The 128,263-nt window shown below is 40.2% G+C and overlaps 2 protein-coding genes, 1 long non-coding RNA gene and 1 other non-coding gene across 7 annotated transcripts; 1 reads left to right on the forward strand and 3 right to left on the reverse strand.

The window, feature by feature from the left end:
* Positions 1 to 11,046: 11,046 nt before the first annotated feature.
* On the reverse strand, positions 11,047 to 50,184 carry Gars1 (glycyl-tRNA synthetase 1). Of its 3 annotated transcripts, none has more exons than XM_087206568.1 (17): positions 49,879 to 50,184; positions 42,103 to 42,204; positions 41,059 to 41,161; positions 39,816 to 39,957; positions 38,332 to 38,420; positions 37,891 to 37,967; positions 32,592 to 32,737; positions 29,872 to 30,021; positions 25,045 to 25,207; positions 23,711 to 23,875; positions 22,328 to 22,436; positions 21,594 to 21,738; positions 17,661 to 17,746; positions 16,224 to 16,333; positions 13,522 to 13,615; positions 12,659 to 12,849; positions 11,047 to 11,378 (listed from the first exon to the last, which is right to left on the reverse strand). In XM_087206568.1, the coding sequence occupies exons 1-17, from the start codon at positions 50,101 to 50,103 to the stop codon at positions 11,253 to 11,255; spliced, it is 2,223 nt and encodes a 740-aa protein (XP_087062694.1). In that variant the 5' UTR covers positions 50,104 to 50,184; the 3' UTR covers positions 11,047 to 11,252. The 3 variants fall into 3 exon arrangements, with proteins under 3 accessions (XP_087062694.1, XP_087062695.1, XP_087062696.1); XM_087206569.1 differs by having other exon boundaries at positions 21,594 to 21,734; positions 22,324 to 22,436; XM_087206570.1 differs by lacking the exon at positions 42,103 to 42,204 and having other exon boundaries at positions 49,879 to 50,152.
* LOC147829200 (U4 spliceosomal RNA) lies at positions 31,118 to 31,259 on the reverse strand. Its single transcript, XR_015449423.1, has one exon. It is a non-coding gene; the product is annotated as a U4 spliceosomal RNA (small nuclear RNA).
* An 8,691-nt stretch (positions 50,185 to 58,875) lies between the features above and the next one.
* On the reverse strand, positions 58,876 to 69,520 carry LOC110348099 (uncharacterized). Its single transcript, XR_002393067.2, has 2 exons — positions 61,985 to 69,520; positions 58,876 to 61,276 (listed from the first exon to the last, which is right to left on the reverse strand). It is a non-coding gene; the product is annotated as an uncharacterized LOC110348099 (long non-coding RNA).
* A 31,969-nt stretch (positions 69,521 to 101,489) lies between these two features.
* On the forward strand, positions 101,490 to 114,121 carry Ggct (gamma-glutamylcyclotransferase). 2 transcript variants are annotated; one of them, XM_004839475.4, is made up of 4 exons: positions 101,496 to 101,751; positions 105,054 to 105,199; positions 106,440 to 106,575; positions 113,507 to 114,121. In XM_004839475.4, the coding sequence occupies exons 1-4, from the start codon at positions 101,611 to 101,613 to the stop codon at positions 113,654 to 113,656; spliced, it is 573 nt and encodes a 190-aa protein (XP_004839532.1). In that variant the 5' UTR covers positions 101,496 to 101,610; the 3' UTR covers positions 113,657 to 114,121. The 2 variants fall into 2 exon arrangements, with proteins under 2 accessions (XP_004839533.1, XP_004839532.1); XM_004839476.4 differs by lacking the exon at positions 106,440 to 106,575 and having other exon boundaries at positions 101,490 to 101,751; positions 113,507 to 113,718.
* The last annotated feature ends 14,142 nt before the right edge of the window (positions 114,122 to 128,263 follow it).

A 128,263-nucleotide genomic window follows, 5' to 3' on the forward strand; every position in this document is an offset into this window, starting at 1 on the left:
TTTTACAGTACTCCCTTTCTCTTTAACTTGTATTTTCATTCCACCCTGTCTACAGAATTTTAGAGTAATGCAATATTTTTTTTTTCATTGGGAATTGTACCTTTATATAATACATCTTGGTTCTTATTTTTTCCCCATTCCTAGCCCTCCCTTCACCCCCTCCACCCTTCCCTATTTACAAACTTTATTTCCATTTTTTCCATTTCTCATCATTTTTCCTTTCCCTTCTATCCTTTCCCCTAGCCCTCCCACTTCCTTCCCCTTTGCCCCTCTTCTTCCTATTTCACATTACCTATTATACATTTTAGTCCTTATTTACACTTTCAGTTTCTCACACCAGAGAAACTATTTGGTATTTACACATGTGTGTCCTATTTATTTCACTTAAGAGTATTGCCTCAATGTGCATCCACTTAGCTATAAATGTCTCTAATTTCTCATTTTTTATGGCTGAGTAGTACTCCATTTTATAAAAAAACCACATTTTCTTTATCCAGTCTCCAGTTGATGGGCATTTGGGCTGTTGCCAAGTTTTAGCTATTACAAACTGCGCTGCTATGAACATGGGCGCACATATATCACTGTGGTATGATTCTTTTAATTCTTTGGAGAAGATCCCCAGCAGGGGAATAGCGGGGTCAAATGGGACTTCCAGTCCTAGTTCTTTGTGGTATCTCCATACTGATTTCCACAGTGGTTGCACCAGTCTACACTCCCACCAGCAGTGCAGCAGGGTTCCTCTTTCCCCACAGCCCTGCCAGCATTTGTTATTGGTTGATTTCATGATAGCAGCCATTCTTTCTGGAGTGAAGTGGAATCTCAACGTTGTTTTCATTTGCATCTCTCAAATGACCAGTGATGTTGAATATTTTTTCATGTATTTATTTGCTATTTCTACTTCTTTGTCTGAGAAATGTCTGTTCATTTCAGATGCCCATTTTTGGATTGGGTCTTTAAATTTGGGAGGTCTGATCTTTTTAAGTTCATTATAGATTCGAGATAGTAGACCTTTGTCTGAGGAAGAGCAAGTGAAGATTTTTTCCCACATTGTTGGTTGTCTCTTCACACCATGTAATATTTTTTTGATTGAAAGTCTTCTGTGGCTCACCTTATACTTTTCTGCCACAAAATATATTTATGAACTGAAATTAAAATGTTCAATTTTCTGTGATGAAAGATTTAACTTTTTAAGTCTTCTACATTGAGATTAGAATTTTTGTTATAAAATGTAGTAAACAATTGATTAAATTGATTAGATATTAAAAATTTTTATAACTATTAAACCTAAAAAGACAAACTTAATTGAAAACACACCTTCATGAAATAGATAAGAATTTAATTGTTCATGAGCCTATGGATGGATTTTACCGCAAAAATCAATCAGGACTCAGAATCATTTTTTTTCTTTCATTTTTTAATAGTTCTGCATGCTGAAAAGGCTTTTCAAATTCATAAGTAGAAGCTGTAGCAATGTCACTCAATTCTCTATACAACTTTGGAGACGTATGCTTCAAAGTACATGGCAGTCTATCATAAAAAATGCACTATCGGCCAGACACTTATGCCCTCTTTGCATTTGGCTGGAAAAAATGAATAGAAAATGATCAGACTTGCAACAGAGTTTGCTACCCTGTCTCTGCATATTCATTGTCTCACCACCAGTCCCTCCATACCAGACTGTTGTGGGGGCCAGGAGGGGCTTCAAAGCTCCACAGTGCACCAGAGTGTGATGTGGGCTGTGGCTTCTCCTACCGGGTGGGAGAGGCAGCCGGGTGCCCTGACTTTGCTTTCTCAAGGGACAGAACTCATACAAGTCATCCTGCCTACCCAGAGCATGGATGCTTTTGTAGGGCAAAGAAGTGCAAATGGCTGAGTCCAAAAGGCCACTTGGAGAGAGGTCTGTGAGCAAGAAGAGATTGAGCAGCGCTCATCAGGGCAGACTTCAGAGTCTCAGTGTTAAGCCCTGCCACTCATCAGTGCCCCTCAGATGCAGCCCTCAGCTACTCTTCCTCCTGTCCTCTGTTGCCCGGAGGAGCCAAGGCCCTGTGGAGGCCATCACTGTGAAGAGCGCCAAGCTGCGGACCCTATTGAGCGGTTTCTAATCTGTTCTACCTCCAGTTGAGCAGATCCACTCCAGCCCTGTATCCCCTCATTACCTGGACTCCTGGTCATGGCACCATAGAGCTCTATCTTTGAAATGCCACTGGAGCCATTAGGCCATCTCTGTGGGTCCCCACTGTTAACCTCGTTAGGCACCTGCTCCTCCTCACAGCCCAGCCAGTCCTCGTTAGCATCTGCAGCACTGGCAGCCCCTTGCTAAGTGGCCTTTCTGCAAAGCAGCCTCATTAATAGACTTTCCTCTTCTGTAGCAGGAACTTCCAAAGCCCAGACCCTGCGCGCCCTCAGCTTCTTCTGTTTAACTCTTCTACCCACCCTGGTTTATAAAGTTGGGGACGACTTAAACTCACAAGGATTCCTCACCCTGGCAGCATGGTCCCCTCTCAGTGAGATACCACAGTCAGAGCCCTACCCCAGCCTGGCTCCAAGCCCCAGCCCGGCTCCAAGCCCCAGCCCGGCTCCAAGCCCCAGCCCATCATCAAGGTGGGGCCAGAAAATGACAAATACAGAAGCAGGTGCAGCAGGTAATGGAGCATCTCTGGGGCAGGAAGTGAAAGGCAGGGATGGCATTTCCCTCCCTGGAGCCCCCTCAGGAGGCACATGAAGCCTCAAGGGCCCAGGTGGGGGAATGGCTAACCTGCAGCAGAGATGGATGTAAGGTGAACCGGAGACACTGCCAGAAAGTGATCTCAACGCGCAGACTTGCACAGAGGTGGGGACACATGGCTCCCCAGCGTGAAGGCAATTGCTCCAGCCACAGATGGAAGTCCAGATAGACTCGAGCCACGTGCATGATGTGAAGATTCCCAGGAACACATGAGGAGACCAAGACGCAGACACACACACCCATCTGTCACCTGTTCCCTATCCACTTGGCGCCACTGTGGCCAGAGACGAAAATAAGAATAGCACAGCTTCCGGTTTCAAGACACTGAACAGCTCATTGAGGAAAAAAACAGCTCTAAAAACAGCACAAGGTGAAGGCAGGAAAGTGATTTGTGCCTGTTCCCGCCTTTGCAAGTCTCTTGGGGTCCACTTCAGTGTGTCATCTTTGGGAGCAGGCAAATCGGCCTCTGTAGCCTTCACCTGCCCTTATTTAGCCCTCTGCTTTGTACACATCTCAGGGCCATGACCCTAAGCCAAATAAGGTTTGAGGCACAAGACCCTCAGCTGCCCTCCACCTCCCTTTCACTTTCCACCACCCAGCTCCGGGCACTTGAGACAGCCACAGAGACAACAGAGTGGGCAAGGCCTGCAGTGTGCCATTTCTGCCACACTGAGCATCTGCAGAGCCCACAGTAGGTGAGGCACCAGGGGCTGGGCTGGGGTGGGGGCGTGAAGGAAGGCTGTCCCAGAAGGGACAGGAGGGGACACTCAGACAGGCTGTGCCCTGAGGCCCAAGGGAAGCACTTTCCTGACATGACAGTGTTGGGTAGGTCAGTAGACATTTAGTGGGCCTAAGGGCCAGGGTGGGAGGTCCAAAATAGCATACTTTGCCAGTTATAGTTAAGTAAAGGAACAGACTTCAGTGCATAATACAATTATAGTCATTTGTTAGGTCTCAGACCCAAAGCAATCTCACAGAGCATGAGGACATTTTAAGGTTACATTGGACACATTCCTTCTGGTTCCAGGCCACTTGGCCATCTGACTCCAGAACAAGGCACCAGCATTCCTAGCTGCCATAGCCTACAGCCCAATGTATCAGGAAAGAAAGTGTTCTTTAAAAGATCCTCCTGCCTAAACTGGGACCTGGTTTAAATCAAGAACTTATCTTTTTGAGTTCCTTACCAGATTAAAGCCCCTGAAGAAACACTGACCCTCTAAAAAGAACAGGAAGACATTTTGCAATTCCAAAGTAACTTGGAAGTAAAATGTCTATAAGTATCATCACCATAGTTCCCTGAACCCCAGAAGTAATTTTTGTGTGCATAAAAAGATATCCAAACTAATACTCAGAGCAGATGCCTTCATGGCACTGCTCACTTTCTTGCGAAAGTATAACTCTCTTTATATATACTTTACAATAAAGTCTGCTAAGATTTCTGCATGGCCTCTATGTTATGAATTATTTCATCAAGAGCAGAAAGAACCAAGGGCCAAGGAAATGAGGGGCCAGTTCCTCACTGCATGAGGACCTGGCTTCCCAGTGACACTTCATTCAGGGTCAAGACGTGTTTACATAAAGAGCTGTCCCTTGGTGGACCTGGTGGCTTGGTTATAAAGGGCACAAGAGAGAGGTTTGAAGGAGTAAACGCTCCAGCTGGGAGCCTCACTGAGGCCTCCACTCTGAGAATGCACCGGGCCTCCCCTCTTAGCCAACATTGTGACCGCTGGCAGCAAGCTTTGGAAGCTAGTCTTCCCAGGCTTGGTGGGACCTAGAAATTGCACGCGGTTCTGACTGTAGACTGTGTGGGAGCCAGCAGTCAAGGGAACTCCTGTGGCATTTCTTTCCACTACACTCACGCCCACGCATGCTTGTGTACTACAGAAAGAAAAGGTAGGGACCTGTCGTTCTAGAAACCTCTAGGGAAGGCAGCTGTAGCAAGAGAGGAGGAGGTGTGTGTAAAACGTGTACATTTACTCATCAATATATCCAGTATGGTTTCCAGGCTCTGCCCCTAAGGCACCAAGAATTCTCCTGAAGAGACTGTGCCACTTGGAGCTGTTAGTTAGCAGGAGGAATGGGCAGGGGGTGGCTCACATCAATGCCCTGTGTGGACTAAGTTTTGTCTGGGCTTCTGGCTGGGGTTTTTTGGGTGCAGCCCAAAGCTGTGCCACACAAGGGGCTGTCGTGTGGCTCTCCTAGCCCAGCTCTATCACTACGGCTTCAGTCTCTGAACCACAAACCCCGCTTAATGGGCCTTTCTAGGAAAACAGCCCCTTCTTGTCAGCTTGTCAGACATGTCACCTTTGGGGGCTCCTACAGATGTCCCCACAAGCTCCATTGCTGGGCTGGGAATGCCTGGAGGCCACATGCCAGAGCTTTGTGTCCATAGGAGCTCTAGAAACATTCGGTGGATCAACTGGCCTTTCCTATTTGTTCCACCCAGAGCTGGTCAACCAATAGTGGCTCAGTGCTAGCCAGATAGAACAAAGGCACAAGCAATTGATGGGGTTTGCACAGAGGGAAAATCCATTCTCTGGCTCCACACCTAACCAGCAGAGCCTAGGGCTAGTTCTTGACTGAAAGCAGCCCCTCTCCACTTCACAGGTATGACAGAAACATCTCCCCCCGGCCCTATAGACTCCTGGCATGTCCCCCAATTAACCTTACCCAGGGTCTCCGGGTCCAGTGACTCCTGACTTCCCACTGGCAAAGGATGTGGCCTATCCCTTCACTTCCCAAAGGTGGGACCAAATATCGTTGGTGCCACTTCTCACAATCATTCTGGTTTGTCTGATTATATTGTAGGGGCCACAAATTCTACTTGAATAAATGGATGATGAAAGCTAGGTTGACAGATAGTTCCGAGTGTTAACTACTGCATTTAGGAAAGAGTTCTCCAGAAAAAGGGACCTTCTGAGACTGGCTTGAGTCTGATTTCAATAACTGCTGGCTTGACAAATGAGTAAGCAAAGGCAGGCAGGAGCTACTGGTTCTCAATCCCAAAGGCAACTACTGCTCAGCCTGTGCTGTGAATACCACACAGTAATTAATAGTGCTTCTTAATTAGCTTTTCAGGGTACTGAGTAAGGTCCCCTCTGCTTCCTTGAGGCCCTCCATAAACAATTCATCATTATGGGTCTCCAAGGAGGGCTCTTTGCCCAGGAAATCGAAGAAATGTAGATTCATCAGTTCTTCCTTTCAACTCAAGTTCCAATCTCTAGGTTCTCTGAGCAAGGCCAGTGGGGGTCCATGAGCACCCCTATAGGGGGACCTCTTTCCTTCTCATTCTTTCTGTCCAGCCCAAATACCTCCAGTTTACAAGGAGAATCCCCATCCTTCCCCATTTGCCCTTTTAGTGATGGTCAGAGTGTGCTCAATGGGAGACGGTGCATCTAGTTCCTAAGCAAATGAGCACCCTCAGCCCTGGTGTTTCCAAATCCATCCCATCCCTCAGCCTGAAACACACCTGGGGTGCCCCTGGCCCTCCACTGCCTGCTTGAATCTTAAGGACTTTACAACTGAAGGCATGAGGTACCAGTACCAGTGGAATTCACATAAAGAAGTGGGGTCTGGAGAAAGAGACCCTCCCTGACCTACAGCCAGAGCTACCCCATGGCCATATTTGCTGTTGAGGTTATGACCCCACCATCGAGGTGTGAAAGGCTTGGAGACAGGGGCACATCTGGTTCACCCTGAAGTGTCAGCCCCCCAAAACAGGAATCAATTTCTTTCAGGGTGCTTCACTGACCCCCAACACTCTTGTCCTCAAAAGACCTTGAGGTCGTACATTTCTCTGCCAGGAACCTCTTCTCAGAGTCTACATGTTTTAGAAAGTTTTTAAATTAAATTAATATATTTGCTATATTACAAAAAAAAAAGCATCATCGCCGCTTCACTAAACTTAAGACTTTGCCTTGGGGCTTACTAACCACGCGGGGGCTGAATGAGGAACTGGGTATTGAGCCAAGGCTTGAGCCTGTAGTCATTTTGAAGTAAGCCAATTTTAAAATGAAAATACGGAGTATGGGAACCACTTATGGTGGAGCTCACCTGTAATCCCAGCTACTGGGATGGTGGGGCAGGAGGATAGCAAGACTGGGCAACTTAGTGAGACCATGTCTCAAAATTTTAAAAAGAAGCTGGGATGTAGTTCAGTAGTCCTGAGTTCAATTCCTAGTACAAGGAAAAAAACTGAGAATGTGGGAGATGCCCTGCTGGAGAAGATTCATTCAAATATTTACTGAGTGCCACTAAAGGCCCTGTCCTAGGCAATGAGAACACAGCTGTGAACAAAAAAGACCCCAAATCCTTGTCCTTAGGTAGTGTACACTCCAATGCAGTCAATGACAATTAAACAAGATGAGAAATACTGCAGGTTATAGTGTTAGGTGCTGAGGAAGAAAAAGCAGGCTGTAAAGGAGATAGGAAGCTATTCGTCAATGTAGGGGGTATATGGCACCATGCTGAAGCCTGAGATCAGACGGGGTAAGGGAGACAGGGAAGAGCTGGCTCAATAAAGTCCTGAGGAATCCAGGAGTAGCTGAGGGTATGGTGACTGGGAGGGTGGGAGTCCATGTCCTGGCCTGGTTGCTAGGGCAACAGGAGAGGGGCCAACAGAAATAGGGAGGTGGGTGGGGAGGGGTAGAACATGTAGTTGTTATTCTAGAGGGAAATGAAAAGCCATTTTGGGAAAGAATCAGACTGCTTTGCTCCTAGATGGAAGACAGATCACAGAGAGGCAAAGGTACTACCAGTTCGGACAGCTCTCACAGAAAACTGGGTAACAGCCCAGGGTGGTGGCTGAGAAGGTGATGAGAAGCGGCCCGATTCTGGACACAAAGTCCAGCTGGAGTTGATGGCCTGGATGTGGCACAGGAGAGTTGCTACTAAGGGAGAGAACAGGCCAATGGCGTGTATCAGTTTGCAAGTTTGCTTCAGAATTCCTTTCCAAAACATGGGGAGTCTGGGCTTTTTTTTTTTTCTTTTCATTTTAAAGCTTGTCAGTCGTGAAGTTTTTTTCTTCCTTCTTTCCCACAATTTCATTCTACTTAATCTGTCAATTAACTCACACTCAGATGCAGAGCAGTGAATTGTGATGAGCCAAAAAACGTTTTAATTAGCCTAAATTGTTTTAGTCAGCATAACTGCTTTTGGGCTAATTATTGGTGATTGAGTTTTAAGACCTAGTAACTGCAGCGCTGGCTGGCTGTCGAACCTCCACATGGGCTCCTTTCCACACTGGGTCCTGCACATTAGAAGAGGACAGTGGGCTTTGGCTCCCATGACAGAAGGGCTTCTCTTCCCTGGCCTTGGATGAAGGCATGGAATGGTTAATTCTCCCAGCCAGATAATGGAAGAGCCAGGACTAAAATCCAGCTAACTTACTTCCAGCCCAGAGGTCAGAGCCGCCCTCTGCTCTTCAGCCCCACCACCTCCATCCAGCAAGAATGAGGCTACAAAAGTTTACCCAGGGAAACTGAAGTCCCTGCGCTCATTCCCAACTCCACATCTGCTTTACTAATGGTCTCAGTGGATGGTTCTTACAAATTTGTAGTCTCAAAGACTTCTTCTAGGAAAGCAATGAGTCTATCATTTCCCATAGCAACAAAGTAACCAAGTACAAAAGCAGTAGTAGTGGCTCTCTTAAGGGTCTTTCAGAAAAAATATTGATGTTCAGGACCCCATCCTAAAGAAACTCATTACATTTGGTGAACTGGGGCCCATGCATGAGTATTTTTCAAAGTTTAAAGGATTCAAACACCCACCCAGGGTTGAAAACCACAGCCCTAACATCGTTTACTAGAGCAACAGGCCTTAAAAGGTGCATTCTTTTTAACATGCAAGTAAGAAAAACTGTCCAGCATAGGACCAGCTCAAGGAAGGGACTCTTAGGGAGCAGGGCAGAGCCGCAGGCAATCACCAGCAAAGCTCCCAAATCACATCCCAATTTCTAGAGACATTAATTCCATCCACGTGGTCTTAACATGATTACTGCTTAGAGGCAGCCCAATAACCAAGACTTATTGAATAGGCAACAAGAGGTGAATTTTGAAGCACAGCAAAAATTATTCATCCATTCACTTACTGAATCTTCAACTAAATTTCATTTTGGTGATGGCTAAATGCCAAAAACACCTGCCTTAATTACAAATTATCAGCAACAAGCTGGGGCAAGATTCTGTAGCATGAGCCCTGCTCTTACGGCCCCATTGGCACCCTACCCAAGAGAGACAAGTGACAGCTTTCCCTTGTCACAGGAGGCAGGCCCATTCCACTGCAGCTACATCCAAAGGCAATTGAGATCATCTCCAGGGCATCTGGTCCTCTCAGAAACACTCCCAACCCACCAGCACTGCCATTATTCTGAGACGCAACTGATTAAAGGAACATATGTAAAAGTCTAGAGTGAATCTATCTCAACTGACTTATTCAGCAAAATAATTTCTCAAGTTCTGTCACCAAAACTTGGGACACCTGTAGTACCACCTCATAAAACTAGTAAGATCATTTCTGTGTTTATATGACTTGGTGAGGAATTCCTTTTCTGGGACCCTCTACATTCAGTGTTTTTCTATTTGAGCTAGAGAACAATATTAAGGTGCTGGACTCCTGCAGAAGTCAGGTACAGGCTCCCTCTCTAACCTACCGGCACATTATATTTGACTGAATGTTCTGAAGTCAACTAAGAAGTTTAAAAGAATTTACTCTGTTCTTCTGTGCATGCTGTGGAAACCAATTAGGATCTGAGCCTCTTCGGTTACTACTTTTGAGGAAAGTAACAGGAAGAACTTTGAGAGATGGTGCAATTTACCTAGCTCTGTTCAACAATCCTCTAGCTTGATACAAACAAGTACAAAAGTAATTTTTCAAAGGTCTCACAACTTCAAACCTTGCTTGATAAAGACCTGGGCTTCAGACAATAGGGTTGAGCAGAATTGCATGATTGTGCATGTGTACACTTTCATGTGTAAAGGGCCTCTTTATTTAGAACACAGCTTTACACCCACCTGTGCTTAAAATCAGATAAACGGTAGAAAGAGAACCAGAGCTCTGCTCTGGCCCTTGGCCCCCACTGAAGCAGTCACTTTGGAGATGTGGGTGTTCTCCTGGGAGGAACCATGCACAGCCACCTAGGAGAGGAACAGAGAAAGGTAGGGCTTGCAGATCTCAGACCCAGCCTCCATTCCAGGACAGATGTTTGCCACTGAAGAGTGTTTTTTCCAATCCCTTCATGATCCAAGGTAGATAAATCCCTCTTTGTTTAACATATCTTCCCCTACTAATGACCTCATAAAAATCTGTGTTGGTTGTTGTGGATACTTACAGGAAAAGGAAAAAAATGAATAAGAAGGGGAAGAAGTAAAAAGCCTTTTGGATGGAGTCCACTCATCCCTCAGTACTGTCCTAGACAAAGTTCTAACTCTGCAAACAGAGCTGCTAAAATTTGCACATCCTTATATTTTCTTCTTACAAATAAGCATATTTTCCTAGTATTCTATACAAAAAGAGGACAGCAACAAAGTGCCTTAGAAACTAAGCCCAAAACGTCTAGGCTTGGATAAAGACACTGATAGCTGAGAACTGCTAAGTCAGACAAAATAGATGGGGATCCTCTAGCATCAGAAGCCCACTGATTTCCAGGACTACCAGCAAACCAAGAATTAAGCTTGCTGGGCCGGGGATTTAGCTCAGTGGTTCTGCCACCTGCCTCGAAAGCACAAGGACCCAAGTTTGATTCCCAGTACCAAAACCAAAAAACAAGAATTAAGCTTGCCTTGAAATAGAGGGTGCTTCTGTCCAGGCCCCACCCTCGGGGACTATGTAAGAAGGTTAGCAACCAGGGGCCACACACCAGCATGCTGCCCCTCCATCCTCTGCCCCAGCCACCCCATTCCACCTCAGCCTTTCCCAGAACCCATTCCACCTGCTTGGAGACAGCTGTCTCTTTAGCACAATGTATCACTTTCTCAGATAAAGAGGGTAAGAAAGATGAATCTATAGAGACAAAGTAGATTATAGTTGCTTAGAGCCAGCTGAGGTTGGAATGGGGAACGCAGGTAAATGGGCATGACAAATTTTTTTGGAGCAATGAATATGTTCTAAAATTGGATTGTGGTGGTGGTTGTACAGCTCTGTAAATATACTAAAAATCAGTGAATTGTACATTTAAAACAGGCTAATTTTATGGTGTGTAGTTTTATCCCAGTGAATTAGTGCTGTTAATTTTTTAAGTGTATCCATTGTGTTTAACATTAAGTCTAATAATCAAAGGTGAAAAAGCAGCTTTGCTGAAAAAAAAATGTGGAAACACAAGCACATGAATTATAAAATGGTTCAGAATTTCTGCAACTTTAATTGTGGGGATAAAATCAGGCAGCCACTGACGATAAAATACAGCCCCTGGGAGCAATCAAATGTTGTTCTTTTGGTTGGGGTTTTTTGGGTTTTTTTTTTTTAGTAAAATGGACATAGTAACAGTTAAATTTTTATTAGCACATGTAGTCAAAAGTTGCAAAAGTTGTCCTCATTCCTCGATTGTCTCCTTTTTGCCAGTCTCCTGACCTTCAAAGACAGGATACCTGGCCTCCACATCTGCCCATGTGATGCTGCCATTGGCCAGATCTCGGACTATGCCAGGCAGTTCAGAGACCTGAGGGGGGAGAGAAGATCAAGCATCAACCAACTTGTGCCATGTCTATATAATCACAAGGTCTCCTTACAAACTGGGTCCTACATGTCTCTTGTCACTCTCTGGGCCTCTTTACTTAATTACACTCACCCCTCACCCGACCTCTCAGGCCTCAGTTCATGGTCTTTTTCCAGCCCACAAAGCTCACCACCTCCCCTGGAAAATTCAATCTGGTCACAAAGCCTTTCCTTACTATTTTAAATCACCACTGTCACTTGAAATTACTTCGTATGCTTAACATTTCACTCTTCTAACAGGAGCTCTTAACTCCCAGCTGGACAGAGTCCATGAAGTAAAGGTATGGAGGGTGCCAGGCAAGCCAGCTGTTCCTTACCCTTCAGCAAACACTGGCTGACACACAGCAGAGGTTCTCAAACTTGAGTTTGCAACCAAGTCAATTATAAGGCTTGCACTTCTGACCCCAGCTTCTGAGCTGGTAGGTTTGGGGTGGAGACTGGCTGAGCTAACTGGTGGCCAGGTGATGTGAGCTCACAGGTCCAGGGACCACACTTTGAAAACTACAGCCAGATGGGAATGTAGGTCTGGGGTAGCCAGATCTGGCTTATAAGAAGACAAGACAGAAATTTATGCCTGTGAAACAGACTATAAATTCTTGGGAAGGGGGGGACCAGTCTTTTACTTCTGTTTTCCCTATTACCAACGCTCTCTATCAAGCTGAGCACACAATACGCACTCTAAATAAATACCTGCTCAAAGTTAATAAATTAGCGAGACAGTTGTCAACTGAAGTGGCCACTCTGCCCTTTCCCTTACCACCCTCCTTCCCTTTCTGTTATTCCCTTTCCATTAAGGAAAATTACTGCAACATTATTCACTATTTTGAATGGATTATGACCAAAAAGTTTATATATACAAACATGTACACGTTTCTATAGAAACAGATAAAAATGTCTCAGTCCCCAAAGCCTGCCAATAAAACTATGGCAACAGTTTCTTGGCATCACATTTCTCTTGCTCAATGCCCAAACAACTATAAAAGCAAATTGCTAGAGAATGAGCCCAGGGCAAATAAATGACTATAAAGTATTAGAGAAATGCTAAAGGGTATTTTTATAATTAAGGCACAGATTTGGGAATCTAGGCTTCATCTGATATAAACCTATCATTAAAATTACAAAAGAAAAAAAAAGGAAAGTGAAGTATAAATAAAATCTAACTCCAACCAGTCGGAACTGGTACACACTTATAAGATTAAAAATGCCAAAGCAAAGGGCAGATACCTCTGCTCTGATCTGCCGCATGGAGTCTCGGTCCCTCAGGGTTGCAGTATGAGGGGTCTTGTTCACTGTATCAAAGTCAATGGTGATGCCAAAAGCCACACCAATCTCATCAGTCCTGGCATAGCGTCTTCCAATGGACCCAGAGGAGTCATCTACTTTGTGAGACACGCCATTCCTGGTCAGAGCTTCCGCTATCCGAAACAGACGAAGTAATGACAAAGAAAAGAATGGAGTAAGTCTCAGTGTCACCTGAATGCTGTCTTACAAGCTCAGGAAACTTACAAAAGGGGCCAAAACAAGAGAGCAACAAATTCCACTTGTAAAAGAAAGAAAAAACCCAGAAGTTTAATAAATTCCTCACTGGATCCCAAACCTTCCATCCTAGCTATATGTGATACAGCTGCAGGGGAACAAGTGTTGGATGAGAAGCCATGACCAGGAGGAGGGTACTGGTGCCACCAGCTCGATTTGCACAGCCCTGAGCAGTCCATGGATTCCTTCTACCTCCCATCTCTGAGAGAGTGGGCAGCACCAGATGATCACCAGGATCCCTTTCAGTGCTATGGACACCACGACTAGGGCTGCCACACTTTACTCAGGTTCCCCCAGTGAAGGGCACACAAGGCAACATGAGAAGTAATCTTGAAATCAGATTCTTGGGCCCTACTTTGATTCATTCAATACTAGGATAAAGCACTCTGAAAAAGCACACACTTTCTCTCTCAGAAATAAGAGCAGAGGCAAAAATCACTTAGATTTCTTCTTATTCAATCTCTATTTTTATTGAACTAAATGATACATTTCCTAAAACTGAGTCTACTTAACGATGTTCCCATGGAGATTACCCAAGTGGATTTGCTTACATAATTCCTTGACAAATGGCATGAACTCCTGGTTCTGGCTGAGCGGAAGGACGGAACATTTGAATGGAGCAACCATAGCAGGGAAACTGAAGAACTGCATGGTTTAAAAATGAAGAAATTAAAATATGTTATTTTATAAATACCTAAATGTTAAAGTGAAAACCACACAATGTTACGACTGGTGGGTATCCAAGCATCACTTCACTATCAAACTGCCAGAAAACAAGATATAAAAGACAGTATGACAAAAAATGAACCAGATTCAGAAACCTCTAGTGTCAGTTCTGATTCTGGACCAACTTAGTGAATTTTCTCTGAACATCAGTTTCTCCATCTAAAATGTGGATTTCTATTATCTGCTTGCTCTGTTTACTTCACAAGTCTGTTTTTTAAAAAGTCAAATGATGTGAAAACATTCTGAAAGCCACTACATATACGCAAGATGGTAATTTTGTGGTCCCACATAAAATCCTTACTTCTTTCTGTGGAAATCACCTGAAGAAAGTCCCTCAAAATCAAGAAACAAGTAGCAGTGCCAAAACCCACAATCCATTCTGTCCTTTAAAAGAAGAATCCATGAGCCTTAATAACCAACTAAAACAGAAAAGTTTAATTAGTACCAAAAAAAGTACAAAACAACAAAAAAGATATTCTGTATACCTATACTGAAAATCACAGCCCTCCAACTCTGCTCTGAAAGAGGTTTCTGAGTAACTCGGGAACTCAAAGCAGATATTCTGTGGAAGGCAAACAGCCTACCATTTTGGGTTGGAAATGAGAGCTGAAGCCAGTTCTTAAATATTTGTTTAAAAAGGTTCACTTGAAGGTGAGCATATGTAACTTGGAGTGAATTTTTCCTATAGGAATAATGAATAACACAGGTTTCAGTTTAGACCCCCACCCAAACTTTAATTCACTTATCGTGCCAAGCAACGATGAATATTCTATTAGATTCTATATATGATGAATATTCTATATTATAATGATGAATGTTCTATTATAACTGATCCCTGCACTACAGCAGTACGGTTGCCCACATCCTGGAACTTTCAGAATTCTATTTCCCTTCTCCATTAATTCCATTTAATAGGAGAAAGAAGTAGGAACCTGCCTTTATAGAAAATATAGTTTTTAAAATTTCACTAGCAATGTCTTTATATCAAATTTATAGGCAAATAGATTGAGGCACTAGGTGCCGTTAATTTAGAAACATTTTTGGCTTCCCACAGACTAATCAAATTTCTCTTCATGATGGGACTCTCTATGCAATTCATAAAACATTGCTACTAGTTTATTCTTGTTTCGCTTTTATGTCTATTAAAGCTCTTGTTACATTAATATTGTTAGATTCAAAGGAACAGTTAAAATATTTTTTTAGAAAAATAAGCAGGAAAAGCATGAAGCACACTTGACATCTAAAACGAATATGTTCAGTTATATAGATCTTTCTTCCAAAATGACTGTGTCTTGCACTTTGCACATTTGGTGCCAGCCCAAGTCCCTGCTACCTGCTGCAAGAATGAAGGGCTGCTCCTTCACATCAGAAAGTGAAGGTGCAACTTTAGGGCTGAGATTAAAAGAGCAACTTTGTTATCCACATTACCACAGTGTGTCAGACCTTTCAAAACACTGGCACCAGGAATTTACTAATTTATTCTTCAAAGTTAAATGCTCTGGGAAAAAATACAGACTTGATGTCCAGCAGTATATACACTCTGCTTTAGAATGGTGAAGCAAATGAAACTTTCTTTCAACTAACTGATATGTACACCCTCTCCTTTCTAGCTATTCTTCTGACTGGTTTTCCTGTAATCTCTGCCTAGAAATTAAAGGAGTGTAATTTCTACAGGCAGGGGCAAGGTAAGAAGGGTGAAGTAAGGCAGTGTGAGGAGGTAAAGTGGAAGGCATGGAGCTGTGACTCAGAACCATGACAGCCAGAAGAAAATATGTACGAGCTGATGAAGACTCCTTATAAACTTCTGTCTTCAGTAATGCCTGAGGACCAGGAGAGCTAAACCCCAGGTATCATCCAACTTATGACCTGCTGGGCTCACATACTAGAATCATGTTGGTTTCTCCTTTAAAATAAGCAAATAGGGTTGGGGATTTAGCTCAGTGGTGCCACTGTCTGCCTCGCAAGTGCAAGGTCCCGAGTTCGATCCCCAGGACCAAAAACTAAATAAATAAACAAGCAAACAAAGAACAACAAAACAAAACTCTACAGATCTCTAAGTTTTAAAGCTAGAGAATCAGTGCCTCTGGAATATAATCTAAGAATTTTCATCTTTACCCCAATAGTATGCCAGGTAATTTGATGCAGTATAGAAGCTTCCCTTGAATGCTTGATGAGTACACAGACACAGTTTGGTTGTTTGGCCAATTCTGTAAGCCTTCTTATCCTTCCATCCCAATGTTCTGAAAATAAGAATGTATCCAGAAAGCACCATGCATCCACTGACGCAACAGACTTTTCCACATAGGCTCTGTCTCAGAACAGTGTGCCAGGCATCTAAAGCAATGACTCCTAGAATAACCTACACATGCTAAAGCTCAAGCAAGGCCACACATAAGTGCTTTGCTTTATAATTAGCTACGCAAAGATGACTCTAGTACCTTGCAGCAATGACTAATCAGTCCAGTATTTCAGTAAATGTTATTTTCTGACACTCTAAGAGAATAGCATACTGTACAGAACAGCTTACCGTTCTTTGTTCATCTCCCTCTCGTACATGGAATGTATGTTCAAGTATAGTATACATGATTCTGCCCAGGCCAAAGGAGGGTTCAATTACACTTGGAACAACTTCTTCCACTGCAAAATGAATAGAAATTCAGTAACATTCTCACAAATACCACACAATGCATTTCAGATCTAAACAATTCTTAGCACTAAAAACGTCTCTAATCTAGATGGATTTTTTAGCTCTGTGCATCAGGACAAAGAATCAGAACCTTCATAAAAGCTATTCCCTGGTAGGAAACACAAGGCCTTCAGAGAAAGCTGGAATCCAAGAAATTTTTGCCAAATTTAATTCTTTGTTCACACAGCAGAAAAATGAAACTTAAGTCACAGGAGCATTCTTTCCCCAGTTGACAACCAATAAACAGCATCAACTACACTGTACCATCTGCCTTATCTCTCCAGAAAGCATAAGAAATCAAGAGCTTCAAAGACTTTGCTGAAAGTAAAAACTCTATCACCATAGCTGACAAAATTAACATCAGGCACATTTTTCCAGGGGCCCTCCAGCTCTTCCCATAGGCAAGACTATATCTGCGGTACACACAGGAAATGCATGAATAATTATTATGTACTATGGAAAGGGAGGAATAAGTACTGCCCAGGCTTAAGGTTACCTGACTATGACCGCAGAGAACTCATGTTTTATGGGTAATAAGACAACTACCACCAAAACTTCAGTTCTAAAGAGAAGCTGCTTATTTTGTCTGTGATAAAGAATAAGAATATATTTTAGAAATATGATCAAGGCATTTTTCTGCCCTCCTTCTATGGCATCCAAATAACAGTAAAGTACAGCTCTGAAGTAGTCACCAAGATGACAGCTAAAGCCCCAAGGTCTGAAGAGGTCCCTATGACTCCAGTATCACTGACCAAGGGCAAATAGGAAGGCAGGCCTAGTGTTTCTACCAGCAGTAGCTTTTCAAACATCTACTGCTATCTCTAGGAGCTTCATGCCAGGCACAAATAATCATAGTTCCCTTCATATAAACACTAAAACACTCAGTACCCAATTTATAGCATTTGTTCTATAAAAAATACTTCCTTTAGCTTTTTAAAAAAGTATGAAAGATCACTGATCTAACTGGCTTTTTAAGAAGTTAATATTTTGTCAAAGGACGGGCTGAGAGAGGAGATGAGTTCCTTCTTTTGCTGAAGAAACCATAGGACTTTTCCTTAAAATGACAAAATATTTTTAATCACAGGTATTCTTAAAATGCACCTCAGGACACAAGAAACATAAAGGCAGTATTATAAATTATTTTGCAGTATAATTATGTTGAAAATGGAATAGCCCAAGCAAACGTTTTTTCTTTTTGAAATTTCTATAATATGGTTATCATAAAACATAAAACATTTTTAAAAATTCAGTAGTAATTTATTGTTTTGACAAATTTACCATGTAGTGTTTTCTGGAATCTCTTCACACTGACCATGTCTTTTGTTAACTGAAATGTTTTTCCTTCAGTTTCAATAGTGAATTCCCTATTTAAAAACAAACAAACAAACATATAATAGTTAAAGCATGCATCCGTATCCCTTGATTTAAGCAAGTTTTATAGATTGATAAACTGTTTTTCACTTCTAGTATAATATAAATTTGGTCATCTCTCTAGATATGATAGCTAAAGTCAGATCTAAATTATCTCATAAGAAATACCAAATTAAGTATTACCATAACTATGGTACCAAATAATATTCTGGGAAGCACTCAAAAATTGGATTAGTTTGCAAAATTCCATAAGTGACTTAATGACAAATTCTTCCAGCTTTGAAATCAAGGCTAAACCAAAAACAAGTGTTTAAAAGCTCAGTTTTAGAATAACAGATTTGTCAGAAATAGGCCTGCTGGCAAAATGGCTGCTGTTCCCTTTACTCTCCCAACAAATGTAAAATATGAACCAGCTTGCCATCTTACAGAAATAATCTTAGAACACCCACACTATTTCCAAAATAAACTGGCACTTGCGTTGATAAAGATCAGTTTAAAAGAAGTTCAATGACTGTGTGATGTGTCGACATACAGTAGTCCCTCCCCTCCCACCCATCAGTGGCCGCCATGTGTCCATATCCTGAGATGGGCCCACTCAGCTTCAGGTTTAGGAAGCATTTCACACAATACTTGTACTTCAGCTTATGAGGTATTTTCTCAAATCATGCAGAAATGTTCGCATTTCTCTGGCATCACAGCAGCTCAGTGCTGAGAAAGACAGCCCTCATGTGGCTGTCCTGAAGCTGTACAGTTGGCATATACTATAGCTTCGTTTTGCTAGTCTCTACCAGTGACAATCTCATGCCTGATCTGAATGGTTTTCATTGATTTCTTCTGTTTTTGCTACTCTGTCTGAAGTTTATGTGTGCATGCATTAAAGGTTCCACTACCTACAGTGTCACAGGTATTCTGAAAATACACTCCAAGTACACAGTAGTTAACAGCTATAAAAGCTGCAATTAGCAGAGCCAGCCATTATGTGAATAGTGTGTTTGTTAATAACAACCTCTAACCATTGATATAACCATGTACCTCAGAAATAGGCCTGCTGGTAAAATGACCACTGTTCCCATTACAGCGGATGTTCAACATCCCATTGAATGTCATTTTGGCACAAAGAGATGTTATTGCTGGAACACTGAAATGTTTTAAAAGGTGTAAGTAATAAAATGGATACTTTTATCTTCAACTTGACAAGTTCATCTTAGTTTAGTTTTTGACAAGAATACGTATGCAACCACCATGTCCCAGAACGGCCCCTTGGTTCCCTCTCCCAGCCAACCACAAATCTGCTTTCCATTATCAAAAACTAGATTTGTCTTTCCTAGAGTTTCACTTATAAACTTCAGTGTAAGGCTTCTTTCGCTGTGCCTTAATGTCTACAGTGAGTTGGCAAACTTTCTGTGAAAGGTCAGATATGAAATATACAGGGTTTGGGACCACATGTGATCTCCTGTATTGTTTTTTATTTTACTTTTAGTATTTTCTTGTTTTTTCAAACAACCTTTTGAAAATGCAAATATTCTTAGCTGGAGGTATGTAACAAAAAAAGCAACACAGATGTTTAGCCTGCACTTGAAAAAATATGTACTCCAGTTGTTAGAAGGACTGCTCTACAAGTAAGTGGCAGGTTGAATTAAGTGTTTATATCTTCTAATTTGTATTTTTGTCTACTTGCTCTACCAGTTACTGGGACAGATATACAAATCTCCAACTATAATTGTGGAATTCATCTATTTTTTTCCATCAGTTCTACCAAGTTGGTTTCGTGTACTTTGAGGTTCTATTTTAGCTGCATACTCATTTAGGAATGACATTTCTTGGTGAACTGACCTGTCTGTTATCAAATGCCCCTCTTTGACCCTGATAGCTTCCCTTGCTCTGAATATTAATTTCCTTTGTTTGAGAGTAATACAGCCATTTCAACCTTTGGTTAATATTTGCATGAAAGATTTTTTGATCTTTTACTCTTAAATATATTTGTGCACTACTGTAACAGTGAGTTTCCCATAAACAGTATTTAATTGAGTCTTGTACTTCTTAGACTGACAGTCAAAGGCTATTCATTCCAGTGTTTAAATCACTTTATTTAAAGTATTATTGATATTACTAAGTCTAAATCTGCCATCTCACTAGTTATTTTCTATTTGTTCCATCTGTTCTTTGTTCCTTTTCCTCTTCTACTGTGTCTTCTTCTAGAATATTTTTATTGTATTTTAATCCAATTTTGGTTTAATTATGTTCCTTTGGGTTTTACATTTTTTCCAGGTGATTCCTCTGGAGTTTACTGTGTGCATTTTTAAACTTATCATAGTCTCCCTTAAATAATATCATACCACTTAACATATAAAATATCTATCTTATAATAGCATATTACCAATTATTTACACCATCCTTTGCACTACTGATAGCATACATTGTACCTGAATATACAAATTCCATTACATATTGTTTCTACTTAAACAGTTATCTTTTAAAGAAATACGAGAAAGAAAATGTCATTTATATTCACCATATATTTATCATTTCTAAGCTCTTAAATTCTTTGGTTAATCTAAATTTCCATGCTTCCTGGAACTCCTGTTTCATTTGAGAGTATTTCCTCTTCATTTTTTAAAAGATATTTTTGCCAGGTTTAGAATTTTTGTCTTTAGGCATTTTTAAGAGTTCATCCCATTTACTGTGGTTTGCATAATTTCTGGCAAACTAGCATTATTTTGTTGGTTGTTATGTAATCGAGCCCCCCCCCCCCCAATCTCACCAACACCAGCAGCTGCTTTAAAGATTTTTCTCTTTATCTCTGTTTGTCAGTTTGATTCTCATATGCCTTCATGTGGTTTTGTGTTTAACCTGCTTGGAGCTAAGCTTCTTGAATCTTTAGGTTTGTAGTTTTAATCAAATTTGAAAATATTTCAGCTATGATATCACCACATTTTTTTCTACTCACCCTCTTTCTGATTCTCAAGTGTACGTATGTTAAACTGCCTACTACTATTCCATGAATTTTTTCCTCCAGTCTCTTCTATGCTTTGTTTTGGATAGTTTCCATTGCTAAGTCTTTATGTTCAATGTCTTTCTTCTGCAATGTTTAATCTACTCTTAGTCCTACTCAGTGAATGGACTCATGCTCCATTTGATTCTATTTCCACATCTCACTTAATGTGGTCATGCTTTCCTTAATATCCTTGAGATCAGGAAGCATATTTATAACTATTTTAATATCCATACATATTATTACATTGTAATTGTTATTTCTGGGTATTTCTTTCAACTGACTTTTCTCATTATGAGTCGCATTTTCCTGCTTTTTACAAGTATAATTTTTTATTGTTCACCAGATATTACAAATTTTTTTAGTGCTGAATATTTTTTAAATTCCTTTAAAGACTCTTTTCTTTCTTTTTTTTATAGTCATGCTTGAAACAATTTCGGAAAGAACTCCAAACCTACAAAGAAGGAGCAAAGACTTGAGAGAGATGTAGTTTTTAAACCTTCCTTAAACACTACCTTGGACACACAGCTCCTCCTCTAAGAAAGTTATTAGAAAAGTAAAAGATCTTCGCAGTCCATTTCAAATCTTATCTCTAGACTATGATGCCAAAGTCCTAACAAAGACAGTCATTCAAATGTAGCCATGAGACAGTTCTTCTCTGCAAAAAATTTCTAAGAAAACTAATCTCACCCTAATATTTAGAAAGGAGACAGGGCAGGTCTGAATGGAGCTCATTCCTTTTTTTTTTTTGGTACCAGCGATCGAACTTGGATCCTTGTGCTTGTGAGGCAGGCAGCGGAACCACTGAGCTAAATCCCCAGCCCTAAAAGTAACCATTTTTAACTTACCCTTTCTCATTCAGAAGCATCTCCATTTCTGCAATGTAACATTCATCACAAATGGCAAGGTACTCCATCACCAGCTTTGCATCCTTCTTATATGCCTTACCAACTGCTCCCTTATTGGGTTCAAACTGAACAACATTAACTGTTTTGTATGAAATAGTCAAGGAATCACAAAACATGGCACCACATCAGTATTTTGGAAAATGATCTTGAAATCAATCATCAACTTACAAACACCATCAGTTCTCTAAGAGTACCTCACATCCTGTTTGTTTATGCTGATTTTAAGTGCAAGATGAAACAACTATCTACATGATCATTCAGATAAACCTCACTTAAAAATAAGGAAATATCGGGGCCAGGGATTTAGCTCAGTGGTTTCACTGCCTGCTGTGCAAATGCAAGGACCTGAGTTCAATCCTCGGTACCAAAAAAAAAAAGGAAATATCAATAGATATGTTTCAGGAGAGACAGAAAAGGGATATTATCTAATGGGCAGTATAACCCAATCCACAGTACTGAAACTTCGGGTAACAATTTATTCTATAATGTCCAACACAGTAAAAGTACAGAGAGTGGGAAAGGAGCAATGAAGGAGACAAACTCACAGGCTTACCCAAGTGCTACAAGAATTGCAAATCATCTCCATTGATCCACAGAAGGTGATCCAGATGGGGACTTACACATCAGTAAGATGTTTGGCTTTGGCCCCAACTTTGGAGGGACCAGAAAGGATATGGGTTCTTTCAGGGGTTTCTCAGCTACAAGTGGGACTTTGGTGGCTCGCGCATGACAGGAAAGGTCATAACAGGAACGATCAGCACATCCAACAATCTCAATCCAACCCTAAGAAGACAGAACAATAAAAACATTTATTAGGGCCAGGGATTTAGTTCAGTGGCGCCACGCCTGCCTTGCAAGTGCAAAGTCCCGAGTTCAGTCCCCGGTACTGCCCAAAAACATTATTGCTTACATTCATGTGTTCACAAATCCATGAGGACTATAACTAACCTTTGCAGATATTCAAGGATAATTGAATTATAGGATCTCCAATCAGATTTTGTAAATTTTTGAAAAGGTAATAGTTTCATATGTCAGTTAACATTCCTATAAAATATAATTCACATTGTATACAAAGTAGTCATACTTCCTGGATGATTTACATTGCCCCATTTCAACTGTGCAATAAACATATTCTAGGAGTTAATTATACAAATTAAATATAAACCTAGATAAAAGGTATAGATATGGTTCAAATTCGTAAGATTCAACATGAATTTGGCAGAAACCATACTTTCACTGGATGAAGTGCCTACTGACCACACAACTTCCCATTGATGGTTAGCTGAACACATCTCAGCTGGCCATAAATGTGAGCATTTGTACTAACTTTATTTTCTTTACTAAACAAAGGGAAAAAAACAAACTGAGTAAAGAGTAGGCAAAGGTTAGGTCACAGAATAAAATGAAATAACAGCATTATAATCACATTGGTGCCAGATCCATTTTCTTGTGAAAACATTCATCTTTGGGGAGAAGGTGTACTGGGGATTGAACCCAGGGCCTTCACATCTGTATCCCTGTCCCTTTTTAAATCAGTACTCATTTTCATGTTTGGTGGGGTGGAGCACCAGTGAGGAAATACCCTGGAGATCTCTGAACCTTATCAAACACACAGAACTTGAGAAAAGGTAGTTCCTAAATGAGGTCAGAATCTACTAATCTATCTCCTACATCTACCAAATAGTTCTTTAAGCTAAGAGCACAGTAACTTTGTTTACTCAACCAGATCACCACTTCTCAGGTTTGCTGACTGCCACTCCAGAGCGTAACCTGCAGCACTGCCCACCCCAGGAATGTACACACTGGCACTGCCCCACCATCAATCTTCTCCCTCTCTAAACAAGCTACCTAAGTTTCCAAAGGCCCCTCCTGGGACACACAAAGCAGGTCCTTCCTTACAAGAATGCAGGAGCCATGTTCTTTTTCTGTTCTGTTCAGAAAAAGTTCTCTTCTTTGTTCCACTCTGGCATAAAGTACACAAAGGTCAATCTTGGTATCTGTTTTTCTGAGTTAACAATGTGAAAGCCTCACAGTAAAAGCCATTCCAGTCTACGTACATAGGACGTTTTGGATTCAGCATCCCAACAGTCACAGGCATAATGAGCCATCTCATTCTCCATGTGCTGTCGGAAGCGGAGCTTGTCTGGAGATATTCCAACCTTCACGAGGTAGAGGTAGATGCGGCCAATGAAATAGCCTAACACTGAGTTGTTAATCACACCCTAAATAAATAAGCAAGCAAGCACAGAGGAAGCAAAAGGGAAAATACACATTAATGACTTACTCATCATCTACTGAAACATTTGAAACACAAGATAAACTATTTTTTCCTACTTTCAGAATAATTTCAGGCAGGTGTGGTGGCACATGCCTGCAATCCCAGCACTTGGGAGGCTGAAGCAGGAGGATCACTATGAGTTTAAGGCCAGCCTGGGCCACACAGTGAGTTCAAGGTCAGCCTGAACTACAAAGCAAAACCTTGTCTCAAAAACAAAAAAACAGAAATTTCAAGTACCCAGAATGTGATGATCTTGATTATTTTTAAAGAGGTTAATGTCAAGTTAACAACAAATAATGGAAGGATCACAGAAATCATCTAGAACCATCTGTGAAATGGCCAACCTCTCCTGGAATACTTTTAAGGCCAGGACATTCACTGTTGCCCAGGCAAGTCATTCCTCTGCGAGACAGTAGTTACTGTTAGAAGTTTTCACTCACTCATTTCTCAGGCAAACATCTGCAGAAATTCTGTTACATGCAAGACCTCATCCCAACTGCTATGAGTAACACCAGAGATTAGAATCCCATGGGCTTGCGTTCCCTGAGTTAAATTGTCTCCCTCAAAGTTGTATAGACTGCTAAAAACTGGATCAATGAGGCAGTTCAAATCAAGATCTAGATCTCAAGTGCTCTGCTAAATATTTCATTCATGTTTAGCTCAATGATCGAGAAACTGAGATGTTCAAGAGAGTTTTCTCACTATCATAATATTGTATTATAAATTCTGTGTAAAAACAAATATCATATAGAGGTTGGGGCTGAAGCTCAGTGGTAAAGCACTTGCCTAGTACTTAAGCCCTAACACTGCAAACAAACAAAATACAAAATAATGTGTTATATAAAAAAAATTTGACTGCTAAAATATTTTGTCAGCCAGTACACAGAGAACTAATTGTTGCAAACCTTGAATGGGCACAATCTAATTAAGTCCTCTAGAGCCAGGTGTAGTGGTGCATGCCTTTAATCCCAGCACACCAGAGGCTGAGGCAAGAGGAGGGCAATGAGTTGAAGGCTAGCCTGGGGTACACAGTGAGTTGAAGGCCAGCCTGAACTACACAGCAAGACCTTGTCTCAAAATTTTAAAAGTAAATTAAGTCCTCTGGAATCTTACCTGTTCAACAGCATCCCCTAGGCGCATTTTCCGAGCAGACTGCCCACTGACCTGGGCTTTTGCTGAATACAAATAAAGGTAGATGTCTGCTACATTCTGGAACTTAGGATGGTCTTTCTCATTGGGATCTACAAAGTGCTCAATTTCTGCCATTGTAAATTCTCTGAAAGTAAAAACATAAGATATAAAAATCTCTATATGTAACAATAAAAATAAGTAAGGCCTCTATTTTCAACTGGATTCTATAATGATAGAGACTCCAAACTACAGAAATCATTTCTCACTAAATAGAAAATTGATTCCTAAGTGAATGACTAAAACGTTTTGGATTATGTTTGTCTGGGAGGTTGTCATTTTTTTAAAACATTAATAACTGGCTGGGGGTATAGCTCAGTGGAAGAGTGCATACTTAGCATGCAAAAGGCCCTGGGTTCAATCCCCAGAAGTGATAACATAATATATAACTTTATTGCTCACTATTTAAAATAATCACAGGGCCAGGGATTTAACTCAGTGGTTCCACCACCTGCCTCACAAGCGCAAGGTCCCGAGTTCGATCCCTGGTACCAAAACATACATACATACATACATACATATATACATAAATAAATAAATAAAATAATCACAGACTTCTCTCAAATATTAATTCCTTTGATCTAGTGACATCACTTATAACTGAAAAGAATTTTTACAAAGCAGATTAATATAGTTTTTTTTTGGTACCAGAGATCAAACTCGGGACCTTCCGCTTGCGAGGCAGGCATCGGAACCACTGAGTTAAATGCCTGGCCCTAATATAGCTTTTAAAATTAGAAAAACATAATACCATACACACATAAAGAAAAATGATACTGAATAGTGACATTCAAATAAAATAGTTTTCTCTAAAGCATCAGTATGTCTTTGCAAATACACACTAAATGAAGCAACTGTTATTTATTTTTGAAAGAATAGGAAATTAAAAATGTAGTGAAATGGTACTTTCATTTTTATAGCAATGTGATTTCTTTTTTACTGATCTAAACGAGTAAATGATTGATAATGGCACCATACAGATGTTTCTTTAGAGTAAGAGCTTCTGAAATAGTGTTATTCAAGGCAAAGGACATGAGGCGCGAACTGAACAAGCCAACATCAACCTCACTGTATAATGATGAAATAAATATGTACATAGCAATGATTTCCCAAAGAGATTTCTCTGAATAGCAGTTTAGTAGCTAGTGTAGGAGAGGGAGGATTTGAAGTTAACTTTATGAGCCAAAATCAAATCTCCTTTAAAAAAGAAATCACATTTACTGGTAAACTTTTGTGATTATCTCAGATGTTTTAGAAGCAATGTAAAATTGCTTAAATGGATTTAAAAACACATGAAATACACTGCAAAAGAGTTTTGATTTTTAAATTTTATTTTCTAATAGTATACTTTATTGGGTCCTGCAGGACTCATGTCTTAACTGTCTTTCAACGCTATTAAACATCTGCACGCACAGAAAAGTGGGAGAGACATAGTATTTGTCCTCATCCAGCTTGTATCTAGGCTAATGGGAACCAACATCTACAAGGTAGGACAGATAAATTAAGATCCCTACCCAAAACCCCAAGAAAGGTCCTGCCGAAGTTTTTCCTTCTGTTCTGTGGAGAATCTCTGTGACTATAGCTAATAATAGTATGCCTGAGGTTTGCTGACAAGATCTTAAGTATTCTGGAGGTAGGATAGAAGAAAGGTACAAAGGAGATAAGGAAAACTGTAATATTGAAATTGTACCTCTTAAAAAAACAACACTCGGGGCCAGGGATTTAGCTCAGTGGTTTTGTCGCCTGCTGTGCAAGCGCAAGGACTCGAGTTCGATGCCCGGTACTAAAAAAAAAAAAACAAAAAAAACCATTCCACCTTGAGGACACAATCAAGCTTTTTTTTCTGTCCATGAAAAATACCTAAGGGCCTTAAAGACGATACATCTGTAAACTGGGCTCTGGGCCTGTGCTTTTCACTTGTAGGCTGTACTCCCTCCTACCAACCCCCTTCCTCAGAAAGCACACTATTCAGAGAACAGCACATCTCAGCTTCAAACACATGCACCTGTAAATGGTTTTCATTTTAACAGAAGCCACCAAATGTATAAACCCAACAGACACTAGAATACATATCCTAGATGACTCATCATGGGACACTCCTGAGCCCAGTAAATACAGCAGCTCAGGGCCACAGGACACCTCTCTCCCTTTTGAGGGCCTGCACTCTATTTCTTGGAGTGTACACTTTTAAAATTCGACCTAATAAATCCTCTCATGACTCTTACTGACAGCGTCTTGAAGATTCTTTTCCTGTGACTGAAGTCAGTGAAGCTACAATTTATTCCCTGGGCGGGGGGGTGAGTCAAAAGTTCTCCAGCTATGCTTTGGAGATTTCGGTGGACGTGGACCAGTGACATTCTCACCAACCCCCAAAATTAAAATAGAAAACGCCATGATGTGAGGCAATGGGTATGTTAATTAACCTGCCAGTGGTAACCATTCACAACTGAGGCAAGAATCAACACTAACACTGGTTTGATCCACTCTGCCTCTTGTGTTTGAATTTAGAGCCTTTATCTGGAACAGTGGAGAACTAAACTACACATAGGCCAGGAAGACACAACCAGCCAATCAAAGATTTTTTTAAAAAGTTGTATTTATGGGATAAAAAGTAATGTTATGATTTTTAATATAATATGGAATGACTGAGTTAAGCTAATAAACCAATCCATTATTATAAATATTTAATACTTTATGAGAGAACATTTGAGATGTTGATACTCTCTTAGCAATACTGAAATGTGCAGTATGCAATTAGCTATATTCACATCTAAAAATAATAATCACTTATTCTTCTTAGCTTTCCAAGGCTTTGTACCTCCTGATTATCATCTCCCCACTCCCCCACCCCCAGTATCCAGTAACCATTCCACTATCTGCCTCTATGAGTTCAACTGTTTTAGATTTCATAGAATAAAAATTTTAAAAGCTTCATGAGCAATCTAATAATATTAATTTAAACTAAGGGACTTACAACTACACAAAGGCTACTCGCCTCGTGATGCTCACCAAAAAGAAGCTGTACTGCTAACAAACTAAGCCTAGTCCTACATGATGCTGACTCATGAAGCAGTGAGTGAACTCCTGGTCAGGAACTTACAAAGGTAAAAAACGAGCCAAATCCAGACAGGACACTCTGGAGTGAAAATGACCAACAGTTGGGAAGCTCTCTACTGTTCCATCAGTTAATCCTTGGGATCACTCCAGTTCTCAGCTGATTTTCCTACTTCATGGGCAACAGACTCTGCCTTACTTCTTAATCCTTTTATAATCTTCCTATAGATACTCCATTTAATGCAAATCCTCTCCAAAACACTGGCTTTAGACAAGGGCAGTCTTACCAACCTTCCTAAGTATTGGGAAAGTATGCTTGCTAGACACTGTCGGAATAGGAGAAACCAAAAGACAAAAAGAAAAACAAAACCCCAAATAATGAAAAGTAAGACTCATATCTGACCCATTCTTTTTTTGTACTGGAGATCGAACCCAGAGCCTCACCCATACAAGGTAAGCTCTCTACTACTGAGCTATATTCCTAGCTTTGTCCTGTCCTGTCCTGTCCTCTCCTATCCAATCCTGTCCTGTCCTATCCTATCCTACCCTGAAACAAGGTCTTGCTAGGTTACCCAGTTTGGGCTCAAACTTACTATCCTCCTATCTCTCAGCCTTCCGACTAGCTGGAGTTACAGGTGTCCTTGTTGTTATAATACCAAAAGTTTGTAATTGTCTCTTCTTTCTACATGAAAGTCCAAGAGGGACCCTTCACATCTTTCCTCTAGGTTGTACACGTCTACCCTCCATGGAGTCTCCTTCTTAAACTACAAGCCTTAAGAGACCACAAGCCTGAGGCCACAGTGTGGTCCTAAGGCAGGGGCCTTTCCTCAGAGGGCACCATGAGACTAACAAGATCAGGCAGGTGCTATGAGTGCTTTGATCTGGAGTCAGTGGCTGGGACATACCATGACTGAAGTCTGTAATTGCAGCAAGTAAATAAAGAAGAGAAGAAATGGGTGGGGTCTTGCAGCTGAGAGAACACTTAGGCTAAGAGCCTAAGAAAGCTAACTGTGACCAGACAACCTATTTTTATGTAGAATGTATCACTCTAGGATGAGATCAGGAAGTAAATGTATAGAAATAACAAAAAGCTTGTCATGAACAATTAAGTCACACTAAGTTTCTGAAGAAAAATAAAACTAAAGAATGCCAGTAGCCTTCTCACATATCCCTGGATTCATCAGACAGATGCATGCTATTATTAGATTGAGGGCAAGTGTCTGAACTACAGTAGATGGGGTAAGCTTGCTAGCTGGCCCCTCTGTCATAAAGGTCCCCAAATATCAGGGGATTGTTTCTTGGTTCTGAAACACTTTCCAGCAATGCTGTCTACCTGGACACATAGAATGACCTTTCATCATAACCATCACCCCCCTCCCACACTTACATATATCACCATGGCCAGAACCATCCGAGTTTAATCAGGATCTTAACATTCTCAAAACATGATAAACAAGACAAAAACATAACTGTGAAGCAAGTCTGCAACTTAAGGTATTTACCACCCCTCCTTCCTTCCCCTTCAAGTTTACTTCTGTCACTCAAAACTACCAGTCACCTCTGAGGTGACATTTGGAGATTATAAATGTAAAACAGGAAGAACACAGAGAAGATTAAAAAAAATCCATAATCAGAGTTAAAGGAATATTTTTTCAAAATAGCGAGCTTTCGATTCCAATTCAATGACAAGGGCAATACCTGACTCGGATCAGCCCAGACCGAGGAGAGATTTCATTTCTAAAAGAATTTCCAATCTGGGCGGCAGCAAAAGGCAACTTCCCTTGGTTGAATTCCAAAAGTCGTTTGAAATTCAGGAAAATCCCCTGTGCAGTTTCTGGTCTCAAATACCTATAAATTTAAGCAAATGAGTCTGCTATAAAGAAAGAAATTCTGTTTTCTAACAAATGAAATTTTAGATACAAATCTTAAAAGTTCCAAATATACCATTTTCACAACACAGCTGCATAGGCCTAAAATGAAGTCTTAGAAATAGATACTTTCTTCAGTATCCAATATTCTCATAACACCTACTGGAAAGTAGATTAGCTACTCCAGTGGTAAAACACCCTTTCTCAGGATGCCCCTAAAACCTCTGCTGTCCTTTTGAGAAATCATTTACATAAAGGCAGATGACAATTTTAGTTCCTTCTGAAAGTAAGATCCATGGCTGACTACCCACATATTAAAACATGACAATAAGGTCAAGATGAAGTCAGTATGGGCTAAGGCTTAGCATCAGAGCTCATTTTCTTTCACAATCATCCCCCCAACAGGTAATTGTCAATGTTTTGCCTATCATTTTATCCTTTGCAGTATTTTATATTTTCAACCAGAAGCTTCTGTATTTCTCTATATTTTAAAAGTATAGCCAAGCAGTAATAATTGTTATATCGATTGCCTGCTCAATTTTACAGAAAATATTCTATGCAAAATATAAACTAAGAAAGTGTTCCCAATGGCCTACTTCAAATTATTTTACTAAAATAACTTTGAAACCAAGGAAGGAAGAAAGCCCTAAAATTTTACCATCGTCTCACTGTATCAGACCAACTCTTCCATTTTTTGTGGTCCTTTCCAGATTTCATCCAAATAAAAGTATTTTATATAAGCTACACTTTGTATGCATATTTATAAGTAGAATGTATAAATTATGAATTAGTTCTTGTGCTTACTTTACACTTTGTCATGTTCTAAATAACTAAATTTTTCTCATATTTAACAGTGGCAGATCATTATACTAAAATGGTCTACTTTTTTATAATTTGTTTAGCTACTCTCAAATTAATGGATAAATAGGTTATTTATATTTTCAATTCACATACTTTTTATAAGTATAGTTTCCTTTCCTTTTGAAATGTGCCCTTAGATAAATTCCCAGGAATGAAACGTGTGGGTCAGAAGTTATGTCCCATTTTATGATTCTCCATATGTACCATCAAAATGAAAGGCTTACCGATGGCCTCTTTGCACAAATATCCCAAACTCAACCTGGTGTCTTATTGAAATTATTGGGAAAAGCTTTCAATTAGCAATAATTGCACTTCAGATAAACTTCATTGACTATGATACAGCAACTGTGCAAAGCTGTCTTATTAAAATAATGATATGATACATTTTTTCACAATTAGTTTTTGTTTTTTTGGTACCGGGGATCGAACTCAGGACCCTGTGCTTGTGAGGCAGGGGGCGTCACCAATGAGCTAAATCCCCGGCACACATTTACAATTAGTTTTTAATTATTCTTTAGTTTCTACTCCAGTAAACATTAATCTATTTAGCTTCCTCTAGCAAAAACTCTTACCCTAAAACAAGACTATAAAAAAAATCTGATACTATGAAGTGGAACACTGGCTAAGTCTTTTAACATTAAACAAGGAATCTGGAGATACAGCTTTTAATTCCAATGTTACTGTAAACTGCCCAAGTGTGCTTTGATCTACAAAAACCACATCTTTCAAATTAACAGACTATACCTATGCTTTCCAATATCATAGTCTACTAGTCACATTTATTTAAATTTAAATTAAAATGAAATAAATTTAAAAATTGAATTCTTCAGAAGCATTACTTTAAGAACTAAATAGTTACATGTTGCTAGTAGCTACCATATAGGATTTTATTTATTTGATTTTGGTTTTTGTTTTTTTTAAGACAGGGTCTTGCTATGTAGTTCAGGCTGGCCTTGAACTCACTATGTATCCCAGGCTGGCCAGGCTGGCCTTGAACTGAGATCTGCCTGCTTCAGTCTCCTGAGTGATGGGATTACAGGAGTGAGCCATCACATCTGGCAGACAGCACAGATTTTTTTTTTTTTTTGGTACCGGGGATCAAACTCAGGTCCTTGCGCTTGTGCAGCAGGCAATGAAACCACTGAGCTAAATCCCCAGCCCAGACAGCACAGATTATAGAACACTTTCATTGTTGCAGACAGTTCTATTGAACAATCTAAACTAAATGGTTTCTACGGTATATTTCAATAATAAGTTCAATGACATTCAAAAATCACTCTTTGGTCCAAGGATTCAGCTCACTGGTTTCGCCACCTGCTGCGCAAGCGCAAGGACCGGAGTTTGATCCCCAGTACCAAAAAAAAAACAAACAACAAAACAAAACAATAAACAAACAAACAAAAAAATCACTCTTTAACTGTCCCTTCTGCTCTATGCAGCTATAATTGGGAGACATAATGATCACAGACACTTTTACTTATTTTACCAAAAACAAACATTTACACTAAAAAACAGACTATACTCATAAGAAATTAAAATAAAACTTAAGACTATGTCTGTCATTACTTCTAACATATCCATCTGCACTTTCAGTACATCACTTTTCAAAACTGTTCTTTCATAGCACTAATGTTGCAAGCAATTTATTAATAATTATATATAGGTAGAAAAACAGTAAAGGATACATACCCAGGCATGTTTCCTCCAGGCCCAATGAAGGTCTTGAACATTAAGTTAAAAGGTACTGGAGGTGATAGATCATTGCCAGTACTTGGGGATTTTACATTATAGTTCACAAAAAGATCCCCAAGTTCTTGTTGTCCATAGTTATCAAGCTAAAGAAAATGTCAAGAAAATAATTAGTATAAAAACGGGGGGAGGGGGGGCTAGGGATTTAGCTCAGTGCGCCACCTGCCTCACAAGTGCAAGGACCTGAGTTCAATACCCGGTACTCCCCGAAAAAAAACCCCACAAAAACATAAAAACGGGGAGCGGGGGACATAAGATAAAGTATTACATATAATTCCATCATTCACTGATAGAACACACACAAAATTCAAAGTCAGTTTTAACCTAACCTTCAAGGTATCCATATGTTTAAAACCATAACTAGTTTACCACTTTGTATTTCCCAAGACAGAAATACAAGACCTTTCTGGGACTGATGTAAAAACACTCACACATCTGCCATTTCACAATGAAAAATAAAGGAAGGTATCTCTTTGTTCAATTAGTTGTAGGTTAGCAAGAATCTGAAACCATATACTTAAGTCACTTTTCAAAGTTGAGTATCATCACTCTGAACAAATTTTAGAGGTATATTTCCTTGCCTAGTATCTACACAGGCAACTTCCTTTCCCACCAGATATTAAGCTCCTTAAAGGTAGAAACTGTGTCCTATTAATCTCTGCATTTTCCAGTGTTCTATATACTCCATATATTGATGATCGATGACAAATCCTGTAAAATGATGTATGAGCTCCAGTTTAAGAATTTCAAATGACTATGACAAACCATCTAATAGTAAAGAATACTTAAAACTTTTTTAAAGTCTTCCTGTAGAAACAAAATATTTCAGCAAATCAACTCATCACCATATGAAAGAAAGCTCTGAGAAAGACCTGGGTATATCTCAGCACTACCATTTATGGGTCATGTGACTCAAGATTAAGTTGTGACCTAATCTCTGTGAGCTTCTTTACTTATTTGTTAAATGGGGACATAGCATCAACCCACTAAGAAGGGATACTATGAAGATTACATAAAATATATAAATACTTAGCACAGGATCTGGCACATAGTACCTATTTGATAAAAGGTGACTATCTTTGTTCCTGTTATAAAATCAAAGGGCATTTTCACTTCACAGTCAACTCACATTATACACGTGTTATAGATGTGAATGAATAATTTTAAAAATTAAGTCTTCTAGGCTCTATTTCTATGGACTTTCTAGGGAGAATTCACAAAATAACTATGTCATTACACAATCAATAAGGAATCTGTTCCAGTGACCTTCAAGATATGAATACCATAAAAATAAACTGGTCTCCCTGCTTAAGGAGAAAGTCAGAGTCTAACGAAAATCTGTTTTTCAGGCAATTTGAGAAATACAGTGCTTTTCAATAAAAGAAATGAAAACAGAAACTAGATTCTGAGAATACAGAGAGAAATCAAAACTTCTATGCAGGAGAATCTGGAAATATCTAACAAAATTACATTTGCATTTTTGACTCAGGAGTCTCATATCCAAGAATCTATTCCAAAGATAAAATAGTGAAAACATGAAAGACATAAGCACAAGATTTTCAATGTAGCACTATCTGCAAAAGTAAAATTGAAAAAATGAAAAATTACACAAATGTCCATCAATGAAGAACTGGTGATATTGGGGCCGGGGATTTAGCTCAGTGGTTCCAGTGCCTGCCTCAGAAGCGCAAGCTCCCAAGTTCGATCCCTGGTACCAAAAAGAACTTTTGATATTAACTACAGACACACAATGTAGAATTACGTACCTATAAAGTGGAATAAAGAATAGCTCTACATGCTGCTATGGAGACCGCTCTGTGATATTTTGTTATGTAAAAAAATCACAGTAAAGAAAAGTATATAGAACTGTCATGTACCTAAAAAAAAGGCCCTATATAATATATATGATATATATAAATATATTGTGTTATATTAATATTATATTTATATTGTATTAATGTTGATATATTAATAATTATTATATTAACACATTATTATATATACACATAATTATGGGATCAGAGGAAACAGGAACAGACACTAGCTCTACTTAAATATATTTTCTGTTTAGATTTAATTTTGGAGCTATGAAAATTTGACATAATTATAAAACAAATTTTTTAAATGAAAACCTAAAAACTGAAAGTAAAAACACCTGCACATATCTAGATGATGACATAAAGACTTCAAGTGATTTTAAATAAAATCACTGTATGACTGTATACTGCTGGCATATCCCTTTGGAAAATAAAGAACAGAAAGAATGTTTAAGTTATTTTCAATATTTTTATTGTTGGTGGTATTAGGACTTTTATTCTGATACAATTATTGTGTTGGTATTGCAGAAAACTGGAATTTTTGGTGGGGATTAAGGAAAAGATTTAAAATCAATAAAGTAAAAATACCATAAACTTTAAGTAAAATACCAATGCCCTAGCTCAGTCCACGGAAAAGTTCTAGAACTAATGTCCACTGATAAGGACCACAGCTCTTTGGAGGAATGGCTGATTCCATGTCTGAAAAAGGAAATACACAAGCTGAGCCTGTAATTATTTTGTCATGACAAATAGCAAGTAAGTTATCAAAGATACTAGAACTACATGAAAAGGATTCAGCAGGCAACTCCTGAGAGCCAAACACTGGACAATTTAACCATCAATAAGGTAATAATCGCAGCTGACTGAAAAAGATCAAATGTTTTAATCTGTAAGTTTATTAACAAAGAAGAGAAGAGGGTAAGGCAGGCAGGATCTTACTATGCATTTCTAAAAAATGCTAGGCAATCAACAAACTAGCTAAAACAAGATTTGGGCAGAGTGGATCAAGCACATATTCTCATTTTTTTCACAATTGGCACCTCAGACAAATTCAATAGTAAGTAAGAGAAAGTTTTCTTATTTTCTGTTTTTCCAAAGCAATAAAAGAATGACAAAATCATTTCAGATCCCTAATCAATTAGTGGATCTAGACAATGGTCATCACATACAGAAGAACAAAACACCACTTATTTCTTATCACAAATACTTGGTCAAGCCTCTAAATCTAATAAAGAAACAGGTGAAGATGTTTAACATCACTATCACAATATAATCCACCAGGAGAACATGAACAGTGACTAATATATGATGATGTGAAAATTATTAACTTTTCCCAAGGTCTAAACATTATTTTTCACTTTAAAAAAAATTTTATCTTTTAAATGGATATATATGTATACACAGCACATATATAATATTTACAGATATAATAAAATATTTAAAACCTGCAAAAAAAATTGGGAGAAGCCAGGAAAGATTAAAAAAATATGAAAAGATCTGATAATGCTGAAGCAGAGTATTGAGTATGTAAGTGTTTATTATATTTTCTACTTTTACGTTTTAAAGTTTTCATTTTAGAAATTTAAAAATGAGTTTATTGGGGCTGGAGATTTAACTCAGGGGTTCTGCCACCTGCCCCACAAACACAAGAATCCAAGTTCAATCCCCGGTACCAAAAAATAAAATAATGAGTTTACAAACTAGTTCATTCAGATGGGTTGGCAAAAATGGATGGGGAAAAGAAACAAGAGAATTAACTCTGAGCTATTAAATGCACATAACACACAAAAAAATTAATTCCTATCACAGAAAGTGTGCCAGTGCCTTTTAAAGAAACTATCATGCTTCAGAGCCAAAAAGGAGTCATCAGAATGATAAGGTGCAGCAAGCACCATCATGTACTCAGACAACAGATGGGCTTGTAGCTGAGTCTACTGCAGCCATTTCCAAATACTATACCAGTTCCCACGGGTACCTCACTTGCCACTGAGGATTATATTGACAGCTGCGATACACGCGCACACACACACACATATATGTGTGTATATATATATGTATTTGCTTTCTTATAACACAAAACAGAAAGCCAGTGCTCAAATTATAAATTATGACTCATCAAATCAAGTAGTTCTGAATTCCAACAATTTACTTGGAAATGAATGAAACCATTATGATCAAAGACAACTGAAGACATATATACAAAAAACTTTGGTAAGCCTGAAATTCTGAATAGGAATTGAAGAATTTATGGGAAATTAGAGGCATTTTTAACATTTCTAATACAGCTCAAGACTTTGGCAAAAGGAAATAAAGTGAATGTGTGGCTATAAAGGCATCAAAATACAAGGAGTGATTTTCTAAACCATGATCTTCAAGCAAGGGATTAAATATACTTCACAAGGACCAAAATAAATTGGCAGATGATTCAACAGCCAGATTAAGAAAGATTCCAATTTAAATGAAGAATTCCTCAGCTAATGTTGGAAACCTAGATATCACAGAGAAAAAATTAGCATGTTCAAAAACAATTAGGGGAACAGTGGAAAAGTATCCAGTAATTCCCAGGAGAAAAAAAAGCAAAATGTTAGAAGCCTTATATTCAGCTTCAGATATATCAATGTAAAGAAAACACAGCACTAAAATTTAAGAGGTGAGCCTTAGTGCATATAATATATATATATGTGTATATATATATATACACACATATATATATACACACACACACACACACTCAAAAATGTGTATCTTCCTAGGAAGAGCACGTGCAGTTTTCATTATAAAACATTTTTTTTTCAGTGCCAGGGATTGAACCCAGGGCCTTGCACAGCCCCCTCACCAAATTCTTAATTTGTGACCATCCCCCAACCCTCAAAAAAGATTAAGGATTACTGATACACAAGGTATTCTTATACTTGGAAAAAGGTCAGAATAAATTATCTTCATGATCTATTTTGCTATTCCTATATTTGTCAAATTAAATACAACTTATAAAATTTTAGGTCTACAGGAAAACCAGAAAAAGCAAGGTTAGGAAAGTCAGACACAGTCCAACCAAATAGAGGCCAATGAGAGAATGTTCACAAAGCCATCAGCCCCAAAAGTGTCACATCAACACAGAACACTGTTCACTGGCAGTGACTTCTCTGGCTTTAGTTATTAAATCCAGAAAAGTGATTTCCAAGGACAGATAACTGAATGCTTTACACTGGTGTGCAGGTTGGCCTGAAATAAAAGGTTGCATTTTGGTGACTACCAAAGATCAAGAACAAGGAGATTGTATGGTTATGAGAGACAGAAGCAAACTCTTACTTCTTCATGACGGTGGCCAGGGTCAACACAACATGGAATTCAACAGTAATCACATCCAGAAAGAAAGACAGCCCCTACCCATGTCACTCTGAAAGCATCTCTGAAAGTCTCACCTGGGCCAAGACACTTTCCATCTCTGATTTCTTCTCAGCAGAGCATTTCTTATCAGACATCAATTTCTGTAAATGAGCTATAAGAACAATGTTGACATGTGTCATTGTCAATGGAAAAAAGGACTTTTGAGTTTCAATGGTGGGCAATTAAAAAACAAATGTAAGGTTTATGTTCTTAATTTATATGAATGCCACAATTGATTTTATAGGGACAATTATGGTACTGTTTTGATTTATTTGCTAATTAGAAAAATTTTCTGTATTTAACTAAAAATCTGCATATAAGTTTTTAAAATAAGGGGTTTGATCTCTATACTTAAGATCTATGCACTTTACTGTTTGTTACACCTTCACAAAAAAAATGGAAAAATTTTGAGGAAAAAAGTTTAACCTAAACCCCATTTTAGATCAATCCTATTTGAAGGAGATGAAGAATCATACCTTTTAATAGATGGTCAGCACGAAAACACTCTCCATTTTTTACGTCTTTCACCATGAAGTCAGCGAATTTGTCTACATGGCCAGAGGTCCTAAGTTAACAAATGCCAAGGCAATTTGTCATTCTCATACAAATCAACACATAGGTACATGGTACCTCAATTCACGAATGCTTTTGTTTGTAAACAATTTGGTTTGCAAACAGAAGTGTTTGGCAAAATTTTGTTTTTATTTGCAAACTGTGCATCAGGTCACAAACACAACTGTAGTCATCTTCCTACACAAACACAAACATAGCCATCTCTTCCAAAATCATAGAATAAATTAAGTTTGTGAACTGAGGTACCAATACCTTATCTTATAAGGCAACCCCCACAATGTTTGCCCATATTTTATATCTGTGTATCTCAAAGATGGATATTTCCATATCTAGAAAAAGGATGTATCCATGACAAAACAGTCATATGTGCCAGACAAAATTATTTCTCAAGTCTATTCTCAACCTCTCCTAAGTTCCTATGGGAAGAAAGATGTTAACTATCTTCTACTTTTTCACAAACTGTCATAAAGTCTGTACTACATTTTAGGAACGATTGATTCATGCCTATGTCATTATTATACATAACCTAATAAAGGCCAAAATCATCAGGCATTTGACTAGCCAAGAATTCATGACAGCTCAGGACAGACACTGAACCTTAGGGAGAGCTTTCTGCCACTGAAACCTGTAACAACACTGACCTATCTCTGCATAGCTCCTATTGGTAGAACAAATACCTAAAAGAATAAGGAGTCCTGATCTTATAGACTCATCATCAGAAATTTCTCTCCTCTTAATTGGCTGAGTGTCAGAAGAATCTAAAGGATGCTAATAATAAAAATTACCTCTTTGATAGGTAACATTAAATGAATAATGATGCTACAAATGGTAAAAAATTCTTCTTTCAGTTATTGAAATCCTGCAATATTTGGTAGAAATAATCTTTAAGTTTCTCTACTGAAATTTCAATGAAATAATAAAGTATTGAAAATGCACACAAATCCTTGCTCAGAACTGCTGAGAACTTATACTAAGAAGATAATCAGGGATATACTCAAAAATCCACAAATCAGGATGCTCAGTACAGTCAAAATTCAAAGCACTTTAGCTGCCTACAATATAGTACTAATTAATCACAGCACATCCATAAAACAGAACACTATGCTGTCATTAAAAGTGCTTTAGATGAATATTTAATTGCCTGAGTAAATGTTCACTAGTATTACATGAAAAAAAAAGCAGTGTGGTAACAATTCAAATACACAAGAATATATACAGAAAAAAAAGAGTGGAAGCATAAACAATTTTAAAAGGCTACTTGGTAACAGACATACATTTCTTTGTTTTTCTGTGTTTTCCAGATTTTCTGAACATGAGTAGTTTTTGTCATCAGAAAGTTACTTAAATACATATAATAAAGAACTTCCACCTCAAAGTTGAGTCTTACTTCAAAACAGGCTCAGGGGTGAGCATGGTGCAGTCAATCTCCAGGATCTGCTCCTCTTGAATAAAGTGCTGCCTCCAGGTCTGAATAATGTTGTTCTTCAAAGCACATCCAACTGGCCCAAAATCATACAAACCACTGACACCTATAAAATACAAGAGGAAAACACGTGCTTTGCTTGTCACTCTGAATAAATGACAGCAAGAAGATATGAGAAATAGGGCCAGGGATTTAGCTCAGTGGTACCGGCACCTGCCTTGAAAGCGGAAGGACCCAAGTTCGATCCCCAGTACCAAAAAAATTAAAAAATTAAAAAAAAAAGATATGAGAAATTAATACCATTAAGACTTTATGGACTCTCTAAAAAGGTCTTTAAAGCCCACAATTCAAATTCCTTAACTTCTACCTGGCTAACAAAAGTAAAAATTTTAAAGCTCTTACTCCATTTACTATTTCTATAGGTAGGAGTAGCCTCAAATTAAAAACACTAAAAGTTCCCCCATATACTTTAACCCAGGAAACAGAATGAAAAAGTAGTTTTCTACCATAGAAAAAAGAAAATAATTTGTCACAGAAACTGATGACAATGATCTAAAATTTCATCTCCCAGTTCTCTACATTATTCTTGGGTATCTGAGTCACTATTTAAACCTCAAGAAGCTAACATTTAGAGATTTGCTTTGCAAAACCAAAACAAAGTTTCAGTGGCAAAGTACTAAAAGTCTAATATTGTTGATCTTTTGAGTATGAAAAATATCATTCTACATTTTAATTAATGAATTATAATCACCTGAAGTATTCAGAAAGATGATTTATCCACACATCTATGAGAGTGTTTTCTCTTGGCAGATGCCCATAAAGAATAATCCAAGGACTCTGTTTTACCACCATCCTTGTGTAGAGGACACAATAGAACCAAATAGCACTACACAGTCCTCTACTGCTCCTAAGTTCCCAACACATTTTAAGAAGAGTGCATAATTGTATAAATGTATGAACACATCACATGCTCAATACCCAGGCTCCCAATAGTTCTCTACATCCTAATGGGGGCAAAAAGGGAATCTTCAAGAATAAATAGAGTGGACAGAAATAACCATCACGCCAAATGGCAACTATAAACAAACAAAAGCAAAATATCTACCCTCTACTTTATGTGCCCTGTTACAATTAGATACCAAATGGCAAACCATATTCTTGATTCAAAGCCACTAACAACACAATTGTTCTTTTACCAATCCCCTACCTCCATAAATAGCAAAAGCTTGATCATAGAAAAATCTCCTCTTCAAGGTATCTTCCATTTTTGATCTGTCTACAATGTCATCTTTGGGCTGTAATGCCAGCTCCTGTAGAAGAGTAAATAAAAGAATGTATAACTGGAAGTGAGTAGGAATCTGAAGCTATATATCTGAATTTAGTTTATTACTCAGCAGGATTCAATATAAAATTTATCATACAAGATTTTAAGTAGAAAAAAGTTAAAAGTGAAAGCCTCAATTTTTCCTCCTTTGAGAAGCAGAAAAGATACCTCTACTTAAATATTTAGGAAAATATATAACAATTTTCAAAATTGTAAGAGTAAGCTTATTTAGATGCAGACAGTGATAAGCAATATAAGCAGTATTTGAATTTTTAGTGGATCACTGTAGTAAAATGGTGGTTTCAAACTATTTAAATTTGGTGGGTCAGCAGACAGATAAAAATAACAAAATCATTATTTCCAGGCATAGGAGAAATCATGAAGTCTAGGATTTGGCAGGAGTAGGGTTGGGAGCGGGCAGGAAGAAGTCATAGATCAGGAAGGCTGCCAGGTAAAGGAGGAAAAGGCAGGTTTTAAAAATTAATTTTATCATTACATTTTAGATATATATAACATTCATCATATCAAATTTGTACCTGTACATGGTATATCTGGATTCTTTTTAAAATTAATTTTATTGGTACATTTTAAATATACATAATGATAACATTCATCATATGGAATTTGTACATATATATGATATATCTTGATTCTGATTTTTAAATTTTTTTTCCAGAAAAGGCATTTTTAAATTTTTGTTTGTTTTTGGTAGTGGGGATCAAACTCAGGACCTTGTGCTTGCGAGGGAGGCACCAGAACCACTGAGCTAAATCCCTGGCCCTGAAAAGGCATTCTTAACAAATCAGACAAATCAAATGATACTTTTTCAGAAACTTTTCTAGATCTCTTCCACTCAAAGAAATTTTAAATAAAGATGAACAATTCTATACGTACTTCAGCATCCCATTTCAGCATGACAATGCTCACCTTGGCTTCCAGAACTCTCTTCCTGGCTTTGAGTTCAGCTACTGCTCTGTCTACATCTACCTGGGGTGCTTTATCTTCTTTCAGCTTTCGAACAAGATCTCCCTAGCCAACAAAGAGAATTTACATTCAGGACTGGTTTCAGAAGTCAAGAATGTTAGCAATGTGCGGGGAGGAGGGAGAAAGGATCTCACTACCCAGCCCAAGCTGGTCTTGAACTCCTGAGCTCAAGTGATTCCTCCACCTCAGCCTGTGGAGTAGCTAGGACTATAGGAGGGTACCACTCCACCTGCCCAAGGATTGTGTTTTTAAGTGTGCCTCTAAAAAAGTATCCATGTAAGAATAATACAATTCCAGTGCTTATTATGTGAGAGGTCATTATGAATAACTGCCCTCAGCACTCACTGTCCAGATAAATATACAGACAAGTTAAGTAACTATGCTCAAAGGTGAATTTTGTGAGTGGGGGTGGGCAGAGATAGGGGGGGAAACCCACATAGATCATATGGAAATGAATCACTATAATAAAATAAAAACTTATGGAATTGTTTATACAGCAGATCAGACACAACTGAAGAGAGAACTAGTGATCCAGGAAAAGACCTACAGAAATTACCTAGCCATGTATAGAAAGAATAAAAATTATGAGATAAAGAGACAGAAAAGAGTCTAAGATTTATCAAACCAGAATGCAGAAGAATAAAAAAACCTTAAGAGGCAATATCTGAAAACACAATGACTATAAAATTTCCTATAATTGTTCATACAAGAATTCCCAGATGCAGGAAGCACAAGAAAATCTAAAATACAAAACAAAATCCGCACCCAGATTAGGCTGTTTCAACAGTCCTAGTTTGTCTCCAGTCCAAAGGTATCTATGTTAACATTAGACCTGGCTCCAAATTACCGTAATTTGTGTTATATGCTCTCATTTTGTAAGCCTTATCTTACAGACACAAAGGATCCCTAATTTGGTGGCTTTTCCTACCCAGTGCCTTCAATGCTCATCCTCAAGGGCCTCCCTGCATTGGATGACATTCTACCACACCATTTATGACCTACCGCTAACTACTCCAGCCTGACAGCTGCTCCTTAAGGGCATTTTCCCCTTGAAGCTGTCTCAAGTAGCGGCTGATTTTTCCTTGTTCCTTAAGGGCTGGAGATGGAACAGATGCTCTCCTTGTTCACCTCTATATTTGTCTTCCTTCCTGCTAAGACCCCACTTCCTTGGAAGGGCCTCTCACCAGCTTTTCCCTTGCTGTTGTCATCTTCCAAGCTCTCTTCATTCAAAGTTAGTTTCCCTATTCTACAGAATGTCTGGGTCAAGAGGTTAACAAAAGGGTGGGGGGGGGGGCTGTGTTTATATTTTTCTGAGCCTAAAACTTACATATAATCTCAAGTATTTTCCTACAGTTGTACCACACTACATTTTCAGGAATGCACATATGCAAATGACTTAAAAGAAAACTAAACCTAGTTTGCTCAGAATTTTACAAAAAGTTATTTATTCTTCAAGGGAAAAGGTTTCCATTATTTGAACAAACAAAACATCACCAGTGGCAATGCCATTGGTATCTAAGCAACCACCACCATATACCTTTATCAGCTCATATTTATAGCAACTGCATTCACAGTAAATTTATGTATAGGTATAAGCTTCTGCTTAGTTCATCACAATTCCCAGTGGAGTCATACCCAGAAATTACACACTGAAATACATATTACTTTTATTATAAATGTATTCAAACTTACTTTTCATTCCTGTTATTATACTGCCAACTTTTATTCTATTATCCTGACCTCTCTAGCTAAAGCAACATCCCCAGTCACCTTCTAACTTCCATTTTATCATCTTCATTACAATACCTGAAATATACAGATACACTGGCTTAATTCACATGCATCTTAGGACAGAAGTGCTGGTATGTCAATTCTGGCACTCAAATGCTTGTTGACTGGTATCACAACCTAAACACCGCAGTACCATCCCCTCAGTATTCAGTAAGATCTACTGGCTTACTGGTTCCTTCCCTTTCTCTACACTCAGGAAAGTTATCTCCTATCTCACAGATGTTCCGCAACAGAGCTGCTGGCTGGGGACAAGAGGCCTGCCCAAAAGAGCCTTTGTTCTGAAGAGTAACAGGATCTCCTTCTGAATGTCAGAAAGAAGTACTTCTCTAGAATGTTGTCATCCCCTAATCCTCATGTCAAATATGGGCACTACCTCAAATTTAATCCATTTTCTCCCGGAGCTCTCAGAAGGCACTGGCAAGCAAGGCCATAGCAAAACAGGTAGGAGATTTTAAAATTCATTGCTCTGAATCACTTCTTGTTTTCAGAATTAGGTACATATACTCAAACACAGGCTAGCTATCACAGGAAGTGGTGAGAGAATGAGGATTCCAACATGGACTTTATTTACCATGTCCCAACTGAGAAAGTCCCAATCGAGAAAGAAAATAGTTGTACTTATCCTAAATAATGGAATAATTAAATTTATATAGGTCCAATTCTTAGAAGAATTGGAGGTGACCAAAACAAGGAATGAAAGTACTTGAAGATTCCTAATTTCTAATTATTGTTCACCTCTTTTTCTTCACCACTCAAGTGTATTTGAGCATTTTTGTGTGTGCATTAAATGAAAATGATATGAACTATCATCAAGATCTCCAGATTACTTAAGAAACAACTAGACGCTTATCTCCTGGATAAATTCTTGCCATAAAGATATTAGAGCTTACAGTCTGTATATAAAGAATAGATATTAGGTGAGAAAACCATCCCAAGGGATCTTCCTCATGAACCCTTCATGTATATGGTACAGTCAGTTGGCAACAAAATACAACCATTTCCTCACCTTTGTAAGATGTTTGACTTTATACATATGGTTAGAAGGTTCTTGTTAGGATTATACATTCATCTCAGATTTCCAAATATTCTTTAACTACTGACAAAAACTTCGTATAATTTTCATTTGCCCTTGGTAGATTAAGTAGGTCCTTTAATAGGCATTCTTAGTTTAGAAAAAGCAGAAAAAAAAATCCAAAACTTCTCAAGCTAAATTTTCTCACAACGCTAAGATTCAAGTTATGCTCTGTCCCCTCAATTACAGCTTAAAAAGAAACTGAAATGTTGAAACATACATTGTTATCCACATATCTATTACTATATTATTGATTTAGACAGTATGCCATCATTTAAAGACTTCCTCAAGAAATCAATTTAAAAGGTTTTCTAACATATTACCAAATTAAGAAGCCATCAATTCTTTCATAGGTTCCAAATGTTATCAAACTAACAATCTTAAGAAAATAAGTAGCTCCATACCAGCAATGGTTTGACAGAAGCAGCATTCCAAGAGCCAGGTGCAGTGGTGCACTTTTGTAACCCCAGCTACTCAAGAGGATGAGACTAGAGAGTTCAGTTCAATCTAGTCTGGGCAATTTAGGGAGACCCTTTCTCAAAATAAAAAATAAAGGGCTGGATGTAATAAAGGACGTAACTCAATGGTGGAGACCTTGCCTTGCATGCACAAGCCCCTGGGTTGGATTTTCCAGTACTGTAAAAGAAAAAAGAAAGCAGCATTCCAATCAGCAGCAATCAGTTCAGAATAATACCTAAAATTTTTACCAAGAACTTAGAAACTGCGGGCAGCATTGTCAACACCTTACATGAACTTGCATTTTACTGTTTAAAACTCCATTTCCATTGTGTAGATAAAGAAGTTTGGCTACTGAAAGTTTAAATCATTTGCCTAAAGCGGCTAATGACAGCAATGCCAGGATGTAAACTCTGGAAATAAAACTTAAGAACCTGCACTCAGAATTAGTAGGCTATATTACACCAGTATTTGATCAACACAAAAAACAGGCAAGGAAAAAAAGCAGGGGTGCAAAGCAAGCCCACCTAGCAAGTCTTCAGAACTTTTCCTATCTTGACAATAATTAAGTGCCACCTCAGATTGTTTTTTAATCCTTCTTGGTTCTGTTTCTCTACAATAATTATGTTATGAGTCTCACGCTTCATCTACCTAAATCATTTCAGAATTGTGTCTTCAGACCAGACACTGACATGGAAACACCGCACCAAATCTCTATGATATTTTCTGTCTGAACCTCCAGATCAGGTAAAAGTCATTCCCATAGGTCCTGCTTGTACCCAGAGATATTAAGATACATTTCCTCAACTATTTATTATTCAATCTCATGTAATATTTAGACAAAGCCAAAGGGAAAGAAAAGTAACAGGTCAACAGTTAAACGCTGAAGGTAGATAAAATGTGATGATCACAGAAAAGCACCTTTTGGGGTATGAGCCAAAGGCAGGGTGCAGGGGGACAGAAGAATGAATGGAAAATGAGAAAGCAGTGACAGAGAAACCTGGGCTGTAAAGGAGCCCTCTGGTGGGCTGTCCCAGACAGCAGCCCAAATCTGCCTGCATATAAATCAGATACTTATGTTCCCCATAAAACAGCAGTTCTAAAACTTTGTGGTCTCAACACCCCCGTTTTACTGTTAAAAATCACCATGGACCCCCGAAGCTTTTTTTTTATGTGAGCTATTGACAGTTACTTTTGTTTATGTGGGTACAGCCAGTTCCCAGCTTATCATGGTTCAACTCACAAGTTTCTGACTATAGGATGGTGATCCATTCAGCAGAAACTACTTTGAGTTTTGCGCTTCTATCTTCTCCCAGGCCAGAGCCCTTCTCACAATGCTAGGTAACAGTGAGCAACAGTTTCAGTCAACCAAATGATCCCGAGGGTAAACAAATACACTCTACAGTGACAGAGTATTATGTTGCGAAGGAAGGATATTCTTCGGCAGGTTAAGTGTATCAAACACATTTTCAACTTACATTTTCAACCTGCAATGGGTTTATCAGGATGCACTCCCACTGCAAGTAAAGGAGTGTATGTTTTAGAAATTAAAATATAAATTTTAAGCCTACTGTGGTGGCACAAACTTACAATCCCAGCACACTGGGAAAATGTGGCAGGAGGACGGAAAGTTCTGCAAACTTGAGATCAGTTTGGGCAACTTAACTGAGTAAGATCCTGTCTCCAAAAACAAAAAGTTTAAAAAGGGCTGGAGATGGTATAGCTCAGTGTAAAGGTCCCGGGTTCAATTCCCAGTACCACACATAAACACACACAGAATTCTAAAATGTATCAATTCATTTAAAATAATAAAAGCTCAATATAAACCAACATGTATAAAAATAAAATTTTAATGAAAATAAACATTTTTCAAAGTAAAAAATAGTAAAAAATTTTTTCTAACTTTGCAAAATAATTTGTATCTTAACAAGACACCTAGATGCTTCTCTTGCAATATGGTTGCTCTGGATAAAGTTCATCAAGAAAATCATACATAGATGGAAAAGGGAGGAAAATTTTAAGCCTTTTCAGGTAATTGTGAATATCCTTTGGTATTATAGTAAAACTCCAACAAGTCATAGTTTCAATGTTAAAAATTATTTCTAACTCAGAAACTGTAGCACTGAACTTTTTATACTATTACATTAAACCCATGAATGTATCTTAGACTTTAAATGGATCTTTTACCAATACCAATGCCTCATCTGTAACATCACATATTCCTTATTTGGAAAATTAGTTAGATGAGTTATGCATATCTTCCAAATATTAACTCATTTAATATACAGTGTCCCATATTTGTAGATATCAAAACTCATCAAAGTCTTTTAAGTACCATGAAGCTGTAAAGCTGATTTTCAAAATTCTAAAATTTCCTTCCCAAAGGCTTGAATTTTGGGGCACAAATATGATTAGTTGGTTGTCTTTTATTTTAAGTGACAGGCTCAATTCATTCACTTTCCAAATCAGCAAATTTATATGAAATGTACGCCACTTGCTAGAACAGTTGTTAGTCACCTTAAGAATCCCTCCAGAGAGGTCTTCAACTGCACAAATTTCATGATAGAAAAATGTAAAATGGACAGAGGGGACTGTCTCATTTCCCTATATGCAAACAAAGGGGTTTAAATAGATAAGCTTTAAATTCCTTCCAGGCTGACACTGGCCTCCATATGATTCAAAGTTCCAGGCAATTAACTGATAAATTAACTTGGAAAATTAGAAAAAGAATCCAAACTAACTTACATAAATAAACTCACATATTGAAGAAAATATCTTTAAAAGTACAAAAAAGGGCCGGGGATTTAGCTCAGTGGTTTCGCCGCCTGCTGCGCAAGCGCAAAGACCCGAGTTCGATCCCCGGTACCAAAATAAAATAAAATAAAACAAAACTACAAAAAAATTAACAATCAATTCAACATAAATACACAAAATATACACATCAATACACAAGGCAGGGGGCCAGGGGTTTAGCTCAGTGGTTCCGGAGCCTGGGCAAGGACCACAAGGACCCCAATTCGATCCCTGGGACCAAAAAAAAAAAAAACCCACAAGGCAGGAGTAGCATCGAAAAGCTGTTTCATAATCAGCATTTACTGCAGTTAACTGGATCTAATCTTGCTACCACGGATGGTCAATTTGCACTGCAGTTCCAGGCTAACGTGGCAGAGGGAGGGGTTTGGGTTGGGGTTTTTTTCCAAATTAGATGTATTCTCCTTTCTAAGGAAAGACACCAAAACAAAACAAAACTGACAGTTAAGACAAAGAAACCACACCTGATTTAATTTGGGAGAGTGGAGGGAGAAAGAAAGTAAGTACAGTGTTCTGATGCCAAAGAAAAAAAGTAAAAAAATGAACTCATAGTGAAATTTTAAAATACAATACTATTAAATCAGTCAGGCTCAAACTAGAGGGAAGTAGAGATTGCAAAGCGACAGAATTTACAGACTTTGCAGCAGCTATGCTCCAATGAATTATTTCCGAGAGAGGGTTCCACCCTCCATAGCTAGGGCAAATGATTGCATCAGGCACCAGTGCAGGAGCAACCCGTTTGGTGTTCACTACTAGTCGGTCCTGGATCCCCGGGGTCCTACTGCAGGCTTCTGGAGCTACCTCCCTGGATGTGAGAATCACCTGAAACACTCTTCCTGGTCCTCTCTATATCGGGATCTCCATGCTGAGCTCTTGGAAAGAGCCTATATAAAATCACTATGAAACCTCCCTTCCGCAAAATCCAATTTCACAATGTTCCATAATCGGGATGACTTCACCGAGTAACTCAGCACATTTACAGTTTCCCAGGTTTACGATCTGAAAGCTCACTCGTCCCAGATGGCCTTTTCAGAACCCAGAAAAGATGACAAGACAGAAGGATAATGATTTCACATCCTTATTAGAAAAGAAAGTTCGACACTTTCCCAAACCCACGTTTCAACTTTTTATTTTCTCAGCCGATCGTGCGGTTAACAAAGCACTGAAGGAAAGATGATAAGGAGCAAACGTCACCCTGAAGATGAAAGAGTCTGACCGTCAGACAAGAGAACCGGCGAGTTCAGCTCATCAGTGACCAGAGGCAGAATTGAGAACCTAGCCACCCAGGGTGCACAAAGAGCAGAGCAGAGCCTGGGAAACCCAAGTTAAGGTTATGGAGTGAGGAAGCGAGGACACAGATCCCAGACCAGGAACGCGGACCGGCAAGGAGGACAGATCCGGGGGGACGCAGTCCCGCCCGAACGAGGGAGTCATCGAACAGGCTAAGACGCGGGTCCGCCGGCGGATGTGGCTGACCAGGGCACCTGGATCAAGAAGGGCGGGGATGAAGGAAGCGAGGTGCCGGGGAGGATGAGTAGGACCGCCGCGGAGCGAAGCCGGGGCGCGCGCTGAACGCGAGACGCCGGTACCTGCTGGCGCACGGCGAGCCTGAGAGGTGCCAGCACGTCCTCCGCCCCGGCGCCGTCCATGCTGCTCCGGGAGGCGGCGGCGGGGACGGAGATCGGGGCGCGGGCAGGCGCGCTGAGGGGCCGACAGGGCGCGAGCGAGGACCGGGCCGGGAGCCGGGGCGGCTGCGACAGCAGCAGCAGCGCGGCCCGGGCGGCTCTAAGCAGCGCCGGGCACGGAGAAGGCATGAGCCGCCGGCCCAGGGCAGTCGGGAGGGAGGGGGCGGCGGAAGCGACGCGCGGAGCCCAGCCCTAGCATGATGAAATCGCTGCGTAAACGCCGCTGCGCGCGCGCAGCCGCGCTTTCCCCACCCCGCACCGTGGCGCAAGTCCTCTTCCGCAGATTCGACACCAGAACCGGAACCCGACGGAGCCCTTTCGACACTTCAGGCGCCCCGCGGGGCTGCGAAGTCAGGGCAACATTCCACCCTGGTAACGTGGCCGTTCTAGAGCACAGCTCCTTCTGATACATGCGGACCCAGTCGCTTCAGAGCCTTCAAAGTATAGGCGTTGTCACTGAGGCTCGGCTGACCCTCTTGAACGCACGCCTCTGTTTCTGTTCTTAGGTCCTTTATGCCTCAGAAGGATTTGTAAACATCAAATGAGATAGGGACTTTGATTGACTGTTGCTCAAGCTCAGACGTTCCTCTGTTGTTACTGGCTGTTCGCCCCCATGATATGCCAATTGGAAAGACAAGATATGGAGGCCAAGAAAGTGACTTTATTTTAAAAGATCGCTCAAAGAAACTGAAGAAAACCCTGAATAAACCCGTTAGCTTCACCTGCTTTTGGTCACTTGTTCTTATCAACAATCTGAAGTAAGTTGCTTTTTGGGAACTTACTGAAAGTAGCTCAGTTTGAAGTAAGCTGCTTTTTGGAAACTTACTGAAAGTAGCTCAAACCAGTTGAAACCACCCGGTCTTCACTTGGGCCTGCGCAAGTAATACAAGAGAGAATGGCCTGTTGCTCCCCAAGCAGTAATTTTTATTCTTCTGTGGCTGCCCCAGATACCTTACAGTCAGCCAGCCTACATCAAGCACTCCATGGCCACCCTGGAAGATGATACATCTTTGGCTGCAGCAACATTCAGAATGGCCCTGTCTGGGATAAGTCTGCCCAACATCCTCCAGATGACTGCCCTTCTGCAGACATCCTCAGGTCCTCCAAGGGCCCCTTCTCCTACCCAAAGTCAAACAGAAAGTCTGACCCTGCTCATGATCAAGCTTAGTTTTCTTCTTCTATAAGCAACCTCCCCATTCACTTAGTGGGCCCAGCCTGTGGGCTGCTACCCTTTATGCTGCAGCGTAAATCCTAATAAAGCCTCTTCTTAATAGCATATGCCTATTCATGAACATTCTATTCAGTCTCCAGTAGAGCATGCTGAGTTGGTACCCTAAAAGTTGGTAACATCAAGGTCCCCTTTACAGGGCTCAGATTTGTCAGCTTAAGAACAAGCTCAAGAACAAGCTTACATTTGATTTCCATCTCGAGACTAAATCCATACTAGACAGTGACAAAGTGTTCAATGGGTGACCTTTTGACATCTGAGGGCCAAAAACTCCACCCTCATGGTATATTAATGCCACCATTTTTGAGTGCGTGTCCTGTGAAGAGTAATGAAGTTCGATTATACACATATAGACCACCAATTACTTTACTTTTCCTTACCTCCAAACAGGTTTCCTCACACTTCAGACCAGCCTGCTTCTTTGTCTCATGAATAGTCCCAAACCCTATCCTCAGGGAGATGGACTTAAGATTTTCTCATTTCTAAACCCTTGGCCAACTTGGAAGTGAACTCTCTCTTGTATAAAACTTGTTCCAGTAAGTAGTGTAACACATAGCGGGTGAAATGGGCCTTCTTCAGTCCAATTTGACAGGCTGGTCAGGAGACAAGTCCAAATGGACCTTTGGCCAGTGGCTTATGGATGGGCCCCTGCCCTGGTATCAAGGGCTTGTGGATGAGTCCAAGAAGCTGACTGGACCACTTTTCTCAGGGACCCTCCCCGGGACTGACTTAGCACAACCAACCTTCAGTGCATAACTTCACTTTTTAAGTGCAGAAACTTTCCAGGTTTGAAAGGCATGTTATTCAGGGAGTAACTGTGTTATATGTAATCAGATTCCTTATTTCTTCTTCCCTTTGTTTGTGAGGAACTTGGTTCCAGGATGCCTGGTATTTGACTTCTGAAAAAAAACGTGGTTTGGCCTCCATTCTGAGGCTCCTAATTCCCAATATTAAGGAATGAGTAGGGAATCTCTGCTAACAGTCATTCTTTTTGTTTTTTCTGTTTACAGAGATCTAGTTCGAGCTACAGCATAAGTATTACAAATTTTTGGCCCCAAACTAGATTGTAATGCTTACGCTGCAGCTAGAACTCCCCATCCATATGGTCTGATGGAGGTCACCACAAGTTCCACTATAAGAGGAAATGACATCAGAGGACCCCAGTAATACAATGGCAACAGTAAGATGCTTCAAAGTTTTATAGAAGTAATGTATAGTAATGATTCCCAATTGTAAATGAAAGTTCAAAGATTACATTAATTTAGCCTTTCAAGATAAAAAGAAATTTTCAGGTTCAAAATTTTTTCCTGCCTCAGTTTCTTTTTGAGGCAGGAGAGAGTTACTGGTGATCAGAGCCTGGCATGCTCTACCACTGAGCTACATCCTCGGCCATTTATTTATTCATTTTTTGAGGCAGGATCTTGCTAAATTGCCCAGGTTGGACTCAACTTGCAACCCCCTTGCCTCAGCCTCCCTGGTAGCCACTGTACCTTATCTACCTCAATTCCTTACTCTAAGCAGGAAGATGTCTCAGTGTTTAGACCAAGCAGAGGTTCTTTCAACACCCTCAGCCCAGGCTGCCCCTACTGGGCACAAGGCTGAGAAGCTAAGCACAGCTCTCATATGCCATTATTAGATTCCAGAGTTTGTAAGGCACCAAAGAAAATAACGGCTCTGGCTCCATGTCCACAAATTCAGAAGCAAGTCAATCCCCATCTCTACAGCTATTACATGGCTAAAGTGTGGTTCAAGAACCTGCCAGAGTCAGAGTCACAGCAGAGTAAGGAAGGGCTGCTGGACACCATTGTGTGGGCTTGCAGGTGGGGCTGGACCTCTTGGACTCTATTTCCCTTCCTTCTGAAAGTTTTTAACAGTTTAATCTGCCCCTTTACTTGGCCATTTTCCCTAAGTAACACATTGTGTTAGGCAGTTTTCCATTGCTGTGACAAAATACCTGAGGAAGTCAATTTAAAGAAAGAAAAGATTTATTTTGGCTCATGGTTTCGTTCAGACCACGGTGGGCCAGTTCCATTGCCCTTAGGCCTGTGGTGAGGCAGAAACATGGTGGGAAGTTGTGGCAGGGGAAAACTACTCACCTTAATAAGCCCATTGAGCTCTGAACTCCTGAGTGGATTAATCCACTTGGGGAAGTTAGAGTCCTTCTGATCCAATCACATCCTTAGAGCCCATCAACTGGCGTCCATGCCTTCAACACAATGAGCCTTTTGGGGAAATTTTAGATAACAACCATAACACACATATTTGCTGACTCTGAGTGAGTAGCACTTTTCCTACTACTTTTCCCTTTGTATTTTGTTCATACACTAATTTTTCTTACATTCTCTACTACAGTAGAGTTTATCCTTTAGGGTATCATATAGGGAATAATTGAAATTAGGGAGTTCTAGTATTATGCAGGGCTTTGAAGGGGCAGTGATGGGTACTGAATCCAGGGTTTTGTGAATGCTAGGCAAGCACTCTACCAGTGAACTACATCTCCAGTTCTTGTTTAATTTTATTTTGGAGACAGGGTCTTGCTAAATTGTTCAGGCTGACCCCAAACCTGGGATCCTCCTGTCTCAGCCTCCAGAGTAGGTAGTACTATAGGCATGTGCCATCACACCCAACCCAGAGCATCTTTTATTTGCCCACCTTCACTGCCCGCAATAGATGGTCCTAACCAGAGATGTGAGTGTTGCAGGATTTAAAAAAACAGGAGAGGGCCAGGGATTTAGCTCAGTGGTTCTGGCGCCTGCTTCACAAGCACAAGATTCTGAGTTTGATCCCTGGTACCAAAAAAAAAACAACAAAAAACAAAACAGGAGAGACCACAGGAAATGAGGAGGATTTTATTAGGTGGACCCTGACTCAGTTGGACTCCTGTCTAAAAAGACTGAGTAGAGAACAAAGCAATTTTCCAGCTTATATACATTTTCTGAAGGGGTGGGCATGAAAAGGAACAAAGATAGTTGTTTTTTTTTTAATTCAGTGGCAGTTTTACAGTTTAACCTTGAGAGCCAAATATCAGGAGTTTCAAGATGCCATAAAACCTTGTTTATAGGAAAACAGTAGGCAACCTTGTCTGTGTCATCTGAGGGCATACAGGTCCTCAAAGGTCACAAGACTTCATTTACAGGAATATAACTGTCTGTCTTATCAGTGTCAGGGGAGCTCAGCTTTGAAAGAAGGCAGATTCCTGAGAAACCGAGACATCACAGGACTCTGCTAGAAAGAACTTTGCTGTTTACCTTATCTATAGCAGAGCAGAGCCCAGAAGTTTGGGGCAGAACCTGAACAGGGAGCTGTCAAAAGCTAGAAGACTGCTTTCAGCAAGGAAAACTGCTTTTCTTTTAAGTTCTGCTTTATGAGGACCAGGCTTTCAGGAGGGTGTGTCTAGTGTTAGACTGGATCTTCTAAGTGAAGACACCAAGACAGAAGAGATGGGCAATGATAGTATGGGGGCAGGGGGTCCTATGAAAGGAGCTAGGGAGGAAGCCAGAGGAGAACCGGGAGGGTACACTGTCTGTCTGCCTTGAGTGAAGGGGACAGGGAGAGATGGTCAGTGGGGTGAAGAATACTAGCATGCCACATGGTCCGAGGAAGGCTCAACAAAGCCCCAGGGGAATTCTTGAACCAAAATTGGCAAAACCAGGATCTCTGGCCACATGCACACACCTTCAGGGAGCAGCCTGTGGGAAGCCCTATCTTGGACCTCACAGAGCAGCCCAGGGCCCTGCAGTCTATGGGGTGTGGGCTGTGGTGGCCCATCTTGCATCAGATCCACAGCTAACTAGGTTGGCCTTCATTTGTTGTCATCCTTTTCTGGTCTTTGAAGCCCTCACCATGAAACAGGATGGTGTTTTGAGTCCACTGGTTCCTAGCCTGGCCCACGGGGCTGCTGGTGTCATCCACCATGTGCTTTCCTTTCTGCCTGCTAGACACCCTGTGCTCATGAAGGGGCGCCTGGGCGGCTGGATGATTGTGAGAACAGAGCATGTTGCTCCTCCCTCCTCTTTCTGACAAGCTCTGCGAACAGTTGAGATGAGGAAAAAGTGGTCATGCATTGCCTTCATGTTGCTGGACACTTGGGTCTACCAGCTGGCCCAGTCCACTTACCCTACCTGTCATGGCCAGGCGTGAGGAGGACAGTTGGATCATGAAACTCCATCTGGACCACAGGAGCAGGAAGGGTAGGTATAAAGAGAACTGGACTTACAGAAGCTCTTCTTACAAAAGGTCTTCCTAGGAGTTTGGAGGAGGCAAAGCCAGGTCACCCGCACAGCCTGGTGGGGGTTACCTCAGCGTGTGGGCTAATCTGTGGGTGCTCATGGCACTTCTCTGGGTCAGAAGGTCGGGGTCTGTGAGTAGGCAGATGTCACCCTTCTGCGCCCTCTCCTTCTCCAGTCTGTGCTCTGTGCTGAGCTGTGTGTGCCCACTCAGAAGCTCAGCCTGTTCTTTAAGTCCATACCCCCAGGATGTCACCAGGATGCTGAGAGATGCTTCCCTGGCCCTGGTATGCAGGGAAGGCAGCCCATGTCTAGTTCAAGCCCCTAATCTAACCCTCTCTTTGACCTTGAACAAGGCTTTTCCCGGATCTGGCCTCAGTCTCCTCATCTGAACAAGGACGGGAGCTGGGCCTGTTGACCTCCAGGGTCCCCTCCTGCTCTGAGAGTGAACTTGTGACCCAAGGAGACAAAACCCGTGTCTGCTCAAGAAGAGCTGGTTTCCCTCTGTCCAGCAGAGGGAGCAGCTCCCCACAAACCAGCGGCTCTGCCAAGCCTGCTGTAATCCAGCCGGCCTCAGTACCGCAGCAAATTCTCCAGAATTGGATGCCTCCCAAGCCCCTTCTCCGCTCTGATCCAGGTCACCCCAGGCTCCCACCCCTATTCTGCAGGGAGGAGTCAAGTCAGTCACAGCAGTGCTCTATATCCTGGCCAGTCTGATGGGACAGCGAGGAGAGAAAAATACAAGAAATCAGACAAGTGAACAGAAAGTGTCCCCAGGCAAGGTGTGACTCTTAGGTTGCTGAGTCTCCAGCTGGATGGGCCTCAGACTCCTAGTTAAAACTTGAGTTGCCCCCCTCCCCCCCCCGCACCCCAGTCTCCCTTCCAACCTTCAAAAAAGATGCAGTCAGTGCAGAGTGTGACCTTGTTTGGGAATGTTCACTGCAAATGAGGATGTAACTAATGAAATGCAGAGAGGCTCCCACTGAAGTGGGGCAACCCTTCATCCAGTAGGACTCGTGTCCTTCAGAGAAGAGTGAAATGTGGACACGGGCAGCGGGAAGAGGCCCCGTGCAGATGTCAGCAGAGAGGGATGAGGACGCCACCCGCCAGGCAATGCCAGGGGCCACCAGAGCTGGAGGTGTCCTCTGCTGGAAGCCTCCGGACCAGCATAGTCTGCAGCACTGACCTTGAACTTCTCCCCTCCAGATTCAGGAGTCAGTAAGTTCTGTGGTGAAACCACACGCATCCCACCCACCTTTCCTTGTAGACATTGCCCTATACCAAATGCCACCTCTGCAGCAGGTCTTGTTTGGATATCACAGTGTTTATCGTTGCTGAGCCTGGCTTCCCATTTTGATTTGCATGGCTTCATCCTGACAGTCCCACTGATGACTCCATTCCCCTGCTCCCAAGTTCTGGCCCTGCTCTGTCCTCCCCACCCCTAGGGGGAAGGCTCCTCAGCTTCCTCCCAGACTCCTCTAGGATGGGCTGTTCATTTCCTCCCCAGGCTTCCTGGTCTCACACAGCAACTCGGATTCAGAAAATGTCATTGGCATTGGACAAAGACCTGCCTGGCCACAGCTTTGGCTCACCCATCTTGCTCCCTAGTCCAGGCCCACACAGAAGCCCTCTGATCCCTCACCTCTAGATATTTACACACAGGAGACTGACATGCTCTGTGGTCTTTTCTTCTTTAAACTGTGCAGTCCCAGCTACCCCAGATCTTCCTCACTGGTGTGATTTCCTAATGGTGTCCTGACCTGAACAATTATAGTTTGTGAAATTCTGCCTTGTGGTTCAGGAACCAGGGCTGGGCCTATGTACCTGGTATACATTCTAACCACAGTCAGTTGAGCAAGAGCATCACCTCCTTCATTCCGAACTCAATACCTCTGCTACCATTGCATGTTCAGGAGAAGGATTAAAAATGATGAATTCTTTGACCACCAAGGATACTGCCACAAATGCAGGGGTATAGCATAAAATGATAAACTGCCTGCTGGAGAACACAGTAGTATCCACCTAGAATATTTTATATTTAAATTTGATGGTGTGACCTCCCCATACCCAGAAAACTCACCCATGACTTTCTGTCACCTTCAGGATCAGGTCCAGCTTCATATCTATCATATCTATCCAATCCTCCCTGGATTATGATCCAGCCACTGAACTATCCCCTCACGTCCTCAGTGTCTCCCACCTGGCTTATGCCTTCTGCCAGCAAGGGTTCTTGGAAGCAAAGGAGATTCCTTTGAGGCCAACTCAGCTTACTGGAGGGATACCAGGAGGCCTCACAGAGTCGAGGGAGCCCAGAGGGAGGCTTGGGAATGTTCAGACTAAGAGAGCTCTGTATGGCCAAGACACAGCATTGCAAATAGTCAGACACAGTGCCTGACCACAAGTAACACAACATGAGAAACAGATGCCCAGTGGCACAGTGCTCTGTCTCTTACCTAAAGATGAGCCCATGGGAAGGTCCAGATGGGGCACACACCCAAGCAGGTACCTGCAGGGGCCTCATGCTATGAACTTCCCTGGGCTCTTCCCTGAGTTCAAGATGGCTAGCTGAGGGTGGTGAGACAGGCCTGTAATTCCAGCATTTGAGAGGCTGAGGCAGGAGGATAGCTGCAAGTTCAAGGACAGCCTGGGCTACATAGTGAGTTCAAGTCCAGCTTGAACTACATAGTGAGACCCTGTCTCCAAAAAAAACGATGGCTAGTGACTCGAAGTCCACAGACTCACCTTTCAGGCAAGAAGGATAGGGATGGGACAGCAGGTTGTGGGACATTGTGCCTCCCTCTTGAGGAGCCCTCCAGAAGCCCCACTTGATTGCTGTGACCCATGTCTCATTCCCCAGACTGGACCATGTTGTGTGATTGTTAATTTTATGTGTCAATTTGGCTGGGCCTTTGTACTCAGATATTTGGTCCTATACATCTGGATGTTGCTGTAAAGGTATTTTTTTTTTAGATCAAATCAGGATTAAAATCAGTAGATTTTGAGTAAAGCAGATTACCCTCCATAATGTGGGTGGGCCTTGGCCAATCAGTGGAAGAGCTTAAGAAAAGGACTGACCTCGATGAGGTGGAAGAAATTCTGGCTATGGTCAGCCTTGAGACTCCAGCAGCAGCATGCTTTTCCCTGGTCTCCAGCCTGCCAGCTTGCCCTGAAGACTGTGGACTCTGGGCCTCCACAATCACAAGACATACTTCTTTAAAATCTCCTCTCTCTCTCTCTCTCTCTCTCTCTCTCTCTCCTATTCCTCTGGAAAACCCTGAAAAATACATATGGGAAAAATTATTTAGCTGTGTACACTGTCATTCCCCCCACTTCCCAGAAAAATCAGAGAAAGGAAGAAGGGAGAAGCTGTAAGACCGAGGGTCTTAGCAAATGCTCCAAGGAGCTGACTGCAGCGAAGAACACCCAGGAAGGAACACACCAGACAAGTTGGAAAGTAAAACAGACCTTTATTAGTCTGGCCAGATGGCACTCCCAAAGCAAAGTAGCTTAGAGAGGCAACTGGCTCAGAGTCCAAGGCTGTTTTTATAGGGGGTCGCAGGGGAAGTTGGCAAGCAGAAATACAAAAGCGGAGGAGAGAGATAAAACAGACCACAGGGGAAGTGGGCAAGCAGACAGAACACTATGCCCACAACAGACCCTCCTGGCACAACAACAAACACATCTCTGGAACTTAATGTCTACCTGGTGATCCGTAACGGAAGCAGAAAGTTGGGGCCCTATTACAAAGATGGAGTAACTGTTGTTCAGTCTTACATTCCCCACTGATTTTTCCCATAGCTGTGTAATCTTATATAGCATTATCTTGGTATTCTTGCCTCCATCTTTGTTCTTTTTCATCTAGCTCACTTAAAGGATGATATTTGGCCTGTTGATTCAAAATCATTAGGCGAACAGATCCTATCTGGGCCCTTACATAGGCCATAAGCTTATTAATAATGCATGGGCCAAAAGTCAAAGCTAGTAACAATATTAATAGGGGTCCAGCAAGGGCAGAAACAAGGGTAGTCATCCAGGGAGACCAGTTAAACATTGACTGGAACCATCCCTCCTGTTTTATCAATCTATTATAATTTTCTTATAGATGTTTATTTACAGTGGCCAGAGTTTCTCTTATTATTCCAGATTTGTTAGCATAATAGCAACATTGCTCTCCTAGGGCTGCACATAGCCCTCCCTCTTTCATAAATCTGAGGTCAAGTCCTTGGCGGTTTTGAAGGACCATCTCAGCCAGAGAATCAACTTGTTTTTCCAAATGAGACACTGACTCAGTAAGTAGGCCTAAGTCTATTGTTACCTGTTGGGCAAGGGTCTTGAAATTAGAGTCTTGCAGTCCTACTGCGGTCACACCCAGAGCTGCTGATCCCGCAATGTCTGTTGCAGTTAACACAGGAATCATTGCTGGGTGGCGTTTCTCTTGGGTGTGTGTTCTCTTAGCTAGGTATTCCCAACTCTGGTCTTTTTCATATATAGTGACTTGGGGTAAAATGTGGACCATTACACATACCTCAAGTTCCTGATTGAGGACTGTCATGGATAAACAGGGAGTTATACCATTTGTACATGCCCACCATGTATTGTTTTCAGCTTTTACATATTTTTCATTACTGATGGTGGGTGTCTGATAAGAACATATACTGTCCAGATAAGATGATGTAACACTTGGATTTTTAACACATAATGCTTTTTCTTTTATATCCCCAACTGACAACCTCAGTTGTTTCCAATCACACACATTCTGGTCAGCTTTTGAGGAGGTGCCGTTTACTGTCAACCCTACATAATATGGGGGACATGGACTCAAACACAGCCAACACCCTTGAGTAAGATTGGAGCTAGACTCATTTAACAGAGTGTACATGGCATCTAGGGTTTTTAGGTATGGTTGGATTGGAGATTCAGGAGCAACTAATGACACATTATAGGTTTCTTTTGTCTTTTTTGGGGGGGCGGGCAGGAGACCCTATAAATGTTGCCTACCGGTTTAGGCAGTACTATTACTGGGCTACGCTGGTTGAGGAGGTCAGTCATAGGGTCCTTTCCACCCACATAGAGTGCCACTGTCCAGGATTTTCCTTTTTCCCAATCTTTATATGGATTTTGCCATTGTTTTAAGGTTAGCTTGATGGGATTACATTTTCCTTTGGAACATGAACCACTTGGTGTTTGTCATTCCAAGGCCAAATATGCATCATCATTTTTCCACAGGGCAATAGATTCACAACTCCAATGATGACAGTGGTTTCCTGGTCCCCCATTGCACCTTTTATTTTTCCCTATGGAGCAGGCATAAATATCTATATCTTGGAGGGTTTTTTCCAACTTATCATCTATTCCACACCTCCCTCCGCGGCCCCCTTTACCCATCTTTCCAGATGAAACTTTACCCTTTGATCCAGCCCCTCCACCACTAATGATTGGAAGCCCCAGAGAACACAGATCTATAATAAAATAGGATTGTCTATCAGTGGTAATGGTGGCAATGTGAGCTCCCGTTAAGGCATTTTTCAAGGACAAAGTCCAGCTCTGGGGAGTGTGGCTGGACAACACCAGCTGGCATCCAGCTCCCCCTTCCATTGGGGCTGGTAAGAACAGTAGCCCCAAGAACCCCCATATTGTCCAAACTAGTCTTTGATCAATCTTATCTTGAGGGGGTCCTTTGTGTTCCGATCGATCCGCCATGTTGACGTCACTTCCTCTGGGGGGTGCTGCCTTTAAATGGCTGTGATGGATCCAGGCAGAGTGTCCAGCTACCTTTATTGCTGAAGGAGTCACCAGGACAACAGGAAATGGTCCCTTCCAGCGGGGTTCAAGGGTCTTGGAGTCAAACCTGTGAATGAAAACCAAATCCCCCGGCTTATAGGGTAAGGGTTGCAAAGGTTTTTCACTGGGACCAGGCATAGTTTTTCTCAGCTTATCATGTAGCTCTGATTGAAGCTGATGGACTGTTTTTAGGGACTTAAGGAGCTGGAGGTGGGAAAGTCTTTAACTCCAAATCAACCAAAGGGACAATTGGGGGAGATTGCCCATAAATGATCTGGAAGGGTGACAGATTTAGGGGCAGCTTAGGGGTACACTGGGTATGAAGGAGGGCAAAAGGGAGAAATTCTACCCAACCTTGTTCAGTCTCCAGGCATAATTTAGTTAGAACCTCTTTTAAGGTTCGATTTGCTCTTTCTACTTGTCCTGAACTCTGAGGCCTATAAGCACAATGCAAATTCCATTTTATCTCTAAAGCTTTACTGATGAATCGAGATAATTTAGCCGTAAAGGCTGGGCCATTGTCGGACCCCAGAGGTAAGGGCAAGCCAAAACAAGGAATTATTTCTGTCAAGAGCCTTTTGACGGTTACCTCAGCTGTCTCTCTCTTAGTAGGAAAGGGTTCTATCCATCCTGAAAAAGTATCTACAAAGACTAATAAGTACTTGTACCCATACGTGCTGGGTTTTATTTTAGTAAAATCCAATTCCCAATGTTCTCCTGGAGTTAATCCTCTATATCGGACCCCTGGGGGTCCGGTCATCTGGTTTGCATTTACCTTGATACAGGTGGGGCATCGTCTCACTAGGTCTTTGGCCTTTTGTGCCATTCCCTTGTTGATGAAATGGGGTTGCAGAGTGGCCATCATTCTTTTCTCACCAATGTGGGTAGACCCATACAGTTCTTGTAGCAGTGTGTCTGCTACAGTGGCTGGGAGCACCACTTTTCCATCCTCGGTCATCCACCATCCATGTTTACCTTGGGTCCACCACTTTTTGGTCATTTCCACCGTTTCTTCATCTGTGTACTCTGGTTTCTCTGGCAGCACCAGTGTGGGGGCCCTCTGCTCTGCCTAGTACTGACCTTACAGCTTGGCTCCGGATCCTTTCCCTCTCCTCTGAGGTAAAAAGGGCCTGGAGTTGTTGGCAATCATCCCAAGTAGGATCATGGGTATGGAAGATAGACTCTAGAAGAGATATTAGGGCTTGGGGCCTCTCTGAGAAGGGAGGATTTTGATGTTTCCAATTATATAAGTCACTAGTAGTGAAAGGGATATAAACATAGTGACCTTGTTCTGTCTCCCGAAGGGGCAAGAGAGGGGCCGAACTAATTTCCCTGGTGGGGACCTCGCAAGGCCCAGACGCAGCCCCAGCTCATGTGTGTGGGGGAGAAGTCACAGAGTCCGGGACTGAGGCCCCTCAGGGAGAGGAGGATAGAGAGGAGTAGGAGCTGAAGGTTGAACAGACGGAGGAAGGGAAGGATTGTGGGGTCTAGAGCGGGAGCCATCTGAGGGGGTGGAGGATTCCACATAGGGTGGGGCCTCTTCTAAGGGATCCAGGGGGTCAGGCTCCTGTGAGAGAACCAGCTTAGGAGCCCGGGGCTTAAGTTCCCGGGGCTCTTTTGGGGCAGCGACTAAAATGCAAGTGTCTGTTCGGAGGGAACAGTGCTGCAGCCAAGCCCGAGGTTTCTCACAAGCCTGAACCCAGATGTCTATGTAGGGAAATTGGTCTGGGTGGCCAGGGTGACCAGTGACCTTGCCCCAAACCACCCGGCAAACACTGGGCTCAAAAGTCCCTTCGGCTGGCCATCCCACCACGAAGGCTGGCCATTCCAGTTGGCACAGGGAGTGGAGTTTTCCGCAAGAAAATTTCACCCCATATTCATCTTCTTGTTCTGGAGAAAAAGCCAATTTAAAATTAGTGAGAAAGCAGTCAAGCGGAGTGGACCCGGTAGAACAGGTTCCTCCAATTACTCTGCTCCTGATGAAGATTGGAAAGAAAAAAATGTAAAATCAAACACACAACCGACACAACATTAATATACAAAAGACAAGACAAACGGGCGCCACGACAAACTGAAATTAAACCTTCCCTTGTTCCTCGTCAGGAAACTTGGGGTCAGGGGAGGCTTCCCGGCTCGTCAGCCACCTCACTCCTGACTTAACAAACAGTTGCAACCGGCCAAAAGCTTACCTCTGGAGGTTTTCTGAGGTCTGTGCCTGAGAGTCTCCTGCTGGATCCCGCCACGGAGTCTCAGCTGAACCAGGGGTTCCTACCCAGGTATCTCGCTGGGCCCTCCAGAACGTAAGACCGAGGGCCTTACCAAATGCTCCAAGGAGCTGACTGCAGCGAAGAACACCCAGGAAGGAACACACCGGACAAGTTGGAAAGTAAAACAGACCTTTATTAGTCTGGCCAGATGGCACTCCCAAAGCAAAGTAGCTTAGAGAGGCAACTGGCTCAGAGTCCAAAGCTGTTTTTATAGGGGGTCGCAGGGGAAGTTGGCAAGCAGAAATACAAAAGCGGAGGAGAGAGATAAAAACAGACCGCAGGGGAAGTGAGCAAGAAGACAGAACACTATGCCCACAACAGACCTTCCTGGCACAACAACAAACACATCTCTGGAACTTGATGTCTACCTGGTGATCCGTAACGGAAGCAGAAAGTTGGGGCCCTATTACAAAGATGGAGTAACTGTTGTTCAGTCTTACAAAGTGTTTCCAGTAAGCACCCATCAGTCCTTGGTATATGCAACAGGGCCTTGCTGGCCTGCTGTTGATAGCTGACCTTCTCACTGCACTGCTGAGCAGTAACCCTCTAATGTCCAGGACACTGGCCCCTGTGCGCTGTCCTTTGAGAATGAGTCCATCCCTAGCTGTTCTGGTGCAGAGCAGGGGGGATCTGAATCAATGTTTGTGTGTACAAATATTTTTGTGTTTTTAGAATCATGTTCTTAGGATGAATTCAAATCAGTGGTATGATTGGAACAAATGGAATTGAAATGTAAAATTTGTGGACCCATTTTTCCAATAAGGAAATCATATTGTTTGCTTCTTTTTTTTTTTGGCAGTACTGGGGATCGAACTCAGGACCTTGAGCTTTTGGCTTCGTGCCACTGAGCTAAATCTCCAGCCCCATATTGTTTGCTTTTTGCTTTTTGTTGTTGTTGTTATGGGGATGGAACTCAGGTCCTTGCGCTTGTGAGGCAGGCGGTGGAACCACTAAGCTAAATCCCCGGCCTGCTTTTTGCTTTTTTATTTTGCTCATTAGAAAACAACACATAGGGCAGGGGATTTAGCTCAGTGGTTTCGCCGCCTGCTGTGCAAGCGCAAGGACCCGAGTTCAATCCCTGGTACCAAAAAAAAAAAAAAAAAGAAAACAACACATAAACTGAGTTTGGTGACACATACCTGTAATTCCAGCTACTTGAAGGTTGAGGTAGGAGGATCTCAACTGAGAGTTGAGATCAGGCTGAAAAACTAAGCAAGACTCTGTCTCAAAATAAAAGTGGTTCAGCACTCACTGGGTTCAAATCCCAGTGTTGGGACTCCACTCCATTCTCTCTCTTTGCTTCCAATCTGTCATAAGGTAAAGAGCCTCCTGCATGATCCTCTGCCTTACTACAAGCTCAGTGCTATGGGGCCATGTGATCATGGACTGAAACCTTAGAAACCATGAGCCAAAATAAACCTTTCCTCTTTTATTTTATTTATTTTATTTTTTTGGTACCAGGGATCAAACTTGGGACCTTGCGCTTGCGAGACAGGCAGTGGAACCACTGAGCTAAATCCCTGGCCCAACCTTTCCTCTTTTAAATTGATCATCTTTGGTATTTTGTCACAGTAATAGAAAGCTGACTAACATAGTATGACAGTGTTCCAATAAAACTTTATTTACAAAAAACACTGTGCCAGATTTGTCTTGTTAGCTCTGGTTTGCAAACCTCTGTCTTATGGTAGCAGCAGACAAGGAGGTGGAAAAAGCAGTGCATGGAGGGAGAAAAAACTGACATCTGAGTTGAGGATAGTGACAAAAGAAAAGTCCTTCAAGTCTTCCAGGGACAGGAAAAAAGAAATTATTTAATGTTACTCCACATTTTATCTGCCTAAGAGAAAGGGTGGACAGGTCCACTAGCTGGAAAAGCATCTCTGCTGTCTCAGAGTTAGCCTGGCATCCATTTTGCTGGGCTTGGCAGATGCTGCTGGACAGATGCCAACATGCAATCAACTGAATATCATTTGCTCATCCTAAAGGCAGCAGGTATAGTAGTGCTCGCAGCATCATGGCAACCAGAGCCTGTTCTTCTCTATGAGGTGGATCAGGGTAGCGAGCGCCTCCCTCCAGGTACTGATGCATCAGTGTGCACTGAGTTCCTTTCAAGACTAGGCCTTAAGCCAAGCACTTGGAATACAAAGAGGCAGAAGCTCAAGCCCCTATTTTTAAGGCGTTCACAGGCTGGAGAAGTAGACAGATGTGCCCAGCAAACTGCAATAAGCGATCAAATGAAAGTGCACACAGAGTGCTGGGGAGCAGCTCCTCCTCTTTGAGTGTGAGGATCTGGCCACTTGGCCCTCTCTGAAGAGCTGAGCATGAGCTGAATTTTGGAGAATCAATCAGAGCTGGCCAAGGGGATGTGCTAGGGAAGATCTGAGAAAATGGAGATTCTGAAAGCATGGCACTTCTAGGCAATGGCCCACAGCATCAGGTCTCCAGGTACAGGAGACCCACAGGCTTTGAGAGGCACTGGGGGCCAAGTCGTGCTAGGCCTCTGGTGATGCTGCTACTCCCTCCCTTCTTTTAAGAAGTCTTCTTTGAACATCATGGTATTAGGAAGCCACCGTCTCCTGAGGTTTCTTCTGCATTCTGGCTGCTCTCTCTCTTCTCAATTATGCCTTCCCTTCACTACACTCATGTGGCATGATACTCTCTCCATTTTTTCATTTCCATCTCTGCTGCTCTTCACATATTGCCCTCAGTGTGTTTATGTGGCAGCTAAGGAGCACTGAGCTTGGGTGTGTGCCATTTAATAGTAAGCAGTGAGCAAGCCTGCTCTGTCTCTGAGGCAGGAGGTTGTTGCTTCAGCAGGGTTGTCCTTTGCAAACACAATTGTGAGAAATGGCCCTGTCAAGAAGCAGTCAGAACCTCAATCCCAGAAAAAGAGCTCAGAGATAAAGGCAGGAGGATATTCTAACTCATTTATTCTGTTTCCCTAGAGAATGCTGGCTAATACACTAAGTTATGTGGCAGTGTCACTGAGTCTCTGCAGCCTTGATTGCTGTGTATGATAAAACCCAAAACGACCTGGGCATCCAGAGGAACACATGAAAAAAATCTGCACAATTTGCTTTTTATCCTTCATCTGTGGCCTGAGTGAGGAGGAGTGCTTGGAGCTCAGTGGGTAGAGCATGTGCCTTTCCAGGTTTGCTCCATTGGAATGAGGAGCTGCCAGCAGCAGCAGATAACTCTATTTAGGGACTGGGTGCCTGGGTGGGATGCTCCAGCACTGCTACATGGCCGGGAGCACAGGACCTTCCCCTCACTCTTGCCAGAGCTCAGGGGCTCAGGAGCAGGGGATGAAGGGAACAGGTCTTGCTCTGGCACCGTGTCCATTGAAATCAGCCCTGACCAGCGCATGCATATCTCCTGCTTTCCTGTCTTCTTGCACCTCCCACGTGGCCTTGAAGCAACCAGCCATCCTGGAGCCACCCCATGTCATCCCCACCCCCAGACTCTGCATCCAAGATTGGCTTGGAAACATTGAAGACTCAGTTAGGAGACTAAATGGTTGGATGTTTTAAACAAAAAAGAATGTAATGTATATCACAGGAAGGTAAAAAAAAGGGGGGGGGGTTCAAAAAGGAGCTGAATATCTAGATTCTATGTAGATGGGGCCACCTTGGAGAATTCTGTTTCTCAGGGACTCTACATCAAGTGGCTCAGGCACAATCATCTTGGACTCTCATTCAGATTTCAAACTCCCTGGATTGAGAGAGGCTGAAGTTTATTAATAAGATAAGGAAAGGCCCAGAGGTTTAGCTCAGTCTAAAGCACTTGCCTCACATATATAAAACACTGGGTTTGATTCTCAGCACCAAAAACAATACATAAAAATAATCCAAGGAAAGAACTAAACTGTATCAGTTGCTGTGATGCTTAATCTTGATTGTGGACTTAATTGGCTTGAGAGATACCTAGCAGATTACGAGAGCACACTTTTGGGTATTTTTCAGTGGTTCATGAAGGTGTGACCTTGGGGACTATATCTGGTCCCTGGGCCCTTTGTCTCTGGCTCCTCCCCTGTGTTTTGCTTCCCATAAATTGAGCAGCTCTCCTCTGCCACACTCTTCCTTCACAATGTTCCTGCCTTGGAGCCAGCCAACCATGGCCTAAAGTCCCTGAAACTGAACCAAAAGAAACCTTTTCTCCCTTACATTACATATGTCAGGTATTTTGTCCCAGCAAGGAAAGATGACTAATACAGCTGCTAATATCATCTATTCTGGTCTTGCTTTTGTAGAAGAAACATCAGGCAGTATTGCTCTGGGCCCATCCTCTCTAGAGAATCCCTGGACAGTTTCACTGGCTCAAAGTGAAGATCAAAAAACCAACTGCAAGGGTGATCATCAGTAACCCTGCATTCTTTACCAATAGGGAAAAACAGTCACCCTCTGCACATGCATTTTAATTTGAAATATAATGTCTCTCTAGAAATGTCTATTTCCTTTTATAATCTCTTTGTATCATCCAGGTTATCCTGGCCCTTGGGTTTTCATTTGCCTTCTGAAAAGTTCTGATCTCAAATCAAGGATCCCATTCCTGTTCTGGGTGCTCCAGTGAAAAGCTTTGTGGAAACCTGCCTAATGCCAGCTCAGGCATCTCCAAGGAATTTTAGCTGTGGAGAACTTGGAGAGGATTTAATTAATTTGGTAAAGGGATTAGAAACTAGACCTATGTGAGGAAAGAGAATTCTTGACAGAAAAAAAAGGATGTTTAGTTACAAGGAGAAACCAAAACCTGAAGGAACTGCCTTTGAGAATTTGTGCAGAAAATGAGTATTGACTACCTACTGTGTGTCAAATAATGTGTTTAATGTTAAATATCCCAAAATAGATAGGACATAGGCACAGCCTCTGGAGCTCATTGAGCAATGGGAAAAGTGTTTGAAGGTTTCAGGGAAAATGTCAAGAACTGAGATTAATGGGCCAGGGGTTTAGCTCAGTGGTTTCAGTGCCTGCCTTGCAAGTGCAAGGTGCTTAGTTCGATCCCCGGTACCAAAAAAAAGAACTGAGATTGACAATCTGCTACATTCTAATTACCTTTTTATGAATATAAAAACAACATTTAAGAGCTGAGGGTGTAGCTCAGAAGTATAGAGAGTACTTACCATATGCTGATCTCTAGTACCACAAAACAAAACAGAATTTAAAAATGCTTTTTGAAGAGAATATGGAAAACAAAGAAGAAATTAAAACTCATCTCTGACCCTGCTACTAGAAATAACCACTGCTAACAATTTTATCTATTTGCAAGTCTACATGCTTATAATAATGAACACTAGCACTGATTTAATATTCAGAATTTCATGGGCCAGGGACTATGCACTCATTTAATCTCCATATGAGCCCTATGAAGTGGCCACTATTATAATCCCCATTTTACAGATGAAGAATCCAGGGCTTTGAGAGGTTAATCTGCCTAAACTCTCTTAGCTAGTGAGTGGCAGAGGTTGTACTCATTCAAGATCTCTCTTATACCCAAACTTTCACCCAGCCCAGGGGTAAGAAGAGTAAGTAGAAAAGCTTAGGTCATTAGGTGGACTATTCTGAGTACCGCTCAGTCTCTGTGACCCAGAGTTGCCTATGGAGAGACAAGGGCTAAGTGAGCTGTATCCTGAAGGGGTGAGAGAGAGGAAGAGAGAGAAGGAAGGAAGGAGGGAAGGAAGGAAGGAAGGAAGGAAGGAAGGAAGGAAGGAGAAAGAAAAGGGGGGAGGGAGGGAGTCAGAGAGAGAAAGGAAAAGAAAGGAACACGAAGCTCAGGTCTCTTTGGGGCCCTAGAACAGAAATAGGAAAAGGAGGAAGGCATGCTTTTGTCACACTCTGGGAGGAGAGTATGTGAATTCTTTCCTACACTGGGGAAAGAATCTCTCTGGTGCCTACTAAAGTAGTGCTGCCACCTGCTGGAAGTGATGGTGTAGAACACTGGGTCCCGCAAGCCCTCAGAATCCAAGGGAAGGAGGGAGAAGAAATGTTTGGAGAGAAATTTGCAAGAGTTGCAAGTCTTGTATTAGTAGTAGGAATGAGAGGTATAACTGCTACCGTGGCACACCCCCCCCCCCCCGTTGAAGATTGAGCTCAGGGCCTTTCAGATGCTAGGCAGGGGCTCTACCACAGAGCCACACCTCCACCCACCCTGTGCATTTAGAAACATGTTTTCTTCTATGCTTTGTTATAATGAAATTACTTCTGATGTTCACTTACCTTAAATTCTTTGTAGTTGACAACTAAGTGATATACTCATTTTAGGAGTTAATTGACTGGTGTGCAAAATCTACAAAAAGACACAGAGTAAATGATCAAAAAGTGCTATCTGTTAGATTTGTGCATTTCACCCTTTGCCTGGGGTGAGAGGACATCAAATATCTCAATATAAGTGACAGAAACAATACCTTCCCACCCATGTAAACTGACACCTTGACTCAATTCTCTGTAGTATTCCTTTTTCTAACATAACTGAGAGGATTATGATCATTGTTTTATTAATGAGATTTTTTTAAAAAGTTTAAAATGAAGAGGTCTGTGTCAGACACGTGGAAACTCTCATTATAAAGATTTTGTGATCTGGCTCTTCTGTCCAAGAAAGATGAAAAATTCAGTGGCGTTAGATATATGCTATAGGACATAAATACTTAATCTAGAATTTTGAAGAGTCTATATCCCTCATGGAATATTAGGCAAGAAATGTGTGCATTTTCTGGGGATAGAGTATAAGGCTTCAATCAGCTTCTGAAAATGGTCTATACCCAAAAAGAAGGTTCAAAACCATTGCCTGGAGGGCTTTAGAAGGCCCTTCAAATCATGGGATTTTCTAATGTTGAACAACATCACATGAGCTATTATTATTATTATTATTTATGATTATAGTAATTAGTTTGCAAACTTATTTGAAACAATTCATTTTAAAATAATCATTTAGACTGACAGAGCCTTACTAAGGAATCATACAACTAATATAGGATTCAGTATGAACCTTTCAGGCTGACCACATCAAGCGAACTCCAGAGCTGACAGGCTAATGGCCAGTCCACCCTGCAGACTGCACTAAGATATTCAGGCAAGAAAAAAGGGGCCCATGTTCTGAGCTTGGATTTGCCCATAATAACTTGATGGCTTTAGGTAATTGATCTCAATGGCCCTCAGTTTCCTTGCCTGAAAGTGTTCAATGCTATAATTTTAAATTCCTTTGCATCATTAAAACTCAATGATTTAGGAGAATGGTTTTCAAATTTTTAAGCTTTAAATCCTGTCCTCTCCTTTGGTCACTGCATGAATTTGATTTAAATTTTACTTTCTAGGCATTCCAGGAAGCACAGTATAAAAATTACTAATCATGACCATATAAATCATGGAGGTAAATATGGTAACTAACTCTTAAGAGAAGGTTTTGTTAAAAAGTTGTGTGTAAATGGAATTTGGATAGCCTAATAAAACTTCCAATGATTTAATCTAACTTAAATTAGGAGTCCCTGTGTCCCTTATTTCTAATTGATAACCAATTAGCAGAAGATTCTCATTAAACATTTTGTGTCTTTTGCTTGACCAGCTGGCTACACATCTGATGAAAGATAACACTTAAAAGAATACTGGATCTATATGAAGTTTGAGAAAAAACCCAAATTAATCCATGGTGGAAAAAAAAAATCAAAATAGTTGTCTCTGGAAGAGTGAGGACAAGAATCATTTAGGGTTGATTTGGGATTACTCTACACTTTTTCAAAACTTAGTGGATGTCACTTAAAGTTTTCGTCCTTTTATTGAATTTTAAATCTCACATCAAAAGAAAAAAGTGTATCCATACAATGGACCATTATTCAGCCTTTAAAAAGAAGAAAATCCTGCTACATGCTACAATACAGATGAAACTTGAAGACGTGGTACTAAGTGAAATCTGCCAATTATAAACACTGTATGATTCCACTTATATGAGGTACCTAGAGTAGTTGAATTCACAGAAACAGAAAGTAAAACAGCATTTCCACACATAGTGTGTGGTTCCATTCACACAGAGTTCAGGGACAAGCAAAACTAATCTCCAGAGACAGAGACGAAATAGGTGTTGTCCTTCTCAGGGGAGGGAGTAGGAAGAATTGACTGAACAGGGCATCAGGGAGCTTCCTAAGATATTGGGGATTTCCATATCTTCTTTGGAGTGGTGTCACACAGTTGTGTACACATAAAAATAGATCCACATGCACACTGAAATATTATGTACTTTGTGTAATGTATCAATCATCAAAAAAGCAAAAATAAAATAATGCATGGAATCCATCAAACTAAGGAGTGGTAACTGTTCCATGTCCTAGAAATGTTGAGTATAGTTTGTCTAACGTTCCCTCTTAGCTGATGCTGCCCTGCCAAAGACCTCTGCCCAGGGAGACCACAGGTGCTGTTCTAGGTGTCATGCACGGCATGCACTGCTCAGGGCCTGTCAGGACCTGAGCTAAGGCTGGCTAGACACATTCTGCTGACCGCAGGTCTGCAGATTCATTATTACAGAAATTAGAATGGTGATTGCCAAGGGCTGGAGATAAAGGGCAAAGTGTTGCTGTTTATTGATTATATAGATTATATAGCTTTCCATCCTAAAACAGGTACTTGAAGTAATCAGAATGAAGGACCCTAGTTAGCAAGACAGACTCCATATTGCTGCTTGACCCACCTGCCTGCCCCATTCTAAAGATGAACTCAGAAGGAGGAAGCTTAGAAACCTCCTCCCCTTAGAAAGTCTCTTAGAAACAACAATTAATCAACTATTGTTTTACAAATGTTCTAACAGCAGGACGTTCTGCTTCTGTACCTTTTGCTTGCTTTACTAGTTCTATCCCATAGGGGGGCCTAGAAACTGTTGTCCTCAAAGGTGTATAAAACATGTTTGTCTCCCCCGAGTCGGGGCTCCAGTCCAATGCTCAGCTTGGGTCCCGGCTGGTAATAAACTCCTGTGTGGATTTAATATTGGTCTTTGGTTGGTTCTTTCTCACTGGATACAACAAGATAACTTAGAAAAGGTTTATTTTGGCTCACAGTTTAAGAGGGTTCAGCCCATAAACCACTAGCCCCACTGCTTTGGGGCCATGTTAAGGCAGCGTACCATGAAGGAGCACATGGTAGGGCAAGACTGCTCACCTCAAGGCTGGAGGGAGGGAAGCGGGTGAGTTAAGGTAGGGGTGGGAGAGGGGAGGGGAGGACAGAAAGGATTCAGAGTCCCTTTAAGATCTCTCTGTAGGCCCTATCTCTTGAAAGTCCCACCATTTTTTTTTTTTTAATCACACTGGGGACCTTGCACTTGCCAGGCAGGTGCAGGGCAACTGAGCTAAATCCCCAGGCCTGTCTCACCATTTCTTGATGGTGCCATGCTGGATACTAAGGCTTTACCACATGGGCCTTTACTGGACACTTAACATCCAGATTTTCGGTCTGGTGATGAAATAGTTTCAGAAGGAGAGAGTAATGGTGGCTGTGCAACAACGTGAATGTACTTAACACTATTAAAGTAACTATACTTAAAAATAGTTAAATGATACATTTTGTTATATGTGTCTTATCAGAACTTTAAAAAGAAACGTCAAGCACCAGTATTTCAGTAGTTCAAATTGTAAACTTTCTATACAAGTTTGAGTAGGAAAACTCCCCTTCATTTTCCTCCTACCCACTCCCTGGAGTCTGTTCCAAATAAACTGGGAGAAAAGATTTATAGTTTCCCTTTCTTCTTAATGTAGAAAGGTGTGAGAATGCAACTGGGCCTGTGAATATTAACTAAAAATGAAAAAAATAGAGTTTACCACTGAAAATCATTTAAGTTGGTTGACATAGCCTCGCAGCAAATTTGTAAACAGCTCCTTTGTTGCTCTTATTTTAATTTTTCTGCAAATGTATTCTTTCAGCTTCACTTTTCTTTTTGCTACCAGGGATCAAACTCAGGACCTTACCCTTGTGAGGCAGGCGGTGGAACCACTGAGCTAAATCCCCAACTCTAGCTTCACTTTTTGAAAGATACTTTTGCTTAGTCTAAGTTTCTTGCTGACAGTTGTGTTTGTCAGAGACCTGGATTGCACCACTCGCTGGCTGTAGGCCTCCGGTGTTTTTGGTGAGATTTCAGCTCTTATCTTACTGGAATTCTTTCTCAGTCCTGAGCTGTTCTTGTCAGGATGCTTTCTAGATTTTATCTTTATTTTTCAGTATCTTAGTATGATGTCTCTGTGTATCTCTTTGTGTTTATTTTATTTGGTGTCCGTTCCGTTACTTGGATTTGCTAAATTTAAAATATTGATGATTAAATTAATGTTTGTCATCAAGCTTAGAAAGTTCTCAGCCATGAATTGTAAAATATTTGCTTCTGCTCCTTTCTCTCTGCTGCCACTCACATCACATGTATGCTGGTGTCCTGGCGGTGTCCCACATTCCTCTGAGGTTCTGTTCGTTTTTCTTCCTTCTTTGTTTTCCCCGCTCTTCAAATTGCACAATCTTCTTCAATTTGTAGACTCTCCCTTCTGCCAACTCAAATCTACTGTTGAGCCTCTCAGTGAAATTTCATTTCAATTATTTCACTTTTTACGATGTTAAAAGCTATGTAAAATTATTTATTCCACTGCCACAGTCTGTATAAATTCCATAGTATTCTCAGACATCTTCTGAGATCCACAGTAATTGTAAAGTTCTATAATGTCAATTTAAATTACAATAACAAAATAATTGATATTGAGACCTTGGAATATTTTAATTAGTAAAGAAATTATTTATCAATGATTTTGTTATTTTTGACAATCAGCGTATCAATTAATTCAATTTTGAATATTAATTTATATTTAATTTTTATACATTAATTTATACTTTACGTTTTATAATATACTATATAACATGTATATTACATAAATGTTACATAATATAATTGTAACAGTCGTGATTGTATGATATATAATTGTGATACATTGTGTAATTACTAATTTAACACAATTAGTATTATAGTAATATTACTATTAGTTATTATTAAGATGTTAATGAGCTATGGGTGCTTTTTCTTACCAGATCAAAACTCCAAAGGTAGAGATATAAAAATAAGCATAATTTTAATAAATATGTACTTGATTCTTACTTTTATTCTTTAGAAAGTGAGAATCAATGGATTAAAAAGTGGTGCACAAACCAGGCATGATTGTGCACACCTGTAATTCCAGCTACTCAGGTGGCTGAGGCAGACAGATCAAAAATTTGTGCCCAACCTGGGCAACTTAACAAGACCTTGTCTCAAAATAAAAAATAAAAAATGTCTGGGGATGTAGCTCAGTGCAGAGGCCTGGAGTTCAATCCCCAGCACCACGGGGCAGCGGGCTGGGGGGGGCGACTGCAATGCACAAATCCCTCTGGGTCATATGAGCATATCTTACCATTTTCTGGGTTAATACTATGCAGTGTGAATATGTAATGTCCACTTATGTCCTCGTAGAGCTCTGTCTAGTGCTCTGTGTGTCAGAGAATACCTACATACTTCCCAGTTTTCTGTGTCTGAGAGGAAACAGAAATTAGTTTCTTTGATTTACAACTGTAATAAAATAGGTACTGTAAGAGTAGTTACAAAGAGATACAAATATGTAAGATAAGGGATATATTTTGTCAGGTTTTGAGGAAATTACTGTAAGTTGAAATTGCTGCACATTTTATTCTATGTGATATACTAATAAGTAATGTTTTAAAGTTAGGTTGAAAACTATGTGTTTGTACATTTAAACAAATAAACAGGCATATGGATTAGTAAACAAAATTTATGAACGATAAAGATAACTCAGAAGATGATTGATCATTGAACATGTCTATTTCTTGGCTTTCATTGTGCTTTTGGATCATTTTTACACACAAAAAAACCTTCATTTCTAAGATGTTAGGATTCCTAAAAATTATTGTTGCTTGTCAATGTCTTTTTAAGTATTGTCCATCTGACAAAAACTATAATAATTTCCCTCTCTTTAGGCATTTCTTACTTATAGTTTTATCTTTATGTATTTTTTATCTCATGTGGTAATGCTACATTATTGTCACATACCCCATAGTCAAGCCTTGAATGCAAAACTTAATATATCTTTGCAATGTTGACCCTGTATAAAGAGGCTACTGGGTAGTACCAGTATTTGCTCCTTACATTTTCATGGAAAGATGCTAGAGATAGGTAGACATGATCGTTTATTCCATCTTTCTTTTAGTTCAATCACTACAAAAACACCTAAAGCATAGGCTCCAGTGCCCCTTCCTTGGGAGCCAGATGTTAAACAGGCCTTTTCCTTTCCCAAGCAGACATTACAGAATCTCCAGATTCTGACCACGCTGAGCCAGGAGATTAGGATGTGGCCAACTGACTGGGCAAGTGGGTGGGATACATGTTTCCAAACTTCACATCTGGGACCAATCAGAGAATGCTACCTTCAATTCTTCTGGGTTGAAGTCAAGCAGGTTTTGAAAGGATGGCCTAGCTCCAACATCAGCCTGAGGCATGCTCCCACAAAAGAAAGTGGCTTTTAACCTCCTGGCCACTGTAAGCTCTTTCAGTGGCCCACACTCACCCTACAGGACATATTTCTTTGCCTACCTATAAAAAACGTAAAACCTTGCAACTTTGCTCTTGTTTTGTCCAATTCTTTGTTCAGTACAAGAACCTTGAAAAAAATCTTGAGTTTTGAACCTTGAAAAAAACTTCTTGAGTTCACAGCACTCAAGAACCCTGATAACAGTGCCATATCCTTCACATTGTTTGTGTAGAAAAGGCAAGTTGCAATTTAAAAGCGCTGAGGCAAAAGTTGGAAACTCATCACAAGCTTATGCCCTACCTGGATAGGTTCATTCCTGAGGCAGAGGTAATTGCACTCGTTGATGTGTCTCAGCAGGGTCCCACTGTGCACTGCCCTTAGACTGTTCAAACCTTTTTGCTTCAAAATAACACATGATAGAAATCTGCTTTTTATCTTTGACCTGTTTTCATTGCTTCCCATATAATTTCCAAGCTCTACTCCAAACTAAATCTAGCCATTACCTATCCTGACTAAGATGCTATTGGTTAGTGTTGACATATTATACTTTTTCCTGGTTCTCATCTTTAATCCAAGTACATCCTATGCTGTATAAGATGTAACTTCTGAGCTCTGCTTCTTATCAAAGGCAAATACCTATTAAGACTTAAAAATTCACAACCACTCACTGATAGCAGATATGTCTTTGGATTCAAGGTTTGGCATGTTATGAAAGCAAAGGGGTTGCCTAATTTCTTTGGATGCTTTAATAAAAAGTGGACAGTGAAGTAATGATTTGTTAAAGATAAGTTAACATCTGAAAGAAGCAATATCATTTTAAAAATTAGAGCACATTCTAAACATCGTACTTTTGAAACTAAGGGAAATATTCTATCTGTCTTCTATGAAAAACAAGCAGCCATCACTGATTTTGTTGTGATTTTTATTATAAGAAAAGTTATTCAACATGATTTTATCATCTAGAAAGAGCCATTCAAATACAATGATCTGCCTCTAAAGAAAGAAGGGAAAAGATGGTGATTTATCAAAACTCTCACAGAGCTTTGGGTGTTGGACTTTCCAAGATGGCCACTTGGTGGCTCCTAAGCACTTCTCCAGGCCTTTATACCATTGTTACCTGGAAGCATCTAAGATGCCAAGGGAGAATTGCTTCAAAATATAAAAATATGTGCTGGGAAATTTTACCCAAGGCTCAACAGACAACTAAAACTTCCCTTATCTATAATTACCACATCCAGGAGAAATTAAAAGGTAGGGCAAGTCTCAGAATCTCATCCTGAGAACCATTTACAAATAGACTAATGTCATTGCACAAACAAAGTTTTCAATATGTTTTAATAATAGCCTGCACTTTGTCTGGTTTTGACAAAAGTTTTCTTCTAACTGCCTTATTCATGCATGCCTAGCATGCATGACCCTGGGTTCTACCCCTAGAAGTACAAAAAAAATTTTTTTAGTAAAGCTTTCTTCACTGAAAAGATGATGCTTTAGTTGATACCAATGAAATTGGATTTTTTTTCCCACCTGGATAGAGAAACTATTTTATAGATGCCATGCTTAAGGTATAGTGTAGAATCTTCAAATAAATCAAAACCCTCATTGTCCAAGCATCCCTAAAGTTCTAGAAAATAAAACAAATTAACAGTATTTTAATTAAAATATTGTCAACATCAAAACTGTCCAGGGACTGGACATGTATCTTAATGGCAAAGTGGTTGCCTTGCACACATAGATCTTGGGTTCAACCCTCAGCACCACACACAAAAAATTAAAACTGTCCAGATTTTTAGACAAGTTTAACTCTCCTTGGCCTAAAGTTCTATCTTTTCCCCTAATAATAATGTGATGTACACCATAAAATTTAAATTCTCTCCATGTGAAATGCATACAGACCTACGAAGCTAAGATTACCTCCTTTGCCAATAGACTTTATCTTGTTATATTCTAGCATTGTCGTTACTGTCAAAAGTAATATCATGTACATAATCACATACTCAACATGTGCAAGCTACACTTTGAAAGAGACATTGACACATTCCTATATGATATGAAGTCAGAAGACTGGATATAATGAGAAGGACTCAAAAACATCAGACAAAAGGTCATCTCAAATACTACTTTTATGTGTTGGGGCTGAGGATAGCAGCCAGAGCAAGCACTGTACCACTGAGCTGTATTCTCAGCCACTTCAAGTTGATCTTAAATTCCCAGATATAAACTCATGAGTTCATGATTCTCAGTGTAAAGGTAATAAGCATTCTATAATCTGGACATCCAGTTTTGCTACAGATACATAATCCTGTGGTATAATAAAAAGATTTTTAGATGCACACTGCTCTGGAAACAGAAAGCTACTCTAAAAATTCATGGATCAAGAAGGTAACATGTACCAGGTGTGTGGGCACACACTTGTAATTCCAGCTACTTGGGAGGCTGAGGCAGGAAGATTGCAAGTTTGAGGCCAAATTGGGCAATTTAACAAGATCTTGTCCCAAATTACAATTTTTTTTAAAGGGTTGGGTATGTAGCTGAGTGTGGAACACTGGCCCAGCTTATCTAAAGTCCTGGGTTCAATCTCCACATGAGGGAAAGAAGAGGAAGAGGAGGAGGGAAGAGAAGAAGAAGGAGAAGGAGAAGGAGAAGAAGAAGGAGCAGGAGGAGGAGGAGAAAGCGCAAGGTATAGATGGTTTCCACCAAAGATTTCAGGTTAAGAATCATAATTAGAGCTTACATTTTATTATGGATATTCTTCTTTAATTATTTCTAAACTGCCCTTCGTGTGAGTCAAGGTACTAGATCATGAAAGGACTGCCCAGTCCTTTGTGCCCTTCTCACGGCTGTCTTCTTTCCTATAACCTTTCTGAACTCTGTGATTCACCTACCTCAAACCCTTGCCATGGTTGCCAGTTTCTCCAGCTGACAGATTTGCCATCTTCCTCAGACCCTTCAGTGTGTCTCCTAATGTGTCTTTATGTCTTCCCTGAACCATAGAAGAATTAAGGGAAAGTCAGGAATAAAACAACACATTAGACCTGGTTAGGTTCAGGCCGGTTAGGAAACTGGATACAACATGGGTTCGAAGTGCCTTTTTAAAGACATTTTTAGAATTGTCCTCACACTTCTTAAGCCCCTCCACTGTCTGATACCAGCTGCTTAAACATTCCTTTGGGCTAGTATCTCAAGCTGCCATCCATCCAGTCAATAGCATTGCATCAAGATGGAACTAAAATCTCCATGGTCACCCTAAGTCTCTAGGATCTGAGTTGGACCACAAGAAGAAAGTGATGAATTATGAGAGAAATAAGAACTATCTTAACTGAGATATAGATACCAAAGAAAGGACAGCAGCAGCCAATATTAAAATGAACATATCACTGCCCCACAGCAGAAATCACAAGATTTCTTGAAAAAATCATGTACGACTGAAATTGCTTTCCCTGATTATTATTATTATACAACAGTGCTGGGTCCAAACTGCCCCTGACTGTCTTCATCCCAGGTGGGGAGGGGTGGAGGCTTCCTGCCAGCAGCATGTGAGTGAGCCAGCTAGACAGCTGATCCCCAGCTTTCAGGTGATAGTGGCCCTTCTGATATCTTGGCTGTGACCTCATGAAAGATTGACCCAGACCCACCTAACTCAGTGACTTACAAATTCCTGATTTTCAGGAACTGAGAGAGAATAAATATTTGTTCTTTCAAGCTGCTGAACTTGGGACTAATTTGTTATGCAGCAATAGATAACAAATACACCTTCTTTCTCTGTGATAGAAGGAAATCAGAGAGTAATGGGAGAAGTATGATATGGAAAGCAGAGAGTGGAGAATGCCTAATGATCTCTGTTTTATCTGTAAGATTAAGTATGAGGTATGTTATCTGCTGTCACTGAGGTGGCTTGATGAGACTGGCAAGAGATTGAAGCAGCCATGCAGAAAACAGGAAAGGAAATTGACAACGGCCACAGGGAAGACTGATGGGTTTTCTTTGAGCTTGCCTTCTTTTATGCTAAACCCAACCACAAAAATCATAGTTGCTAATGGAACTCGATCAGACTCCGAATAATGAGCCCCAGTCCCAGGTGTGAAATTCTAGTTACAGCAGCCTGCTGTGCCAGCCCAGCATCCGCCTGTGTGGACAAACTGCTGACAATCAGGTTTGTGGGTGAGGAGGGCTCAGACACATCTTGAAAAAGTACTCCTGCTGTCAAGAAGGGTTTGCAACAGCCAGATAGAACTTCACACACTGTTTATGAAGAGGGATAGATTATCAAAGTGAAGAGAAAAATTAACAAGTCTATGTTTTCCTCAGCATCATATTAAAGGGGGAAACCCACAGTCTTTCACATGGCTCAAGGTTGCCTTCTTATATTCTCTCTCTCTCTCTCTCTCCCTCTCTCTGATTGTTAGCCTGCGATTTCTCCTGATTCAACCAGCCTTTATTTTTTACTCAGTCTCAGAACATGGTAGAGCTCCAGCACATAAAAGGAACCAGGCCAAGATTGCCCTCTCTTAAAGTAACTTTAGAGAAACTACATAGCCCTAATTTCTCTAAATCCAAGCCACCCCAAATGGAGTCACTGTATCTCCCCAAGAATGACAAATCCTGCCCTCCTTGGTAGCTTAACTTCTCCATGTACTAACCGATTCTGTTTGCGAACTGGAAAACTGAAGCTTCTCTGCAAAACTAGTGCCTTTCTTTCCTGACACAATAGGGTCCATTCATTCACTTATCCTTTCCCTCCTTCAGCTCTTCAGTTACTTAGCAACTCATTATTGAGCACCTGCTGAATAATGGGACTTGCACGTACTAAGGCCGGGAATAAAAAGATGAGTAATGTGATCTTTAAGAAGTCACAAAAAGATCTGTCACGTAGCACTCAATAAACACCTGCTGAATCATGATAATTCTTGCCCTCTGTGGGCATTCTAGCCTAATAGGGAAGCCAAACACAATGGGTTCCCCCTTGGTGCGTGCAAAGCCAGAGCATGACCAGAACATTTATTATCCACAGCAGAGCAAGGAGAGCACTGGAGTTATCCACAAAGCAATACTCTCCATGAGGAATGGAAAGCATGGATTTTCTTCAGGGAGCCCATATATCCACATAGGAAAGTACTTCACGGGCAGGCACATTCCTGAGTATGCTCAGGCTAAGGTGCACATTTCTGGGCTTGCTCAGCTCAAGGTCATGGAGCACATGTTTAATGGTTAAAATGACAGCTGGGGGGCTGGGGATTTAGCTCAGTGGTTCCACCACCTGCCTCGCAAGCACAAGGTCCCGAGTTCAATTTCCAGTACCAAAAAACAATAAAGACAAACACAAACATTTGTGTCTTGCTCCATTTGGAGTCATAAAGACCGCAGAAAAAAATGCCTCTTCAGTTTCTCCAAAAAGTTTTAATTGAAACACAGAAAATGGCACTTTGAAGGTGCTCTAGTGTAGAAGTTTTCCCCTAAAGATGCCTGACTCACTTTGCTGCTAACCATAGGGGAAGGAGGCGTGTAAGTGCCATGCATTAATTTTTTTTTTTTTTTGGTACCAAGGGTCGAACTCGGGACCTTGCACTTGTGAGGCAGGCAGGGGGCATGTAGGTGAATAGTTTACATTGTTTTAGGGCAGTGATGGTGAACCTTTTAGAGCTTTCAATGATAACGAACAACCTGCTGCGGCACACGTGCCATAGGTTCACCACCACTGTTTTAGGGTAATAGTAAAGGCATTAATAGAGTACTCTAAATATAGAGGATCATACGTATGTGGAAGATTGGGGTGGTTCGAAAGAGAAGGTAACGTGTGTGATCTTGAAGAACAAATAAGAGTTTTCTAGGAAAGGGAAGTTGGAAACATCTTTGCAGGCAGACCAAAACCACTTACAGGTCTTATCTTTAGGATTCTTTTTATCACTCCAGTATAATAGTACTTTGTTTCTATAAAAATGTATCAATATTTTGTTGGGTTTCAAGCTTTTGAGTTTATTTTTGCTTTTGTTCCCAGTGAGAGGTTGACAAAGTTGACTGCAAAGCAACTCTACCAAAGAGAGTATTTTGATAAGAGTAGATTAAAATAATTCAAGTAAGAAGAGGGGGTTGATTCTAAGTTTCTCTTTGGAGAGACTTTTAATTTCTTGTAATTTATAAACAACGTAGAAGATGTTCCTACTTTAAAATGGTCTCCTTGTTACCGCTAAAAAACTTTTCTTTTGACACCTACCTGAGAAGCCAGAAAAGATCCCCAGTTCCATGCCAAATTGGTATTTATTGTTTTTTGCTTCTTCAGACCAATTCAGGAGACTGTCAGATGTTGTACTACCTAAACCAAAATGGCAGAAGGACTTGAAACAGCAAAATGCAGTAATCTAATTTGTGATTATCAATTCAGCAGTTATTAAGTATACTGAGAAAATTCTTAATTCCATGACAGAATGGAAAATCACATTATGCAAGGGAATCAAGCTTGCTAACCAAAGGAATCTTCTAAATTGGAATTTAGAATGAACTTTTATTTGTAGCAGGAAACATGGATCAAAACTGGCACTTACTGAAATGTCTTAATGAGTAAATACAAGCATTTGTTTCAAGAAACTACCAGCATAGCAGGACCAGTGTTAATTAGGTGTGTCCCATGGAGTTGTCTAACCTGTTCTATTTGGCATATAAACTACTTGGACAGCCATAAAGAATATAAAAGAGACAAAGTAGTAAAGTGGGAAATAGAAAGGCAAAGAGCCAGATCAATTTCCAATTTAATCATGACTGTGGGACTCTGACTTGCTTTTGGCCTTGCAAACAGATTCTTATTTTTGCCAGGTTGCAACCCTTAGTATTTGAAGACGCTGATGGGTATTTTTATACATAGATCTGCAGTTTCAAACTGATTATTAGGTATTTAACCAGTAAAACTATGCAACATTTCTATGAGTCAATCCTGCAATAGAAGGTTAACACCCACTGAGACAGTCTGGGGTGAACCAGAATGGGACACATATTTGGAATTATTCCCTTTTTAGCTAACACTACTGCTAGTATTTAAGCTTTTGCATAACAGAGAATTCTATTGAATATGATTCTTCAAGAACTGAATAATCACCCTAAACAAGCAAAGGCCATTGTGTCACCGCCAAGTAACATTTATCACACTGTCAGTAATTGACTTTCTACATCAAAGCCTTCTTGAATCCAAGAGGTTTGGGAAACTCAGGACTAAACAGACTCCACGGGTTTTCTTACTACAAGCATTCTCAGATTCTTTCATATGGCCATGTACGTTATTCCTCTCAAAGAGAAAATACAACATTCAGTTGGCGCTTCCAATTTGAGGGTTCCATATTTGCAAATTCAACCAACTGTGGATCAATAATACTTGGAAAAATTGCATCTGTACTAAATGTGTACAGATATTTTTCTTGTCATTATTCCCTAAGCAATACAGTACTACAACTGTTTACGCAGCATTTACATTGTATTGGGTATGTGAGCAAGATACATGCATATAACACATCATTTTATATAAAGGTTTTGAGCCTTGGAGATTGTGGTATCTTTGGAGACCTGGGAGCTAATCCAAGAGGGTACAGGGGGATGGTTGTAGTGGGTCTTCCAGCTCATTTGACCACAGAAGCAGTGTTGAGGACCATCCAATGGGATCTGTATCCCACGGATCAGTCTTTGGGGAATGTTGCTATTTAAACATAACTGTTTCTTTCTTGTTCTGGTTCTTGTTGTTTATTTTATTTGTTTTTTCAGTGCTGGGGCTCAAACCCAGGGCCTCATACATACTAGGCAAGTGTTATACCACTAGCTACACCCCCACCCCTAATTACTATTCTTGAACACCCCAGTTGTTAAGGGAGCACTGGACACTCTAAGAAGGAGACTTCAGAGAGGAGTATGTTAGAAATAAAAGCTTTTCCCTTCCCACAACATCCACGAAGCACCTACTGGTGGCAAGGTTTCTGGCACTGTCCCTTTCAAAACACTAACAATTTTTAAGTGAACAGTTCTGTGTAGTGCAGTATATTCACATTGTACAAAACATTTTAGTTCCAAGACATTTTATCATGCCTAAATAAAACTCACACTCATTAAATAGTTAACTCCTATTTTCTCCTTTCCCCCAATCCTTGACAAATACAAATCAGCTTTCTGTCTGTATGGATTTACCTATCTGGATATGTGAGAAAAATGGAGTCATCCAATAAGTGGCTTTTCGCTTCTGACTTCCTTCAAATATAGCATGCTTTTTAGGGCTCATCCACATTGTAAAATTTATCAGGATTTCATTCCTTTTTATGACTAAATAATATTTCATTGTATAGATATACCACATTGTATAGACATACAATTCCATGGTATAGATGTACTACAATGCATATGTGAGGCATTTACCAGAGGTATGCATGAGATGGACATGCAGAGATAAGAGACCTTTTGGGTCCACAAGCCCAATACCTCCTGGAATGCATGGTTAAAGATTAAAAGCCCGGGCCGGGGATTTAGCTCAGTGGTTCCGCCATCTGCCTTGCAAGCGCAAGGACCCAAGTTTGATCCCTGGTACCAAAAACAAAAAAACCAAAAAAAAAGATTAAAAGCCCACAGGGCCACAAGTCCATGTAGGATCAAAATGCATTACCTTAAGGTATATATGCTCTGGCCCTTGTTCTCCTCATACTCTGACTTATTAGGTAGATTGGCCCTAAGCTCAGTCATGTAGCAGATCATTTCCATGTCCACTACAGGAATTCCTGCACAGATGTCCTACTTCTGTCCTTTATCCTTGTTTCCTGGTTCTATCAATAAAAAGGCATGGAAGCTTCAGATCAGGACTGTCTTTTTTTTTTTCCTGAAACTCTCATGCTGAGGGATCTCGGTTAAGGCAGCCCCTCTGGGCTCTCTGAGAGGGCCCTGCACATGGACTCTGAGTAGTGCCTCACCCTTTGTGCTGTGCCAAAGTCATGAAGTGTGACATGGATAAACAAATATAGTTTATCCATTCATCTTTGATAGCCATTTGGACCTTTTACCTATTGTCAGTAGTGCTTGGAGATATACCTAGGAGTGGTATTACTGAGTCACAGAAATAAACTTTTGCCACTACAATTGTGTGACATTATAAGGCAAATCAAATTCATATGACTTAGCTAGTTTGAGACATAATTTTCAATGTATTTGAGAAAAATGTACATTGATGCATTAGCATCAGGAAGCTTTGAGAATAACTCACCGTAGCAAGATTCTTCTCCACACACCATCATTCTCCCATGAATAACTGCTCAGTTTTAGTAAGCTTTTCATTTCTGTTACTCAGATAGATAAATTTCTTTTGTCTTTTCCACCAATAAGAGGTCAGCAAAGACAATAAGAGTAGATGCTTTGAAGGCTCTATTATTAGAAGATGCTGTGTTCGTGTGAAGGCATTAAATAATGAGGAAACGAGTACCACCAGCACTGGATCAGCTCTTCTGGAAAACTCCCAAAACATCCAGAGGTTTTTTTGTTTGTTGTTTGTTTTTTAATAGTCTAAGTGCTTCATTTGAGCATATGTCTCCTGGAAGAGTTAATTATTGCTTTAATATTGTTCAGTAGACCAACATGAAAGTCAAGCACATTAATTAAGCAGAGAGTCTCTAGCATAGTTCTCACTTTCCCTAAATGTTTCCTAAGGCTTAAACCAGGCCTCATTCCAAAGCCATTCTTTTAGTTGGGGGTACTAAGAAAATGCTGGGCTTTTAGCTAAAGGTTATACATAATATAAAGAACTGACTGAGTTTAAATTTCTTTCTAGTGGGAATCAGGACTATATTCACGAAAAATATCAGGATTTTCATGTAAGTAACTCTACATTCTAGTTTTAAATGTTACTATGCTATTAGCAATGGATGAAAGCAGTGAAAGGTTTTTTTACATTGTAATTTCAATGGAATTTAAATCTTGCTCCAGGGATTTAGCTCAGTAGTGCCGCCGCCTGCCCTGCAAGCACAAGGACCTGAGTTTGATCCCTGGTACAAAAAAAAAAAAAAAAAAAAAATCTTGCAAACACATTGAATATAGAAATTAAGGAAATGAATATATTAACTATAGTGCAGTCTGTCAGACTTTAACATTAGTTAATTTGGGAAATAATATATCTCAGTCTGACATCACTACAGTAAATGACCGGAAAGATTGCTGATTTGACTTTCCAAGACCTTCTGTAAGTGACTAGGAAAGTTCATGGCAGAATCTAAAACTTATGCATTGTCCTTGAATATAAAAATAACCTACTCCTAAACCAGACTGGGAAAATTCTTGTCCTTATATTCACAGACCTCTCAGAGGGCAAAGATAGGCACAGAGAGATTCTGCAGCTTCAAGTCTCTGGGCAGGGGATTGAGATCATATTCTTCCACAGAGCAAGGTTCATGTGACCTGCCCTAAATACCCAACTGATGTGTGACAGGTTCAACAACTCAGGAGTCACTGTGTTTATTATCTCTATTTATTTGGTCATCACCCTCTTTGAACCCACCTGACATCAGATATCTAGATATTAACCCAAAATTCAATAAGATGTTTGTTATAGATTTTAATAGCATATATATATTTTAAAATAATAAGATAAGTGTATGCCCATCAATAAAGAAATGAATAAAGAAAATGTGGTATCTACACACAATGAAACACTACTTGGCTATAAAGAAGGATAAATTCGAGACGTTTATAGGAAAATATGTACACCTAGAAAATATAATGTTAAGCAAAATAAATCAGACACACAAGCTTAAATACCATTTGGTATCTCTCATTTGAGCAAGGCAAAGTACAAAGAACAAAATAAAGAATGAATAGAACAATATATGGAGATAGACCTGCTGCAAATGGGAAGGGTCCAGGAGACCAAGGGAGGAGAAGGGGAAGTAAAAAGATTTAAGATGTGCCATGTCTATTTATCAAATACCCTCAGTGATGTATATCATAAACGCAAACCACTAACAACAACAACAGTAAGAATGAAAGTGGGGAAAAGGGATTTAGAGATGGAGGGAGAGAGGGAGGTAGATGAGAAGGGGAAGGAGATTTAAAAAGAATCCAGCTGTGCTACCTACATACATGCACCTACTCCCTAAGATGAATGTAAACTTCATGTACTGCAAACATGTGCTAATTTTTTCAGAAGTACACAAATAAGCTGTGCATGGTAACACACACCTGTAATCCTACCTACTCAGGAGGTTGAGTCAGGAAGACCACATGTTGGAGGCCAGCCAAGGTAACTGAGCAAGACTCTGCCTCAAAATAAAAAGAGCTGGAGATTTAGCTCAGTGCTCCCTGGGTTAAATCCCCAGAACTGGCAAAAAATAGTATGAAAATATCAAATAACACAGAACAAGAAGGAAAGGAAAGGAGAGGAGAGGAGAGAGGAGGGGAGGGGAAGGAGGAAAGAGGGAGGGAAGGAGGGAGGGAGGCAAGGAAGGGGAGGGGGGGAGAGAGAGAGAGGGGGAGAGAGAGAGAGAGAGAGAAACTTTTGTTTAGCTTGCTGCCCTACTTTCTACCTCTCCAATTCTGTCCTCCCACAGGTGAGCATAGCTAACAGTTTGGTGCCTACTTTTCCAAATTGTATAGTTTTAGAGATATCAAAGGAGACTAAGAACTAAACAATAAACCACATTGGAACTACTTATCTGTGCCACCTTCAAAATAAGAATACAGTTACTGTCACACATCCTGAGAAATTACTGCCTACTGAATTTTTTTTTTTTTTTTTTTTTTTTGGTACTGGGGATCAAACTTGGGACCTTGTGCTTGCGAGGCAGGTGGTACCACTGAGCTAAATCCCCAGCCCTACCAAATTTTAATACATTCTCTGCTCCCTCCCAGAACATCACTGACTTTCTATATTCTGACATGCTTCCTTCTCTGGGCCCAGCCACAAGCTAGAAGTCAATGTAAATACATATGCCACTGTATCTAATGAAATTTGCTTAGAATATACTAAATCAGTAGTATAAATGTTTAAATCTTAAGAATAAAAGACAACTGACTCTCAGATAATCAAGGAAATAGAAAAAAAATCATAGCAACAAAATAATTTGGAAACTAGTGTAAAGTAGGGGAGATTATAAGTTTGGTTCAATTAATCAGGAAATATTTATTAGTCATCTATGTTAAGATAAGCACTTTGCTATGTAAGGCGTGGTCCTGCTTCCAGTGGGTTTGCTATCTCCTGAGAAATCAGCTGGGCAGATAGAATGGAATCAGATAAGACTGGCTTACACAAGAACCTGGATTTAGTGAAGTAATGGGCCAAACACTGCCTCCACAGGATTTTACAGAAAGAAGGATATGATAACATCCAACTTAAGTAATAAGTCTTCACTCCCTCTGTCCTTCAGTTTCAATTCCATAACTACTGTCCTGGCACTGGGTGGCATGACCTTGTCTGTTAAACTGAGCTTGTATCCAGCACTGTGCTGTCTCCCCATTCTACCCTCTCCAAGCCATCCTGAACATAGCCACAAGATCGATTTTTCTGAAGGCACAGTGTGCTTAAAGGTACTCTCTGCTTAAAAGTAAAGAATGACTCTCCTTTGAACACCAAATAGCCTGAACTTCTCAGTGGTACATTCAAGGCCCTCGCATAAACTATGCTAATACCCTTCTAGAGTTGTCTCATGTTTCCTAACATGAGCCCTCTACTCCACTGAAATTCAGCTGCTCACCATCCTCCCAAAACCATCTCTTGCTGGTCTCCTGTGATTCCCATCCCCTTGTCACCTCCCTGGAACTGTGTGTAATTAAGGTGACTTTTCTATACTCTAAATCATATGTGACAAATTAGGCTTAACAAAACATTTTTCTGTGGGAGTGGGAGGTCTTTAAGCACACTCTAAAATATTGTGGCTTTAAATGCGTTGCTTTCCACCTAAACTATACAAATTTAATAAAAACCCCGAATTTCATTACCAGTGTGATATGGAGCATAAGACTTTCAGGGATATCTGCAGTCCTGATGGGAGAAATATCCTGGGTCTTGCTAGGAGCTGGAGCAGACGCTGGAATGTGCTCAGAACTCTTTCTCCATCTCCTGTCTCTACTCTGGCTATGCTCTACTATCTTCTCTGTTGCAGAACCAGCAGCTCAGTTAAAAGTTGCAATCTTCCAAAAAAAGAAAAAAAAAGGAATAAAAAAAAGGGCCGGGGATTTAGCTCAGTGGTTCCAGCACCTGCCTTGCAAGCACAAGGTCCTGAGTTCGATCCCTGGTACCAAAAAAAAAAAAAAAGAATAAAAGTTACGATCTAGTTGGGGGGGGGGGGGCAATCCCCTTAGACTCAGGTAAGAGTTCTCAGGGAGGAAACCTAGCAGGGAAATCAGATCCTTTCATTCCCTGATCACTGTCTCCTTCTCCAGAAGGAAAATCTAACAAGAAAAATTACAACTGGAACATGCTCTGGTAATCATGGCATCACACATCCAACCCTTCAGCAATTCTGCCCATTCAAAAGCACCTCAAAGCTGTCCTTTTCTTTTTAGCTTTGCTCCCACATCCTAGTCTAGGTCACCATCCAAAGCTGGTGAAACTGGGCCGTGGGTGTGGCTCAGTGATAGAGCACCTGCTAGCATGTGCAAGGGCCTGGGTTCAAGCCCCAGCACAACAAAAATGAAAATAAAGTTGTCAAAACTTTTGCAATAGCTTTCCTTGTTCTAAACCCTTGTTTTATTCTGTCACAGTTGATGCCCCATTCAGCATCCAGAATTATTCTGTTGAAATGTAACTCAGCTCATATCTCTTTCTAAAACACCCCAATACTTTTTCTCTTTTTTTGTTAGTACATGTTTGTATTACACGATGTTTACATTCCTTGTAGGGAATTGGTACATGTATACAACACATCTCAATTCCCTGTTTCATTCCCTTTCCTTTCCCTCCCTCCATCCAGATTTTGATATCTTTCTTTTTCTTTCTGTACATGTTTGCAGTAGATAATGTTTACATTCCCTGTGGAAACTGGTGCATTCACATAACACATCTTAATTCCTGTTTTCATCCCCGTCCCTCTCTTCTTCCCTCCTTCTTTTGATCTCTTTCCCTTTTTAGAAAGGTCTACCTTCCTACTTCCTATCATCTGTTTTAGTTTGCTCTTTCTTCATACTTTTGGTTTCTCACGTAAGAGAAATCATGTGATATTTCAGCTTGTGTGTCTAATTTACTTCACTTAACATTATGGCCTCAAGGTGTATCCATTTCCCTATAAATGACTTGTTTATCTTTATGGCAGAGTAGTATTCCACTGTGTGTAAAAAACACATTTTCTTTATTCATCCATTTGTTGATGGACATACAGGCCGCTTCCAAGATTTAGCTATTTTGAACTGTGCTGCTAAAAACATGAGTATTGTAGCAGAAAAATGAAGCCCAAGAGGGCCACACTATGGTTCAGGCTAGGGGACAGATGATTTCCAGAGGACGTTAAGTTCAAGTCAACAGAATTCCAGCACAGGTGCACCTCCCAGTGTCCCATTAACCAAGGTCAATGCTGGGGGTGTAAATAACTTATATAACCAAGGTTGTTTTTTTGTTTTTTTTTTAGTACTGGGGATCGGACTCACGACCCTACACTTTCAAGGCAGGCGCGGTGCCACTGAGCTAAATCCCCGGCCCATAACCAGGGTCTTTACTGGGAGGTAGCCACTGTAAATCTAGACTGCCCCAAGGGCTGGGGGGTGGGGGGTCTAAGCCGCTGAGGACTACAGAGAATGTGGGGCAGTGGCTAAAAGCATCTGGGAGCCACATGGGCAGCTAAGTGTCTCTTCTTCGAGCCACCTGAATCTCAAGTGAACCTTCCATTTGAACTGGTGGCAAGACAGGTATGCATGTATGTGTGTATGGTATCACTGTAATATTGTCTTTAACTCTTTCAGGAAGATACCTACAAGGGAGATAGCTGAGTCAAATGGTATTTCTAGTTTCAGTTTTTTGAGAAACCTCCATACTGATTTCCAAAGTGGTTGTACTAGTTTACATTCCCACCAACAGTGTAGCAGGGTTCCTCCCACACACACACAGCCTTGCCACCATTTTTGTTATTTGATTTCTTTTTTTTTTCTTAAATTCTTTTATTGGTACATTGTAGGTATACAGCACAATTACATTTCTCATTGGGAACTTGTACCTTTACATGATGCATCTTGATTCTTATTTTTTCCCCATTCCTAGCCCTCCCTTCACCCTCTCCACCCTTCCCTATTTACAAAGACTTTATTTCCATTTTTTCCAGTTCTCATCATTTTTCCTTTCCCTTCTTTCCTTTCCCCTGCCCCTCCCACTACCCCTACCCCTTTGGACCTTTTCTTCCTATTTTGCATTATCGATTATTCATTCTAATCATTGGTACATTTTAGGTATACAATATAATGACATTCATCATTGGAAATTTGCACCTTTACATAATCTCTCTTGGTTCTTATTTTTCACTCTTGCCCAGCTCTTCCTTCAACCCTCCACTCCTCCCTATTTACAAAGACTTTGTTTCCATTTTTCCATTTTCTCATATTCATTCCATTCCCTTCTTTCCTTTCCCCTACCCTTCCCACTCCCCCTTCCCCTTTGCCCCTTTTCTTCCTATTTCACATTACCTGTTATACATTCTAGTCCTTATTTACACTTTCAGTTTCTCACACTAGAGAAACTATTCAGTATTTACACGTATGTCCTATTTATTTTACTTAAGAGTATCACCTCAATGTGCATCCATTTAGCAATAAATGTCTCTAATTTCTCATTTTTTATGGCTGGGTAGTACTCCATTTTATTTTTTAAAAAACACCACATTTTCTTTATCCAGTCTCCAGTTGATGGGTATTTGGGCTGTTTCCAAGTTTTAGCTATTACAAACTGTGCTGCTATCAACATGGGTGCACGTATATCACTGTGGTATGATTCTTTTAATTCTTTGGGGAAGATCCCCAGCAGTGGAATAGTGGGGTCAAATGGGACTTCCCGTCCTAGTTCTTTGAGGTATCTCCATATTGATTTCCACAGTGGTTGTACCAGTTGACACTCTCATCAGCAGTGGAGCAGGGTTCCTCCTTCCTCACAGCCCCACCAGCATTGGTTATTGGTTGATTTCATGATAGCAGCCATTCTTTCTGGAGTGAAGTGGAATCTCAGTGTTGTTTTCATTTACATCTCTCAAATGACCACTGATGTTGAAGATTTTTTCATGTATTTATTTGCTATTTCTACTTCTTTGTCTGAGAAATGTCTGTTCATTTCAGATGCCCATTTTCTGATTGGGTCTTTAAATTTGGAAGGTCTGATCTTTTGAAGTTCTTTATAGATTCGAGATAGTAGACCTTTGTCTGAGGAAAAGCAGCTGAAGATTTTTTCCCACATTGTGGGTTGTCTCTTCACACTGCTGGTGGTTTCTCTTGATATGCAGAAGCTTTTTAATAAGAAGAGATCCCACTTGTTGATTGTTTGTGCTAGTTCACAGGCAACTGAGGTTTTGTTCATAAAATCTTTTCCTACACTGATGTCTTCAAGAGTTCTACCTAACCTCTGTTCCAACTGGTCCAGCGTTTTTATTGTAATATTTAGATATTTAATCCATTTTGATTTTAGTTTAGTGCATGGTGAGAGATATAGGTCTAGTTTTAATCTTTGGCAAGTTGAAACCCAATTTTTCCAGCACCATTTATTAAAGAGGCTATCTTTCCTCCAGTGAGGGTGTTTGGCTCCTTTATTGAAGATGAGATGGCTGAGTGTGTCTGGCGTTGTTTCTGCATCTTCTAATCTGTTCCACTGGGCCTCAGGTCTGTTTCTTTGCCTGTACCATGCTGTTTTAATCACAGTAGCTTTGTAGTAGAGTTGCAGGTTGGGGATTGTGATACCCCCTGCCATATCTCTGTTACCTAGAATTGCTTTTGCTATTCTGGGTCTCTTCTTGTTCCAAATGAATTTTTGGATTGTTTTCTCAAGGTCCATGAAGTATGCTGCTGGGATCTCAATTGGAATTGCATTGAATCTATACAGCAGTTTTGGAAGTATGGCCATTTTCACTCTATTAATCCTTCCTACCCAGGAGCAGGGGATGTCTGTCCATTTTCTGATATCATCTTCAATCTCTCTTTTCAGAGTGCTATAGTTTTCAGAGAAGAGGTCTTTGATTTCTTTCGTTAGGTTCATTCCTAGGTATTTCAGTGTTTTGGATGCTATTGTGAAAGGAATTATTTGCCCTATTTCTCTCTCAGTGAGTCTATCATTCTTGTAGAGGAAAGCTATTGATTTTTGTGTGTTGATCTTGTAAGCAGCTACTTGACTGAATTTGGTTATTAAGTCTAGAAGACTTTTGGTGGAGTTCTTGGGGTCTTCTATATAGAGTATCATGTCATCTGCAAATAATGACAATTTGACTTCTTCATTTCCTATCTTTATTCCTTTTATTTCTTTCTCTTGTCCAATTGCCATGGCTAATGTTTCCAAAACTATATTGAACAAGAGTGGTGATAGTGGACATCCTTGTCTTGTTCCTGATTTGATTGTGAAGGATTTCAGTTTTTGACCATTTAGTATGATATTGGCTGTTGGTTTTTTATAGATGGCTTCTATCAGTTTGAGGTAGAGACCATCTATTCCAATTTTTTGTAGGGTTTTTATCATAAATGCATGTTGGATTTTTGTCAAATGCTTTTTCTGCATCTATGGAGATAATCATATGGTTTTTGTCCATGGCTCTATTGATATGGTGTATTACATTGATTGATTTGCATATGTTGAACCATCCTTGCATCCCTGGGATGAATCCCACTTGACCAGGGTGTATGATCTTCTTGATGATCTTCTGCATTCTATTTGCCAGTATCTTATTAAGGATTTTTGCCTCTATGTTCATTAGTGAGATTGGCCTATAGTTCTCTTTTTCAGTTGGGTCTTTCTCTGCTTTGGGGATCAAGGTGATGCTTGCTTCCAGGAATGAATTTGGGTGTTAAACAGTAGTGGCAGTAGTTCCTCTCTAAATGTCTTGTAGAATTCAGCAGTGAAGCCATCAGGGCCCTGGCTTTTCTTAGTTGATAAGTTTTTAATAACGTTTTCAATTTCATTGGTTGATATTGGGTTGTTTAGAATTTTTAGGTCTTCTTCGTGCAACTTTGGTAATTCATATGTATCTAGGAATCTGTCCATTTCTTCTGTGTTGTCCATCTTATTGGCGTATAGGTTCTGGAAGTAGGTATTGATGACCCTCTGTATTTCTGCTGGGTCTGTTGTGATTTCACCCTTTTCTTTCCTAATTGCATGGATTTGGGCCTTTTCTTTCCTTTTTCTGATAAGATTGGCTAAGGGTTTGTCAATTTTGTTGATTCTTTTGAAGAACCAACTCTTGGCTTCATTGATTTTTTGTATCGTTCTCTTAGTCTCCATTGCACTGATTTCTCCTCTGATCTTTATAATTTCCTCCCTTGTATGAGCTTTGGGGTTGTCCTGCTCTTCTTTTTCTAGAAGCTTGAGGTTCAGCATCAGGTTGTTTAATTGGGCTCGTTCTGTTTTCCTAATATGCGTGTTCACTGCTATGAATTTCCTGCGTAAGACTGCTTTCATTGTGTCCCATAGATTCCGATATGTTGTATTGTCATTGTCATTTAATTGAAGGAACTGTCTGATTTCTTAATTTCCTCTGTGACCCACTGGTTATTCAGAAATGTGTTGTTCAATTTCCACATGTTTATGAAATTTTTTGAGTTTCTTTTGCTGTGGATCTCCAATTTCATCGCACTATGGTCTGATAATATACAGGGGATAACTTCAATTCCTTTGCACTTACTTAAACATGTTCTATGTATGAGTATGTGGTCTATTTTTGAGAATGACCCATGTACAGCTGAGAAGAATGTGTATTCTAATTTTGTGGGGTGGAAGACTCTGAAAACATCTGTTAAGTTCATTTGTTCAAGAGTTCGATTAAGTTCTAGTATTTCATTACTTATTTTTAGTCTATGAGTTTCCTTTTGAATTAAATGTGTTCCTTGTATGCAGCACATTGTTGGATTTTGCTTCTTGACCCATTCTGCCAGTCTATTTCTTTTGATTGGTGAATTGAGACCATTAACATTGATGGTTATAACTGAAACGTATTGACTTGTCATTGCCATGACTTTTTCTTTTTGTTGGGTTCTCCCCCTTTACATTTAATTTCTTGTCATGCCAGATGGGTTCATTCTGCTCTGCTTCCTGGGGTTGTGATCCTCAATGTCTGTTCCTAGGATATTGTGTCAAATTCTTTGGAGTGCTGGTTTGGTATTCACGAAGTTCCTAAGGTGCTCTTTGTCATGAAAGTATCTTATTTCTCCATCCATTTTGAAAGATAGTTTTTCAGGGTACATCAATCTGAGTTGGAGACTGTTTTCTTTTAGGACTTGGAATATGTCACTTCAAGCTCTTCTTGCCTTGATGGTTTGTGTTGAGAAGTCTGCTGTGATTCTGATGGGCTTTCCTTTGTATGCGATTTGTTTCTTTTCTCTAACTCCTAGTAGAACTTTGTTCTTCTGTTGTGTTTCTGGAATCTTAACAATTATATGCCTATGTGTAGATTTTTTTTTTGATCAAGGCTATTTGCAGTCCTATATGCCTCACTTATCTGTATGTCAAGTTCTTTTCCCCTCCTTGGGAAGTTTTCTGCCATTACTTCTGTGAAGAGTTTTTTTTATGTCATCTGCACTCTGTCCTGTCTCTTCATTGACTCCAATCTGTCTTATGTTATCCTTCTTTGCATTTTCTAGCAGCTGCTGGATTGATTTTCTCATGTTCCCTTATAATTTTGAAGCAATTTTTCTTTTCCTGGTCATTAATTGCAATCTTATCTTCTATATCTGAAATTCTGTCCTCACATTGGCTCATTCTGCTGTGTAGACTTTCAATGGAGTTTTTCATGTCCTGGAAATCTATTTGCATCTGTTTTATGGATTCCATTTGTTTCTTATGTTGGGATTCCATCATGTTCCTCAGCTCCTCTCTAGATTTATTAATCATGTCTTGCACTAAGGAGCACAATCTCTCCTGTTATCTGAGAAATTATTTCTGATTTTTTTCCAGATCCCCTTTTGTTGTCAGTTCAGCAGGTCCAGGTGGTTGAGTATCAGGGTGTTCCATCTCATTTCCCTTTGAGGTTGCTGTAGGTGATCTGGAAGTCTGGTTTTGAGACTTATTTATGTGTGTTTTCATTTCAACTGGGGGGGCAGGGGGGATGCTGTTGGCACCCACGTGGCTCACCTCCTCTGAGCTGGGAGAGGTGGGACAAGGGCTGTGAGTGGTGTTAGGGATGGTGGCCTGGAAGCCCCTTCCTCTGGGCCAGGAGTAGCAGGACAGAAGGTGGCCCAAAAGCCCTTTCCTCTGGGCTGGGAGTGGCGGGGGGGATGGTGGCTGGGAAGCCCCTTCCTCTGGACAAGGAGCAGTGGCATGGCAGCTCAGAAGCCCCTACCTCTGGGACAGGAGCAGTGGGACAGATGGTGGCCTGGAAGCCCCTTCCTCTGAGCCGGGAGTGGCAGGACAGAAGGTGGCCCAAAAGCCCTTTCCTCTGGGCTAGGAATGGCAGGACAGACAGCCTGTTATTTGATTTCTTGATGATGGCCATTCTTTCTGGGGTACAGTAGAATCTCAGTTTTGTTTTAATTTGCATTCCTCCAATGCCTAATAATGGTGAACATTTCTTCATATATTTATTGGCCAGTTGTACTACTTCTTCTGAGAAGTGTCTCAAGTTCAGTTGCCCACTTCCTTGATTCGGTCTTTTATTTTGTGTGGCCTAATTTTTTGTGTTCTTTATATATTCTAGTTATTAGTCTTCTATCGAATGAATAACTGGGAAAATTTTCTTCCATTCTGTAGGTTGACTTTGTACTCTGTTGGTTGTTTCTTTTGCTGTGCAGAAGCTTTTGCTCTCTTAGAATAAAATCTAGGCTCAAAATGTCCTTCAAGGGACCACATGACCTGGCCTCTGCCTATCCCTCTACTTTATCTCCTACTGCCCCTTCTCTTGTTTCTTCAACTCTACTCACCTGACTTAGCTGTAGCTCAAGCCTGCTAAACTCATGCCACATGTGGATTTTTTTTTGCAGTGGGAGAAAGGGCACTGATCAGTGAACATAAGTATACGGTTTGCCTGTTTCAGTTTTTATTGTACCTCAACAAGCTGGCATTCTGATATGTACATCCTTCTTTCATGGACATGGTTGGTGTGAATCTGCAGACAATTTTATTTCTCAGCCCAGAGAGCTAGACTAATGAGACAGACTAACAAGATTCAATCAGTATATTCCAGTAACTGGCCTATACTTTAACTTGACTGCATTTAGTAAGCAATCTTATATACTAATATAGGAATTTTGCTTTACTGTAACTGTACAACTGTCAGTCTGTCATCATTTGTTGACAGTCGTTATGAGCTGTACTGGCGGAGGGGCTGATGGCCCTCGTTCACACACTGTCCATGTCTTGAGATTTATGTCACTCACCCATGCTTAGGTAAGTGTAATTACAGAGAATTAATTAGTTCTCACAAAACACAAACGTGACTTAAAAGATTTTTGCAAAGCACTGGAAGAAAGCTCCTACTAAATTTGCAAGCAGAAGAAAAGAAACAAGAAATGAACAGAGTTGGCATTTTTCAGATTTCTGGCACAAGCTCCTCATCACATTTACTGAGGTATAAAGATGACAATCTAGGGCCGGGGATTTAGCTCAGTGGTTTCACTGCCTGCTGCGCAAGCGCAAGGACCCGAGTTCAATCCCCAGTATCAAAAAAAAAGATGACAATCTAGTAATATCTGACAAGGTCAGCCAAAGCATGGAAAATCTGAGGGAGGACTATGCAAAATGGATCTCCAGCTACTATCATTTATAATTAACTTTGACCTACATGTATATTTACCTTGAGATTAGCCAACAATAGAGTGAAACTATCACAATTAACATGACAAACTAGTTCATTTCTTTTTAAAAATTTCTATCTTGGGATTACTACATAATGTGTTTTATGTATTAATGTAATAGTAACAATTATGATACAGTGCTATTTATGTAATGTATATGTATGTATATATAATTTATGTGCATGTTCAAAGATTTTTAACAGTAACTTTAAGCTGGGCATAGTGGTGCACATGTGTAATTCCAGCGGCTTGGGAGGCCGAGGCAAGAGGATCACAAGTTCCACTCCAGCCCAGGCAACTTAGTGACCCTGTTTCAAAATGAAAAAATAAAAAGGGCTGGAGATATAGTTCAGTGCTAAGGCTTTGGGCTCAACCCCTAGTACCACAAAAATAAAAAAAAATTTAAAAAGATTACTACTGGGCCGGGGATTTAGCTCAGTGGTTCGGCCGCCTGCCTCGCAAGTACAAGGTCCTGAGTTCAATCCCCGGTACCAAAAAAAAAAAAAAGGATTACTATTAAAAGATAGCGTTTGGAAGAGCTCTGACTTCATTATCATCAAGTGATTGCAGGCTACAATCATTATTTCATAATACCCTTGTATATACTTGAAAGTGGATTATTAATAACTACTTATATCTAGAGCACCAGGCCATTGGGATTGTGGGAGATTTAGGAGGCAGCACCCAGTGGTGGTGTGGAGACAGACCTCACGGCAGACTCTGCCGGGTCACTGCCGACTACACCCTGGGCAAGGCAGCTCCCCCCCATACCTCAGTTTCCTCACCGGCAACATGGGGATAATGTTAGTACGTTCCACACAGGGTCATTTTCAGAATTAAATGCGCTTATAAATACATGAAGTTAGACCAGTCCCTCACTTTTAATAAATTCTTATGAATGTTAACTAATACTAACCTGGCTTTGTTTACATTTGAAAAAACAAGGGCCGAGGATTTAGCTCAGTGGTGCCGCCGCCTGCCGCACAGGCACAAGGACCCGAGTTCGATCCCCAGTACCAAAATAAATAAATAAATAATTACATAATCCATTTTGGATGTTTTAAAGCGATTTAAAAAGCAGGACATTTTAAACGCCAGTGTGCTGAAATGGAGACTATAACAATTTATGGTGAAATGGAATGATTTTCTAGGAAAAGCAAATTACTTCCTGAAATGACCAAGTATATTTTTCAAGTTCTGTCAATGTTTGGGAAGGGAGAAGTATCAATCTCCCTATTTTCAGATTATATAATGCTATTTTTTATTGAAGACTCTATACGTCAAATGTTTTTCATATATCACCTGTTTTTCTTTCTCTTAAAAAAAATTTAATTCAGGAGGCAGAGGTAGGAGAATCATCATGAGTTCGAAGTCAGCCTGGGCTACATAGTGAATTCAAGTCCAACTTGAATTACATAGTGTGACCCTGTCTCAAAAATTGCAAAAAAAAATTAACATGAATATGCTAAAATATGCAGAATAAGATAAAATGATGAAAATCCATGTATACTTTCACTAATATTTCTATTTTCATTTTTCTGAATCATTTTAAAATATGTCAAAAGTTGCACCTCAAATATATCACTTTTGCATGCTAAAAAGTCTTTAAAAATATGCACAATACCATTATTATGCCTAATAACAATGGCCTAATACCTCAAATTTTTTCAATTGATCCCCCAAAATCTTTGATATCTGGTTTATTAAACTAGAATCAATAAGAAGACATGTCATTTACTGATGTCTCTTAAGTTTCTTTTCGGGTGGGAGATTTAGCACAGTGGCACCACATCTGCCTTGCCAGCTCAAGGTGGTGAGTTGGATTCCCGGAATCAAAAAAAACAAAAAACAAGTTTCTTTTAAGCTAGAACAACCCTGTCTTGCCTTTCTCCCTTCCTCTTCTTCCTCTCTCCTCTCTCACCTTTCTTCCTTCTCTCCCTCTTCCTCTCTCCCTCCTCCTTTTTTCTTCCTCTCTCCCTCTCACACACTGACTTAAGAGATTGGGCCATTTGTTCTAGGTTTTTTGGAGTGTTTCCTCTTGATGTCATTTCATTCTTCCATTCTTGTAGTTTCTGAGGCAGGAAGATAGACTGAAAGCCTTATGTTGAGGTTCTAGACTTTTGGAAGCCATATTTCAATAAGATGCCGGAGCTTCAGATTATATCAGGAAACAATGTCAGGTTGGTCCACTTTTAGTGATCAGATTGATCTGGGATAAAGTAGGAGGGGCCAGACTTTCCCCTTGGAGTTGATATTTTCCCCTTGACAGTAATCCCTGAGGGATAATTTGGCACTCTGAATACCCCATCCCCTATGGCCCTTTCACCAAAGGGTTTCATTGATGATCCTGGCATGAATCAGTTATTTCATTAGGAACTGCAAAATTCTGTTTACACTATTTAGCTAGCATACTTTTGTAAAGAAAACTACTTTCTCATCAACAGGTTCTATTTCTTAAATTACCACTTTTCAGAGTAAATGTTGGTGTATAAGGGTCACCACCAACAGTGTGTGGCAAGTAAGACTGCCTTCTTTCTCTGTCTCTCTCTGCTTTAATTTGCTTACTTTTGGGGAAGGTGACTTTTTTTTTTTTTTTTTTTAATTTTTGGAGACAGTCTCGCTGTGTAGCCCAGGCAGGCCTCCAACTCTGGAGATCCTCTTGCTTCAGCCTCCCAAATACTGGATTTTTAGGCATTTGCCTCCATGCCTGGCTAGGGGGAAGCTGACTTCCTATGCTTAGTATTTTCAATCATCTTGCAGTTTGCAGTCTTACTTTTAATGCGCACACTGTCTTAATTTTTGCCAGTGGGCGTCCTTCATGTGGGCTCTGGTGTCTTTTCGAGGATCTAGCTTTTCTCGGTAAGCTCCCTGACTTTCTGGCCCAGGCTGTCCCAACGGGTCCTAATTCGTTGTCCCCAGCTTCTAACCCGCCATCAGCCATTTCTTCAAAGGGCCCTGGTTCCTTTTAGTGGGGAATGGCGGGCATTGACATCTGGGCTCCAGGGATCGCCACTGCTTCTGGGCCTTGCGTTCATATCTTTTTTATTTTAGAATTAGCAATATTGATTCTCACTTGTGACCATAAATTACTCCATGACCCCTGTTTTAAAGGGAGCAAACAGCGCGCTGAGGTGCCCAAGAATGCGTGGCGGGCCCAGGATGGAGTAACTTTGCCAAGGAGAGGCTTCTCCAAGAGGCCGAAGGGGCTTAGAAAAGGTGTCAGGCTGATGATCAGCGCCGGCGTGCGGGAAGGTGGGGTGAAGAGTTCTGTCTGGCCGTGGCCTGTAACCCAAAGGACAGGGCGGGGACGAGTTGCCAGCGAGGCAACCTCACCTCCTGTCCGACCAAGTTACTGAAAGAGCATCCACTCCAGCGTAGCAAACCCTGGCCTGGGCCCCGGGATCTTAATACCCGCCAATCAGAGGAAGCTTTCAGTAGGAGGGCGGGACATCAGACGAAAATGTCCAATGAGAGATCAGCCCCGGGTCGCCTGAGGCCAAAACCCCGGGGGAGGGCAGGAAAGAGGTTTGGAATTGACCAATCAAGGGGGACGACTCACCCCGGAGGCCCGAAAGCCAATCAGAAGAGCGCTCGCTTTGACGTGCCCCGCCCACTGGAGACTTTCTCTAGCTTGAGGCGGTGGCGGCGCAGTCCTTGAGTCTGAGTGCTCTGATGTGATTTGCCGCAGTTCCTCATCGGAACGGTGCAAACTTGAGGTGTAACATGGCGAATTCGGACTTCGAGGGTCATGCAGGCCAGGACGGAGAGAATTTCCTGTACTTCGCGTACGGCAGCAACCTGCTGACGGAGAGGATCCACCACCGAAACTCCTCGGCCGCGTTCTGCTGCGTGGCCTGCCTGCAGGTCAGTGTCCCTTCCCGGGCCCTGCCCGCTGTGCACACACCCGGCCGGGATCCTCGGAACGCAGGGCTTCCTGCGAGAGTGCGTCGGGATACCTGTGGTACCCTAGCCTCCACTCCTGGGCAAGTCCTGGCCCTAGGCTGGACCTCTGTGGACCGTGTCCCCGGCAGCTGAGCCCTCTCGGCTGCCCCCCCCCCCCGATGTTTCCTGCACTGCTTCGCCCCTCTTCTTGTCCTCTTAACTTAGGGGCATCCTCCAGAATGCACGCAGTGGATACTTCTGAGAAACCCTCTGTTCTCTGCACTCTGTGTTACGGGACTTGTCACCTGGTATTGTAGAAATGTGTTTACCTTTCTCTTCTGATCAGAGGTCCAGAAAGCTGGAACCATGTATTCATAATGACCACTGTGCTCAGGTCAAGTGACTGAACTTTAACCAGCCTTGTAAATCATTACTGTTTGGTACAGTATATTAATTTTTCACTGGTTTTTCTGGCGCTTAACGCTAGGATGATAATCGAGTTGCTACTTTGTGGACCGCCCAGACTATAGGAGGGTTGTGCAGACAATGTACCTTTTCATAGCATTGAGCTAAACAGACATTATCTCTGCTAACCTCGTCAGAGTTCTTAGTTGCAAGCAACAAAAAGTGGCTGATTTAAGCACACACACACACAAAAGTGTTGAAAGTCTGTTGGACAGTTCACGGAATGACCAGAAAGGCAGGAGTACAAAGGCTTACAAAACAGGGAGGCATAAAGGGAGATGCAGCCACCCGAGTACAGCCAACATCGCACAACCAAACCAGCATCGCACAACCACACCAGTCCGAGCTGTTGCAGAATAGGACTTCATGAGCATGAGTGCTGTGTCTTGCATCGACAACACCATCTTTTCTCAACCCTGTCTGCTGCAGTACTGATCCCTAAAGTTCCTGAAACCCCTGATGTGGCAGCCACCACCAAGCACCTAGAACCTCGATTCTAATTCAGAGCCCCAGGTGGGCATCCTTACTAGCTAAGTCTCACTGTAGCCATGGGCTGACTGCAAGCAAATCCAAAAGAACCAATTTCTTTTTTTTTTTTTTTTTTTGGTACCGGGATCAAACTCAGGACCTTGCAGTTGCGAGGCACGAGGCACTTGACGGAACCACTGTGCTAAATCCCTGGCAAGAACCAATTTCTGACATTTGGGAAGCTTCATAAATGGGAGTCAGGCTCCAATACTCCCTTCCCCCAAAGTCCGGGAATGACCCAAGTGTAGGAAAGAAGTTCAAATGCTTAGGGTCAGAGCAGAGAAAAGAGACATCAAACAAATGATTATTCAGTTTCTGGGCTGGTCAGTCTTAAAAAGGAGACATGTAAGGTGCAGTAGAATATGACCAGAGGACCTGACCTAACCAGGATGCTCAGGAAAGCCCTCTGTGAAAATGGGACTTTTTGGGTGAGATCTGAGCAGCTGGGGAGGTGAGGTGCAAACAGACCATGAAAAAGTATGTGCAGAGGACCTGAGGAAAGGGGAAACTGAATCTTCCAGCCAGCGTGACTGGAATGTAGTAAGGGAGATGTGGCGTGTGGGCCACAGAGGCCAAAGTACAGATTTACATCTTTGAAAGTACTTTCTCGTCTCTGGAGTTTGGGTTTGAAGGGAGACAGTAATCAACATAGGGAGCTCAGGAAGTTTTGCAGCAGTTCATACCAAAAATAATGAATGGCACCTTAGACTAGGGTAGTGGCCAGGGAAGGCAGATGGATTGGAGAAATACAAAGGAGATAACATTGTTAAAGCTTGGTGACTAAGTGTGAAGGGAGGAGATATCAAGGATGACTCAAGATTTTGCACAACAAGGCAGATGATGGTGATATTTACAGAGAGAAGAGAATTAATTTTCAGGGGAAAAACTGTAAGTTCCATTTAAACATACTGAGTTTGAGATGCTTGCTGGACAGCCAAGTGAACAGATAATACTAGTGAGCATTGGTTCAGTACTGTACTTGCTATTTGCTAGACCTTGCTCTAAGATGGACGCATTAGATGGTATTTGAAGACATTGAAGAGGATGAGATTATCTTGGGTAAATTGCTGAATGAATACAAGGGACTGTGATGAGCCCTGAGAAACTCCAACATTTAAAGATTGGGTACTGGAGGAGGAGTTGGCAACAGGAATTGAGAGCAAGGAACAGCCTGAAAATGAAAAAAGAGGGCAGAGCAGCACTAGTCATGTCACAAGCAACTGAAGCTGGAGCAGGATAGGAAATGAGAATTTCTGTCGGCTTTAGCAATAGACAACCAGTCCCTAGTGTGGGTTGTAACTCTTGATTGGATCTACTGGTGTCCTGCCAGGCTTGCCTGGTGCTAGAAGAACATCTAGTATGCCAACTGAAGGTCCTGGTCACTTGTACAAACTTTTTTCCTGAAATATATGACAGGTTTTTGAGAAGATACAGGATATAGGGATAAAATAGGAACGTGGAAGGGAACTTATAGTTATCATCCATTTCAAGGGAACTAATCTATGGAAAGGCAGAAAGAAATCTTCCTAGACCAAACAAACCAAGTAAGAATTTTTAATCTCCAGGACCCTCATTCCCTGATTCCCACCTCAGAGGGAAGAAGCAAAACTAGAAACATAGCTCCATTGCTTATTAGCTGTGAGACCTTAGGCAAGTGGCTTAATCTTTCTAAGCCACAGTTTTTTTCACTGTTTTATGAGTATAATAAAGTTGCTACAGGAAGAAAGGGAGCTGATCCACTTAAAGCTAATAGTACAGTGATAATACCCATTAATTTTCAGTGTTACCTACTCTCAGTTATAGATAAATTAGTATAGTTTGTGAATATTAATGTTCATAAATATTCAAATCACCCTCAAATGCCAGTTCTCATATGGCAAATACGGTGATACATTATCCTGGTGGGATTACAGACACAAAGGGTTTGTCCCTAAAAAATATATGTTCATGTAAGTAGATAGGGAAATAATTTGCAAAAATGAAAGCAGTTATGCTAAGACATTGGGGCTATGGGATTTCTTTTTCCTTATGCCTTTTAAATAAATGTTAGGATGCCTGTACATACCTGTATGTGTTTTATTTTTAAAAGAATGTATGAAAAAATATATAGTCCTTGAGATCTAGATAATTTAAGATTATCTATTTTTGTCTCTTCCATAGCTTCTTACAAAGAACCTAAAGTTAATTGAATATTTTAATTGCATTAGACTCAAAGTAAAACCTTTTTATTTTGAAGAGGGAAATCTGGGTTCAAACAGATATTGATCATATCATTTTTATTTCTTTTGTAGGATTTTAAGCTTGACTTTGGCAATTTCCAAGGCAAAACAAGTCAAAGGTGGCATGGAGGTATAGCTACCATTTTTCAAAGTCCTGGCGATGAAGTATGGGGAGTAGTATGGAAAATGCACAAAAGCAATTTAAGTTCTCTGGATGAGTAGGTGGCTTCTAATTATAAGTTTAAAAAAAGCTAATTCAGAAAGTGAATTATATGTAAGGATGTGTGTGTATTTGTGTGTTATTTTCTCAAAACCATACACTACAGACATTTTTTTTTTGGTACCAGGGATAGAACTTAGGACCTTGTGCTTGCAAGGCAGGCGGCGGAGCCACTGAGCTAAATCCCCGGCCCCAAACATATTTTTTATTCTTCAGAACCAACACAAAGTGTATGATAATGTTTGTTTAAAAAGTCACTGTGACTGAGACTTGGGGAGATGCTTATAATCTCTTATGTAAAAAGACAGCAGGCCTTATTTTTTATTCTGTTAATTTGTCTTTCATAAAAATTTGTTTCACAAATGTACCAATAAAAGAATTTAACAACAACAAAAAAAATTTGTTTCATATTATGAAAAGGCCCAAATATTTTTGTAATTGTTAAATATGTGTATTGATTTCAAAAGGAAGTTGATTCAGTTTTTAAAAATAATTCTTTAAAATTGCAGTTGAATCAGTCAATAAGTAATTTTTAAAAGCATCACCAGCAACATATTGGAAATGTGTTTTATAACTAGAAGTGTCAGAGTTGTGTAGCAGAGCATTCCCTACAAGCAAATAGGCAGAAAAGAGTGGGCCCGAAGGAGAGAAGAACATGTTAATCTAATGGGTTTGATTCTGTACCTCACTTAAATGACAGTGAGCCGTCTTCTCTGCTTCTCTCTGGATGGATGCAATCTTGACATCAGAACAGTTAGTCCATTTTTTGAAACCTAAAAAACAAACAATGTTTCAGGGTTATGAAGGTGAAAATAAGTGCACTCGGGCCGGGGATTTAGCTGAGCAAGCACAAGGACCCGAGTTCGATCCCCAGTACCAAAAAAAAAAACCAAACCCATGGGTCTAAAGGGCCATTACAATATGAAGGCTCAGGCTTTCTTTTTTTCTTTTGGTACTGGGGATCGAATTAAGGACCTTGCACTTGTGAGGCAGTCAGTGGCACCACCGAGCTAAATCCCTGGCCCAAGGCTCAGCCTTTCTAATTGAAATGCTAAGCTTATTTTTAATGTGATCATACTTATGTGTTCTACTATATTCCAAACCACATAGGGAGCAAATATTTACATAAAATTAAATTGTTAATCCTATCCTATACTCCAGTTTGATTAAAAGACTTTATCCAGTGAAACAAGTTACCTAAGTCATGTTCGGTTAGAATTTGTCTGTTCTGATTTCAGCCAAGAAGGAGTTGAAAGTGGAACATATGTCGTAATAGAAGTTAAAGTTTCAACGCAAGAAGGGAAACAATTAACTTGTCGAAGTTATCTGATGACAAATTATGAGAGTGCTCCCCCGTCACCACAATATAAAAAAGTAAGTAACTCCTTTTTAATTTTCACTGCTATAAACTAAAGAATACCTTGTTTTGTTTTGTTTTTTTGGTACCGGGGATTGAACTTGGGTCCTTGCGCTTGCGCAGCCGGCAGCGAAACCTCTGAGCTAAATCCCCGGCCCATAATACCTTGTTTTTAAGAAGGTTTTGTGGCCAGGCATGGTAGCACATGGCCATAATCCCAGCACTCTGGGAGGCTGAGGCAGAAGGATTGCAAGTTTGAGCCCAGTCTGGGCCCTTAACAACTTGGCGAGAGCTTATCTCAACGTAAATTTAAAAAGAAAAGGGGGTAGCTCACCATGAAGGACCTTGGTTCCATTTGAAAAAAAAATTATAAAGGTTTTGTATGTTTTAAATTCCACATGAAAATCTTATTTATTTTTGTTGGTACTAAGGATTGAACCCAGAGCCTTTGCACTGAGCTACATCCACAGCTCTTTTTTTCAAAATTTTTCTTTTCTATTTTTTTTTTAAATTTTATTGGTGCATTTTAGGTATACAGTATAATGACATTCATCATTGGAAATTTGCACCTTTACCTAATCTCTCTTGATTCTTATTTTTCCCCCCTTCCCCTGCCCTCCCTTCAACTCCTCCATTCCTCCCTATTTACAAAGACTTTGTTTCCATTTTTCCATTTTCTCATATTCATTCCATTCCCTTCTTTCCTTTCCCCTAACCTTCCCACTCCCCCTTCCCCTTTGCCCCTTTTCTTCCTATTTCACATTAACTATTACACCTTTTAGTCCTTATTTACACTTTCAGTTTCTCACATTAGAGAAACTATTCAGTATTTACATGTGTCTCCTATTTATTTCACTTAAGAGTATCACTTCAATGTGCATCCATTTAGCTATAAATGTCTCTAATTTCTCATTTTTTATGGCTGAGTAGTATTCCATTTTATTAAAAAACCACATTTTCTTTTTCCAGTCTCCAGTTGATGGGCAATTGGGCTGCTTCCAAGTTTTAGCTGTTACAAACTGTGCTGCTCTGAACATAGGCGCACATATATCACTATGGTATGATTCTTTTAATTCTTTGGGGAAGATCCCCAGAAGTGGAATAGCTGGGTCAAATGGGTCTTCCAGTCCTAGTTCTTTGAGGTATCTCCATACTGATTTCCACAGTGGTTGCATCAGTCGACACTCCCACCAGCAGTGGAGCAGGGTTCCTCTTTCTCCACAGCCCGTCCAGCATTTGTTATTGGTTGGTTTCATGATAGCAGCCATTGTTTCTGGGTTGATGTAGAATCTCAGCGTGGTTTTCATTTGCATCTCTCGAATGACCAGTGATGTTGGACATTTTTTCATATGCTTATTTGCTATTTCTACTTTGCCTGAGACATATCTGTACATTTCAAATGCCCATTTTTGGATTGAGTCTTTAAATTTAAGAGGTCTGATTTTTTTAAGTTCTTAATAGATTTGAGATAGTAGACCTTTGTCTGAGGGAGGGGCAGGTGAAAATTTTTTCCTACATTGTAGGTTGTCTCTTCACACTGTTGGTGGTTTCTCTTGCTATGGAGAAGCTTTTTAGTAAGAAGAGATCCTACTTGTTGATTGTTTGTGCTAGTTCACAGGCAACTGAGGTTTTGTTCATAGAATCTTTTCCTACACCAATGTCTTCAAGAGTTCTACCTAACCTCTGTTCCAGCCAGTTCAGCATTTCTGTTTTTATATTTAGATATTTAATCCATTTCAATTTTAGTTTAGTGCATGATGAGAGATATAGGTCTAGTTTTAATCTTTGGCAAGTTGAAACCCAATTTTTCCAGCACCACTTATTGAGGAGGCTGTTTTTCCTCCAGTGAGGGTGTTTGGCTCCTTTGTCAAAGATGAGATGGCTGAGTGTGTCTGGAGTTGTTTCTGCATCTTCTAATCTGTTCCACTGGGCCTCAGTTCTGTTTCTTTCCCAGTATCATGCTGTTTTTATTACAGTAGCTTTGTATATAGTTTCAAGTTGGGGGTTGTGATACCCCCTATCATGTCTCTGATGCCTAGGATTGCTTTTGCTATTCTAGGTCTCTTCTTGCTCCAAATGAATTTTTGGATTGTTTTCTCAAGGTCTGTAAAGTATGCTGCTGGAATTTCAATTGGGATTGCATTGAATCTATATAGCAGTTTTGGAAGTATGGCCATTTTCACTATGTTGATTCTTCCTACCCAGGAGCAAGGGATGTCCTTCCATTTTCTGATATCATCTTCATCCTCTCTTTCAGAGTGCTGTAGTTTTCAGAGAAGAGACCTTTGATTTCTTTTGTTAGGTTGATTCCTAGATATTTCAGTTTTTTGGATGCTATTGTGAAAGGAATTGTTTGCCCTATTTCTTTCTCAGTGAGTCTGTTGTTCATATAGAGGAAAGCTATTGATTTTTGTGTGTTGACCTTATATCCAGCTGCTCTACTGAATTTGGTTATTAAGTCTAGAAGACTTTTGGTGGAGTTCTTGGGTTCTTCTATATAGAGTATCATGTCATCAACAAGTAATGACAATTTGGCTTCTTTTCCTATCTTTATTCCTTTTATTTCTTTCTCTTGTCTAATTGTTGTTGCTAATGTTTCCAAGACTGTGTTGAACAGGAGTGGTGATAGTGGACATCCTTGTCTGGTTCCTGATTTGAGTGTGAAGGATTTCAGTTTTTGACCATTTAGTATGATGTTGGCTGTTGGTTTTTCATAGATGGCTTTTATCAGATTGAGGTAGAGACCATCTGTTCTAATTTCATGTAGGGTTTTTATCATAAATGCATATTGGATTTTGTCAAATGCTTTTTCTGCATCTATTGAGATGATCATATGGGTTTTGACCTTGGCTCTATTGATATAGTATATTACATTGATTGATTTGTGTATGTTGAATCATCGCTGCATCCCTGGGATGAATCTCATTTGGTCAGAGAGTATGATCTTGATGATCTTCTGCATTCTATTTGCCATTATCTTATTAAGGATTTTTGCATCTATGTTCATTAGTGACATTGGCCTATAGTTCTCTTTTTCAGTTGGGTCTTTCTCTGCTTTGGGGATCAAGGTGATGCTTGCTTCCAGGAATGAATTCGGGAGTATTGCTCCCCTTTCCATTTCGTTGAAGAGTTGAAACAGTAGTGGCAGTAGTTCCTCTCTAAATGTCTTATAGAATTCAGCAGTGAAGCCATCAGGACCTGGGCTTTTCTTAGTTGGTAAGTTTTTAATTACGTTTTCAACTTCATTGGTTGATATTGGGTTGTTGAGAATTTTTAGGTCCTCTTGATTCAACTTTGGTAATTCATACTTATCTAGAAATCTGTCCATTTATTCTGTGTTTTCCATCTTATTGGTGTATAGGTTCTCCAAGTAGGTATTCATTATCCTCTAGATTTCTGCTGAGTCTGTTGTAATTTCATCCTTTTCATTCCTAATGGCATGGATTTTGGCCTTTTCTTTCCTTTTTCTGATAAGGTTGAGTTTTTGTCAATTTGGTTTATTCTTTCAAAGAACCAACTCTTGGCTTCATTGATTTTTTTTGTATTGTTCTCTTAGTCTCCATAGCATTGATTTCTGCTCTGATCTTTAAAATTTCCTCCCTTATATGAGCTTTGGGTTTGTCCTGCTCTTCTTTTTCAAGAAGTTTGAGGTTCAGCATCAGGTTGTTTAATTGGGTTTGCTCTGTTTTCCTAATATGAGTATTCACTGCTATGAATTTCACTCTTAAGACTGCTTTCGTTGTGTCCCATAGATTCCAATATGTTGTATTGTCATTGTCTTTTAATTGTAGAAACTTTCTGATTTCTTCTTTGATTTCCTCTGTGACCCATTGGTTATTCAGAAGTGTGTTGTTCAGTTTCCATGTGTTTATGAAATTCCTGTGGTTTCTTTTGCTGTTGATCTCCAATTTCATCACACTATGGTCTGATAATATACAAGGGATAACTTCAATTTCTATGCACTTACTTAAACATATTCTATGAGCGAGTATGTGGTCTATTTTGGAGAATGACCTATGTGCAGCTGAAAAGAATGTGTATTCTGATTTTATGGGATGGAACACTCTGTAAATATCTGTTAAGTTCATTTGTTCAGGAGTTTGATTGAGTTCTAGTATTTCATTTCTTATTTTTTGTCTAGTTGATCTATCTGTTTGTGACAGTGTGGTATTGAGGTCCCCCATTGCTATTGTATTAGTGCTTATTTGATTTTTCATGTCTGTTAGCATTTGTTTTATATAGTTGGGCATACTACTGTTTGATGCATAGATATTTATGATTGTCATCTCTTCCTCTTGGATTGTTCCCTTTACAAGGATGTAGTGTCCTTCTTTGTCTCTCTTAATCAGTGTTGGTTTGAAATCCACTTGATCTGCAAAGAGGATAGCTACTCCAGGTTCCAGTCACATGGAGTATTGCTTTCCACCCTTTAACTTTCAGACCATGAGTTTCATTTTGAATTAAGTGTTTTTCTTGTATGCAGCATATTATTATATCTTGCTTCCTGACCCATTCTACCACTTATTTCTTTTGATTGGTGAATTGAGACCATTAACATTGATGGTTATAACTGTTAGGTATTGACTTATCATTTTCATGACTTTTTCTTTCTGTAGCATTCTCCCCCTTTGTGTTTAATTTCTTGTCGTGCCCGATGGATTCATTCTGCTGGGCTTCCTGGGGTTGTGATCCTCATTGTCTTTCCCTAGGATATTGTCTAAAATTTTTTGTAGTGCTGGTTTGGTATTCATGAAGTTCCTAAGGTGTTATTTGTCATGAAAGTATCTTATTTCTCCATCAATTTTGAAAGATAGTTTTGCAGGGTACATCAATCTGGGTTGGAGGCTGTTTTCCTTTAAGACTTAAAATATGTGACTCCAAGCTCTTCTTGCTTTGAGGATTTGCCTTGAGAACTCTAGTGTGATTCTGATGGGCTTTCCTTTGTATGTGATTTGTTTCTTTTCTCTCACTTCTTGTAGAATTTTGATCTTCTGTTGGATTTCTGGAATCCTAATTATTATATCCCTATGTGTAGGTTTCTTTTGATCAAGGCTAGCTGGAGTCCTATATGCCTCACTTATCTATATGTCAAGTTCTTTTCCCCTGCTCGGGAAGTTTTCTGCCATCACTTCTGTAAACAGTTTTTTTATGTTATCTGTACTCCCTCCTATTTCTTCATTGACTCCAATCAGTCTTATGTTACTCTTCTTTGCATCGTCTAGCAGCTGCTAGATTGATTTCTCATGGTACGTTACTATTTGAAAGAAATTTTTCTTTTCCTGGTCACTAATTGCAATCTTATCTTCTATATCTGAAATTTTGTCCTCACGTTGGCTCATTCTGCTGTGTAAAGTTTCAATGTAGTTTTTAATCTCCTGGAAATCTGTTTCCATCTGTTTCATGGATTCCATTTGTTTCCTGTGTTGGGATTCCATCATGTTCCTCAGCTCCTCTATTTTTTTATCTGTGTCCTTTCTAGACTTAATTAATCATGTCTTGCACTATGGACACAATCTCTGCTGTTATCTGAGAAATTATTTCTGATTTCGTTTTTTCCACATCCTCTTTTGTTGCCAGTTCAGGGAGTCCAAGTGAATGAGTATCAGATTGTTCCATCTTGTTTCCCTTTGGGGTTCCTTTTGGTGATCTGGGAGTCTGGTTTTGAGACTTGTTTAAGTGTCCTCTCATTTCAATGTGGGGGGCCCACGTGTGCTGCTGACCCCCGAGTAGCTCACCTCCTCTGCACTGGATGTGGCTCTGCTCTTCCTTGATGCAGGTGGTGGTATGGTGGCCTGGAAGGTTCACCTCTGCGCGCTAAAAATTTTTCTTATAGATTAGCATCTCACTAAGTCACTAAATTGCCCAGGGTAGGCTCAAACTTTCAGTCCTCCTGCCTCAGCCTCCCCACAGAAGATAAAAATGTGGGTTAGAGATGCCAACATCCCTTTTCAAAAACCTAAACTTAGATGCTTGTTGGCAGATACAGTCAGAACATGGCATGTACAGGGTAACAGTTCCTGGGCCTTATCTGGAATTTTCTAGGATAGAGCGTAGAGTAATTGCCCTGGTATAGATCTTGAGGCTGCCGCTGAAACCTGTTACCATTCACTCCTGCACATCTACCCTAGGTCACAGCAAGAGTAAACAATGGGTCTGAAACCAAAGCTGCCCCCACTCCCTGTCAGCTTTCAGTTTTGTGTGTGTGTGTGTATTTTTTTCTTTTGTACCGGGGATCGAACTCAGGACCTTGCACTGCAAGGCAGGCGCAGTACCACTGAGCTAAATCCCCAGCCCTCAGCTTTCAGGGTTTTTTTTGAAGAATGTTGTTTTTCTTAAAAGCTCATCCAGGGCCCGGGGATTTAGCTCAGTGGTGCTGCCACCTGCCTGACAAGCACAAGGTCCTGAGTTTGATCCCCACTACAAAAAAAAAAAAAAAAAAGGTCATGCAAATTCTGTATAGTAAAATTATTTATTTATTTACTTTTCTTTTTCTTTTTTTCACTTTTTGGTGTACTAGGAATTGAATCCAGGGCCTTTGCACTGAGCTACATCCCCAACCCTTTTTATTTTTTGGGGGGAGACAGTCTTGCTAAATCACTAGATTGCCCAGGCTGGGCTTGGACTTACAGTCCTCCTGTCTCAGCCTCCCAGAATGCTTGGATTATAGGTGTGTGGCACCATGCCTGCCAAAATGCATTTTTATCTTCGTATAAAAACATGTTTTTGACTAAAATTGATATTTCATGAAGATACTTCAGGTGGATTTGAAAATTCCTGTGCATTCATGCTCAGTGTGACAGGAATGTCTACAACTCAGTTTTGTTTTAGAAATTATCCTCTAGTGATCTGAAAGCTAATATGTCAGACTTTGGCAATACAAATAAATAAATAAAGGGGTTACTAAATTATGTTCCTAACTAAAAGAGTATTTGTTTTAAACATTTCTAGGTTATTTGCCTGGGTGCAAAAGAAAATGATTTGCCACTGGAGTATCAAGAGAAGTTAAAAGCAATAGAACCAAATGACTATAAAGGAAAGGTCTCAGAAGAAATGGAAGAAATTCTCAACAAGGAAGAACAAAAACTCTGTAGAACATAATGGAATATGCCTAAGGATATTCTCTCTTTGTGCTAATATAAAATATTTTTAATGTTTGAGAACAGGGATTTGGGATATCTCCATCTTTATTCTATTTTTGACAGTACTCTGAAGAGGAGTTTCACTTGGGTGATTCCATACTTTCAGACTATGAAAAGAAGCTGGGTTAGGAGTTAGACATTTAAAGAGGGAGCTGTGAGGCGCCAGGATGCATGACAAATGGATGTGGGTACACCTTCTGTGGACACAAGCTATTTTATTAATTAATTTATTTTGGAGTTGCCCTTAAGGGTCTTCTTGGTCTGTGACAAAGGATAGGTTTGCGGCCTGCTTGATGATGGTGCTGGTGAATTGCTAGGTTTTTATTTTAATCAGCTTAGTAAGCAAGCTGCTGAGGCAGTTGATAATAAAATTTTGAAAACTGGAAAGACTGTTCTCAGAGGAATAAATGTATTTGTAGTTTAACCTATTTCTCCTCCTAAAATAATCTATTTCATTGTGCTGTTTAACTCGAATCGTCAGAGTACTGGAGCAGATCTTGGCCATGTGGATGTATTGTGAGGGAGCACTGCACAGATTGCCCAGACAGCGTAAGATCAGTGTCCAGTCCCACAACTTTCTAACTGTGAGATCTCTGAGCCATTCCCTCACTATGCTGTAAGGATAATCAGAACACCTACATCTTAGAATTGTTTTGAGAACTAAATGAGTCTATATGTATATAGTGAACTTAGCAGAGAGCCAGACACTTTATAACTGTTAGCAGTTAATTGTTCTTATTTAAAGAATTCAGGGCCAGGGATTTAGCTCAGTGGCACGTGCCTGCCTCACAAGCATAACGTCCTGAGTTCAATCCCCAGTACCAAAAAAAAAAAAGAATTCATTTTGTACAGGGCCATCCTTGGAACAGGCTTGTAAAATATAATCAACAGTCAAGATTTTGAAGGGAAGAATGTTTTGGGGGAGATAAATTTAATTCTTGGCTTATCAGGAAACATGACCTTCTAAAATTTATTTGATGAATAAACAGAAGGAAAGAAGAGTCAAGAATAAAGCAATACTGGTTTTCAGAAAAATCTCTCCTGCACCTATGGCATGCACTCACCTGTACCTTCCAAGCTGGCATAAGAGCAAACTGGTCTTAGGAACATAAAAATGCATTTTGGTTTCTTAGGTGAAAGTTCCAAAAGGGCTTTCAGTCTACATTGCCATCCTGTAGTGAAGCTGAGCTGTAGACCATGTTTCATAGCTGTCACACCTCAGTATTTTCACTATACCCTCTAATAATCTCATTTTTTCCTGGTTTTTAAGTTTTCCCAAGAAGATCCAAGTTCATCAGTGACCCAGAACCCAGTAATCGTAATGTAGTGAGTGAGGCCTAGTTTTGCTGTAGGTACCAAGAATTGAATATTCTAATAATCTGTCTCACTTACCTAAACTGACAACTTTCATTAAGGAATTCAGAATGCTAACAATAACACTTTCATATTTGGCCTTTTAACAAAAATCTGGTAATCATGAGGCATATTGTTTTCTTAGTTTGCAAAGTCATACTGTAAATTTAGGTCATATGTAAGAACTCGCTCTACCAGCTCTCAAACAACAGTACAAGATCTTGTTAAACTATAACAATCATCATTTTTGAAAAGCATTTCTGGACTTACAAGAAAATAAGGAACATGAACTTCAAAAGGTACCAACACTAGCTCCCCAAAAAGAAAAAGGAAGATGAACTGTGAGCTGAAGGAACAAACAACACTGGAAGAAATGACCCTGGGGTACAAATGCCAACAATAGCCCTGGAATTGGAACCCAGCCCTAGAGCACTACTGTGTGGAACAAGAAAGCCAACCCTGAGAACTCTGAAACCAAGACCACTGGTTCCCATGAGTGAGAGCAGAAAAAAAAATTTAGTTTGTTTAAAAACCAAATTTAGATCCTGAGGGTTTGTATTACTAACATTATCCAACAGACTATAAAGTATATATGGAGACTGACTTGTGGAAAGATGGAGTAGATATAATTAACATTTGCGTGTTACTGTAGTTAAGTACAGCTAAAATCCCAGAGCATTATACATAAACATCAGGAGGCTCTACAACATGGAAGGCAGAGATCTAGCTAGGAGCCTCAGGACCTAAGGCACACCATGGGGCTAAATCCTTTGCACTTTCTTCTGCCTCATGCATCTCAGACTTGTAGCTGAAGATGACATTAACCCAGTGGCCAACATGAAGAGAAAAAGCTTGACCTTTAGTCAAAGGACTAGGGAAGGTACAACTGAGCAAGGCAGAAAACAGTAAAAACTACTGAAGTCATGCTAGACAAAAAAATTTTGTGGATCCCCACCTCCACCCTTACCAAGAGGAAAATATAGATTTTCATACACACCAGGCTGTCATCAGGTACCCTAGCCTCACTACCACCATCAGAGTAATGTTAGAAAAGTAGGGAGCTTCCTGGCAGCCACAAGCTGCCCTCCCCCAGTGTGTGCATGGACCCATGTGGGGAGCCTGAACTTAATCCCCATCTGGCAATAATGGTGTCCCTTGCCCTCGCTGCTGGAATGGCTAAACTACAATATGCACGTAAGAGCCAGAGGCTCATAACAGTCTCCAAAATGCCAAGGCTTCAGTTGAAAATCATTCCAAGAATCAGGAAGATCCCAAACTAAAAAATGACAGTAGATGCCAAATGTGAGATGACAGGTATGTTAAGGATTTTAAAGCAGACATCATAAAAACATTTCAGTGAGCAGCAGCAGAGAACATGTTTGAAACAAGTAAAAGTATAGAAAGCCTCAGGAAAGAAATAGAAGGTAAAAGGAACCACATAGAAATTTTAATGTTAAAAAACAATAGGCCAGGGATTTAGCTCAGTGGTGCCGCCACCTGCCTCACAAGCACAAGGTCCCGAGTTTGATCCCCAGTACAAAAACAAAAACAACATAATAGCGAAACTTTAAAACTCAGTGGATGGTTTCACCAGAAGAATGGAGAGAACAGAAGAAAATCTATGAACCAGATGATAGAACAATAGAAAGTAACCCACTCTGAACAACAGAGAGAAATAGACTGGCAACAAAAACACCTGAACTGACAGAGCCTCAGGGACCTGTGTGACCTTAACAATAAAGCTGACATTGTGCCATGGGAGTCTCAGAATGGAAAAAGGGCAAGCTGAAAGTGTGCCCAGAGTGGCTAAAACATCCTGAATTTGGCAAAAGACATAAACTTGCTTATTCAAGAAGCTGAGTAAACCCCAAACATTAACCTACAGAAATCTACACCAAAACACATCATAGTCAATCTAAAAAATATAGAATTAATTAATTTTGGTATTTGGTGTTGAACCTAGGGCCTTATACATGGTAGTTAAGCACTCTACAAGAGCTACATCCTAAGGAAGCTTCCCCCACCGCCATCCCATGCTCCTAGGGCAGAGAAGCTGAGCAGGTCCCAGCACCCAGAAGGAAGCTCCTCTGCCACCATCCCAAGCTCCTAGGGCAGAGAAGGTGAGCCGAGTGGGCACCAGAAGCACACACCCCCACCACCGTGGAAATGAGAAGACACGTAAACAAGCCTCAAAAATAGACTTCTGGATCATCTACAGCAACCCCAAAGGGAAACAAGATGGAACAATCTGATACTCAACTACCTGGACTCTCTGAACTGGCAACAAAAGAGGATCTGGGAAAAATGAAATCAGAAATAATTACTCAGATAATAGCAAAGATTGTGCTCATGGTGCAAGACATGATTAATAAATCTAGAGAGGACACAGATAAAAAAGAGGATCTAAGGAACATGATGGAATCCCAACATAGGAAACAAATGGAATCCATAAAACAGATGCAAACAGATTTCCAGGAGATTAAAAACTCCATTGAAAGTCTGCACAGCAGAATGAACCAATATGAGGATAGAATTTCACATATAGAAGATAAGATTGCAATTAGTGAGGAGGAAAGAAAAATTACTTTAAAATTGTAAAGGAACACAAGAAATCAATCCAGCAGCTGCTAGATGATGCAAAGAAGAATAACATAAGACTGATTGGAGTCAATGAAGAAAGAGGAGACAGTGCAGATGACATAAAAAACTGTTCATGGAAGTGATGGCAGAAAACTTCCCAAGGAGGGGGAAAGAACTTGACATACATATAAGTGAGGCATATAGGACTCCAGCTAGGCTTGATCAAAAAAAATCTACACATAAGCATATAATAGTTAGGATTCCAGAAATCCAACAGAAGATCAAAATTCTACAAGCAGTGAGAGAAAAGAAACAAATCACATACAAAGGAAAGCCCATCAGAATCACAGCAGACTTCTCAATGCAAACTCTCAAGGCAAGAAGAGCTTGGAGTGATGTATTTCAAGCCCTAAAGGAAAACAGCCTCCAACCCAGACTGATGTACCCTGCAAAACTATCTTTCAAAATTGATGGAGAAATAAGATACTTTCATGATAAAGAGCACCTCAGGAACTTCATGAATATCAAACTGGCACTCCAAAAAATTTAGACAATACCCTAGGAAAAGACAATGAGGATCACAACCCCAGGAAACCCAGCAGAATGAATCCATTGGGTGTGACAAATTAAATGCAAAGGAGGAGAATCCAACTAAAGAAAAAGTCATGACAAGGCTTTTAAAACTTTTAACTTCATCTCCCTAATGAGTGTGTAATTCAATCTTGTTATTGCACTGATTATTATTTTTCTGATTCTAGAGTTGCACACCTTTCCTCGTGCTATACTGGCTATTTATCATCTTCTTATGTCTCGTTTTTAATTGGGTTGTCTATTAATGAGCTGTAAGAGTTCTTTATATATTCTGGTCATAGGTTATATGCATTGTAAATATGGTCTGTTTAAGGACTACTTTTCATTTTAATGATGTCATTTAAAGTTCTAAATTTTGATGGAATCTCATTTATCAATTTGTTTCTTTTATACATCATGTCTTTTGTATCCTAGGTAGTTCATGCCTACCCTGAATTCATAAACATTTTCCCTTATAATTTCTTCTTAAAGTTTTATATTTTTAGGCTTTCATATTTAGGTTCATAGATCCCTTCAAGTTATTTTCATGTATGGAAATAAAGGGTTGAGGTTAATTTTTTATATACAAATACCAGGTGTTCTAGTGCCATTTGCTGAAAACACTATCTCTTCCTCGGCTCTTGAATTGAGTTTATAGTCTATAATATGCTAATGTTAAATAATCTTTCAAAACACAGTGGACCATATATGTGTGGTTCGATTTCTAGATTCTCTGTTTTATTCCAATGATCTATATGTCTTTCCTTACACCAACACTGCCTTGATTATTGTAGCTTTAGAAGAAGTCTTAAAATTAGGTACTAAACGTCTTCCAACACTGTTTTTTTTTTAACTTTTCTAGGTCCTTTGTACTCCTACATAACTTTTCAATTTCAATATCCAGTTCTTCATGTATAGCAAGTATACACAGACCTGAATTTTTATATATACCTTGTGTTTTCTAATCCTGCTAAATTCAAATACAAGTTCTAGGGGCTCTTAGAGATTTCTTAGTATTTTGTCTGTGGATGATCATTTCATCTACATATAAAGATTTTGCTTCTACCTTGCCAATCCTATCCTAATTGTGTCATTTTATTGCCAGACTATTTTGGTTTAGGCCTAGATTTCAAAGTTTAATGGACAGATAAAGAGTAAGCATATCTGCCCTTGTTCCCCACCTTAAGGAGAAAACATTGTATCTTCTCCATTCACATAAGGTGTTCTTGCTGGAAGTATGGAGTACATGTCTTTAATCTGTTGAGAAGGTTCTGTTCCACTTCTAGTCTCCTGATAGCTTTAACCATGAACAGCTGTGGAATTTAGTCCAATACTTTTTCTCCAACTAGTGACAGGATCACATGGCTTTTTCCTTTCCTCTGTTAAAATGATGGCTTTTGAGGGTGGATCTTCCAATGCTGAACCAACACTGCCATCCCTATATCAAAACCACTTTCTACATCCTGCCAGATCTGACTTCTAATAGTTTGTTTTGTTAAACAAATTTCTATCTATGTTCATACTTTTTTCTTCTATTATCTTTATCCAATTTTAGGATTAGCACAATGTTGAGTTCCTAAAATGAGGGGAGAAGTGTTCCTTCTTTTTTCTGCTTTAATTATTTGATATAATTTATCAGTTAAAATGTATATGAGTCTACTGTTGTCATATAGGTAGGTTTTCAAACTAGGAATATACTTGCTTTAATAGGTGCTATTCAAATTTTATATTTCCTCCAGAGTTAGTTTCGTTAATTTGTCTTCCAAGGTACTTCTTAGAAGCTGTCAAATTTATTTCAAAAAAGATTTTTGTAATATGCTTTCTATATCCTTTTAAATTCTGTAAAATCTGTGGTAATGTCTCCTAGATCTTAATATTGTAATTTAAAAAATGTATAACTGATATTGTGTAATAGGAAGAAAAGGTCTAAAAAAGCAGGGGAAGTGGGAGGGGTGGGGGAAAGGAAAGAAGGGAAAAGAAAAAATATAAGAAAACGATAAAAATGGAAACAAAGTCTTTGCAAATAGGGAAGGGTGGAGGGGGTGAAGGGAGGGCAGGGGAAGGGGAAAAAAAATAAGAATCAAGATACTCATGTAAAGGTACAAGATCCCAATGATGAATGTAACTGTATTTTATACCTAAAATGTACCAATAAACTTAATGGGGGAAAAAAAGAGCTACATCCTCATCAGCCATTTTTAATGTTTGAGGGTGTCTTGGTAAGTTGCCCTGGCTGGCCTCCAACTTGTGATCTTCCTGACTCAGCCTCCCAAGTAAGTGGGATTACAGGTGTGTGCCACTTTCCCTAACTAGAAAAATCTTGGAAGTTGTGAGAACTAACACCTGTAGAAAAAACCAATTTAAATGACATAGGATTTCTCGTGAGAAACCATGGAGGCCAGAAGGAAGTGGGGAAAGAAAACACCTGTCAACCCAGGATACAGGAAAATAGCTTCTGAGAACAAAGTGAAAACCAAGACATGTCAAGTGAAGGAAAAGTAAGAAAATCTGTCACAGCAACCCTACCTAAGAGAAAAGTTGGAGGAAGGTCTTTAAACAAAAAAAATGAAAGAAGGAAACTTATTACATCAAAAGAAAAAGACCATGGTGAGGAAAACTATAAATAAATACAATAGACTTTCCTTCTCTTGAATTTTCTGAATTATGGTTGATAGTTGAAGCAAACATTGTAACACTATGTGGTGTGGTTCTCAATATATGTAGAGGAAATATTTTAAACAAATAGAAAAGTGGGAGAGAAGAGAGGCAAAGTTTCTTTTTTTAAATTCTTGTATTGGTACATTTTAGGTATACAATACATTTACATTTATCATTGGGTGCTTGTACCTGTACATGATGTATCTTAGTTCTTATTTTTTCCCGCATTACCTGTTCACCCTTCACCCCCTCCACCCTTCCCTATTTGCATAGACTTCTTTTCCATTTTTTTTTTCTTTTCTCATGATTTTTCCTTTCCATTCTTTCCTTTCCCCTTCCCCTCCCACCACCACTATACCTTTGGACCTTTTCCTATTTCAAATTATCAATTATTCATTTTAATCATTTTAATCCTCATTTACACTTTCAGTTTCTCTCACTAGAGTAACTGTTCAGTATTTACACGTGTGTCCTATTTATTTCACTTAACAGGATGGCCTCAATATGCACCCATTTAGCTATACAGAATATTGCTGGATTTTGCTTCTTAATCCATTCTGCCAGTCTGTTTCTTTTGATTGGTGAATTAAGGCCATTAACATTGATAATTATAATTGATAGATATTGACTCATCCTTGTCATGATGTTTTACTGTTGTTGGCTCTTTTATTTCTTATTTTTTTCCCCCTTTCCCTTTAGTGTCTTACCTTGCCTGGTGGCTTCCCTCTCTTGGGCCTCATGGAGTTGTGGACCTTCATTGTGTTTTTCTAGGATATTGCTTAAAATTGTTTGGAGTACTGGTTTGGTGTTCATGAAATTTCTCAGGTGTTCTTTGTCGTGGAAGTATCTAATTTCCCTATTGATTTTGAAAGATAATTTTGCAGGATACAACAGTCTAGGTTGGAAGTTATTTCCTTTTAGGGCTTGAAATACTTCACTCCAGGCTCTCCTTGATTTGAGGGTTTGTGTTGAGAAGTCTGCTGTGATTCTGACGAGCTTTCCTTTGTAGGTGATTTGTTTGAGAGGCAGTTTCTACACTTCATTTAAACTGGTAAAAGAACATCAGTCAAGGAAGTCATGTAGATAATATATCTGGAGCAACCACTGAAAATCTATATAAAGAGACTTACTTTAAAACACTATAGGTAAAATGGAATTCCAAAAGATGTTCACATAACCCACAAGGAGGCAGGGAAGAAAACAGAAAGAAGAGAAGAAAAACAAGCAAAATGGCAGACTTAAATCCCAACTTGTCAATAATTACATTAAATATAAATGATCTAAGTACAACATTTAAAGGACAGAATTTGGCAGGGTGAATTAAAAACGTGGCCCAACCTTAATGTATCTACAAGAAACTTAATTCAATTATAGTAACATAAGTTTGAAAATAGTTTCTAAGCTGTTTGATGAAAGTCATAGTGATATAGGGCACCAAGTAATCTAAAAATGATATAGGGTGGCAAGTAATCCACATGAGGAAAAACAATCCAAACAGGGAAATATAACTCCCAACCTGTTAGATTTCCAAAACATGAGTTCGTGTTCTGTAAAATTGAAGGATGAAAAAAAAATTGAAGAATGAATTCTAGGAACAACAGAGGTTAAGAGTAAGAAAAATTTATTGAATGAAAAACAGCTTCTGTCTAAGTGAAATTGAAGAGGAACCAGAAAGTGAACTGCCTGCCCACTCCACTTCTCAAAAGCATTTTATTGAGCAAAGCCACAAGGTGAGGCAGGTACAAAGTGGGATAAAACTGTAAGACTCCATGGAAAATTACAAAGTGGGCATGAGGTGGGACAAAACCATGATCAACCAATAAGATTATAAATATAGTCACCCAGGTAATATTGATTAAATGGGGATCAAATGGGAAAACAAGTCCCATACAAGGAATTTCTGGAAGGGAAATGGGCTACGGAGATTGATGCCTATTTAGAATATCAATCACTGCTATTTATCCCCAGGGGAAGTAGTTGGGTACTGCAGTACCTTTTTTGGGGGGGGGGGTACTTGGACAAACTCAGGACCTTATCCCCCCCACCTTTTCTCTTTTTATAATGCTAACGGGTGAATGTGCCTCGATTGTTTTTCTATGCTGAAAGCCCAGCTTTGTCTAACTGCCTTATAATAATTTCTAACTAACTTAGCTACCTACAGTAATAACACAAGCAGTTTAAGTTGTAATATAAGTAATACACAATCTTATGGAAAGAGATATGTGATTCAAACATTAATCAAAGGAAAGAATGAAGGGCTATATTAATACCAGATAAAGTAGGTGTGACAGCAAAGAAAATAACCAGAGATAGGAGCATATAGCTGTTATAGTTGGTGCGCATGAATCCACTTGTCAAAAATAGGCTTTTTGTTGTGAGAAAAAGAAAAGTTTATTCCAGTGAACAGGGATTAAAATCAGGGAGATTCTAGCAGCTAGCTGGGAATAGCTAAATTTATCACATCCATGTGCGGATGGGCTGACAATGGGAGAGAGAAAATACCAGCAGCTAGCTAGGAGAGATTTCATCCATGAGTGGATGGGGTAACACTAGGAGAGAGTTATCAGCAGCTAACTGGGAAAGGAATTAGGCTTAAATAGATATTGAAAGGGCTAAGGAATCTGAGGTGAAATGTTTATGATTGAATCCAAGGACAGTCTGCACAGATGTGTAGACAATCACTGGACTTTTCATCGCCCTGGAGATTGTATACTTCGTTTTGAGTCCATTTGTCCTATCTACTGAGAAGCTGCTATTGTTTGCTGAAAGCAGCTTGTTTGCTTTGTCCTAATTGTTTAGGCCAGCCTTGACAATAACCTTTACCCAATTCATTTTTTGAACCTAGCATTACTCTGATACTCAAACCAGACAAAAACAATACCAAAATAACACCAAAAATAAATCAGGCTAGTGTCATTCATAAATAAAAATGCAAAATCACTAAAAGAGTGTTATATAAAGAATTGCACATCAAGTGGAATTTATTCCAGAAATGCTGTGCTGGCTCAAAATCCATCCAGCTATCCATGGTTTGAGAATCCATCAGAGTAAGCCACAGTGTTAGCAGAAAAAAAGAAAAATCATATAATCTAAAAAAATGAGAAAATGCTAGTAGTTAGAAAAACTCTGGATACAATGTTTTAAGATGGCTTCAGTGACCAAATTTGAATCACTACTGTGGTGAATAATTGTAAATAATTGATGTTAGAGTCATTAGATTTTTATTCATATTTCTGTGTGTTTCACACTTCTGCTTCAAAATCTCTTTTTTCCCTATGGAATGCTCTTGCAGAATTATAGTTCTGACTCATGTTCTTTTCACAGCATACATATGCTGCTCCATCAAGTTGTGTTATCACAGTTTGTAACTTGCCTGCATATTCAATAGACTTTAAGCTCTTTGTGAACAGAGGTTGTATATAAATTATTTTTTCCTCATTTGAAATAAAATTTTATTTGATAAGATCATCTACAAAAAAAATCACATAATCTCAATTGATACAGTAAGAGCATCAAAACATTTTCCAGAAAAATAAGAAGAAAACATTTAACAATTGGTCAAAAAGCATCAATATGGCCAGGGATTTAGCTCAGTGGCACCATGCCTGCCTTGTAAGTTCAAGGTCCTGAGTTTGATCCCCGGTACTGGAAAAAAAAAAAGCACCTATAAAATACCTAGAGCTAACATTACACCACTTTCTTGTAAAAGACTAAGTGCTTTTTCCCTACTACTGGGAACAAGGCAAGGAAGTCGGCCCTCACCACTCTTAGCAACAGCACTGGGCATTCCAGCCAATGCAGCGAGGCAGAAAAGGAAATAAAGGCACACAAATTAGAAAGGAATAAATGGAACCATGCCTATTTAGAGATGTATGACATGATTGTTTATGTAAAAAATCCCAAATAATCTATTTTTTAAAAATCTCTAGATACAGTAAGTGCATCTAGATCATAGGATACAAGATGAACATACAAAAATCAATTTTATTCCTGTATACCAGAAATGAACACATGACACTGATATCAATGCCATTTATAATTTTAAGCTAAATTTTAAAATTGAGGTTATAAATGAGCATTTGAACGAGCAATTTACTACACTAATAAGGTTGTCCGATGACCACCTTTATGTACTACTCCCCAAATACTGTCAGCATACCCAATGGAAACCATGTACCCATTAACAGTTATTTCTCATTCCTCTCTCCTCTCGGCTTCTGCCAACCACCAAACTGCTCCCCATGTGTATGGATTTAGTTATTCTATATATTTCATTAAAACTGAATCATACCAATATGTGACCTTTTGTATGGCTTCCTTCATTTGGTATAATGTCTTCGAAGTCCATTCACACTGAAGCAAATATCAGTATTTCATTTCTTTTTACAGCTGAAAAACTTTCTGTTGTGTGGGTATACCACAATTTGTCTATCCCTTCATCCATTGATGAATAATTGGACAGTTTTTATCCTTTAGCTATTATGAACAATGCTGCTATGAACATTTGTGTACACATATTTATTTGAATACCTCTTTTCAATTTGGGGGGGCTCATTCATAGGTGCAGAATTGCTAGATCATACTGTAATTCTATATTTAATTTTTTGAGTAACCACAAAATTTTCTGACATTTTCTGAACCACTTTGCCTTTCTACCAGCAATGTGCACAATTTTTTAGAAATGGAAATATTTTAAGTGTAAATCTTAGAAAACATGTGAGACTTCTATACTGAAAACTACAAAACACTGGTGAAAGAAATCAAAGTCGATCTGAGCAAATGGCAAGACAGATGGTAATGTTCCTAACTAAAAGGGTCAACATTATAAAGATGTCAACATCCCAAACTGATATACAGATTTGACAAAATTCCTATCGTGTTTATGGCATGATTATTTTCCTAAAATTTATATGGGAAGTACAATGAGTAAAACAATTGTGAAAAAGAAGAACAAAATGAGAAGACCCAATCTACTAATTTAAGACTATTTGTTATTAGCAAAGGTGTAAAAACATAAAGCAATGGAACAGAATAGAAAATCATGGAAAAGACCCACACAAGTATACCAAACTGATTTTTGGCAAAGATAATTTCATGGAGGAAAGAGAGCCTTTTTAACAAATGGTGCTGAATCAGCAGTTGGACTCTCAGGTCAAGGGTGGCAGGTGTCAGTGGGAGAGAAGAAATTACCCTTGGCCTAAGGCTTCAGTGGTGGCAAATCTATGACACCCATGCTGCAGCGGGCACACAGAGCCATCTCTATCAGCACATGAGCCAAGTATCCAAGCAGCTAAGCGTTGGGTAACAGTTGTTTTTTCTAAATTAAAACCTCAATATTTAGGTTTAAAGGCAGCATTGGCACTTTGTGATAAGTAAGTGGGTTTTGGGTTGCAGTTGGGTACTCGATCTCTAAAGGTTTGCCATTACTGGCATAAGTCTTAAGCTTTATGCAAAAATTAAAGTGGATCATAGGTTTAAATGTCTGAAATAAAACAGTAAAACTTTCTTTGTAAAACCCAGCAGTTATACTCCTGGGCATTTATCCAATGGAAATCAAAACATAGTCACACATAAACTTGAATATGAACATCTATAGCATCATATTCCTAACAGCACCGAACTGGAAATAACCTAGATGTCCTTAAACAGGTGAATGGTTAAACAAGCTGTGGGAATCCGTATCATGGAATACTGCTTGGTCATAAAAAGGAAAGAAAGAGGCTGGGATGTAGTTCAGCCGTAGAGCACTTGCCTAGCAGGCATGAGGCCTTGAGTTGGGTCTCCCTAGCACTGCAAAAAACAAAACAAAACACTAAAAGCTATTGATACATGCAATAGTCTGCATGAATTTCCAGAGAACTGTGCTGAGTGAAAAAGAAAATCTATCTCAAAATGGTACATAATGTATTATTCCATGTTTTTAACTTTTTTTTTTTTTTTTGAGACAGTGTCTCACCAAGTCACGACTTACCCTGGCTGGGCTTGAACTTGAGACCTTCTTGTCTCAGCCTTTCAGAGTGCTGGGATTACAGCATGCACCACCATGCCCAGGTATATTTAACATTCTTTTTTTTGGTACCGGGGATTGAACTTGGGTCCTTGCGCTTGCACAGCAGGCAGCAAAACCACTGAGCTAAATCCCCAGCCCCAATATTTAACATTCTTGAACTAATAAAATTATAGGAAGGGATTATAGACTAGTGGTTCCTAGAGGTAAAGGAGAGGTTGAGGTAATATTAAGGGCAATGTGGGAGAGCATTATAGCAGTGCAAATGTTCTGTTTTGACTATGTTAATTTTCATGCCCTGATTGTAATATTGTACAATAGCTTTGCAAGATGTTACCAGTAGGGGAAACTGTCTTATAGGTATATGGATCTCTGTGTTACTTCTTCCAACTACATGTGAGTTTATAATTTTCTCAAGATAAAACAAAAATTTTTAAATATTTAAATGATGGGCTCAGCAAAGAACAGGAGACTAGTACATAGGAACAGTGGGGCTGCAGTTGAGGGCAGCTCAGTGAGAGAGTGTGTGCCTAGCATGCATGAGGCCCTGGGTTCCATCCCCAGCACCAGAAAAAAAAAAATGAACAGAAACACTAGAAATAGAACTGAAAAGGATCTTAGAAAATAATTATTGTTAAAATTAAGATTTTAGATGATGTATTTGTTTCTTATTGCTACTATAAGGTTACCGTAGAATTAGTATCTCTCTCTCTCTCTCTCTCTCTCTCTCTCTCTCTCTCTCTCTCTCTATATATATATATATATATACACTTTTGGGGAGGTACTGGTCCTCGTACTCAGGACCTTGCACTTGTGAGGCAGGCTGGGCACCACTGAGATAAATCCCCGGCCCTAGTATCTTAATATTTTATCTCGTGGTTTTGGATATCACAATCCCAAAATGGGTCTCACTGGGCTAAAAACAAAGTTCTGGCATTTGAAATGGCTGTCCGTTCCGTGTCTTCATCTTCAAGCGAGCAGTGGAGTCGGGGTCCCTTTCAGATTGCCCTGTCTCTGATTTTCTGCTGCTAATAAGGACCCTGTGATGACACTGGACCCTCCTGGGTAACCCAGGCTGCTCGCCCTGCCTCCAGGCCAGCTGGTAGCAGCCTCGATTCCATGTGGACCCTGGTTCCTCTTTGTCGAATTCACCCTTTGCAGGGCTAGGACGCCCCCATCGCGGGGGAGTGGGGTCACTGTTCTGCCTGCCACAAATAGATTACAAAACCAGATTCAAACCTCTACAAAATAATTATTGAACCAAAAGAACTGAAATTACTTAGACTGTAGCAAAAGAAACGGGATGTGGAAAATACAAATGAGAAGTTAAAAGACATGAATGATAAAGAATCCTAGAAGAAAAACTGTCTCATTTGTTTCTGCCAGGGTTTCATATAA

The sequence above is a fragment of the Heterocephalus glaber genome, unplaced genomic scaffold (assembly GCF_053883595.1).
Source record: "Heterocephalus glaber isolate CG9 unplaced genomic scaffold, H.glaber_assembly_v1.0 deba00000676, whole genome shotgun sequence".
Taxonomy (NCBI): domain Eukaryota; kingdom Metazoa; phylum Chordata; class Mammalia; order Rodentia; family Bathyergidae; genus Heterocephalus; species Heterocephalus glaber.

Excerpts from the sequence above, each read along its gene's own strand:
- Gars1 (XM_087206568.1), bottom strand. The coding sequence starts at position 50,103 with ATGCCTTCTCCGTGCCCGGCGCTGCTTAGAGCCGCCCGGGCCGCGCTG. Across the intron at positions 37,968-38,331 it reads TGCTGACCATCTATTAAAAG|CTCATTTACAGAAATTGATG; the intron begins GTATGATTCTTC and ends TTGTTCTTATAG. Across the intron at positions 16,334-17,660 it reads ATTCCAGAAAACACTACATG|TGGAAGAAGTTGTTCCAAGT; the intron begins GTAAATTTGTCA and ends TTCATTTTGCAG.
- Ggct (XM_004839475.4), top strand. The coding sequence starts at position 101,611 with ATGGCGAATTCGGACTTCGAGGGTCATGCAGGCCAGGACGGAGAGAAT. Across the intron at positions 101,752-105,053 it reads GCTGCGTGGCCTGCCTGCAG|GATTTTAAGCTTGACTTTGG; the intron begins GTCAGTGTCCCT and ends TTTCTTTTGTAG. Across the intron at positions 106,576-113,506 it reads CGTCACCACAATATAAAAAA|GTTATTTGCCTGGGTGCAAA; the intron begins GTAAGTAACTCC and ends AAACATTTCTAG.